At 26.7% G+C, this 143565-nt stretch overlaps 3 protein-coding genes across 6 annotated transcripts; 1 reads left to right on the top strand and 2 right to left on the bottom strand.

The window, feature by feature from the left end:
• Positions 1 to 49469: 49469 nt before the first annotated feature.
• Positions 49470 to 61568, bottom strand: LOC145829852 (coiled-coil domain-containing protein 12-like). Of its 2 annotated transcripts, XM_082937727.1 has the most exons (3): positions 61500 to 61568; positions 58831 to 59055; positions 49470 to 50085 (listed from the first exon to the last, which is right to left on the bottom strand). In XM_082937727.1, exons 2-3 carry the CDS (start codon positions 59050 to 59052, stop codon positions 49837 to 49839), a joined length of 471 nt encoding a protein of 156 aa, XP_082793853.1. In that variant the 5' UTR covers positions 59053 to 59055; positions 61500 to 61568; the 3' UTR covers positions 49470 to 49836. The 2 variants fall into 2 exon arrangements, with proteins under 2 accessions (XP_082793853.1, XP_082793851.1); XM_082937725.1 differs by lacking the exon at positions 61500 to 61568 and having other exon boundaries at positions 58831 to 59065.
• Positions 61569 to 65057: 3489 nt separating this feature from the next.
• Positions 65058 to 87555, top strand: LOC145849723 (ankyrin repeat and SAM domain-containing protein 6-like). Of its 3 annotated transcripts, none has more exons than XM_082954756.1 (17): positions 65058 to 65234; positions 67985 to 68111; positions 69316 to 69488; positions 71224 to 71422; positions 71491 to 71643; positions 73045 to 73180; positions 73547 to 73657; positions 77068 to 77165; positions 77394 to 77570; positions 79626 to 79784; positions 80019 to 80065; positions 81283 to 81447; positions 85741 to 85927; positions 86015 to 86072; positions 86189 to 86234; positions 86420 to 86627; positions 86740 to 87555. In XM_082954756.1, exons 1-17 carry the CDS (start codon positions 65163 to 65165, stop codon positions 86931 to 86933), a joined length of 2310 nt encoding a protein of 769 aa, XP_082810882.1. In that variant the 5' UTR covers positions 65058 to 65162; the 3' UTR covers positions 86934 to 87555. The 3 variants fall into 3 exon arrangements, with proteins under 3 accessions (XP_082810882.1, XP_082810883.1, XP_082810881.1); XM_082954757.1 differs by having other exon boundaries at positions 71491 to 71646; positions 73045 to 73171; XM_082954755.1 differs by having other exon boundaries at positions 71491 to 71646.
• A 6903-nt stretch (positions 87556 to 94458) lies between these two features.
• On the bottom strand, positions 94459 to 134401 carry LOC145828988 (kielin/chordin-like protein). The gene is made up of 10 exons (XM_082936732.1): positions 134124 to 134401; positions 125733 to 125919; positions 125491 to 125633; positions 124981 to 125061; positions 124617 to 124736; positions 119853 to 120026; positions 100362 to 100574; positions 99836 to 100021; positions 99237 to 99434; positions 94459 to 94937 (listed from the first exon to the last, which is right to left on the bottom strand). The coding sequence occupies exons 1-10, from the start codon at positions 134341 to 134343 to the stop codon at positions 94735 to 94737; spliced, it is 1725 nt and encodes a 574-aa protein (XP_082792858.1). The 5' UTR covers positions 134344 to 134401; the 3' UTR covers positions 94459 to 94734.
• Between the last annotated feature and the right edge of the window lie 9164 nt (positions 134402 to 143565).

Below are 143565 nucleotides of genomic sequence, written 5' to 3'. Positions count from 1 at the left end.
CACACGCTATCTAGCAAACTTAAAAAAACTTTTTATGACAGTTAACACTGAAAAGATTTTTTTCAATTTACAAGTAGTAAATCAACAGAATAAAAAAATATTATGCTTAAAATATTTAAATGTTTTTGAAGTAACTACTTTTTGTTTTCATTCGGATTTATTTTTTTGTTCAAATTGCAAAAATAGTTATGTGTTTTACATTGATACTCAATCACTTTAGATTTTTATTCTACCGTTATTTTCAAACCATCTAAAGTTTTTTTTAATAATTATATTTGTACTTGAAATTTACTGGAGTTATGTATAATTACTTTCACTATTTGAAAAAATATATAAATCCGTATGAAAATAAAAAAGTAAGTTGTTTCAAAAAATTTAAACGTTTTAAGCATTTTTTTTTTTCTTGATTCACTACTTGTAAAATAGAAAAACCTTATCAGTATTAGTTGTCATAAAGTGTTTTTTAAGTTTTTTTAGTTTTAGATAAAAGAAGATCCGAAAAAACGAGCTCATTGGAAGACAAAATTGCCGAATTTAGAACTAAAACAAGCTTCACTTCTTAAAAAGCTGCCTATTTAATAGAACAACACGTTAATAAAGGTAAAAACTTATATTCAATCTTTTTTCGCAAATAATAGATTTAAAAATCATCGTATTAAACCCAAATAAATTTTTCAACGTAATGTTAAAAACTTATTTAAAGTTCAAAGTCTGTGTAGACAAGATAACAGTTAAACAGCTAGAAAAGTATGATAGTATTTTAATACTAAATAATCTAAAACTGTAACAAAAATAATCTAAATTTAATCACATTAAAACAATATGTATATTTTGTTGGTAAACATACACAGTATGACAATTACACGAGTAATGAAATACTATATTTACTTAAAATTAAACATAACATTTTAATGATGCTTGGCGTTAAAAAGCAGGTTAAGGTAGATATAAAAAACTAGGAACGGTCAGAAATGCGTGGCGTCAATATTGCACAGTGCGTCACTTTAGTACAGAGGGTCATTTTTGCACTGCATTACTTTAGCACGAAGCGACACTGCCGCACAGCGTCACTTTATAGCAGAGTGTCATTTTAGCACGGTGGGTCATTTTTGCACCGTTTTTTGTTCTTCTGTATTTGCTTGAAGCGTTTTTTTTTTTAATTTTTTTTTTTGCACTGAACGTAATTTTTGCATAAACAAAACCTTTTCAAACCTTTATTTAAAAAGTTTTCAATAATACAATTATAATTAGAAGTATTTATAATTTTGTAATATATAAAAAACGTGAATAAAAACTAAATTAAAAAATCAAAGTAAACATGCATTAGATTTGTAGAAAATTCAAGCTTTATTTACAAATTTATTTTAAAATTTTTAATATAGTGTTATCTGGTTTTGATAACGGTGTAGTAGTATGTAAAGCAAAGTTTAATGAACAAACCTAACTAAGAAAATTGTTCAATCACTAGGTATTTTTATTTTTTATTTCAAACATGTAAATAGTTTTACTGGTATAAATGTTAAAACAAACTATTGTAATTTCAAGTAATCATTCAGTTTTGTAAAGTAAAAGTCTTATAAACTTTAAAGCAAAATTAAGTTTACTTCTGTTACTAAATTTTTAGTTATATAGTTTTAAGTTTTGGTATTAAGTGTTCAAACAAAAACTTATTTTAATGTTTGAAAATTTTAGTACCTTAATACATATGTTTTGAATACTTAAAAATTCAAGGTAAAAAAATCAAAAAAATCTTAATATTTTTTTACGTTTCACTGCTTTTCATATATATATTTATGTGTTTAAGAAAAGGCTTAGAAAAGAAAAATTAAGAATAAAATAACAAAAGTTTGCAGAAATAATAAGACTAAAACCTAAGATTTTATTCGAGAGTATACAATTAAGAATAAACATTAAATGAATAAATAAATTTCGTATATGTTTGTTGTTTACTTAGGTAAAATTTTAAAACTAAAATTTAATCAACACGTGTTTTTATGAAGCTACTTAAAACTATAAGTTTAAGCATTTATTTTCACTTTAAAAACACAGACTACATCTAGTCTAAAACAAAATAATGTTGTATGAAACAAAATTCAGTACTTGAAAAAAATGTTGTTGTTTCAAAAAAAAAATGTTTAAAATTTCCAAGTTTTTCGGTCAATATAATTTGATTTATTAAGGTTAATACTTGAAGACTTTTCTTTGTTTTACTAAACTTTCTAGCCTAAAAAAATAAAACTGTAGAATATTACAAACATTATAATACCATATAGTATAAAGAATTTAAAAGTATATATTAATTACAAAATCAGTAAATATTAATACACTAAAAGTCTCTAAAAGCAAACTTTCATTTGTTTTTAAAATAATTTTGCTTCTTTGTATTCGTGAGTTTTTTCACAAAGTTTTGAAAAATCTTAGCTTTGTTTTTTTTTATATTATCGTATTGATTAGTAATTATCATTATTATCATATCGTATTATTCAATTAGTTTTAAATATGTATGATTAATGAGTAACAAGCTTTAAAATTTTTAGATTTGATATTAAATAGGGTTAAAAAATTTTTTATTAGATTTACAAAGTGCGAAAAAAACAAAAGTTTAGTTTTCCTAAAAACAAAAAAAAAGAAGTTTTAATTCAAGTTTAAACTTTACAAACATAAAGTAGTCACATAAATTTTTTTAATTAATTGTATAAAATTTCATAAATCTCCCTATCTTATAAAGCACTTTTTAGCTTTAGTTGGTGCTAAATTAACGCTCTGTGCAAAATTAACTAACTGTGCTACAATGACTCTCCGTGCTAAAGCTACGCCGTACAAAAGTTACAGTCCGTGTTAAAGTGACGCCGTAAAAAAGTGTCTCAACGTGCTAAAGTGTCGCCGTGCAAAAGTGAACCTCCATGCAAAAGTGACCCACCGTGCTAAATAAACTTCCGGTTCTAAAGTGACGTCATGAAAAAGTGACCCACTGTGCTAAAGTGACGCACTGTGCTAAAATGACGCCGTGCAAAACTAACCCCGTGCTAAAGTGACGCCGTGCAAAAGTGACCGAAAATTCCCCACTGTGCAAAAGTGAAGAATTGTGTTCAAGTGACGCCGTGCAATAGTGACGCACCGTGGTAAATTGACGACCCATGCTAAAGTGTCGCTGTGTTATTTTGACACTCACCCTTAAAAACTATTGTTCTATGTTCAATTTCAATCTCTTTGTTAATTTTTTATCTACTTTCTTAAAAGTTTTAAACAAAAATGTTTTATTTATTTCAAAAGTAACTTATTTATTTATGCAATAAATTTAGTCATACTTTGTAACTTGTTGCACAAATTTTATTTCAATAACAACTAAACTCTAACTACAATCAGAAAGGCTATAATATAGCTCATAAATAACTGTCAAGTGAAAATAAACCAAACTTCTATTTACAAAGCTTTCATCAATTTATTTGACGTTTTAATGTAACAAACTGCTGTTAAAGATAAAAACTTTTTTTTTTCATATTGTACATATATTATCGAAAAACATTTATATCTGTAATTTGGCTAATCATAAACTTATATACTTTTACTATGTTTTATTTAAAAACTTTTGTAATTCTATTTTTTGCTTCTTTCTCATAAATCAAGCAGTTAGAGTATAACTATTTTAGTTTTTTTTGTTTATAAAACAAGTATAAGAAAAAAATTATGCTTATAAGTTCAGTGGGTTAATTTGGAGTTGAAAATGCTTTTCTGTCATCGAGCTACACACTGCTCATTTATTAAATTATTATCATTTATAAAATTACTTTCCTTAAGTAAATAAAAAGTTAGCTTTAGAACAAAAATTATTTAAAATTAAATCTAAAAATACTTTTAAAGTTCAAAAAATAAAATTCATAGCTAATTTAAAAAATTATATTTATAAAGTTTTACACTAAGTAAATTAAGTTATCTCTTCTCTTATTTAAAACAAGTTCGTTAGCAAAAATATATAGTTTATAATGAAAAAGAAGGTGAAACCAGATACTTGTAAAAATTTCATGAATTTCAATTTAATGAAGAATAATATAAAGATGATTTCAAAAATCGTAGATTTTTTTAAATTACAAAAAATTCTTTTAATGTTTTATTGTTTGGGATAAGCTTTTTGATAAAGTAGAACTAAACTGTCGCAGTACAAACTATTAAAATAAATTACGGTTTGCCATTTAAAAACTTATACTCGTAAATTTCGTATAATTATTGAAAAATATAGATTAAAAGTTATTAGATTCTCGTATATAAACAGTATAAAAACGGCAAATAAGTTCTTTATTACTAGTTTTAGCCAGTTTTAAGCTTTTATAATTTACCTACAATCTTATTTTATGTACAAAATTCACAAAAGTAAAACTCACGAACAAAAAAAAAATATTTAAACAGCGAAAAGCTCTAAATTCTGTACACACTTTATTTTTTTGCAAACAACTCGGATCATAGATCATAGTAGAATTTAATTAAAAAAATAAATTTAAGCAAACTAAAATGTGTAGAGATTATAATAGTTATATAGAATAATGCTAAGTTTTAAAAAGCACTGAAAAAATTTTAAGAATAATTTTTATAATTTATAAATAAAGAAAATAAAAGTTTGTTTTTCCTTTAAAACTTTTTTAAATTAAATCAAAATGAATTATCTAACTATTTTATATAAAAAACTTAAAAACATTGTTTATAGAAACCAGTAAAAGTAGGTAAATATTTTTGAAATTACATAAAGTAAATTTAAAAACTTTTTGATAAATTTTCGATGGCAAAAAATATTTCTTTTGTATAAAATTATATCCTAAAGTTTTTTCTTTAACTAAAAAGTTTCCAAAAAAACCTGAAACCTGGAATTTCACTATTGAGACAAAAAATTAGGAAAATCTGGAATTTGAAAAATTTTGGAAAACCTGAAATTTCGAATAATTTTTACAAGTAAAGTAATGAAATTTATGTTAGATACGAAAAATCTACCGAACACAATATTTGTTTTGTGTATAATTTATAAATTTATTCATTACAAAACACGTCTAAAAATTAACATTACAGTACCTTTTCAATACTTTTCTTCTATTTAAGACAGTTTTTTTTAACTTAAATTTAATGTTATACTATATAAAGAACAAAAAACTCGTACTTTCATAAACCTCAAGAAATTCAGAAAACCTTTTTTTTTATAAAAACTTTTGGCGACCCTGTAACTAGCATTTCATTATGATGAATGTTTAGGTAACTGTTTATTGGTTTTATAGCTATTTATTTTGAGTTCAATTTTTATTATTTTTCCTCAGCGTTTAATTTCAAGATGTTTGTATTAAAACCAAATTTTTCCTGTAATTATACAAAAATTAATAGCTTTTTAAACCTAAAAAGAGTAAGTTGTGTAAAAATAGAAAGTGTTTAGTTACCATTTGCAACTTAACATGAATATACTTTTCACTTTAAATTTGTTTAAAAAACTTAATGCTTTTAAAATTTACTTGATTATTTTTAAAAAGTTAAATGAAACGTAAGACAGTTTTCAAGGTTGATGAACAAAGTTAAATTAAACTTGATGTAGTTAAACAAAATTATTAAATAATATGCTAGAAAAACAAAAATTAAGATTGATAGTCGATTTCAAAGAAGAACTTTTAAAAATACAAAAATACTATTAAAGAACCAATATCTAGAACAACTGATACTATATAGAACAAACTATTTTCGTAAAACTAATAAAATACACAAACAAGATTTTAAAGAAGAGCAAAAAAAAAGAAATAAATACTCTGAAATCGATTAAAGTTCGTATTTTTAGCTATTTATTAAATAAAATGCTCGTTAAGGTATCAAAAACGAATAATAACTGTTTTTGAAAAACACGATGTAAAAGTAATATCAGTATATACCACCAAGAAAATTAATTTCTGAATACTTTAAGATTAAAAGAAAGTGTTCTAAGATACTTGACGCGAATGTCATATATAAGTATACCTGCTTTGTAGACTAGAATATATTTTGTATTTGGGAGACATCATGGTCAAATTTTAAGAGGAGTTACTGACTAAAAAGAAAAGGACAATTGCAGTGCTATTTTTGATCATTTGCATCATTGTATACAATATCAAAACTCCAATACTGATAACAAGTTCAGAGTCTTTAAGAGGTGTGCTCGAGATGAGCTTTATAGTTAGTAATCAGTGCTCTTCAAAAAAAAATATCAAAACGAAATATGCAAGTTTCTGGAAAAAGAAAGACAGCCCTACTAAAAATATATGAATATACTCAATTATCTTTATTTTTTTTTCTTTTACTAGCATTTTTAAAAATTTTGTATAACTACGTCATATATAATTCAATTTTATTTATCAACCTTCAAAACTGTTTTACACTTCATTTAACTCTTGAAAAATAATTAAGTAGATTTGAAATACTTTAGGTTTTATAAAAGAAATTAAATGAAAAATATATTCGTTTTAAGTTGCAAATAGTATTTAAATACAATAAAATTCCTTCCGACAAAAGAGTGGAAAGTGTGTTTATTTTTTTCGTGCATGTTCCCTATTAAAAGCACACTTTTAATGTGTTTATGTCATATAAAAATTTAAACTTTTAACGCAGTTTAGCATATCAAATTCAAATATATTTTTTTATGTTTATTTAAACTAATAAAAAAAAAATAGTTTGTATACAATTTTCATTTCATATACTTAAAACAGTATGTAGTTTTCATAAAATTGAAATTTAATTTTGGTGTATTTGTATCATAAACCAATAAAATATTTTAGGGTTAAAAAAAGAGTTTAATAAAGTGAAATTATTAAGTAATTAGTTCCATTTATAAACTTTGTACAAGTTACATTAGTCACACTTGTTCTTAAGATTTTAAACGAAAACATCTTATTTTACTTTACTTAATAATTTATGTTCAAACAGTTTTACTGACGTATGTTTGAAAATAAACTATCTTGCATTTAATTTAAAAAAAAAATCTTATAATTTTTAAGTGTTTGCTAGAAGAATAACTTATGTAATAACGTTTTAAACTCGATATTTTTTGTAAAGCCTATAAAGTTTTTAATAGTGTTAGATTTTTATCTAATTTTTTTGTTAAAGCAAATAAAACAAAATTGCATTTCTACACTGAAAAAAGTAGTTTAGACAAGGTTGAAAATTTTAAAACTTACTTAAAATTGTTCTATTAATACGTTATGACTCTGGGAGTATGCTATTTAATCCATTTTTAGTAAACGAAATCGGAACCTACAGTTAAAGACATATGCAAACTTACATTTAATATAATTAAAGAGTAATTTTTACTTTCATGTAGAGCAGGGTTTCCCAAACTTTTTTTTCAAATTGCCCCCTTTGAAGAAATTAAAAAGGCTATTGCTCCCTCCAACAAGACTTTAATTTAAAAAATTTGCTCTTTATCTGCAACTCAAGAATATCTAGTGTAAGTTTCAAAATTACTAATATATATACACCTAAGACTTTTTTCTTTTTTTTTTTTGCTCTTCATCTGCAACTCAAGAATATCAAATAGGTTTCAAAGTTTTAAAAATGCCCCCTTTCGCCCTTTACTAATTATTTCTCCCCAACTTACTAAAATCGGCCCCAGGGGCCGGTACCGCCCACTTTGGGAAACCCTGATGTAGAGCTTTGTTGAGAAAAAATATTTGTTCAAAAAAAAATCAAATTCTAGTACAAAAACTGTTAAAATTGAAATTTTAAGTGCCTAAATTAGAGTAATAGTTTCTATACTTTGAATCATAGCTTCATTAGTTTTGTTATTTAATTTGGTTTAATTTTATCTCGTACTTTTTAACTTTACCTATTTATATAATTGTGTAAATGTTCAACTTATTTCTTTTTAAAGCTTTAGTAATAATAAACATTTGACTAAAATGGTAACATAGTCGTTAAGTAATTTAAATACTTCATACCACTTTATATAAATTTGAGTAAACTTTTTTATATTTCGTAAGAGTGTTTCTTATCATTTACTACTTAAAATGAAAACATTATAAATGGTATTATACTTGTGATTAAATTTAAAGTTTTTGACGTTACTAAATAGTTCTCAAACAATTACTTTAAACATGAAATTATGTTAAAAAAAGTTTGTACTCGTACAATCATGCAGTGAGAGTGAGTTTGAAACGAACAAATTATGTTTAGTATTAAAAAAAAGCATTAGATAATGACCAAATAAAAAAAATAGTTTTTTGTGAATACAACTTTAATAGTTTTTTTCTTTAAACCAGTAAAACATACAAATATTTACAACATTTTGAGTGACAATTTCTTGTTTTAAAAAATAACTGACTCAGTTTTTTTTTATTTTAGTTAGTTTGTTTTACAAACTAGAATTACTAATATTACCTATACTCAAAAATTACGGGTGGATTGATTAGGTCTATTAACCTTGCAGATAAATATATAGCTATTTTAATCAATATTAGATGGTACTACAACTTCAACATACTTATATAGTAAAGAAAAACACTTGTAACATTATAATCTATGTAAGCTTTAGTAGATGATGTGTTAGTTGATGTTGTTCAAAATTTTACCAATCAGACGATCATGTTTTCTGCCTGATACATGTTTAGTATATCATAAGTTTTAAGCAATTAAGAGCATGTATTCAAACGACATAAATAAATTACTTAAAAATTAAATGTATTTTTGTAAAATTTATTCAAAGTAAATTTTATAAGATGTTTTACTTTCTAAACTTGTATGTAATATAAAACTTGTTTTTCTATATTATAAAAAAATCTACAAATTAAGTTAGGCATGAATACAATGTAAAACTTAGTTCATTAAAAAAATGTCATACATTTTAAATATTAAAATTATAGTTCCTGGCGTATAAAAAATATTGAAAATAAAATATGAAAATCAATTTTAACTTTAATAATTTTCTCCGAAGCAAAGAAGCACAACATAAAAAAACCTGCTTAAAACTTTAATTTAAAAAATCCTGTAATAATAGTAGTACTCTGTCTTTAATACGTTTTTCCTAATATTTAATCAGTTTAATTTGCAAAGTTTCTTATTTGTCATTTTACAAAATAAAAACTGCTTGACATATTAAGTGTTATTTCTAAATAAACTTAAAATTTATAGTTTTAAAAGTAGAGCTTTTCATAAAATCATTTAAACTTTATTGTCTATAATATAATCATTGTTTATTGTTAACTTTAACTGAATATAACAAAATTATTATTTATGATATTAAGAGTACTGAAAACTTTTAAAAAAAAACTTAAACAAACGGTAACTAATAATAATATCTAATTATCAACAAAAAAAACGAAAAAAGTAGTAATATATAACAACCAAAATAAATTGCTTCAATTAAAAATAAAAACTTTTGAAGTAAGTTAAAAACTTATTGCATGAATAGTAGCACCTCGAAATCATGTTTCAATTAAACACACTGTTTATGATAGTAAATTCTAAATTAGATTTAAGCCAGAACAATCACATGCGGTTAAAAACATTAAGATTTAATATATAATGGTTAGAGCGATTATAACAGACTTTTAAATTTTGAACTTTTTAGAAGTTTATTTTTGTAAACTTAATGGCAATATCAACTCAGAAATAAAAAAAGTTCAATCTTTAAGTTTAAAATGTTTTAGCTACATCCAATTTACTTTTTTGAATAGCTTTAGATCGTAAACAATAAACTATGCCAAATGATAAAACATTATATTTTCAAAAATTTTCACTACTTCTAATTTTCGAAAATTATCAAAATGTTTTATCTTGCGCAAACTTAGTTCTATACTATTTATAATAAAAAAACATTCGCTCATTTGAGTTTTGTTTTTGCTTTCATGTTGTATAAAAAATTTCAAATCATTTATATAAATTATCATAATTTTAAATTTAGACTTAAAAAAAGTTTTTAGAGTACTTTAAAAATAGTTGTTGATTTTTTCGCGATATTTGTAATCAAAAACAAGTCTGAGAAGTATATAAACTTTTATACCAAAAACAAATTGCACATTAGATAGTATCAAGAAAAAAGTTATGTAAAACTTAAACTTTGTACTGAATGTCCAAAAAAAGGTAATAATTTTAGTAAACAACTTCTACAGTCGACATTTTTAATAAGTGTTTACTTAAACTTTAAGCTTTAAATTTATTCAACATAAATTTTGTGAAAAAATTAATAGTATGTTGTGAAAAGTTAGTAAGTTTATAAAAAACAACTGAATGATAGATGAAATTAAAAAAGATTTTGTTTAAGTTTCAAAAAATAAATGTTTGTACATTTTGTTTTTTTTTTAATATTAAACTTTATATAAAATTTTTAAATATTTAATATAAAACTTTGTTGAAAAAATACGTTACCTATTGATATTTTAAAATGAGTTGTTTACGTTTGAAAAAGTAGATACTGCAGTATTCTTTTAACTAATAAGTCAAAAAAAAAATTATATCTAAAGGTCAATTAATTTATGCTCTGATAGTTTAAATGCCAATAAATAAAACGAAACGTTTAATATTAACAATTTCTACATAATAATTATTTCCAATATTTATTTTAACAGTTTATTACTAACAAAACAATGTTTCACTCCTATACTTGCATATAACGTCGAGAACTTTAAATTGTTTAATTTAAAACAAGTTACAACGTACTAATTATATCAAACAACATTTATAGTACCTTAAAAAATGTAGTTAAAAAAATATACATAAAGCAACAATTAAAAATCACTGCAATCAAGCATAAATATTTATAAAAATCTAATCAATTTATTTTAAAAAAAACATATAAAATGTCAGAAAACCAGAGCTCATGGAAAACAAACACAAATGTTTTTACTACCGAAAAATGGACTGTAAAGCTGTTATTTTTTAAATAGGAAGATACACTTTTTTAGTTAAATATAGTATTAGTTTACTGAAAACAGTTTCATGAAAAACGTTGTAAGTAATATTTTGTACTTACTACTATAAAAGTTAAAATGTCAGTTTTTTGAATCAACATTTTGTACTAAATTAAAAATAGTAGAGCATCTATGTAAAAAGTAAGTAACTTTACATTAATATTTAGAAAACTTTAAAACAAACTTTAGTTAATATATATTTTATTGATCAGGATGAATTCTCACAAATAATAGATAAATTTTTCCTTTATTAGTCTAGTCATTTAAAAAAGTTATTAAATATAACTTTCTTGTACGCAAACATAAAAATATTCTATGTAAAACTTTATTTTGATAATATGTTGTGAAAAGTTAGTAAGTTTATAAAAAACAACTGAATGATATATGAAATTAAAAAAGATTTTGTTTAAGTTTCAAAAAATAAATGTTTGTATATTTTGATTTTTTTTATTAATAATTTTATAAACCTATTTAGACACTTTAGTTTATTAAATATGTAAAATATTATAACTTTATTAAATTAAAGACTAAAAAAATAACAAGACATTACATAAATATCTTGTTATATCTATTGAAAAAAAAATTCCGCTAAAAAAAGTTTTAAGTCAAAAATATGAGATAAATTCTAAATCAAGTGATAATTAAAAGTATTAAAATTATCTAAACTATTTTAATGTAAATACAAGTCTTAAAGAACAAATTAAGGGCTAGTAAACAAATCAAGATTAACTACTGAATAGCTTTTGAAATTTACAAAGTGAAAACTCAAAAAAGTATTAAGCTTAGCTGAGGTTTGTCGTGTATCAAATTAAAAGCTTTTTTTACTAATTAGTACAGTTATTTAAATCTTCATCTAAAAGTTTTTTGGTATTATGTACTTTAAAACATTTTTTTAAACAGTTTGAAAGTTATGTCTTTAAATTTACACAAAATACTTTAAAAATATCAAAAGCCTGTTCTGCCAAACTTTTAATTTTTCAAGGTTGCTCCATTTTAACAAATTCTCAGTGTTTTATTTATTTTCTTGCGAAATACTTGCTATAATGACGTCATAGTATTTTAAATTCCTGCAATAATTACAAGTTGATGTTTTCCAGATTTCCAACAACGCTCACGATATGACGTGTGTGATTTTTATACAACAATATAATTTCAAATATAACTGTTTTGCGTTTACAGATGATCACAACAAAGTTTAAGTTAAAATTGTAATAAACATATAGGCAATAATATGTCGTATGTTTAATCAAAACTATTTAAAGTAAGAGATACTTTTGTTTAGTCGAAAACTATCTTAAAATGTACATTTACATTAAACGTAAGTTAAAATTATATATTGCTGAATTTTTAAATAACTGTTTAATTTTAAAAGCTACTTAATTTGTAAAAACTTGAAAAAGTTATTAAATTCAAGTAATAAAATTCAATTTAATAAATTTTTATTTAATATTAAATATGGGTATACAAACATCTATATATTTGTTTTAATTAAATACAACAATGTTTTAACTGTGTACGATCATAAATATTTACATTAATACTCATATGCATGTAGTTAACATTATACAGAGTCTAAAATTGGTATTGTAGTGCTCAATTCTTAATACTTAAATATGTTAAGTATAGAAAAAAATAAAATAAAGGTTTATTCAATACACTTATAGATAGTATTTCTTATATGTTTAAACACGAAGTGTTTCGATTGAACAAGTTGCTGCAGAAGCTAAATTAATTAACTGGATAAGGAACACTTTGTTAAATCTGTTTTGATATGTTTTATGCCAAAAGTTTCTTAGAAATTTATGTAAATTTATGGGTAGCTTGAGAAATCAGCAAATCATTAGCATAAAAGTACAAATCATATTTGCTGCGTCAGCAAAAAAAGTGTTTTATTATTAGTTTTAATTTTAATAATCAGAACTTTATTTTTGATTTGTTTTTAATATTTTTAGGTAAGGTGGGTTAGGAATAAGGGTAAAAATATTTAAAAGATTTAAAAAAGCTTTTTTTTTTTGCTGACTCAGTAAATATGCAAAATAGCTTGTTAATTATGTTAATATTTGAAAATTTTTCAAGCTACCCTGTTTTACTACCTTCGTAGCTTCTCAAAACAGTAAGTTATTTGTTTTACTATCATTTTTAACCTGAGATCATTTCTAACTCGAGATCATTTCTAACCCGATCATATGTAACCCGATCACTTATAACCCGATCACTTATAACCCGCTCATTTCCAAGGTGATCATTTTCAACCGATCAAGTCCTACTCGAATCAATTATTATCCGATCAGTTCCTACCCGAGTTGTTCGTCACTTTTGCAAGGAACTTTTTTTTTTTGTACGGCGTCATTTTGACGGGTTTCATTTTTGCATGAAGCATTACTTTAGTATGACGTTACTTTTGCACAGATGACATTTTGGCATAATATAAAACTATATTAATATAAAATCGTATTTTTATATATCAAACTAAGTTGACTTTAAGTTTCATAAATCTTAAAAAAAATCAAATAAGTTTAAAACTATATTTTAATTTCTGTTGTACAAAAATTTAAAGTTATTTTATATAAGACATGTTAAAACCAAAATAAACTTAAATTAAAACTAAACTTTGAAAAATATTTTTGCTAATTGAAATCTGTATCTAATTAAACTTTTTATATAACTTTTAAAAATCATAAACTATTTGCTTGTTAAATTTTTAAAATTTTTAATATAAGTCAATTTAAAGATAAGTTTGACTTGGTTCAAAATCCAAAATACAAAATAATATAATTGAACGCACAAAAACACGCACGAACCAGAACTTTTGACAATGATGTTAAATTATATTATTTTAAGTTTAGTTGTACAAATGTCAAGAGTCTTTAAAAAAAATTCTTATTAAAAACTTTTTTTTGTTAAAGTAAAAATTTGATAATTTTAATTATTTTTAGCTTGTTTTACAGCACAGTAGCTTTATTACTCTTTATTTAGAAAAAGTAAAACTTATCATTAAAGATTAATGATTGAAAATTTTAAACTTGTATGTTAATGCACTTAACAATTTTTCTAGATTTTAATTAAAACTACTTGTTCATGTTAGTATTTTTACATAAAAGTAATTTTAGTCTATAAAACAGTTTAAAGTATTTTAGTTTATAACTTCTCGCCCTGTATCGTGTGTAAGTGCAGTTTTAAGCTATAAATTGAATAAAATACTTTTTTATTAAATGATTTTTACCAAAATTTGAGTGTAAATACTGTTATACATTTTTATCATAACAATTTTATGTCTTACAAGCTGGATCTACAGTACAACTTAGAACTTGTTTGTTGTAGAACGTATGTACTGATTCTTGTTCCAGTGTACCTTTCGTTTGTTTTTTATTTTACAAGAAAGTTCATGTAACTTTTAATTAATTCATTCTTGATTCATAATAAATAAATAAACATTTTGTATTATAGGCGAAAACTATTTACACGTTCTTTTTTTTTGAACTACTTTAGAAAAAGGTAAACTAGTATAGTATAAATTTTGTAGGTTAAATTCTAAGTGAAATATTTTTTTAAATGTATTGCTTTTATTGTCAGCAGTTTACTTGTCTTGAAAAGTTATAATGTTATCAGAATCTCTTTTGAAAAAGATGTTGCTTTAACAGCGTATAATTAAGTGTAGATGTTCGGACCTGGTATTATAAAAACAATGAATGTTAATAGGAAAACAAAACATTTAGTTTAAAAAAACAAAACATAAATTAAATAACGTGTTCCCTAAGTCGTCTGTATTTTTATAATAAAAAATTTAAATATATATTTTTTACTCTACATAGAATACTTTTTAATGAGTTTTTAGTCATATTTAGTTTTATTTCAATTATATGTCAAAATTATTTTAATTTATTTTCAACTTTAGTTTTACATTGATACGTAATTCATTTTTAAAAAGGTAAGGTAAAATTTTAATACAATTTTAGTTGAGTTTTAAACTATTTTTAAATGCATTTACATAAATTTCGTCAACTTATATTTATCAATTAAAAAAAAAAGTCAGCCGTACAAAAGTGCAAAATATGGCACCATAAAAAATAATGCCATGCAAACAGAACGCTTTGTGCAAAAGTGCAGTCATAAAAAAGTGATAATTCGTGTAAAAGTGACACCTATGCAAAACTGACACTACGCAAAAATGACTTTCCGTGCAAAAGTGATGCTGTGTAAAAATTACGTGCATAATTAATAGGGTAGGAGTCGATTCGGGTGAGAATTGACCGGGTAGGATTTGATTCGGGTGAGATTTTATTTGAGCAAAAAATAATTCTGGTGGGAATTAATCAAGTGGGAATTGTGCGCGGGTTGAAACCATGCGGTTTCTAGTTAAATTATTCTTATAAAAATCAATTAATTTTTTTTAAACAAGACTTTTTTTGTAAAACTAAATAAACATAAACATTAAGTCTTGTTTAAGAAAAAATGAATTGATTCTTATAAGAATAATTTAACTGGGAACCGCATAGGTAAAAATCATCGGGTGGGTGTCAGAATGACACAGCGACAAAATGACACGGTGCGTCACTTTGGCACGGAGGGTCACTTTGACACGGCGACAAAATGACACGGTGCGTCACTTTGGCACAGAAGGTCACTTTTGCACAGCGACAAAACGACACGGTGCGTCACTTTGGCATAGCGACAAAATGACACGGTGGGTCACTCTGGCACGGTGCGTCACTTTGGCACAGAGGGCCACTTTGGCATGGCGACAAAACGACACGGTGCGTCAGTTTGGCATAGCGACACAATGACACGGTGCGTCATTTTGGCACAGCGATAAAATAACACGGTACGTCACTTTGGCACAGCGACAAAATGACACAATACGTCACTTTGACACAGCGACAAAATTACACGGTGCGTCACTATAGCATGGATTGTCATTTTTGCACCGTTTTTTTTTCATCTATATTCGCTCTGAACGTCTTTCTACTTTTTATTTTTGCAATAAGCGTTATTACAGCTCAAACCAAACTTTTAAAAACCTTAATTTGAAAGTTTTTCTATAGTACGGGTAAACATTGTAAGTAAATTGGTAAAAGTGAGTATAACAACACAGAAGTTGGAGTTAAACCAATTATTCTTTTAGTTATTAGCTTTACTCCAAAAGTAACACATTTTAAATTCAAATTGTAAAAATTTTGAAAAATGTAGTATTCAAAGCACATGTTTAAAAACTAAATTGAAATTTAAAAATAAAGGCGTATTAAATATGTAAGTAAGTAAACCTTAAAATACAATTTTATTTTGAATTTTTTTAATTAATTTTAAAAACAACTGTACTGAATAGTTTTTACAGCGTTGTAAATATATACATTTGATAGTTTATTAAACAAACAAAACTAAAAAGCTTAACCAAACAGTAGAAATTTTTTGTTCGATAATGTAACAAATTATTGTTACTTTAAGCTTTCATTCAGTTTTATAAAATAAAATTATAACAAACTTGTAAGAAAAACTAAACTTCTTCAGTAGTATAACTTTTAATTGTAATATTTTGATAGTAATTAGTTAAATAAAAGATTTATTATATTTTTTCCAAACTATAGTAGCTTGATACATTTGAAACTATATATGATACAATGCTTTAAGATTTAAGTCATAGTATAAAAAAAAATTCTTAAGTTTTATTGTTTACGTTTTACGACTTTTCATATTTATGTAAAAAAACAAAATTTAGTACTTTTTGTTAAACGTTTAATTATTTATTATCAGGAATTGTGAAAAAAATAATTAAGATTTAATTTAATACCGAGTTATTTCGTTGTAAGATTAAGTCATAAGTGTTTTAACTCTAGTTTTTAAAAATACAGTGTTAAGCTGCTTTTGTAGTAACTAGCCAGTTATATTTAATATTTTAACCTAGTAGTTTGTTTAAACATAAAAGTTTTTTTATTACTGTTTTTTAAACGACAAAAGGTCATCGCTCGAAAAGTTATACTGAAGAACATTTCATTTATCGAGTCGTAAATCACATGCTTTAACAATCTATTACGAGTAGTTAAAAATATTTTTTTTTAATGTAAAGTCCTAAATTTCCAAAAACATACAAAAAAATATTCAACACAGTTTAATAAGTTAGGATGTTTACTTAAAACTCTGTATTTAAAAGATATAATAAACTTGTCTAAAAGCAAATAATAAAAACAAACGATCCTGGAGCTTAAAGTTATGAAAAAGTTAAAAATAGTAATATGAACAGTTGAGACAAAATTAAAAGTCTGATGCAACCATTCATGCGCATTTATATATTTAATTTCTTTCTGATGAAAAAGTAAAAAAACGAAATCTTATTTGCTTTTGATATAAAATAGACAACATTTTGAAAGTATGGGGCATTCGGCAGTAATTGGTGAAAGCGATGTGCTAATATTTGCGAAAGAGCATTATATTTCTACTTCTAAGTGCACGATATATTTTGCAATTAACATAAGTCACATAGAGGCGCAAAATTTCGATCTTTTAAATCAAGTGCACAATGATTTTTTGAAGATGTTGCTACTAACGTAAGTCGTCAGGAAAAGCTATATTTTAGTTCAAAATTGCAACCTATTAAGTCGCCAAAAGAGCGCAAGTATCACTATTTTAAGCATAAAAACGTAAAATAAGAACCGCATTAGAATTTAGAATTACAACAGCAGAAAAGTTGTTTTCGATAACGTCTGAGTTTTAGTTTATAAAGCAAATTTTCCTCTGTGTTTACATCTACTAGTTTATTGTTTTGATGTGCTGAATGATTGTTCTAAAATGTAGATTTTCTTTTTTAAATCAAAATGTTGCTGAAGTTTAAAAAATATGTTTATATGAGTTTTTATCTTTTTAGTCGTAAAATGACAAGTCATTTTCTAATTTTTATTACTCGTTTCAAGTTCTAGTACAAAACTGTGTTTAAGTTTTTCCATTCGAGAGAAGTCTAAAATAAATTCCCTTTAATTTTGGCAGTCGTAGTTTGTTAAAAAAATTGCTGCTTTTGCATCTTTGTGAACGTTGTTTAATACAAATAATTATTTGTCGTTTAGTAAGCACAGCTTTTAAGCACACCTAACACCTTGCTACTGCTTAAAAATGAGTATATTGTTTGTAAGTACGACGATGGACAATAGAAGGTATAAACATTACGTGTTTCACTATATTTCATGAAGTCACAATCAAAAGTTCCTGCGGTCTTTGTTTTTATAGTTAATCTATGTGATTATTGCTGATTCTACAAAACCGGTTAGAAGACAGGAAACCGAAAAGTTTCTTAGAAAAATAAGATCGTTGTCCATACCAATGAAGATTGAAGTTTCACAACAAATCGTTCCCTCCCTTATTAACCAACGTGTCATTTTGTCGCAGTGCTAAAGTGATCCTCCGTGCCAAAGTGACGCACCGTGTCATTTTGTCGCTGTCCCAAAATGAAGTACCGTGTCAAAGTGACGCACCGTGTCATTTTGTCGCTGTGCCAAAGTGACGCACCGTGTCATTTTGTCGCTGTGTCAAAGTGACCCACCGTGCTAAAGTGACGCCGTGCCAAAGTGACGCAGCGTGTCATTTTGTCGCTGTGCCAAAGTGACGCAACGTGTCGTTTTGTCGCTGTGCCAAAGTGACGCACCGTGCCAAGGTGACGCACCGTGTCATTTTGTCGCTGTGCCAAAGTGACGCACCGTGTCTATTTGACGACCGTGTCATTTTGTCGCTGTGTCATTCTGACCCGCTCCCAAATCCTCAGTCTAAAACTTTACCTCTTGCAACGATAAACGCTTTCTGAGGAAAAGTAAGTGTGTTACATCAATGTTACATCATGTGTAATTTTACCATATTATTACCACAAATTCTTCATATTAGTTTAATTTTAACTTTTAAACTTTTACTACTTTATTTCAAAGTTAAAGTTATTTTACTATTCTTTACTTTATTCTTTTTTATCAATCTGCTTAAATTGAAGTTTTTTTTTATTTTGATTATACAAGATTTACTGAACAATTTTTCTACTTTTTTAAAGCTTGCTTTGTTTGACTTCTTAAAGTAAACTGTTATAACTATAACTAAGTTAAATCTTGTAATTTACGTAACTTGAGTACTTTTAACGAAAACTAAACGTTTACAAATGTAATTTTTAAATACAAAAATCCTCAAATTATAGTCTATAAGCTACGCTGTAAGTCTAGCGCAATATTTCTATAGGTGTTATCTAATCTAACATTATTAGTAATCGGTTAATTTTTAATTTTATTAATTAATAAAAAAAAATTCATTTGCTTGAACCAAATCAGACTAAATCATCAGTTGATTAAAATCTGTAAAAATTTTTATATAAACATGCAAAAAGACATTAGGCTAAGTTTTAAATAAAAAACTAAGACAAAAAACCAAATAAAGCTTATATTCTATTTGAATAAGACTTATTTAAGCACTGACAAGGTCTTTGACCTCACTAAGTCACTGGTCACTGACCAAAACTTAGTTTGTAAAATAAAGTCATGAAAGAATAAATTTATAAAACTTATAGTTAAAAGCTATCAATTCGGGAGAATCATGACGTTACCAGGTTAGTTTATGTTAATTTTTGAAAAATTTAAGCTACTTAATAATATTATAGTTTCAAAACTTTAACAAATAAATATACTTACATTTAGCAGGCTTGTAAAATTTGTGAACAACAAAAAAAGAATCGTAAGAAACAATTCCCTTTTAATGTTGATTGCAGACAAAAACGAACTTAGAAGAATAAGTAAAAACATGCTGGAAAGAGCTGTGACGAAGATAAGATACGCGTCAAGATTGGTCCAGTGGAAAAAATTGCTTGAAGTAATCGAATGGACCAATAATGTCCAAAATAAAACTGCTTTATAAATTTTGATATTGTGAATTTCAACCCCAGTATAACTGAAAACCATTTGATTAACGCTATAAACTTTGCAAAAAAATACACTACAATAGAAGTCAGGGACATTAAATTAATAAAGCACACATGTAAACAATTTTAAATTTAACAAAAAAACCTAGATCAAAAAAGACAACAGCAATCTAATCGACGTTCCCATGGGCTCCTTCTTCGGTGCCGAGTTATGCGATCTAATCGGACTATATGCATTAAGCAAGCTTGAATGTCTTTATGATATTAAAGAGATCCGCTTATATAGAGACAACAGCCTTGCAACTATCCAACCAAAAAACAACCAAGACTTAAGAAAACTATGCCCACTCAAAAACAAATGCCTAACCAAAAACTAATTTATAAAGCTACGGTTACCACAAAAAAAGCAATAAAGGAATACGTGGGAAGCACTGCGGCACCTTTTAAAACAAGGTGGTAAGACCATATTAGAGATATTAAAGTCAAGAAGGAAAACGGCACCGAACTGTCGAAATGTGTTTGGGAATTAAATTAAAATACAATAATACTGATTACAACACTAGATAGAAAATTTTTCATTACATCTGGCAAATAAGGAATCTGCATGACCTGTACCTATGAGATGATGGAAATAGCGAACACTAACGGGGGAACTTTTTTAAATAAAAGGAACGAATTAATATGTTTATGTGTACATTTAAAAAAGCTTTATTTCAAAACTTAAGGACATTTGATAAATACATAACTATTTTAACTTGTACAATAAAATATTGAAACCAATTTAAAAATTACTAGTTCATAACGCCATTAGATTTTATAAGCATAAATTATATTTACTTCACAAAACGATAGTTAATTTTTTCAACAGTAAATTCAGTCTAATGCTTTAGTTGCAAGAGTTGTTTTCTTTCTTTGTTGAAAACAAATTTTACAAGCCTGCTAAATGTAAGTATATTTTTTATTTAAGTTTTAAAATTATAATATTATTAAGTAGCTTATATTTTTTAAAAATTAACATAAACTAACTTGGTAACATTATGATTTTCTTAAATTGATAGCTTTAAGCTATAAGTTTTATCCGGTTTTTTGTCTTAGATTTTTATTTTAAGTTTAGCTTAATGTCTTCTTGAATAATTATGTAAAAATTTTAACAAATTTTATTCAACTGATAATCTCGTTTGATTTGGTTTAAGCGAGTGAAACATTATTTGTTAATAAAATTTAAAACTTCTAATTGATCATTCTCTAAATTTTGATTTTTAATTAAAATTTTGAATTAATCATTAAGTCTAGAACTTCTATTGTTATCTAAAAATTAAAAAGAACACAATTTTAAATTTTAGCTTAAAAAGTTGTACAAATTGTGCTACTGTAACCCTAAGCCTGTCTTAAGTGATTACTGTTATATATAGAGCTAAGTTACTTTTTATAGAATTAAATACAAGAGTTACAGAGTTATGAATAGTTTAATCTTTTTTATTTACATTAATCAAAGCAATAAAGAAACTTTCAGATACAGGTTGACACTATCAAAGTTAGTGTGAAAAAACAGCTTTAATCAACAACAACAACTCAATGAAAATAAGAACATTAACTGCTAACACACAACAATGGCCGAAAACTAAAATACAATTTAATAACAAAGGGCAAATTTGTTACAATACAACTTGCAACGACCTATTTAGATAATAGAATTTAAACAAACATTAGTCAAACTTGAAACCTCTTGTTTTATATAGTGGAAAATCATAAGTTTTGGATATAACCTAGCTAAACAAAACTTATAAAACAACAAAAACACTAACAAAATAACAACGAAAAAAGAGCTTTATTAATAGAAAAAAAAAGTTACTTATTGATAAACTAACTCCATCACATTACTTTCTTCTATCGTCAACTATTTTTTTGACGGTTATTCCAGAAAATATACTTATTTTCTTTTTTTTTACAGAAAAGCCATCTTGAAATCTGTTGACTTAGTTATTAGTGCTATTTGTCCTCTTTTCAATCCTTAAACGCAAGTAAAAGAACAGGATTACTAAATCATTACATTGACTTGAATTTTCTGAATCAACCCGGAACTGGTCAGGAAAGCACGGCGTCACTTTAGCACAGAGTGACACTTTAGCACAGAGCGTTACATTAGCGCAGAGCGACACTTTAGCATGGCATGACATTTAGCGCAGAGTATCACTTTAGTGCGGAGTGACACTTTAGCACGGAATGACACTTAAGCATAGAGTGACACTTGTTACAGTGTGACACTTTAGCACGGAAGTTATTTTCCACGATTTTTTAATATGCTTATACAACATTTGTACTATTATGTTTAATATTCCAAAAAGAAACTACAGAACATGTAAAATAAAAGTTAACAAGCTGTATTTGTGTTACAAGTTAAAGCTTCAACTAAAACTTCGTGTTTGAATTTAACTTCTAACTATTTTAAAACAAACCTTGTCTTTCTACGATTAAGATATTGTAAAACTGAAAAATTCTATTTTATTTTTTGTAGAGTTTTGAAAATACTTTTAAACTTTTACTTTAATGTTTTCAACATAAACGTATTTTTGTAAACCTAGCAGTATATACGAGCACTAGGTTTCCTTTAAAAAAATTTAGTAGGCTTAAATAAATTTTAGTTAGGTAAAAGTTGATAAAAAGAGTGTAATATAAATAATAATACCAGTAAATATTGATAAATGATAAATAAATTACCTTTGTTTTTTAAAAGCTCTACGTAGACTGTTAAAAATTTACTTTATTCATTTTTATATACATATAGCTTTAAATATCGTGTAGAAAAATGTTAATTTCATCTTATTTCTACAAGCACGCGTTTCTAACTTTCTATTATTTGTTGAAATAATGGTTTTTCCATTATAAAAATCACAATTTTTTATACATTAAAGTTTATTGCAAACAAAATACAAAATATAAGTACTTTTCGGACACGCTCTTTAGTATTTTTTTCGTGTCAAAACAAGCTGAAATAATGATTTACTGATAAAAACTAATAAAACTAAGTATTTAAGAAAACAAATTAAATTTAACACAATAGTAATAATTAACAAATTAAGGCAATCGTTTAATCAGAAATAATATAAATGTAACACAACTTTACTAATCAACTAATTTAAGTTCAACGAATTAAACAAAATGGTCGAATAAACAAATTTCTTTTGTTTACAGAGATCTGGCTTTAAGCTTAAAATGTATATAGCTTCTAAAGTTTTTAGGTGAAATTCATTACGAGCAACTGATATTATTTTGAAGTTATCCACTTTATAGTTTTCGACACACTTAGGATTAGTAATCAGGTGTTGGCCAATCGCTAAACTACTATTTAGTTTTTCCAAATCATCAAATTTCTTTTCCTCGTTACATGACTTAATCTTGTTTAAAAGGTTTTTTGGTATGTGTTGGTTAATTCTTGCAATCAAATTGTTACTCGTTCTACCCACGTATGTTTTTTTACATAAACATACAAATTTATAAATTACATTGCTGGTGTTTAGGGTGGGTAATTTATCTTTGTTTTTAATCTGAAACAGTTTATTGGTTGAGTATACTATTCGTAAATTAACAGATCTATAGCCATTTTCTACTATTTTCTTAAAATTATTATGCAAATAACCAACACATACCAAAAAACCTTTTAAACAAGATTAAGTCATGTAACGAGGAAAAGAAATTTGATGATTTGGAAAAACTAAATAGTAGTTCAGCGATTGGCCAACACCTGATTACTAATCCTAAGTGTGTCGAAAACTATAAAGTGGATAACTTCAAAATAATATCAGTTGCTCGTAATGAATTTCACCTAAAAACTTTAGAAGCTATATACATTTTAAGCTTAAAGCCAGATCTCTGTAAACAAAAGAAATTTGTTTATTCGACCATTTTGTTTAATTCGTTGAACTTAAATTAGTTGATTAGTAAAGTTGTGTTACATTTATATTATTTCTGATTAAACGATTGCCTTAATTTGTTAATTATTACTATTGTGTTAAATTTAATTTGTTTTCTTAAATACTTAGTTTTATTAGTTTTTATCAGTAAATCATTATTTCAGCTTGTTTTGACACGAAAAAAATACTGAAGAGCGTGTCCGAAAAGTACTTCTATTTTGTATTTTGTTTGCAATAAACTTTCTATTATTTATCTATGGGTTATAAAACTTATACTTACACGACTACTAAGGGTTATTAAACCTTTTTCAAAAGTTGTTATATTTGTTTAGCCGTTTTATTATTTTTATAGTTTAAAACTTTAAGAAATAGCTTAATTTAAAGTCCTAATAGTAAAATCATTGTTTATACAACATTATATTTATAATTATTTTAATAATATCTAAAAACAAAACTAGAACAAGGAAACTTAAAAATTTCTAGTTGTAAACTGATAAAAAAAGGATAAAATATCATTTAAACTGTTTATTTAAACATTTTATTTTTATTTCTTCAGTACAAACTGTTTTCAAGCTGAACTTACATGAAAGGTCATATATATTTATCTGACCGTAAGATGCCAGATTTGCAGAAATAAAGTGTTATAAATACTAAACTAACCGTTAATTAAACTTAGAATTGGTGCAAACAGAAACTTATTTAATGTATATGTCACTTATTTAGGTAAGTTTTCCGGTTCTAAAACTTTTAGTTTGAAACTTGTTGTGCTTTAATCTTTTTAGCATACACAGAGTTGTAAAACATCACTTGAAGTCGTCAAATTTAAATTTTTAGGCTTTATGTAATGAAAATACATTTTTTGTATGTTTAAATTAGATTTATAGATAGTGTTATCTAAGTAACTACAAGTTTAATTAGCATTTAATTAACCAATTTCTCGCTTTATAGTACTGGTTTTCGATATAAGTACAGTTTTTCTTCTTATATAATTACAGTTTATGGTGAAAATAACTGAAAAATAATAACTAAGTATTCTTCCTTTTTGAATTCAAACTTTAAAGTGCCTAAAATGCGTTCTCAACAGGATGCTTACTGTAAATTTCCATTCTAAACATTTTATACAATGTAATCCTAATTATTATTTAGTACATTAACTAAAAAGTATAGGCCGTTCATAAGTAAAGCTACATGAAGAAGTTATATTTCGTGCTAAAGTGTCACTTCGTGCTAAAGTGACGCTGTGCTTTTTTGACACCTACCCCTTCAACCTATGCTCATTTTTACTAGTTCTTTCATTCACATTTCAGAATTTTATTGAAAACAGTGGTCGCCCAACGTTTGAGTCGAGCCATATTCTGACTATTTCTTAAAGCTCCTAATATAATTAGTAAATTTTAACAATCTTATCAGAGACAAAAACTTTAAATCTAGATGTTTACTATAATTTGCCATACTTTCGATAGTTGTAAATAATAACTAAATTAGAATTAAAATCAGGGAGAAAAACTTTAAATTTAAATGTTTATCAAAAATTGTCATACAATCCCGACACATAAACAATGAAATAAACATAAAACAATAAAAATATAATATTTAACAGTTTATAACAAAACAATAATAATTACAAAAAAATGTAAGTAGATAAATTTTTACCTAAACAGTAAAATCATAATGAAAATAGAATACTTAAAAGTTTTTTTGGTTTATTCAATACTAAATTTAAAGAAAAAATTTCTTATATTTTTTCCATTTAATTTGTTAATTTTTGCAATTTAGATTTTATTTAAGCGGGAAATCATTCTGGTGGAATTAATCAAGTGGGAATTGTGCGCGGGTTGAAACCATGCGGTTTCCTGTTAAATTATTCTTAGAAAAATTAATAATTTTGTTTTAAACAAGACTTTTTTTGTAAAACTAAATAAACATAAACATTAAGTCTTGTTTAAGAAAAAATGAATTGATTCTTATAAGAATAATTTAACTAGGAACCGCATAGGTAAAAATCATCAGTCTAAAACTTTACCCCTTGCAACGATAAACGCTTTCTGAGGAAAAGTAAGTGTGTTATTAAAATCATGTTAGTAAGTGAGTTATCATGTGTAATTTTACCATATTATTACCACATATTCTTCATATTAGTTTAATTTTAATTTTTAAACTTTTACTACTTTATTTCAAATTTAAACTTAATAAAAATTACTGAAAACCTAGCGTATTTTTAAAATGTAGTTTTCCATACTAATTTGTATTATAGATTGAAATCAATTTTATTTAACTTTTAATAATAAGTACAAAAAAAAAGATAAAATCATAAACATCCACTAGTAGCTAGTTGTTGACTTAATCTAAAAGCTTAAAACAGCAGATAACAAATGAAAAATTAAATATTAAAGCGTTTGAACTATGATCAAATTTGCCAACACACAAGCGTCTTTAAAATAAAGAAAGGCATACAAAATATCTGTTTTAATTTGTACAATGTAAATCGATGATTAACGTGAAAAGAAGCTTAAAACTATAATTTTGTCAAATAGCATTTTAATATATCAATTGAAAGAATAAGTAAAAGTCCAGAAGTTAAATAAGGCCATAAATGTTCTTGTTTTTCTCTAATTTTATTTACAGCTCTTTCAAGGACTATCATTTTTTCTCTAATAGTTTTGTTTTTACAACTCTTTTCCCATGATTTTAGCAATGTAATGAAAGACTTCTATAATGTTGAATAAATAAAAGTTAAAAACGTATTTTCTTAAATCACATTATTTATATAGACAGCTACAGCAAAAGCTCATAATTTATCTAATTTTAAATATTCCCAAAGATTCGTAGTTCAAAAAATAGCATTTTATTTAAGAGTTTATAAAATAATTGATGTATAAGGTTTTTTAAATCTAAACAGTTTTAGATAATTGTATTTATAATCGTAGACTTTTATAAAACAACTTTGCTTTAAGAGAATTTAACGACTTATTCTTTAATGTACTTTTAGTAATTTTAGCTACTTTTAAAATGTTAAAAAATACGGCTTTGTGGTTTTTAAGTAGCAATAACTAAAAAGTTGTAATAAGTTTAGTATATTTACGAGTTTTTTTTAATATACTTTGAAAGTGTACACTTTACAGTACGTAAAAAATTATACAACAAATTTATTGTTTCACAAATTAAACAAGCTTTTAAGACTCTTTAAATAATGTTTTACATAAGGATGCCCTTAACTTATTTTCATAATCGCCTCCTTTGCCAAAAATTTAAATATAATCGCCCCGCCCCCTCTCTTTGTTCAAATCCAAGAATATAAAGTAGTGTAAGTTTCTAAATTTCTCGTCAACTATACGTCATACTATTTTTACACTTTATCAAAAACCCCAGAGTATCTAGTGTGTGTTAGTTTGTCTCTAATTGCATTAAGTTTATTTAAAATTTTCCTTACTAGTTATTGCTCCCTACTTACTAAAATCATACAAAAAATGGGCAGTATTGACTTATTTGGGGAACCCTGTTGACCGAAGTTTAAAATTTTTAAGAAAAATATATATAACCTAAACTTAATGACTTATTAATCTACAACTTTTAAAGAAACTTTGTTAAAACAAGAAAGGTTTTTATCATTAGATCTGCATTAAAATAAATGTTAATTACATCTAGTATTGTTATTTTTATAAATTATTTATATAGGATTTTTTTAAACTAATTAGTTTAAAATTAGTTTTAATAAAGGGTAAAAAAACTTGCTTACTGCGAGTATAAATTTTAAGTAAATATGTTAGTTAAGTTAATATGTTTAAAAAAGTTTTTTTACTCTAACAAAGTCAGAATAAAAAAACAACTTACTGATAAGTCAACTTTGTATTCGTCTACTTCCAATACTTCATATAATAAAATTAGTATTTCTTCTTTGTAACCTTTAAATTGTTTTGAAATCGATAAAACAAACATATCAAAGACTATTTGTTCAACCATATAAAACTCTTCCATATAAAGTAAAGTTTTTACAATTTCGTGATTGATATATTTTTGACCGGATGATTCACTACAATACGTCTAAAAGAAAAAATCACTATTTAAATATTTTTCGTTACTTTTATTTATAATAATAACTCTCTTTAAATAACTCAGCTATTTTAATTTTCTTTTTATAGTGTAATATTTCTAATAGTTTTAAATTATCAAACTTTTAAAAATTTAGCATTGAAAGATTTTTCCTTATTTAAAGAAAAATACGTTTGATAATAATTTTTACTACTAAATTTATGAAACTTATAACTAAATATTTATAAAAAGTTCTTTAGAAAAATACTTCGTTTTACAATAAATTTTTTGAAACAGTTGTGTATATTTTTTTTTATTAACTTAAGAACTCTGATTGATTTGCTTAGTCAACTGAAATTGATAAAACTGTTTATGGTTTTTATGAACTAATTAAAACTTTTTCTAAATGATAGATGGGTGCAAGACCATTCAAATACTGACAACTCCGATTCGGACAATTAAAATTTTAATAATTCTTAAGTTATTGTTAGATATCTCTCAAATAAATATTAAAATGTTTAAATTATTTTTTTTAAATAATCTTTTAGACCTACAAGAACATTTTTTAACTTTTTCTTTTTTTTGAGTAATGTTTAAAACAGGTTTAAAACTTATTAAAACATAGTCAATTTTATAAATTATTAGCTTTCTGTTATTATGAATAATGTTTTCAAGTTCTTTTTACTATTACAATCTTATTATTTAGAAATACAAGAGCACTTTTTTTTTCAAATATGTATCAATTTTTGAGATATGACCCCTTAAACATTTTTCAAAGAATTTATATTGTCATGTCTGCATCGAAACCCCAATAACTAAAGGAGCAATAGTCATTTTTTTAGAAACAAAACTTTGTATTTACAAAAAAAAATCATACTAAATTTATAACAAAAAGTTTTATAAAAATACACAAATTAATCATGAAGCATAAAAAAATCCACAGAACTAGTATTTTACAGATTGAAACAGATGTATGTTGTAGCTCAAGAAATATTTATTAGTCTTTCATGATAAAATAAAAGTTAAAAAAAACTTATTGAAAAATCCAAAAAAAAATTTTTTCTTTATACTTGATCGGTATACTGAAGCTTCTACTTTTTTGATCCTAAATAGTCAAGACTTAATGCTTGACGATCTAATTTATGCACATACAGCCGCTAGATTTACGCCATTATCCAATTCTGACAATTAAGTTTATGGTTGCATCAAACATATTTCTTTTTCTTTCTTTTAATTTATAGTTCTTTATTAGGAATAAGTACAGTTAAACAAGAATGTAGGTTAGTTTATGTCTCCAAATGGCTGATTTTTTTAAGCAAAGTTATTAGCCTATATTAAAATATTTCCAATGTAAATTTAAAAAAAAACTTTAAAGCTAAATTTATATTGAAACTATAGTAAAAGAGAGTTTTTAAGTTGTCTTTGCACCAAGTAATAACAATTTATTCATGAAATTAGCACTACAGTTTACTATCGAATTAGTTTATACCATAACTCTAAATCTTTATTTGAAATTTGTTCGGGTCTCTTTGTTTGGTACAAGTTTTTATCATAAAAAAATTATTTGCGTGTCGGATCCTTACTCTGTGCCGTATGCTGTCAACCCTAGGTCTAAAAAAATGAGTTAAACTGAAATTAAGGAAAACAGAACATTTTATCTTATTTTAATATTTTAGCTAGAACATAACTATATGTTAAAGGGGGGGGGGGGTAACTTACGGACTGCAGGCCTGAACTAGGTTTGTTTTATCAAGCATTATAACAAATAAGTTTTAGTTGAAAACTATGGTTCTACCTATTACATTATAACTCCAGGTCTGTACAAGATTGGTCTGACTAAACATAACTTATATAAAGTATTGAAAGAAGCAGTAAATGAATCGCTTGTTTTTAACGAGTGCGCAGAGAGGGCAACCTTGTTATGCTCAGACTTTCCAACTTATTTTTAGTGTACCTTCTGTTTTAAATTACCAATGTTTTGATGCCTAGGTTCAACTTTTTACAACAAAAATAATAACAGCACGATAATAACAAAAAGGTGTTTTTTACGGAAGAAATATAATTTCAATCCACATTACAATGGATAGATGCTGATAGGATTGAAAGAGTAATTCATTTAGTAAAATTCTTTTTTTTTTGTTTTTCAAACGTATATTCGCCAGTTTTTTTTTTTTTTTATCTGTTTTTATGTGTATAATTTACACATTTTTAATTTAAATAGTGTTTTTTGTACCTATTTCTTAACAAATTGATATATTTGAGTTTGATTTTTTTAGATTTAAGTAAAAAGAAATTAAAGATTGTTTTTAGGTACATAAAGTTTAATATACTTTTGTAACCTATAAATAAGTTGTGACGGGGTTTGAAATTTTATTTTTCTTTCTTATTACCTCATAATTACAACAAGAACTAGTTTAAAATTTATCATTTTATATCTAGAAATTTAACTTTTCTGAAATACTTAAAGCGTAAATTTAGTTAAAAATAAAATTTTTAGCTTTTGTGATATTTAGTCAATATATTTTTACCAACCATAAAATAATTAACACTGTAAAAATATAACTATTATAAAAATATTCAAACGGTATTTACAAACTTAACTTTTACTAAAATATACAAACAATTTATATTTTAGTTTCAGCCAATTGCTTTTAGCTTTATCCTACATCATGTATTACTGTTTAAGTTAGTTTTTTTATAAACGACACCAGATTTCTACTTCCATCAGATTTTTTCTCCTTTAGCCTACAGTTTTTATTTAAGAACAGGCGTAGCAAGCACAATTTTTATACGTGACGTTTGCGTCTGTCATATGAGTTAGTGTTTGTTTTCAAATGTATAAAAGCGACATGTTGCTTTTAGAACTTCGCTATTTAAAAAAAATCTTTATTAGTTATATTATTAGCTGAAAATTTGTAGAAACTTGGTAACCATTTGAAAGTCTTTTTTTTTGGTGATTCAGCACATTAAACTAACATTAGCTTTTAAAACTTATCAATAATGTTTTCTTTTGTTTAATTTAAAAGTTTGAAAAACTATTTTGATTTATTAGTACTCTAAACTGTTAAAAAAAAAACTTTTACTAAAATTTTAATAAGTTTTTGATGCAATAAAACATGTAAATGCATCAGAAAAAAAATCTAGATTTCGGTAACATTGATTATACAAAAAAAAAGTTAAGATTTAGACAAACGAACTGCTTTGTTTAGTTTATCGAAAATTAAATTTATGATTCTATATTTATTTCTAGCTCTAAATTTCAACTTTCATATAAAAATGTTATCACTACACATAAAAAATCAATGTTATCAATTTTTGCTAAAACTTTATCACAGTATAAATTTATAACACACCTCTCAAGTAAAGTAACAGTAGACATAAACTTTAAATGAAAAAACGACTAATTTTAAAGCTACTATTGAAAAATAATAATAAACAGAACAACAGAAAATAAGTTTAAGTTGTTCAAACAAAATAGATACTGTTATTAATTTTCGAAAATGAAATAAAAACTGTAATGCAGCTAATACTATTTATGGTTGTATACTGACCTTTAGTTTTTGTAGGTAAAAGTTTAAATTAAAACTTCGTTCATCAGAATTTTCTATTTCTTTTTGAGCAAAAACTTCTCCATAGTTTAGTATTTTACAAAACATTGAAAAATTTATTTTACTCTTCAAGAGTATATCTCTCAGTTGTGTGTAATTGTAAGAAAAATACTTTACTGTTGATTATTTAATTAGTTTAAAGTTTTTTATTAGTTTAGTTTTACTGTTTTGTCATAATTGTATTACTATGTTTTCGCTTGTTCAAAAAGAATAAAAGATCTCTACTTCATAGAAGTAAAACAATTCTATTTTTATTACATGAAGTTATCAAAATTTAGTTTTCTAAAGCTACAAACTTTTTATTAAAAAAAAAACTAAAATATTGCTAATTTTAGTTTATATTTGCTACTAGTACTTATATTAAAATCTTAAGTTTTAAACTATCTATAGTTTTTTTATAGGTATATAACCTCTAAAAAAAAAACATTTTTAGTATAATACTCAAATGTGAAATATATGCATATATTTAAATAATTTGTTATTTAATTCAAATTATAGCGTTACACCAAATTTTGAAAACCTTATAAAACTTTTTTAAGCAAAAAAACAGTTAAAACAATCTTGATTTTGTTTTATTTAGAAATAAACTTTTTTTTTAAGGTTTAAAAATGATTTAGAGTTTAATTAAGTAGGTATAAAGTATTAATCGCAAGCTATTGAGGCTCTTATATCGATAAAATATTTAAAAAAATTGTTTTAGCCAGTTTTTGCCAATGAAGCATTATAATAATATTGATAAGTTTTAAATATAGTAAAATAAAAGTAGTAATTGTTGTTTTACTTTTAAATATTTGAACTAGAAAGCTATAAAAAATGTTATGTTTACTTCTTTTCTGAAAATTAACTAAGCTTAAATTGAAGAAACTAGTAGAAAAAAATAAAGTATTTTGACATATAATTAAAACAAATTTAACACTGGAATCTATCCAAATCGAAGATTCTTATATTTAAAAATAATAGTTATTAAAAAATATAAAATTATCAGTTTCACCGTTTAAAGGATTTTCAAACTGTGATTTTTATTCAACTATATGAAAACCCATTAGGTGATAAAAATCATTTACTGTAAATCTTGCAATAAACTATATTATTCAGTATAAATAAACAGTTGAAACATACTAAAGCAAATTTTATGAAAATTAAAATTGGTTCGAAAACACAACACAATTGGGTAAAAAAATAAAAATGTTAAATTTGCAACTTATTCGTATTAGTACTTTTATTCTAAAATAAAATATTTTTATTTCATAGAGATATATTATTTAAAAATTTTATTTTTTTGTTTTAGTGTTTACCCGTGCTTTAATTTAGTAAAATTTAAATATTTCTCTTTTAATAATATAATTTTATCACAATTTTGTTTATAACTTTTGTTACTGTTTTAATGTAAGTATTAGTACTAAATATCTCACAACAACTGCACATTGACTCAATTACATTTTCTTTAGTAACATATGTTTCAGAGTAGTCATCACCGTTTTTTGGTTCAATAAGTTCAACCCACCCTTTATCAACGAGACCTAAAAGTAAGAAGATTTTAGTGTGACTTATTTTTTAAAACTTTATAAGTGTTCTTAGCTTTTTTTAAACTTCAGCCATAATTAACTTTTATTCTGAATGACTATTTAAAAGTAAAAAAAAAACAGAAGCTAAAGAACAATCAAAAAAAAATAAAGACTCTACCAATTTTGTTTGAACAGTAACCAACAAGTAAATCTTTGCTTTGTTTTCTACTATCTTCCCTTTTAACAACTTTAGTACTAATAATTGCTATTGTTTGGTTTTTACTTGTCATCAGCCAAAAGTTACTTTCAGGTGTATATCTAAAATAGTTATATATTAGTTACTCTTATTTTAAGGTAGCTTATATAACCAAAAAATAATGTCTTTTTTTTTTTTGAACTTTAGATTTCAATCAAGCTAAGATATAAAAAAAGTATTTTAATAATGTTTAATATTATTTTATCGAAAAATCGAATACATTAAAAAATAAAGAAACTGTAGAATAGTATCAAATCAAATTCTTGAAATTAGTATAAACTTTATGAATAAGCCTTGACTACTCCTACCTATTTCTAATCTACATAAAATTGTGAAAAAATATATTAAAACAGAAAACTTTTATAGTTTGGTTTGAAGAAAATGTTCATTTATTTATGGATTTAGATTAAGGTAATACTATAAAAAATAGTTAACAAAAACTTTTTTATGAGTTTTTGTATAGGTACACTTTTCAAACTCTTAGTTTGCTTTTTTTTTACTTTTCAAACTTTAAACAAAAAACTGAAACTTTTTGTTATCATATTGCGTTGTTTTATAATTAAAAGTTTAAACGTACCCTTTACTAGCATTTGAAACAAATTTTGCTAATCTAAAGGCAGGTACGCGTTGATTAGCAGTTTCACTTGTGAGTAAAAGTCGTAGTTTTGAGAAACGCAGACTAAATTTCCATTGTCGAACAGCAAGGCTTGTTTTTTCTTTTTTGTTTGTTTTAGTATCTGTTCTAGATTTTCTTAATGTCATTCCTCTATCAATAAAAAAAATTTGATTTAGAAAAGAAGGTGTTTGAAATTGTATAGTGTAACCGTTAGAATGCGACAAATTCTCAAATTTTATTTCAATTTCATTATTTCCATTTTGTCTTCGAAACGTTTGTGATACCTTGTAAATTAGTGAGAAGTAAGTTTTAAAGATTTTTGTCAAGTCTTTTTTAGTTATGGTAAACTTTCCTCCGTCAACAATTAGTTCTTCATCAGAATTTATGCTGACAATAAAGTTTTGCAAGTTCGAAAGTGTAAGTTTATAAGAATTCCATTTAAAAAGCCAGGAGTCTCTATAAAGCATTTTGTTGTACGATCATTTGTAACATGTATATTAATTGTATTTGAAAAAATACTTATTTGTAAAGTAGAGAGTTTGGTTGTCAAGTAATTCTATTCATTAGAATTTGTCAAATTTCAACGACAACCCTTAATTTAAGGTTAAGTAGTTAGCTCAATTATTCAGTACTTTAGTCTAACTAGTATTTATTGTTTACCACAAAAAATATAATTAAAAGTTTATAAAAAAAATTCATTTATCATTATTAATTTTATAAACGAAGTTTATTTTACTAATTTAAAGCATACTTTTTGGCATTATGCTTTACATAGGGAGGGCAAAACCCGCAAGGGCTTATATATAAACAACATAAATTCTTCCAGCTCATATTTGAAGGTCCGTAAATTCCTAAATGATATATCCGCTGGTCAATAAAATCCCATAAAGAAACAACATTTTCTGATTTAAATACTATCTTTGGATGTATATAAATCTCCTGTAATTTTCCTATGAAAACAACAATAGCTATAATTACATTTACGTTACTCTAATTGGCATTAAAAAAAACATTATGAACATTTTTAACAATTAGTTTAGATTCAAGTAATTTTTGTGAGAAACTTTTACACTCCTCTTATTTCAAAAATTAGAGTTATTCTTAGGTTAAAAATTAAAGTTATAATAACCACTATTAACCACAAATCTAGTAATACTTTATAACATAGTAAAATCTTTAGCATTACATTATCATGGGTTTAAATAAACATTGTTATACTTAAATAAAGGTTTTAATTAAAATAAAACTACTTACTTACAACTATTTGAACTTCAACAACCTTGCATAAAATTTGTTTTCTTTTAAGCACTTTTAAAAATGTATCATACTTAAGTAACAAAAACTAACATTTTTATTATAAGTATACCGAACAAGTATCATAAAAAGTAACTTTGAAAGAGCAAACTAATCCTAAACTATATAATCTATTTTTAGTACTGTTATGTTTAAGACTTTAAAATTTATTATGAACGACAAAAAAGCGCTCAACAAGTTTGGTCTAAGGACCTTGTGTACAAAAAAAATCGGTTATCATGTCATACTCCACGGAAACAGTTTGATACCTTTTCCAGGACTAAAATACTCTATAAACTAATCAAACATAACAATAAAAACAATTCCGCTTAAAAATATGTTTTATAGTTTAACTTAAGTTAATCTGCTTTACTGGTTAGTTTTTCACTACAGTAAACAAATAATTGCTATACAAAATTATAACAGTATTACGACTCAAAATCAAAACTTAAAATACGAATTGATATTTTAATTAAAATTTTATCTTTACGCCACTGCTTTTTTTTAACTTAATGTAGGCTTGAAATTTTAGTTTACCTTTAAGCAGTAAAATTAGAGTTAGTTTTGCAAACTTTATGGTAATATAATAGCTATAAATTAATTTCTAGAAAAATGTTTTACAAACTTCGTCATGATTATATTTTATCATAAATAGTTTATAAGTTGTTTTTTGTACAAAAATCTAAATTTACACTAGTTAAGTTCCTTAACTTTAATTTCATACAGGTTAGTCTGCTTTTCAATAATCACAACGAAAAGAGATCTTTATTTACAACACAATGTGGATTTAATTACTTAATAACTAAAAAAGCCAAGGCCATCATAGAAGGTTTTAGGTTGACCAAAAAAAAATACTTTAGTGAAAATATAATTTCTAAAAGTTTAAACTTAATGCATGGGTAATCATTTATTAATGTTTTAGAAATACTTTTATAATTACTTTATACCTTAAAGTAGTCCGTAGTGTGTAAGTTTATTAGGTTCGATTAGCATTATTCAGCCTAAACTGTAGTAACATTTATCATTTTAGACCATAAGTAAATACTTTATTTAATAAAGAATATTTCTTTTGTATAAATTAATTTATAAAGTCTTTGATAGAGTTGTTTCAAAAAAATAACAGTTTAATGTTTATTTAGACTACTGTTAAAGTATAAAGTTTATAGTAACATATGTTTTTTTTCTTTGTTTCTATTAGAAAATTATAATACTTTAACAATTTAAGTGTGTTCTTTTATTTCTTTTGTGTCTTTTATCATGCCGTATTTCATCATAATAGAATTCGAAAATTTAGAATTATATTTACACTTGTAAAAATTTCATACCTTGAATTAAGTAAAAAAAAAATTTCTGAAAGCACATGGATTCCAACTTTTACATTTTTATCTACGTTTTAGAAATTTAACATAAAATTAAACAAGTTAATAAACCTGAGTTTACTATATCAAGTAAAAAAAATTCTACAAACTATTTTTTGTTGTTAATTAATTGAAAATATTTTTTCTGCATTAAGGTAGGCCACTTTCAAACCAGCAGGCAAGATTTACCAAAAAAATTCATTTGCGAGTAGGACTTATTAAAAAATATGTTTCAAGCTACATATTTTTTAGAAAATTGTACTACATAATTAAGTAAAAACTACTGAAAAGCAAAATAAAAGGTTTTAAATAGTCATAAGCTAAAAAAAATAGCTAATTAATAAAATTATAATTAAAAGCTCATTTCAGAGCACTTGTTAGATTTTTTTTTACTAATTTTTTTAAGATATTTTTTTTTTACTTTAAAATGCAGTACGTTGTACACCCCTAATAAGAAATGTTAAAATATGTTTAAGTTTTACTATTAAGTTATTGCTAAATTAATTATCAAAAACAAAACAATTGTTGTTATCTAATTAAACAATAACAAACCTGTTGTTATAGAACTTTTATTCGATTTTAACATTTCAATATTTAATTCTAATTGGAATATTTCTCCATAGTTATTTACACTGTTGATTTTTTGAAATGGGCCTGATCTACGAGTTGATTGGAAGAATATGTATTCAGCAGCAGATTCAGAGTTTAAAACCATATCTGAGTTCAGCAAAACATTAGTGCTCATTTGGAGAGTCATTTTTTTTAAAAACAAGTGTCTGAAATTTTATTTAGGTTACGTTAAACGCTATGTTTATATTATTGATGCATTAATCTTAAGTTTACTTTACATATAATTTAAAAATCAGCTTTAAGATAGGTGTTTATGAGTTTAGATTAAAAAAAATTTAACATTATCTTTTAAATGTATCTTTTAAAATTATTATAAGTAAAATCATTTAATCAACTTTTAAAAATGTTATAACTGAAACTACTTTATAAAACTTTACAATTATCAAGTACTTTTTTTATTTTGCCATATTAACCTAATTCATTTTATTGCTTTTACCTAAAAGATATACAAAGATAAACTAGAGGACCAGCACTCTCAAAGTGTATATTTTCTTTTAATGCTTTAGTATAATTATCAGAAACTATTCGTTCTTTTTTTATATACTCGTCCTTTACGTTTTCTTCTAACTTAATTACAATTCTACCGTCCTTTGGTCTCAAACAAGGCTGGTAAACATTTCTTCCATTTTGATCTAAACTTGAATATTTTGATATAAATGGTTTTGAATGCTTTAAGCTAGAAAATCTGTTTAAAGAACGCTCTTGATCGTCTAGTCTTGACAAGCCTAAGTTTTTAACTTCATCACTTGTAAAATTTTCTATATAAAGAGAAACTTCGTATTCCATAACTTTAAAAACTCCGCCTTCTTCACCAAAAATACTCCATAAGTCTCCAGGATAATTCGGTGCTAAAGGTAAATCAGGAAATTCGTTTCTTTTTATAAAACTTGTGCTTTTCTCGTTTTGAGTTGTATTCAAGTCATTTTCAAATGAATTACTGTTTAAAGAAACTAGTAAATCATCATAACTTTTGTAGTGAGTTGTAGTTATTTGTTTACAGCTTTTTTTTTTGCTGTTCAATGTAGAGAAGTTTTGTGTTATGTTTGCTTGAGAAATGCATATACTTTTTGAATGCTGAGTTTTGCTGTAAAAAATTTTTTTATAAATTTGAGACTATCACTTAAATTAAAGTTCATATAAAAGTTTGTACTTGTGCACAAAAAGTTTTATTAAAAATTACACATAAATGTGCAACTAAAGTAGTGGTCTACGAATCGAAAACCGAAAGGTTCCTTCGTACACTAGGTCCTTAGACCAAACTTTTTGAGCGCTTTCATTTATCGTTCAACGAACAATACTACAACATTTATGCTTTTAAAAGCTTTCTGTAATTTATTGAAACATTTAATAGATAAATTAACTAAATTATATGTACACGTTCTAGTTGGTAATTTTTAAATTAACTAATAAACTTTAAAACTGACATAAACTATGAATTTGTAGTGTGTGTCTCTTAGAAATAGTTTTTTTTTAATATCAATACTTATAGGACAGTGATATTTTATAAATTTTTAACAACTTTTAGTTTACAGCTAAACGTCTTATGATTACAGTTTAATTTCTGTAAGGCTTAATACCAAACAATACCTACACCTTACCTTAAAGATGATCTTCTTGGGGAAGAAGGAAAAATTGAAAACCTTCCTTTTTGGATTGAATTTGTTGGTAAACTATTTTCTTTTACATTTTTCCTTATATCAAGTGCTGATTGACATTTATTAAGAATATAAATGTCTTTGCTCTTAATAGAAGAGGTTGTGGAAGAGTATGAAATAAGTGAAATAGAATCTTCTGTGTCGGTATTCATATTAATCAAGAAATTTAGCAAAATCTAAGAATTTAAAACATTTTAAAAATTTTTAAAGAAACTTTAAACATAGCCTCATTCTTATAGGACTAACAAAAAGCTTTTAACTTTTCATTACATTACATACTTTTGAACGATAAAGAATTAGTAGAACAAACTAAACTTTTAAAAATTAATTTTTTTTGAAACATTTTTTAGGTTTACATGCTATGCGATCTTATCACTTAAACTTTTCTTTAAAACTAAACACAGTTAGTACGTTTTTTGTTTTCTCTATATGTATCTAATCTTTCTTACAAAAGGAAAATCATTTTAGCCTGACGATTTGATAAAAAGTTTATAATATAACGTTTATTAAAAAAATTGTTTTTGAATTGGTAAAAGTTGTAAAAGTATATTTATAAAAACCATTTTTCTAATCCAAAAGTTTACCAACGAAAAATATATACAATACTTATGTTACTCTAATTTATTAAGTTTGATAGTTTTTAGGTTTTTAATAACTTTAAAAGTTTAAATTAAATTTTACAATTTTATTTACTGGGCAAACAAATAAACTAAACAAAAGTTGTACTTATATTAATCATAATTATTCTAAATTAATTTATGTATGCTAGAGATTAAATAAATTAATAACATTTACTTTTCATTACAACAAATTTGTTTTACGTTTTGCATTTAAAAAAACAAATCTAAAACTTTCTTCACATTTTTAGTATAAAGTTTTAAGAAATTATTAACTAACTGATATTTTTTTAAATGCTTTAAATAACTTAAACTTGATTATAATTAGAATCTGCACAAAAATCATAACGTATTTTAACTATATTTACATACCAATGACGTGAAATTAAACGTCACAAAGGTTATTTGCTTGTAAAATGCTACATGATTAGTATACAGTTGCATAATTTTATTTATTTCTTTATGAAATTTTTATAGGTGTTATAACAAAACACTTGTTTATAACAAAACACTTTTTTGTAAAATTAGTAAGCTTTTTGATGGACAATTTAACTAAAAAATAATTATCTTTGGTAAGATATGTACAGACAGCTTATAGTTAACCAAAAAAAAACAGAATTTATTTATTTCAAGATAAAAACGACGGTTTTAATTTACGTCATCGTTTTACTTAACTTTTATTTTTACCTTTCTTCTTACCTAATTCTTGCACTGTAAATATTTTTGTAAATTTAAAAATTATTACATCTAGCTTTATTTTAAAACTTTAAAAATAAGTTCAGTTAAAAGTCTGTTAATTAAAATGAATAAAATACAAGTGTAGTAGAAATGTCTGAGTATTGTAATTGTTTTAAAAGGTTTACTTGACTTTTTTATACAAAAGTTTAATGATGCTTGATACTTTTTATCAAAGTATTTATTTAAATTAAATGTACAATTAACTATAGCATAACGTTGCATGTTGAACCAAGTTCAAAAATTAAGAGATGCAAAGAAACATAATTATACAAACTGATATTCAATATAATTATTTGTCAGTGACTGTATGCTATGTACACTGTACATTAAAGTTTTATATGATAACATTTTGAAAGAATGAAAAAAAATCAGTTAAACATTAAGTAGAGTTATTACACAAAAAAAAAAATTAATATAACTTTCTATAGAAAATAGATCAATATAAAAACTGCAAGAAATAAAACACGTATCAATTAAGAATTAAAAAATCAAAAACGTATGTTTTGTCTAAAATTATTTAAGATATGGTGTGCTACTCAGAAAACAATAAATATAAACTAAAAATTACTTTTTTTTTAAGTACGAAATTACACGGCAGGTAAAATTATTGATAAGTGCAAAGTATTCACGCGGAATGCAGCTTGTTATAGTGTAGCCAATTTAAAAACTATTTTAGCAATAATTTATATATATAAAAGAAAACATAGTTTTATTTTTAACAGAGTTTAATGAAAAAATCGAAAGTTGCATTTCATTACCTTAAGATTATCTACTTGTCAACACTACAGATTAAGAGAGCAGGCAAAAGTTGCTGAGTATAAAAAAGTAAGCAACATTAAAAAAAAATTCTGCTTTCGGTTGCTCTCTTAGAGATTAATTTTATTCTTTTGCTTCAGCTTTGTTTTGCAGACTAAAATCTTGCCACTTCATTATCTTCATCTTCATTTTTTTATTTTGTGTGTTACAACTATGCAGTGTGTTTCTACTTACTTTTCACTTTATTAAATTACTAGTAACGAACAGCTATTTAATAAGTTTCATTACTATTTATTTTAAGTTAAGTTGTAATAAAGTTGAAAATCATAAGTCTTTTATTGTGTTTACATTAAGATTCTAATCACATAAAAAGTAAGATACAAAATTCCACTTAAAATCGTTAAAAAAATACCTTTCAACTCTCAAGCGTTCAAAAAGTTTGGCAAAAAAAGCTAAATTCATGAAATCTTAGTTTTTTAACCCACCTAGTAACTAATAGTGGATCTGTACCACATAGCATCATAATAGTGTTTTATATCTTTCTAATTATTATTTTAACTTAAATCTTAGAAAAAAAAACCTTTAAAAGTAATTCATACATTTTGTAATGTTGTCCGCTAGTAAGAGCTATCAAGCCTTGCGAGGGGAAGCTTCAAAGAATTGGCAGGAGACTTGCACTACTAGTAGCAAAACATTCATGACGGATTCATATACATGAAATTTTTTAGCATACGAAATTTTGGTAAAACTGTTAAAGTTGTGGTAAGGGTTAAAGCATGGATTGGCAAACAGCGGTCCGCAAAAGGTAAATCTGCAGCCCGCGAGCACATTTTTTTATTTTAAAACTATGCGGCCTGCGAAAGTTAAAACTACACCCCAAGCAATTAAACTTTATCCTTTAAACTAAAATACATTGTAAACTTTTTTATGAAAGTAAATTTAGTTTAGTTTATTTTGTTTCTAGTCGTCGGATAACTATTAAAAGTTGGTTTAATATTTTATTTAAAAATACATTTCTGTTATAACTGTTTTATCGCTATATTAGATTTTATATACGGAAAGGAACGTTTGAAAGAACATAAGAACATTTTATTGAAAAAAAGAGCTTTTATATTTTAAAATATTTGTTTTTACGCACAATTCCTATGCACATTACTATACATAGATACTCATATTTAGAAATACTGGTCTAATTAAAATTTAGTTTGTTTGTTTAAATGATTAAGTTTTTTACATAGTTAACTAAATATCTTTAGTTTATGCATATAAACAAGTAAAAGCTGCTAGAAAATTAGATGAAGTCAGGCTAGTTTAAAAAATTTAAAAATTTCAGACGAACTCATAAAATATTTTTTTAGGTTTTTGCTTGTATAAAATGTTTATAAAATTCTTATATACTCTAACTAACTCAGGCCTGTTTTTGGTCATCCAGGCTAGATTTTTCGTTTTAAAGAGGGGCAACCCTAGTAGAGGTTTTTGTTTACATAAATTTTGTTACGTTTACTATCTTAATTCTAACTTTAGGTTAAGTTTTTAGCCTTGCCGCAGCTCTACTTAACATTAAAAAAAAATAATTTACATTGAAAAAGTGCAAAATGCACACTTTCTCAATGGTAACTTAAAAATGATTTTTTAGATCGTTTAATATGACTCAATCTAGTTTATAATCAGTTAGACTAGTTTAATTTTGCAATTTTTTTCTTCTTTAAATGAACTAAAGGCCTGATTCTCTTAAACTTAAAAATCAGAAAAGATTTTACAAAACTAATTATTTTAACAATAAACTCCAATAAGACTCCATCTTAATGGTCTGTTTTTGTTTTAAAACCTTTTTAAAGTTTAAAAACAAAATATTGTACAAAACAGAAACTTATTTTTAGTTTAAATGTTCTACTCATGTAAATCTAACATTAAATAAATTTTGCATTTAGTTTAGTATTTTTTTAAGTGTGAGTTTTTCTTATTTGAGAGTATAAATTTTAACTACTAGTTTTTCTAGCTCATTATAATTTTCAATTAAGTGCGGTGTACGATTTGATGATCGAGATTTGAGAGGTCTTTTTTGACCATGGTTCTTAGACCAAATTTTTTTGAGTTTTTTTTTGTTTTTGTTAAATAAATTGACTATAATACGAATTTTTTTCTCCCTATTTACTATAGCGTAAGCCAGCTAAGTTAGAAACAACAAGTTTAATTGAATAGCTACAAATAGTGAAGTTTTATTTAGACAAGTATGAAAAGTAGTTCTTTTTTTTAATTAACGTAATTAGCTGTTTTGGTTTTAATCAGTTTATTTCTTTTCACATGATATACACGTTAGAAGTATAAGAACTAGTTTAGAAAATTTTTTCAATCTCAGTATTGGAATCCCCTAACATTCTTTGCTGTCTCAGCAAATATGAAAAATTTTATATGTCAACAAGTTGTATATAGTAACAAAAATGGTTTACTATCATATATAACCCGATCATTTCTAACCCGTTTATTTCTAACCCGATCATTTCTAGCACGATCATATCTAACCTGATCATACCTAAGCCGATCGTTTCTAACCCGATTAGTAAAAAATTATTGTATTTTTTGGATTTATCTAAACAGTATTAAATTCAAAAATAAAATAATCTTAACAAAGTTGTTCTTGCATTAAAATACAATTTTTTTTGTCTTAACCAAAACTTAATATTTATATAGTTTTAATCAAAAAAGATTCAATAATCATTTTATTTCAACTCACTATAGTTTCGAATTATTTTTTTTACTTTGACTTTTGCTTCATATCAATCTGCTAAAATTTAAAAAAAAAATTTGGATTAAATAATATTTACTAGGTTGTTTTAAGTTATCTTAAATTTCTGCATTGTTAAATTATTAAAGTAAGCTGTTATAAATATACTTAAGTTATATGTTCTTGTCATTTACGTAACTAGAATATATTTTTAACGCAAGAAAATTTTTATAATTAAATTGTTACAAGTTAATATTCAGGTACAAAGATCTTCATACTACAGTCTGTAAGCTATGCTGTAAGTCTAAAGTAAGCGTTGTATAGTTGTTCACTAACTTATTACTACTCAACAGCCGGTAAGTTTTTACTTCAAGCTTTAAAACTTGCACAGACAATTGAATATAAAATAATTTGCACAGACAATTGAATATTTTTAGATAATTGAATATAAATAAACATAAAACGAACTTGAATACTTATGTTTTATTTAATAATAAATCATAACTTTTATATAGAGCTAATAAAACAAACTTGTTTATTAATATATCAAGTTTGAGGACCAAATCTTGCCTAGTTAACCTTCTTAATTTTTTTCCACTTAAGTTTGAATAACCTCAAAAATGTTTTAATTACGACTTAAATAAATATTTAAGTTGATAGTATTTTTTTATTACAGTTAAATTTACTTTATAAAAAAGAGTTTTTACGAGCTTTCGCTCGTAACTATACTTAATTTAACTATCAGTATACTTTTTTGAGTTCTTTTTTCTTCTAATTTCATTTCTTTTGTGCTTACGTAGTTTCAAATCTTTTTATTAATTAAAATTATATATACACATATATCTACATAAAATTTAATTTAGTTGTACTTAAAACAAAACAAGTAAGTCGAATGATAATACTTTTTATATATTATTTTATTTACATTTTAGTAGATTAGAATTAGAAGATCTAACTTAAACACAGTTATAAAAGTTTATTTTAAGAATCCTACTAAGTAGGTATTTAAAAGTTGTAAAACAGTTTAGAAAAAAGGACAAACATTCTAAAATAAGGGGAAATTTAAGAAATTTTTCGTGGCATAAAAATTTTAATGCACCGTTATTTATTTTTTCTAAAAGAACATTTTTTAGCAGAATTTTATAGCAAAGTAATACAACTAAAATGATTTTTTTTTTTGAGTTTAGGCTTATTGGGTCAGCGCTAGTGCCCATAGAAAAAGTGAGACAAGTTGGCTATTTTTTAGGCTGCGTAGAATATCTCAAAAGTACATATATTCTTATATTAATTTTTGTTTCAATATATTTCCATGAATTAACTTTAGTAGTCAGTGTTATTGTTTTTAAATAAACTTAATATTTTTTGGGATATTGGCCTTTTTTTTAGTTTTGGTTTTTAATTAGGCTCTTAAACTTAAACAATAATAACTTGTTTCTGATTTAAATTCTAAATTTACTGACTAACAAAGATAGTTTAAGTAAATATTAAAAAAATAATAAAAATGCTAAATCTTATTACTTTTTTAATGCTACGCAAGTTAAGAAACATTTATAGACACTTTTGTGATTATTAGTTTGCTTAGCAAATTAAAAAAAATAAAAAGATCTAAACTAAAGACCAAAACTAAAATACACCAAAAATGGCCAATATCCTAAAAATTAAGTTTATATAAAAAACACAGACACTGGCGATCCAAGTTAATTCGCTGAAGTATAATGAAATATCTTAGTAAAAAATTTAATGTATTTTTCAATATATGCTAAGCAGACTAAATAAAGCAAACAAAGACCTACTTTTTTGATGGGCCTGACACTGACCAATCAAACCTGAACTTAGAAAATATAATTTATTTTATCTGCATCATTTAGCAATAATATTTTTTTTTTAATTTACTTAAAAAACAAAGATCAAAATAGTATTGTGTATTAAAAATCAATGTAAAAAAATGTCTCAAATTTCCCCTTATTTTAGAATGATTGCCGTTTAGCAAAATTTACATAACCAAAAAAAAGTTTGATTCAAGCAAGTTGAAATTTAAAAAAAAAAAGTCAAAATACGGAAATTAGTTTGAAACTATATTAGGTTGAAGTAAAATTAATATTAAAAGTATATTTTAAGTACAACTATATAAACACTAAGTTTTGTTTGAGACAAAATAAACTTAAATTTCAAAAATAGAACAGTTTGGTAAAGTTTAGTTTGTGTAAAAAAAAATCCGCTGTTATAAAATCTAAAAAAAAAATTACTGATTGAAATAAAAATAATTACGTTAGAAATTATTGGGTTAGATATGAACAGCTTAGAATTGATTTGGTTAAAAGTGATCGGATTAGAAATGAGCGGGTTAAAAGTGATCGGGTTAGAAGTTATCGGGTTAGAAATAGTTAAATTAGAAATGATTGGGTTAGAAGTGATCGGTTTAGAAATGATCGGGTGAGATATGATTGGGTTAGAAGTGAACGGGTTAGAAATAACGGGTTATAAACGATTGGGTTAGAAATTATCGGGTTAGAAATTGTCAGCTCCCAACAAAAATATGACTAACAAAAAAAACAGTACAAGAAAAATTACACTAAAAGAAAACAATGTAAAACACTGAATTTTTTTATAATAATGTAATTAGGTAAATTTATGGTTATTATAACTTTAAGGGTCAGTAGTTGTTCAAAATTATTTGAGTTTTCCTGAGGAATTTTTTTGTTTTATACTATTTTTCTTCTTTACCAGAGTTTGTGTTTATTTGTTTTTGTTTTAATATGCAACTTAGTTTATTTACAGCTATGATTTATTAGAAAATTTTATTAAAGCTGTGTTTGTTTTTAGAACTTTTTTAAAATTTGAATACTGCAATTTAATTTATTAAGTTTTGTGTTCAATCTAAACAGAAATTTCCTGAAGGTTTTACTACTTTTCAGTTTGAAAAGAATTGTTTTTTTTAAAGAGTTACTAAGTTTATTTTAAAATTAGTTAAGATCGTTACATTTTTTTTGAATTTTTTTTTAATAAAATCTTATTTTCTCACTTAGACTCAACAAATAATTTACCTTGTACACGTGGTGGTCTTGTCTAAGGTTCACGGATTTTACTTAAAAAAGGGTTGGTACCATATTTATCATCTACTATTAAAATAAATGATTGTGAGCCACTGTCACCTTGTCCTAATATAACAACTAGGTGTTTATAACACAACGATAAAAAGTATAAAATGATCGAGTTTAAAATTATAATGCTTAAATTTGTTGTTTAAATCGATCAAGTTTAAAATGACTTGTTTTAGAATGATCTAGTTAAATATGATCAAGTTATACAATCGAGTTTAAATTGATAAAGTTTAAAGTGATTACGAGTTTTAATGATCGGCTTCTGATATAGTTATACAGAGTTTTTGATTTGTTAAAATTCAATAGAAGAAGAATTTTATATAAAAAACCTATTAATCAACTGTATGAAGTAAAAAATATTTTAGTAATACTTAAAAAAATGAACTATTTTTTTTGTCTCCAGAACTATTTCAGCCAAGATTTATTAATACCATACTTCTAAATACTCAATTTATTCATTCCCTATTTCATTGAATAAATGTTCCTGTTTTTAAATAACATATTTCAAATTCAAAGTTATGCGTGAATACTATAAATGAACAAAAGCTATGAATTTTCGTTTTACACACTTGAACTATCATAAAATACAATCAAAAACTAAAAAAAAAATATTACGACTTTTTACAAAATTCATTATTTAGGAAAGTTTAATAGTATTATCAAAAAATAATATTTTAATAACGCTTTACTCTTAAAAATTTTAGTTTAAAAATTACAAAGCAACTCTGTTATGTTTAAATAATAGCCTAAATCAGTGGTCTTCACAGTAATTGAAACCTGTGCACACTAAATTAGTATGAAAAACTCTTTGCACCCAAAACTCATAACTCTTAAAAAGATAAGTAACTACTTTTAAATTTTTCCCTTAACTTTAGTTTAATGTTCATCTCCCTCTCAAATATACTAATATTTTTTTTGCTCTCCATAATAAATTCCAAAATATCTAGTGTAAGTTGTAAAACTACCTTAAACTATGCTTAAAACTTTTTTTGCTCTTTATCTAAAAATTCAGAAAACCTAATGTAAATTTAAAAACAAACTTCATTCACATCTACATGAGTTTTATGCATCCTAAATTCAACTTGTTGCACAACAAAACCACTAGCCTAAATAAAGGGTATATACATATTTAATTTGTGATAACAACTTAAGCTGCTAAAATTATTTCAAAAGCGCAAGTTTTTTCTTTTATTTTACCCTTTTTTTTTTATATCTAAAAATATATCTAACAAAGTAGTTTAAAAAAAAGTATTAATGTGTTTAGACCATGTATGCTAACTAATTTAAGTTTTTTTTAACATTTTAATGAACTTAAATTAGACAGTTTAATTTAAAAATCTTTAATAAACTATAACTTACTTAAAAAAAAAAACAAAGAAAACTTAGAACAAGTAAGTGATAATAGTGCCAAAAGTATAAGTAAAATGCATAACAATAAAACTATAAATAAATATTCAAAACCAACTAAGCCTAATGGTGATAAGTTAAGTAATATGCCTAAAACATGTAATTATCGTAAAATAAATAAAGATAACTGCCCATTAACGCTTGTTTAATTAAAAATGTAGTTTATAAAGTTGAAGTAAGGGTCCTGATAAAATTCATATCGGAGGTACAGCAGGTAGTTTCAATATATGCTAACCATAAACATACTTTTAAAATATTAATAAAAAACAAAGCACGCGTTTATCGGATTATGTCTGGAGCTTTTATCACAGGTACAGTAAAAGGTCAAACATGGAGTAGAGTATTGTTTCAAAGATCAAACATGCATCCAACGGATTAAGTAGAATTTGCCCAACTTGCAATATAGAAAGAGCAGTAATTGCAGCAGAAGATAAAGACCTACTTCTGAACAAGCGGCAAGATTTATCAAATGTTTGTCCCCACAAACGACGGTTCTACTTTTTTTTATTTCACAACATTTACATATGCCATCACAAACACTTACAAGTTTAATACTTCATGTTCAAAAGCTGTATAATTTATTGATTAATTTGTTAAATTTATTATGACTTAACATTTCTTCACAACTTGATTTAATTTTAAAAAACTTGCCTTAACTTAGAGTTTTTTGAGGTTAGTGTGTACTTTTATTAAACCAGTTATTTTTGTAGACAATTTTATATTATATTCCAAACTTTGTTTTAAACCATAAAGTTCGTTTATAGTTACTACTCACATAAACATTGTACATAATTATACATGCTTTTTTTCTAATGTGTGTTATTATTTTATAGACTCCGTAGATCTGTTCTTAAATTTATTTGAGAGCATTGAAACGCCGTTAGCCGGAATAAAGTTTTGACACAAAAACATCTGTGGTATATATTCCGATAAGCTTAGCTTATCAGGATCTCCAGGATTTAACGCCTTTTAACGTTAAATCATATATTAAAATTAATTAATAATTTATTTAAAAAAAAAAATTTAATCCGTGCAAAAATATCTCCGTGCTGAGTTTTCTGCTCGTGCAAAAGTGTCGCGTTCATTTTTATCCCCTCGTGCAAAAGTGTCTTCGTGCAAAAGTTTCTTCATGCAATTTTGTGCCCTCGTGCAATTTTTGTCTCCTCGTGCAATTTTGAACGCTCGTGCAAACTTGACTGCTACCCATTTTTTAGAGTCTGAACTGTTATGGTTCAATAAATATTTACCTTCGTTTAAAATACAATCAACTGTAGCATTTTTTTTAAATAGTTGTATTTTTTTTAATTTCAGCCATTAATACTTCATTACTCAAGTTCTTGTTTAGTGTTAATTAGTATATTTTGCAATAAGACAAGTAATATATTCATTTTAATTTTTGCTGTTAAACTTACTGTAAATAAAAAACAATAATGATATAAATACATTTCTAAATTTGTATATTTATATATGAAGTGCAAAATTTATAAGAGCTTTAATTATTTTATTTTGTTGGCATTAAGCAATAAGAACACATCATTTATATATCACTAAATACATTTTACTTATGTGTTTTTATTTAACAAATCACCTAAGATTTTGGCCCAAACAAATCAATTTTTATATTTTTTACTTTTTAAATATTTATTGTAAATCAAAAATATAACCTCTTTAGATATTTGCAGAATGTATTTTATCATTTAGTTTACTTACTTTGTAAATTAACTAATCAAAAATTAAAACAATGTTTATATAAGTACAACAATCAGAAACACACTTTTTGAAATTTTAACTAGCTCAATTATAAAAAAGAATGTTCTAGATTTCAATTCTAAATATTTAAATTTTAATGACACAGTATTTTTTATTCAGAATCATTACTAGCTTCATCGAAGTTTTTAGGCATTTCTCTAGTGTTTATCCTATTATTTTCCATAGCTGACCGTTGCAGCTTTTCTCTCACCATTTCACTTATAGCTTGGGAAGTTTTTTTATTAAGTTTTACCAACTTTTGTTCTATATTTCGTTTAAGGTCCCAATCAGGCTTTTTTGGTGCAAGCTTGTAAAGATCAATGTCAACTTCTAAGGGCTCCTTTTCTTTTTCTAAATGAGCCTAAAATAAATTATGTTTTAAGACTATGCATGTTTGTAATCATATAGGGTTAAGAGCGTGTTTTTAGCTGGTTTTTAATAAGCTACAAATTACGTTTTACTGATTTAAAAAACTTAACTTTATAAGTAACTTTTGAAAAACTTATAATCAGAAAGGCTGTATCGCTCAGAAATAATCTGTAAAATGAAATATAAACCATACTATTTATTCACAAAGATTACATCATTTATTTGACATTATCAATGTAATAAACGACTGTTTTAAACAAAAAATAAAAACACTAAATTTAAAACCATTGGCGAAAATAATAAAAATACAAAAATTTAATAAATTAAGCCTTACTCATCTAAACAAAAAAAATTTTTTTACTATACTAAACAACAAAACACTTCACTTAATACTTAAAACAAATTTAAATTCTACTTCAGAAATCAAAAGTTTAAGCTTATAAACATTAATAAAAGTACAAATGTACATACATTAAAATATATACATATAAAAATTACAAAAAATGCAATATCTTACAAAAATTTACTTTTACTATTATACCCCTCTATAAACCACTGTAAGGTGTTTTAGCTAAGTTAATACTTGATTTTAGTTTATTTATCCAAAAATGTTCTCTATAGTCTAGATTCTTATAACTTGGTTTTTCCAAAAAAAGCGACTTCGTATGCGTTATTAATGTTAAGTTCTCCAGATTAAAATGATAGTGTCTTTATAATGCACAGTGTTTTACAGAGGGGCAAATAGTAAAAGTACATTTTAATAAGATGCATTTTTTGTAATTTTTCATAATTATATATAAATTCTATTGTATGTACAATTGGACTTTTATTAATGTTTATAATCTTATTTTTTTGATTTTCTTGAATTACTATTTAAATTTATTTTAAGTATTAAGTGAAATTTTTTGTTGTTTAGTATAGTAAAAAAAAATTTGTTTGTGTATATAAGTAAAGCTTAATGTATTAAATTTTTTATTTTTAGTAGTTTTGCCTATGTTTCCTTATTTTCTATCGAATCCAAGATTTGGCTTAATCCTAAATTTAAAAAAAAGATTTGGATTCAGTAGACCACTTTAAACTTTTTGAATTTTACTTAACTGTTTGTCAAAAGTTAAATGAAATGTAAAACTAGTTAATGTTAAAAAAAAGTTTTTCACACTTATAAAAGCATTATTAATTTTGATTAAGAGTTTTGCACAGTATAAAAACTTATTTTTGTTAGATTCTCAGATAAAATTATGTACACAGTTAAGGCGTTTAATCTCAGGTTTTTGGATAACTGCTCTTATTTATTCATTATATGTTTAGTTTTTTATGTTTGCTCATAGTAATGAACTGCTGCAACTTAAATAAGAAAATAAATGAAACTTAAGTATGTAACATTAAAGCAGATGCTTGCGTACTTTTAGCTATAAACTTTTGTTAATATTTTATAATCTATTTAAACGATAGTTTTAATTTATGACATATATGTTATAACTTCCAACATTTTAATATTTAATTTGAAAAACAATGTTCTAAAGAAAAAAATTGTTAACAATAAAATCAAACTAATTTATAATGAACTGATGCATTTACTTGCGTTATTCAATGATGAACTCTGAATATTAAGAGAATATTTGGAGCTTTTTGCATTTATGAGAAATGAGGCTTTAAATCAATGATGCAACATTTCATCATTAAACTGTTGCCTAGTGATTTATAATAGTTATAAAAGCAGTTTATATCTTTTAATAAGAAACTTTGTAATTTTTTTTTGACTCTTTTGTATAATAGATACACCATCCAAACTATCTTGCCTAATTTATATAAAGTAGTCTAGAATAGTCTTTATTATTGATAGATAAAATTCACTGATACATTATAATAACTTAGTATAAAAGCATTTTATATTTATTATGTCCAGTTTAAGAAAAACAAATACCAAGCTGCCCGCAGAGGGTCCTAAGCACAAAGGTGCTAGAAAGTCACCCCGTCTGCAGGAAAAGTATGGGTAAAAAGGTCAGGTTGACAATCTACCCACAGACAGTCAACCAGACCCAACTGAGACTTTGGACCACCAACATCCATAGCTCAAAACTGTTTATTGGATTTTTATTTTATTTGATATTTTATTTTTTTGAGTGAAAGGTTGTTATTAAAACAAAATCTTAAAATATTTGAAGTTATATTATTCTCTTTACAGGGTTGCCAAAAAACCTGAAACAACAGAATTTGACAATTTAAACTAAAAAGCCTGGAAAAATCAGGAATTTGATAAATTTTGAAAAAATACCTGGAATTTTGAACAAAAATCACTAAAAAAACTGGAATTTAAATATTTTTTACACTTTTAGTAGTAAAATGTTGATTTGACACAATGAAATCTATTAAATAGATAAAAAATGGTTGCCATCATCATTTTTTTTTATTAAAAAACATTTTTTAAGTAGTATTACAGTATCTTTTCAGTGTTAATTAATTATTAATTTGTTACTTTTATTTATAATATTAAAATTTTCTTGAATTACTATTTAAATTTATTTTAAGTATTAAGTGAAATTTTTTGTTGTTTAGTATAGTAAAAAAAAATTTGTTTGTGTATATAAGTAAAGCTTAATGTATTAAATTTTTTATTTTTAGTAGTTTTGCCTATGTTTCCTTATTTTCTATCGAATCCAAGATTCGGCTTAATCCTAAATTTAAAAAAAATATTTGGATTCAGTAGACCACTTTAAACTTTTTGAATTTTACTTAACTGTTTGTCAAAAGTTAAATGAAATGTAAAACTAGTTAATGTTAAAAAAAAGTTTTTCACACTTATAAAAGCATTATTAATTTTGATTAAGAGTTTTGCACACAGTATAAAAACTTATTTTTTTTAGATTCTCAGATAAAATTATGTACATAGTTAAGGCGTTTAATCTCAGGTTTTTGGATAACTGCTCTTATTTATTCATCATATATTTAGTTTTTTATGTTTGCTCATAGTAATGAACTGCTGCAACTTAAATAAGAAAATAAATGAAACTTAAGTATGTAACATTAAAGCAGATGCTTGCGTACTTGTAGCTATAAACTTTTGTTAATATTTTATAATCTATTTAAACGATAGTTTTAATTTATGACATATATGTTATAACTTCCAACATTTTAATATTTAATTTGAAAAACAATGTTCTAAAGAAAAAAATTGTTAACAATAAAATCAAACTAATTTATAATGAACTGATGCATTCACTTGCGTTATTCAATGATGAACTCTGAATATTAAGAGAATATTTGGAGCTTTTTTCATTTATGAGAAATGAGGCTTTAAATCAATGATGCAAGAAAATAACGACCATTTTCAAAATTATTAGAGGTGCCACAAACAAGACTAATAAATCCATCAAATTCAGACATTGGACAAATTAGCAAAATTATAGTTGAAAAAGTCAACAAATCAATCAGAAAAACAAAAGAATTTAACCAATGGACTAGCACAGAAGAAGTACTGAAGTGGTATAAAAATTTGGAAAAGAACAAATACAAATTAATGAAATTTGATATTAAAGATTTCTATCCCAGCATAACCAAAGCACTTCTAAATAAAGCAATTGAATTTGCAAATAACTACGAAACAATCACTGAACAAGATAAATCCATAATAAACAATGCTGCAAAATCTGTTTTAGTAGACAAAGAAGAAATTTGGACAAAACAAAGCATAAGTGAGAAAGATAATGAGCTGTTTGACATAACAATGGGGAGCAGACATGGAGCTGAAATAAGTGAACTAGTTGGACTTTATATACTCCAAGGCCTAAAGCAAACACTACCTGATAAAATAATAGGAATCTATAGAGATGATGGATTAATAGCTTTAGACAAATCAACAAGCAATGTTGAAATAGAAAAAATATAAAAAGAACTACATAAATTTGCTAAACCAATAGAAATAAAAATAATCATCGAAAACCCAGCATTTCAAATAAACTTCCTGGACCTAAACTTAAATCTAAAAAAACACAGCTTCTTCCCATACAGAAAACCAAACAACAGAATCAATTATGTAAATGCAAATTCTAACCATCCACCAACAATTATCAAACAAATCCCAAAGATGATAGAAAATAGATTAGCCAAAAATTCAAGCAGCAAAAAACTATTTGACAGTATAAAAAAAGAATATAATGAAGCGTTAAAACTAAATGGATACAGTCATGACATAAATTATACAAAAATAACCAATGAAACAACTGTGAAAAAGAGAAAAAGAAAAAGAAAATGTATATGGTTCAACCCACCGTTTTGCTGTTCAGTGAAAACAAATGTGGGAAACAAATTCTTAAAAATAATAAAGAAGCATTTCAGCAAAGAAAGCAAACTAAATAAATACATTAACAGCAACTGCATAAAGCTAAGTTACAGCTGTATGCCAAATATCGAAATGACAATCAAAAGCCACAACAAAAAACTGTTGAATAAAGAAAAAATCACAGATGAGACGTGTAATTGTAGGGACAAAAATAAATGCCTCCTGAAAGGTGGCAATTGTAGAACTGAAAACGTCATATATGAAGCTTCAGTAAGCGCAAAAAACGAAACCAAAACATATATTGGAATAACAGCAAACCAATTAAAGAAAAGAATTTCAACGCACAATACAACAATCAATTGCAAACCTGATAACAGAAACTACAATAAATACGTAAATTCAACAGAACTATCAAAACTAGTTGACAAATTAAAAAACGAAGGAGAGGATTACAAATTAAATTGGAAGATCCTAGAAAAAGTAAACAAACACCAACCAGGAAAAACAACATGCAAGCTTTGCTTGAAAGAAGCCCTCAAGATATTACAAGCAAGTAACAACTGTATCAACAAAAATCCGAACTTATGGGCAGTTGCAGACATAGGAACAAATTTCTGTTGATGAATTGGAACCAAGCAATTAGCTAGTATAACAAATGTTCAAATTAGGGTTTTGAATTTTGAGTTTTATTTGTTGTTTTTTATTATTTTGTTAAATGTTAAATATTCTGTTTCAACTCAAATTCATGCATTGTGTTTAACCATTACTAGTTAATATGTTGCTTTTTAATGTTTTGTTTTATTTCGAAGTATATTAAGAATTAAAGCCAATCTTTTTGCCAAAATCTTTAACTATAATCAAACATTCTGATATTATTATTATTATTATAATTACAATACAATATATTTTTCTAACTGCTAACTTAATCTAATCAAAATAATTAACAAAAAACATTTCTCCTTTCTCTCTCTTTTTTCTCTCTCTTTTTACTTTCATTTACTTTCTTTTTACGCATGAATAGTTATTTTGTATTTATTAATAGTTGCCTAAAACGTGCTTATTCTTATTTTGTTGAAGCCTGAAGAGATTGACTATCTGTCTTTCGAAACAGCTGTTGTTAAACAAAATAAACTATAGCACTCTATTTGTATTTATGATATTAAAGAGCAGCTAAAATTAAATGTTAAAAAGCATATCTGTTTCGAGGCCAATCAAGGTGGTGATTCTCCTATATTGCCACCAGAGATACCAAAACAACATCACTCTGTAAATTTTGATCTGAAGAAGTTTTCAACTTACTATTCTTTGTTTAAAATAGAATCAAACACAGCTACACGGAGCAACAGGATTCTATTGATAAAGAAATTGAAGCAGAAATAAAGGGCTATTTTGATACAGAGAATTTGAATGCAGAAACTAAAGAGGATAAAGTCTTAAAATGGCGGAACTTTAACAAGACAAAATACCCACATCTTGCTGGTTTTGCAACGAAATAAAGCACCATCATCTTCTGAGTATCTTGAAAGCTTATTTTCTGAAGCTGGAAATTTTTACTAACAAAATTGCAATCAATTGCTTCCAAAGACCGGTGAAAAACTTTTATTTCTCCACCACAACTTAAAAAAACAAGAATAGTCTTTAATAATATAAAACAGACATCTTTTGCGATTGTAGCTCGTTTTATATGTTTAAACAGTTTCCTTAAGTTAGTCAATATTTCATTTTTGTTGTGGTAAAAGTGTAATTCTAAGTGGAATTTTAAATAAATTATTAGAATTGTAATTCCTAATCTTTTTTAGGCCTTTACTACAGTTGCTATTATATTTTAATTTCTTACGACTCCATGTTTTTTCAATTGTACTTTGTTTTATAAATATTAACACTTTCAAAACTTTATGTTCTAATTTGTTTATGGTCACGACAAGAACTAACTCTTAAGTCAAACGTAAAATGTTTTAACTTTTTTTATAATTTGTTTTCTGCTTTAAGCATTTATTAAAGTCTATAATTTATTTGTTTTGCATAACAAAAGTACAACTTAATTATTAATGTTGCTTGCATGGCCATCAAAATATTGAAACTAAGTTTTGTTTATGTAGCTATTTTTTTCTGGCTAGACATTTGTTTTTTGTTTGATTTAAAAATAATTTATTCTAAAATGAAAATTTATTTATTTATTAACACAGTAAAAATAATGGACAAACTTTTTTTACGTAATCATTATTTATAAACTTATATTGTACTTACATAACAAGCAGATTAAATCATTCTGAATCAAATTATCAAAATATTTATTTGAACTCAGATTCGAACTCAATTATTATTATTATTATTATTATTATTACATATTATTATTGACTCAGATTCAGCCGAATCCAAATTTCAAAATAGAGATTCAGATTTGGATTTGGCCAAATCCTAATTTTAAATTAAGACTCAGATTCGGCCGAATCCAGAATTTATGGATTTGGTAGATCACTAGCATAGATACACAAGAGGTAATGGAGATTTCAAAAATAAATCGTTTTCTAGAAAGTTAACAAAGATCTGACCAAGACTAAAACCAGAGGTGAACCAATTGCCACCCCATCAACCTATTTGTAGATTTTACCACAAAAACTAAACTCAACCCCATAAAAAGCCTTGTGTAGTAGGGTGTATATGTTGCCTTTCAAAAATGAAAAATTTTGAGTGGCACGATGAATTTTTTAAAGTTAATAGTAATTAAAGGTTCTTTGTGCACTAGGTTCTAAAACCAAATATTTTAAGAGTCCTGTTTTATTGTTCAATAAAAATACTTGGTCCTAGGCAACATAATAGTGCATGAATCAGATCGCACACTACGGATACCTTTTCCAGGACAAGTGTGGGGAATCACATAAAACAAAACAAAAAATAAAGAGCTTTCAAGCTTTTACCACCATTACGCTTTTGATATTTATCTGAAAACAACCCTATGTAAATGGTATAAAAAAAATTTGACCTTTCAAGATTTTGATTAGAAATTTTTTTACGTGTAGCCATTATCACAAAAACACATTCCAAGAAAGTTTTTTAAGACAAATTGAAGAAAATTTCATTGAGGCACTACATTATTTTCTTAATTAAATATAAAATTTAGAAAAAATGATTAAAAAAATACATAAAATCAAAAATTGCCTTTATGAAATTTTATCTAAATTGTCTTAAAACTCATAGTTAACAAATTTGACCTTTGTTATCAAATTGTGTTTTAGTTTTTGGCCATTGTTGTGTGTTGACGGATGTTTTTATTGATTTGTTGTAGATGTAAGCTGTTTTTACACTTAACTTTGATAGTGCCAACCTGAATCTGATAATTTCTTTATTGTTGTTATTAATGTAAACAAAAGGACCAAACTATTTATAACTCTGTAGCTCTTGTATTTAATTCTATAAAAAGTAACTTAGCTCTATATATAAAAGCAATCCCTTAAGACAGGCCATTAGGGGTACATGTGTTTATGTGATAATTGAATAATGTACAAAATTTTCCTACCAAAAAGAATTTTCAAGGTTCTATACATAAAAGCTAAGAGGCTTTTTTTTTTTGTTTTTTTATGTGATTCCCCACTCTAAATCATTTTATCTAAAAACTCTAAGGTTAAGGCAATGTATAGAATTTTTGTACATACAAACTCAGGCATTTCGTTGATTCACTTCAGTATGATTTTATATATAAAAGTGCAATAAACTTAAACAGTAATTAGTAACATTGTTCAAAAACTTAGTTTAACAAAAAATCAATTAATTTTACACTTTATTTTGTTTGCCTAATTTATTTATTGTTTTGATTATAATATATTTGAGCTATATTTTGTTGAAAGTGATTCAAAATGTACTTTATATATATATGTATATATCAACATGCAATTGAAATGACATTACATCAGTAATATCTTTCTGGCTACCTGACTCCACACATTTTACATTCAAAATCGAAAAAACTATAAGTAAAAACAGTAAAAAAAATTGCTTTTTATACTAGAAAAAAAGTAGGTTTTTGTTGACAAAATTTGCATATTTTGTGTAATAATGATGTCATAATACATCAAAAGCAATTGAAGTGTCTCGAATTTATGCCTATAATTAGAAGCTTTCATTTAAGATATAAATTATAAGTCTAGGACACGTATATGTTACTTTATTACTGTTTCAGTCGAAAAATCAAAAAATATGTGAAATAAGTTTTTAAGGCAGCAACTTTTTATTTTTTTGTTTTTTTATTTTTTTTTTTTTAGATTCTTTTAAATGAAGCAAAAACACATCTAAATCATATACACTCATTAGTCTAGCAAACATCACCCAATTACTCCCTACCCCTAATTTCAGGTACTTTTTAACTATAATTTGTTAAAAGTAAAGATAATAAATATAAAAAAACGCAGATAGAATACATTTTTTTTAGTTCCTAAGTAAATAAATAAGTATTTTAATAACCTGAATATGTTTAGTGATATCAGGAGCTTCAATCCTTTCCAGCTGATTTTCTTTAATAGCTTCATTCTCAGTTTGATAACTTCGAAACTTTATTTGTGGTTCGTGTACTTTGACTTGGTCTTTTTTCTTTGCAGCCTTTTTCATTTTGTTTTTCATTGCAAGAAGTCTTTCTCTTCTTTTCTTAGCTGCTTCTTCCATTTTTCCAATTTCATTATCAGTCATTTTCTATTTAAGTTTTAAATCTTCATCAAATTTTATTCAACTTAAATATGAGACTTTTAAAGAAAAGCAAAATGTTTTCAACAGTATAGAATAAAAAAGATAATTTAATTAAAGAGTAGTTTAAGTTGAAAAAAATAATTCTAGTTTAAGTTACCTATGAACAAACATTTTTTAGTTTATATGATATTGTTGTAAGAGTAATTTTATGCTAAGTTTCATTAGATCATGATTCAGATTAAGCAGGGTTCATACTCAAAACTTAATAAACTTTAAACTGACATTGCTTATTTAGACAAATTTAGACACGGCAGTCTTTTCAGTCTCAAAAATCCTTCCTAATATCTTAATATTAATATTAATATTAAAAAAAATAATGTAAATATCTTAAAATCTTGTGTTTTCAAAAATCTGTTATGCCTACAATTTTCATTGTTTTTAAACAAAAAACATGTTAAATAGTTTTGATTGCTTTGTTAATTATGAATAAAAACTTTATTTCAAATAAAAAAATTAGGAAAAGTATTTTTTAACTTTACAACTAGACTTTTTTTTGATAAACTTCTTCTTTTGAGCATAAACCTGTTTTCAAAAATCATTTATGCTTACAATTTTTAATGTTTTTAAACAAAAACATTTTTAACAGTTTTGATTGCTTTGTAGTTTAATATTAAAAACTTTATTTTAAATTAAAAAGTATTTTTTTAACCTTAAAACTAGACTGTTTTTTTTTTAATTAACTTCTTCTATTGAGCACAAGCCTATTTTCAAAAATCTTATAATCTTTCAATTTTCAATGTTTTTAAACAGTTTTTTTTCTTACTATTAGTTACCCCTAAACTTTACACTCAGTCCTTAACTTTTTTTTTCATTTATTTTTAATCTTTACCCTTGGTCGGTTATTTTTTCATTCTTTTATTAATAACTTATATTATTATTTATTATTTTTACTATCACAGTTACCCTAACCCTTACCCTCAGACCGTAACTTTTTTTTCACTTGTTTATAACCCTTACCCTAGGTCATTTACTTTTATTATTCTTTTATTAATAATTTTCATAATCTATTTGAGTAGTTACCCATAACACTTACCCTCAGTACGTAATTTTTTCACTTTTTTATTTATTTATCACTACGTTAAAAAATTTATTTAATTATCACTACTGTTTTCTTATTTAGTTGAATGCTTTCTGCTTTAAAATAAAGAAATTTCATGGATTTGAGTATGTGAATAAAATCATTCAAAATGTTTGCAAAAATTTGCATATTTGACGATGGATTTTTAAGGCTGAAAAGACTTTGGTGAATTTAGACTGACATTTTCTCTACCTTGGTTGGTATGCACCCAGTTGAGTTTAAAACCAGAAGAAAAAGTATATATCAGGAATGCTATTCTTTAAGTCAAAAAACTGTTCCCGGTGACCTTAAACTGTCTTGAGTCATCCCGAGTTTTTTCAACTCTTTTAATTTTTTTTTAATCTTTTTTTTTAAATTTAAGTTCTTCAAAAAAACTGTTGATATAAGATCAACATTTTAAAATTAAATCAACTAAATCAAATTCAGTGAGATTTTTTGTCCTTTTCAAAATTGTCCAGTGAGTTTTTTGTCCTTCTCAAAATTGTCCAGTTTAGTTTGTATGAACTCACTGTGTTTTTAGCCGAATATCAAGCTGAAAATTTTGTCCAGTCCAATTTTGTCCAGCAAAAAAACGACCATGAATGAGAGATAATTTACTTAAAAGACAATCAGAAAAATATTAAGCTTAATCTATATATATACCATTAGTTAAACATATATCTTAGTATTGGTGTTTGTACATTTTTTGGAATGATACCTGTTGATCTCATAAACTGGGTGTAAGTGTTTATCTGTTTCAGAAGATGAGATTCTAAATTTAGGTGTATAAACTTCATATTTTTTAGATATTATATTTATTTAATTTTAATTGTTAAAATTTAGTTTTAGTTTTACAAACAGTTTATTTAACTAACATAATTTAAATTTATTACACAAGTTATATTTTTATTGTTACTTTGTTTTTTCTTAATATTTGTGAAGTTTTATCATTTTATTTTTAAGTTTAGCTTTTCAGTATAAAATACTGACTATAAAATATACTGAATAATATATAAAATAACACTTTGACTGTCTGAAATTGAATTGTCATTTAAACTTAACAGACATATTTTAACATTCTACTTACAGAGTGCTTGCTCACAAGTTTCTGGGCTACAAAACTAAATGCCTATTATAAAATATAAGAAATTACAACTTAAAATATAGTTTCAAAATAAAAACTGATTCTCAAATTTCTAAAAGAAATTAAAAATCTTCTTAATGGTAAAAATTATAAAACATCAGCCTCAAACTCAACCCCTTGCAACAATAAGCATTTGGTTGGAATTGGGGCACACTATATTTAACAATATTTGAAGGAACTTTTTCTTACTTTTTTTTTATTGATATTCAATATATATTTACTACCAGGTCCAAATTTGTTCAATCTCCTTAAAAAAGTAAAGACATCGGTAAGGTACGCACTACGCACCCAAGTAAAGTACGCACTAACTTTCTTATTCTATTTAGAACAAAATGTTCATAAACTTTTTACAGGTGTTATTAGAGACGAAGACAAGCTTTTTAAAGCAAAGAAAGAAAACTGTAACTACTAATGACATTTCATCTACGTTTGACATTTTTACTATATCGAAAATTTATCGCCTGACTAATAAAAATTATTATTTTTTCGAAAAAATGTATTTGAATAAAACTAAATAAAAATAATAATTACATTTAAATTAAGTTTTGTTAAGCCAAAGTTTAATTAAACTTGTACAAGAACTGTTTTAAACAAAAAAATAATTATGTTTATCAGTATATAAAAATGAGAATGCAACTATTTCAAAAAAATGAAACTCTAACATTTATGTAACTTAAATAAAATATAATAACTTTTTAAGTTTAAACTACAAAACTTATTTTAATAATTAAACAAACAACTTAAATTTAATTTCGAAACTAATAAAGTATAATAAATATACTGTAATTTTATTTTGAATATACTACTCTGAGTTTTCGTTTTACTGTGTTTCTTTTTTCGTCTGCTTTTTTTGCTGAAAATAAATTTAAATAAATAAACAAACATATTTTATTAGACTGTACTTATACAACTAAGGTTTTAGAAGCACTAAAATAATTTAAAGTCAATTTATTTCTAGAATATATGAACACTTTGTAAAAAACTAAAATTTTGAAATAATTTCTTTAAACATGATTAATTATTTAAAACTTAGTTATAAAAGGCCGTTTTATAGCATTTCAGAAGCAACTGCTACGCTCGTTTTAGTTTTTTTATATAATAAACAAAAGTAAAACATTGATTTAAAAAAAAGTTTAAACAGTATTAAAAACAATTATCTATATAACAATCAATTTTGCTTAACTTGTTTCATCATCTCTACAAGTTTATGCACGCATAAAAATTATTGTTTATATAAAATTAACGAGATACTTTATATAAATAAAGCTTTGCAAAATTGCTATATTATATTCAAAAACTATTGCACGCACCACGTATGTGCTTTATAAAACAATAAATCTTTCAATACATTTTTCTTTATTTTATTAAGTATCTGCAAAATAATTATTTTTTTCTTTATTCAACAATAATATAATGTAAGATCAAACCTTTTGGTTATCATGGAAATATGACCACCTAAACATTCTTTCAAGAATTTAAACTGTCGGAAAATATATTTTGCGAATTTAAATTGTCATGTAACCACACATATTACTGAATGTCGTTTTAGCTGCGAGCTTAGGTGTCTTTTCAACTAATAATAAAAGCGTTATTGTTCAAAAATTTTCATTTTATTTAAATGTTATTTTATGTATATACTGCGCAACGTAATAATATTACTATTCAACATCAACACTATTAAAACAATTAACTCGTTACGTTAGATCAATATTTAATTCTTAACGATAATATAATTGTAGACTAGTATCATTTCAACTTAAGTTTTTTTTCTTATCACAAATTATTTGTTTCTGTTTATTTAAATAATGTTAACATCGGAAGGCTAAAGACTATACTTATTAAGGACATTTTAACAATAAAAAATATGTACCTTAATGTCATTTGAATTTTTTTTGATAATAATTTTCGACTCGTATTGTTGTTACATTTAAAGTTTTAAAAAAATTACTATTTTTTACAATAAAGTAAGCTTTTATTAGTTTTGTAATAGTGTATCATTTTAAACAAAATCTTTAGCAATATATCTAACTTAGACCAAAGCTTTAAAAGTCTTTTAAATGTATTTAAGGTAATTAGTTTAAAAATTGTCCTTATACATGTTTTTAAAATATTGCTAGAAAATAACATAAATAACCACTTTGGATTACCAAAACATACATAATATAATAACTTTTTGTTTTTTTTAAGATAAAAATGAAATAAGACTTGCTTTAAAAACCAGATCACAGTACTTATTCGCATAAACAAATACAGTTGTTTTATTATAATATTACTTAAGTATTATAATTATTGATGTTAATTTGTTTTTAAAATAAAAAAAGTGATTTGAAAATACGTTAACATTAAGTGTAGTTTGTAATACATATTTTTAAAAGCTTTGTTGTTATATGAATATTCAGTTAAATGTTTTATATGTAGCTTTTAGTTAGCTAAATCATATAATTTTTGATAGTTTATCTGTGGAAAAGTGGTCTTCAGTGAAGTAAATAAAAACTTCACGGTAAATGAAAACTGTACACACTAAACTAGAACAAAAAATCTGTGTACCTTTGATTACATAACGTCCAAAAAATATGTCCGAAACCTTTTTTGTCTCTTTTTCAGAAAATTTAGAATATCTAGTGTAAATTTTAAAATGTTATTGGAGTATTAAGTTTTTAACAGTGCACTGCACAACTATTAAAATTCGGACAATTCCAATTCCGACAGTTCACTATCTTTAAAAAAATTGAAGGGGCCACAACTAAAAAAGTAATGTATTTTTATAAATTATAAGGAATATAGATGTAGGTCTTATAGTTATCTAAAAGCCATTTTTTTATTTTTGCAAAACATTAAATATTTTTTGAGATATGGCTTAAATAAAGTTAAAAACATATATATCTTGAAAACTTTTTTAAAGTTTTGTAAAAACGAAAAAAGTGCTTGTAGATATCAATAAGATCAACATATGTATTTTTTATTTTCTTCAAATTTATATAATTTATTGAGACATAGTCTTTTAAAAATTTTAAAAGAATTTGAATTGTCGGAATTGGAGTTGTCCGAATTTGAATTATCATGTAACCAGTTTTTAGCTGGTAATTTTTTTACATGTGGCTATTATCACAAAAACACAATGTGCAAAATTTAAAACGATTTAAAGGAAGTTTGATGGAGGCACTTCTGATTTAATGTAATTTTGTATTTTTTGTAAGTTTTCTCGAATTTTTTTTATAAAAATAAAAAGTGCTTTCAAAAAACTTTTTTAGTTGTCTTAAATTGTACACAATGTGCTTTTGTGATAACTACTATGTGTAAGAAAATTTAGTTAAAAACTCTTAGGTCGCATTTTGTGTCCCATAAAATTTTTATTTGGGTTGTTTTCAATAAATCGAATGGTCCCAAAGTGAAAGTTTCTTTAAATCATCTAAAATTTTGCATAGTTGTTTTTTTATTGTATTTGCCAAAATGTAAAAAAATAGTAGCTGAAAACTCAAAGATCGCCATATATATAAGCACCCTAATGCACATAGTTATCAGAACTTAATCAGCCAACGGCTACACAGTTATTCAACCATGACAACTTAAGTAGAAACAAACAAAGTGATCAATTGGCATATCAACACCAGCACTCTGGCAACTCTGCTGCCTCAGCACATGTGCTTACATTAACCATATTTTTTTACTTAGGGGATGTTTTCAAATTGTGTTATTCAATAAACTATCTGCTTATTACTGTAGTAACATATTGATCTTAAAAAAAGTATTTTGCTACATGTGTTGAGTGTTGACCACTGGGTTTCAATCTTGAATTCAACTCAGAAAGTTTTTTAAAGCTGGAATTAAGATTCCTACACCATCAGGTATTTCATGGATAGTACACCACAGCCTCTTGTAATTAGATCTTTGTTGTTAGCTGTTGAATTAGGAGACATAGTAAAGGTTTGTTTTACATCTTGTTGACAAATCTAAAAAGACCTTCCATATGCTTTAAATAGCCTATTTACAACATTTTTTTATTTTTGAAAATGTATTCAAAGACAACACTTAAAAATTAAAATAACTTTGTGGAATACAAGTAATTTTTATCAATTAAAATAAAATGTTTAATATTGATTCTTGTTTTAAATTAAAAAATTTAAAAAGTTTTGTACTTTCTGTCAAAAAGAAAAAGTTGCATTTTAATGATTCCAAAATTTAATCTATGTTTGTTCTTTTTTACCAATCTACTTGTCTTAATTTTTATCATTTCAGATGTGTTTATTGTAGTAGAAGAAAGAATTAGACTAATGTTTTTCAACTTAATAATTTTATTATTAGTAAATTATTAATAAATTTTTTTATAGCAAGGAATTTGAGTACTTTTTATTGTAACTGTGATTTTAGTTAAAACAAAACTTTAATATTAAATTGTTTCCAACAAATTTATTTGCAATAAAAACAAAATTTAACTAATAACTTTTAATAGTAAAGCTTTATCAACAAAATTTTATTGCACACTTCTTAATCTAATATTCCTATAGACTTTCCAGCTCCATTCTTAATATTGACACTTAATTACTCATTCTAATAACAATAATAAATAAACTATGAGTCTTATGTTTTAAAAATTTATTATTTACATAATAAACAACACTTTAAGGAACATTTCTGTTGAGATGTTGTACTTTTCTTAATAAATCTTTGATATGAGTGAAATCATTTGTCAAGTTTTTAAATATTGATCAAGCTTTGTTTTAACTTATTGCTAGCAATAGTTTACATTATTTTTTCTTCTAGAAGTATGTTATTTTGTAGTTGTTTATTTATAAATTATACTGCTTAATGGTGTTTGCTACTTAATTTTTAAATAGCTAATTTTGGACTAACTTTGGTGGCAGTGATATCATAATTGGATTGTTTTTGTTTTGTTCATAACGTCGGCAGCACTTGCTTAGGGATTTGAAAATCAGAACATTTTTATACTACTATGTGGTTTATAAAGTTGAGATTTTAACCTTGTGAGTGTTAGCCAGGGGTAATTTTCAATAAAGGGTTAGGATTAGTTTTTATTTTTGTTTTGATTAACTAAAAATAAAAGTTCTATTTTTTTTTTGATAGATAGATTTATTTAATTTTTTAGCTAAAATGTAAATTTTTTCTTAAAAAACTTAAAGATAGGGCAGGTGGAATAACACATAATCAGAAAATGTTTATTGTTGCAGAGGGAAGAGTGAGTTCTGATGTTTTTCTACCTTAAAAAAACATTAAAAACAATAACAAAATAGTTCAGAGTTGCCACACACTCAGGGTAATCAGGGAAACTCAGGATATTTTGACTTTTTTTTAAACCAAAGGGTGACTAAGGGCAGTTTTAAAATTTTATAAAGTACATAGGATAGTTTTAAGACCTTTTAAATATCTCAGGGCAGATTTTTTCTAGATCTAGAATAAGATTTGATTGATCAAGTTTCAATATTTTGTTATTTTATATACCCAAATTTGTTCAAGAACAACATTGTTATTGATTTTGATATTTTGAATACAAGTGTTTAACTATGCGTTACAAACAAAGGTTAATTATTGTTTATAATGTTAGTTACTGATAAAATTAAGTAAAATTATATTGTTTTATATGTTGTTAATTGATGTATAATATTATTTTTTATAAGTTATAAACACTTTTTTTCAGTTAGAAATACTAAAAAGCGAGTATATAGACCAGGGTTTCCCAAACTTATTTCAAATGGCTTCTTTGAAGAAATAAAAAAAGTTATGGCCCCTTCAACAATATTACTCAAACTACCATTAGAAACTGTATCTTATTAATATAGGTTTTTGTAATTAATTTTGGTATTGTTTGGGAAAAGTTTTTTATTTTTATTTAACCGATAGCAGTAATTATTTATTAACAATAACTTCATCAAACAGTTCCTTACTAAGATAGTTTTTAATTTAAAGTTTATTTCGGTAATGTGTTTGTTTTTATACTCATTTCATTTGGATTTACTTTTACATACAAAAATATCATTATAATGTAAAAAATCTTCTAGCTTTTAAAAATTTGGTTTTATACACAGTTTTGAATTACTACGTCACATAATATATTTTTTCACTTTTATTTACTTAGTTGCATGAATGTGTTTTAATTCTGTTAGTTTAAAGTTTACTGAAAAAGGACTGTTGTCCGAAATCAACTTGAACTAAAGTATGCAATAAGCTTGTAGATTTTTTTAAACCATTGTTTGATTTTTTGTAACTATTGATGCAGGAAAAAATATCACAAGTAAAAATAATTGACTGTGTCCTAGACTGATTTGAGAATTGTGTATAAATTGTGTATAGACATTTCAAGAAATGCTATATATTTCTTTTTAATATACAAGCTGTTAATTTGTATAATAAGTTCTTTATAAAAACATCCCATAAAGTTTATTTCTATGAACACTTTTAAGTTTATTTGCATTCTTTATAAACTTAACTACATATGTTCAGTACACTGGGCCTGCAAACAACTTTTATTATAAAAATTTGCAGATTAATTATAAAAAGCTGCTGACCCCTGATCTATACTAAACTCAATAAATCTATCAATATCAATAAATCTATATAATTTTACTACGTTTTGCATTTATTTTTTTAAATGAAATAGTTTTATCTCTTAAAATACTATTCTTGATATAAAATTTAAATATTAATATTTAACTTTTTAGGTTAAAGAGTATATAACAGAAAAGAAGTTTTCTGTTGAAATATCAGTTGATGATGAAAGTAATAGCCTTTTGCACATAGCTGCAGCTAATGGTCACTATGAAATTGTCAGATTTCTAACAATTAATGGTATGTATCATAAAAACATCATCTAACTTATAAAAACTTTTTCATATAATTTTATTTTGCTCAGTTAGATGCTTTAATTTGTTTAGTTTTACATAATTTCTTCTTTACTTATGAGAACCCTTTATGTGCTATGATTAAAGTTAGACAACTAAAATGTTTCACAAAAAAATTCAAACTATTTTATACTGTATATAAAGTTGACTACCATGGTTATATTTAACTATCCACAAACTTTTTTTTATATAATCTCAATTGATTTGAACTTTAAACGTTGTATCTTATTAGTTTAGTAAACATCAAATGTAGAAGAATATATATGATTTTTGTTTTTTTTATTTAGAATATAAATGAACATGAGGTATAATTAGTTTGCTACAGAGAATTTTAAAACTTTTTTAAAGAATTTGAAAAAATCAGGGTGACCCAGGGTTGTTTAAGGTCTCGCAGGACAGTTTTTGGTGACTCAAGATAGCTTTTTGACTCAAAGAGTGGCCACCCTAGTATTATTACAGATTTAATAACAGTAATTTTTCAACTGTTTTATTAGTAAAGGATTATTGTGAATTTTATTATGTAATTACAAGTAAAATTCTGATAAGTATTTAAAGTCTGAAAAATAAATACTCATTTGCATATAACATTTGAGAAATTGAAAAGTGTAATCCTTAATATTCTAAGATTTTTAAAGTATTTAGTAACTAACAATTGATTAAAAACTATTTAAGTTTACTTACAATTAGTTTACTTATAGTAACAAACACATTTTAGTAAAATGAAGATAACAAAACTTATACAATTTAGTGTATTAAGAAAATAAAGAAACAGTATAATCAAAAACTATTTAAACTGCTTACACAAAATTGTTATTTTGATAATACACAAATAACTTTCTACAATTAAGAGATTGTTTTAAAATATTTGTTATTAAAGTTCTTAATTATATTTGATGTGCACAGTTTGTTTTAGAGCTAATAATTGTATTATAGGCCTTATCCACCCTAAAAGCTGCCTACCCCTATACTAAAAGATTTTTTGAATAAAATAATAAAGTTTTAGTTTACTTTTGAAGTATAGTTAGCTTTGTAAAAAGTTTCTCAATATAAATTTCGAATTTGTTGAAAACGCTTAGTTATTAATGTTGAAAATAAAATTACTGTTATTATAAATGGTTAAGTATGAATTTTATTTAAGGATAATATAACAGGAGCATCACTAGATAGAACAAATTTATATGGATGGACAGCTTTGATGCAATCATGTAGGTATGGACATAACAAATCAGCAGCTTATTTAATTAAAAGCAAGGCTAATTTGAATGCTACAAATATCATGGGCTTAAATGCACTTTCACTAGCAATATACGGAGGTTTTAATAAGGTTTGTTGTTATTGCTTTTAGTTTTATAACTTTTTTTAGGCTATTTGAATATATTTGTAATATTTTATTTATGATATATTTAAAATATCTGTTAAGAAAAATATTTATACATTAAAACTACTGTATATAAAAAATCAATAAATATACAAGCAACTCTATAGATAATAATGATAATAAGTGATTCTAAATTATTAAAGTTAAAATAATTTTTATAACCTAGTTTTGTTAATAAGTTGGATTACCAGTTAGACTATAAGGCCGATTGCAAGTAATTTTAAGGTAAAATTAATGCACCGTTTAGCCCTTTTTTTCAAGCAGTTTATAGAAAAAAGGTACTAGTAGGAAGCCCGCGACTGATGGAGTCGCAGGGGATATTTTCCAAGTGCAAAATCCTCTGTGGTTTTAGCAGGCCCGCGACTGGACAAGAATTTTATTCATTATTAAGCACATTTTTATATTATTTTAGACAGTTTTTTATCTTATTTTTTATTTTGTACTATAATAGACAAAATAACTTGTCATTTCAAAAACATTGAAAAAATTCAGAAAACCCAGAAATAAACTTTCTAAAAAATTATTGCAACCCTGTATATATAGTTTTTTAAAATATACACAACTCTCTTTTACAATTTGCTTACAATTGTTTCAGTTCTATTTACACCAGGTATCTAAGCAAAATTAAATGAAGTTTATTAAGTGATATATGAAAAACTTTACAAACATAAACATTTTGATGTTTTAAACAAAATAATTTAGTTAGTAAGCTTAAAATTGCTAATGTACAAGTATATTAAGTAATATATTTTTGATTAAAAAATATTATGATTAATGAGTCAGGGTTGTTGTCTTTATTTTTTTATCTTCTCAATTTCATATTTTTCTAAGCTGAAAAGGTTACTTTTATGTTATTAAAAAAATGTTTTCATAATTAGTGTAAGCAGAACCAAAACAATTGTAAGAAGTTTGAAATCAGTGGTTTTTTACTGAATTTTTTTTCATTATACCTATATCTATAAAAAAAAAGTACTATCTGTTTATTAAGAATAGTTCCGAGCAATAGATTTAAAGAATTCTACTATTGTACTTTAAATAACAAGCTGTAGAAATTTAGTAAGGTTTGTTTCTTTTTCTAATTAAGTTCTTATGCGTACAACAATGAAAAGTTTAAAAGGATAGAGTTAAAATAATTGAACTCGTAATGATCTTGAATGAAATGATCGAGTTTTAAATGATTGCATAGTAAACCATTCTAATGCTTATTAATTTTAAAGAAAATGACTTGCTTAAAATTAAGTTTATAAGTTTTAAATTAAGATAAATTTATAGATAAGCACTAGACTGCACGATCATCAGCAACAATCCACGCAACATTCTGCGACCTGGTTTCGCCCTCAATAACACACACCATACAGACATTGTAACGATGGATTGTTGTTTTAGTTAGCAAAAAGTGTTTAAGTATATTATAACTTGAGAGTCCGTTACTCTGTACAGTTACAACAAATTGACTTAGGTAAATAATTCACAACTCAATGTCTAATTCAATGCTAGTTTAAATGTGAGATTGTAGTTTACGCTAGTTAGATCAGTTAAGTAGTAGCAATATATTTTTCAATGCTAACAATCTACGTAACATTTTGCGATCTGGTTACGACCACAATTTATATTAATAGTAATAATTTAATTACAGTAACAAAGAGTATAATATTTAAAATTCAAAAAAAATATTTTAAAGATCACAGAAATGCTTCTATCAAATGAGAAGCTATCAATTGATGATGATACAACTGTGGCTTCATTTCTAACTCCAATACATATTGCTACTTACCAAGGTAGAGACGGTTGCTTGCGTAAATTACTAATCAGTGGCTGTCCTGCAAACCAGTATAACAAATATACCAAATTCACCCCACTTATGTTGGCTGCACTAACTGGTTAATTTAGGAAAATAATTTTTTTAAACACTACATTCAAAATTTTTGACCAAATAATTTTGTGTTAGGCCAGCTAACAATGGCAAGACTGTTAGTAGATAAAGGTGCTGAAACAAACTTCAAAAATAAGTTAGGAAAAACTGCTCTTGAAATTGCTATGGACTGTAACATGAAAGAAATTAGAGGCTATCTTGATAGAAAAACCACTGTGAAGCCAGAGCGTGGTATTTTATTAAGTATTTACAGTTTTCACATGTAGAATAATATGTTTCTTACGCTATTTGCAAACATAGAACAAAATATGTTCTTAAATAAACTTCTTTTATTGCAAGATTAAAAACAAAGTTCTAGTATTTTTGAATAATATTAGTTTTTTGATGTTACCATAATCTAGGTTTTAGTATAAATTTGTAATAAATATATTTTGTTATAAATAAAGGGTTGCTAAAAAACCAGGAATCGTGGAAAAACCTGGAATTTGACAATTTAGGCTAAATAAACTTGGAAAAACCTAGAATTTGAGAAATTTTGAAAAAAATCTGGAACTTTGAATAAAAATCACTAAAAAACCTGGAATTTTAAACAACTATTAGATGTTAAGTAGTAAAATTTCGATTTGACACAAACAATATATCGTTTAAATAATTTTTTTTTGTCTCCATCAAATTTATTATTATTATTATTATTTTTATTATTATTATTATTATTATTATTATTATTATTATTATTATTATTATTATTATTATTATTATTATTATTATTATTATTATTATTATTATTATTATTATTATTATTATTATTATTATTATTATTATTATTATTATTATTATTATTATTATTATTATTATTATTATTATTATTATTATTATTATTATTATTATTATTATTATTATTATTATTATTATTATTATTATCATTATCATTATCATTATCATTATCATTATCATTATCATTATCATTATCATTATCATTATTACTATTACTATTACTATTACTATTACTATTATTAGTATTATTATTATTATTATTATTATTATTATAAAACATATTTAAAGAAGCTTTAACAAATCGTTTCAATATTTTTATACTATTTAACTCCGTTTTTTACCTTATATTTAATTTCAAACTAAAAATAGACCCTAAAACATGTAATTTTAAAAATCTGGAAGAAGTTTTGAAAACTTGGAAAAATTTACCAAAACATTTGGCAACCCTGTAAATAGGAGTTTATTTAAACTTCTTATAAACAGTAAATAGTAAGCTTGACTATGATGTATTCTTACTTGAAAAAATAAACTTATCCGTTTACGTTTTTAAAAAGGTAATTAGGTCAGAAAAGCTATAGTTATTGTATAGTTTACTTCTTTTTAAAATTTCGATATTACTTCAAAATAAAATACAAAAGAGGCCGTGTTTAGTTAGTATTTTTTTACAACATTTAAAAATTCATATTGTTCAAAGTTAGAGTAAGATTATAAACAAAATTAAAAGAACTCTTTTTCTTAACTTTAATGAGCAATTTAAAAGTATTAAATGTCTATCTTTTTAAAACTTTTTGAGGGTGGTTTTGTTTATATTCTTACTTAAAATTTTCATTAATGCTTAATCAAATCAATCTTTAGTTGTTGAAAGAGGGGACAGTATTATAACAGCTGTTAAAAAGGGGGATCTTGAAAAGACATTGAAATTTTTGCAATTAGACACATCATCAGCAAACAAGGCCTCAGCAGATGGCGCGACTCCGTTGATGTATGCAAGGTTTTTTATTGGTTTTTTATTTAGACCTCTTTTTAACTACTAAAGTGCATACACACAGCATAACTTTTTTTGTACATTAGCTATTATCTGGTAAAATTTACTTGAATTAAATTTCGATTTATTTATGTGTCTTGGTACTTATTAAAAAAAAGTTTATTTCAAATATAATGTTTTGCTAAATGAGCCCATCAGTATAAATGAATCAACTTAATTTAAATTGAATTACTTGTTTAATCATTAAAATGCGAAGAAAAGCGTACTAGAATTACTCAAGGTTTAATAGACTTTTGCTTAAATATACATGCAAAGTAGTTCTAGATTGTATTTCAACAAAACTTTTTTAGTTAATATTTATAAATTGTTCAGTATCAATGGTTATGTTCGTATGATAGACTTACTTATATCACACGGAGCTGATATTGATGCAAGAGATTACGAAAACGGGTGGACAGCACTTATGCAAGCTACTTATTATGGGTTTTTTATACAATTCTACTTAACACAGCGCAATAAATAAAAGTTTTAATAATCTAAAAATCTTTGATTCATATAAAATATAATTTTAAAACTTTTATTTATTTAAAGAACTCATTAAATTTTTTAAACACCAGTTTTCATTTTGAATAACATAGTTTATAAAAATTTAATATTTAAAAAAGTATTAATAGTATTGTAATTTAAATTAAAAAGGAAAGATACAAAATTTACTTTTTTAGTTAAAAGTTATATATTCTTTTAAGTTATACTAAATGATATAAGGTTTATTACAATTTCTTACTTTTATATTTCTAACTAGCCTTCATTGGAAAATTTTTAATTATTATAGTAATACTTACATTATTGTTATTATTATTATTATTATTATTATTATTATTATTATTATTATTATTATTATTATTATTATTATTATTATTATTATTATTATTATTATTATTATTATTATTATTATTATTGTTGTTGTTGTTGTTGTTGTTGTTGTTGTTGTTGTTGTCATTATCATTATTATCATTATCATTATCATCATTATCATTATTCTGAAGGACTACATCTACGCAAAGATACTAAAAATTTTAGCTTTTGAAACTGGAATTTGTTTAAAAAACTTTTATGTAAGCGCTACACCTGCAGTCCTACTCAATCTGTCCTTTCGGATATTTTTATAGTCAAGAGGGACAGACTATTACATCACTGACTTTAGGAGTCAGCCATGATTTATTCAAGAAGAATAAGTCAGTATTTTTTATATAAATGTATTATTTTATAAAAAATCAGCTTTGTTTTACAAAATGTCTTGAATTAGTGTATTCAATTTTTAAACAAAATTTTGTAGAAAAATACTTACTGAAAAAATCAGACAATTACTGAGTTTCACAAACTGATCCACAAACTGATCCAACAAACTGATCCACAAACAAAGTACCACAAACTGATCTTCAAACTGATTCTTATTCGAATAGAATTGATTTAATTTTGGATTCAAGTAAACTCATTCCATTAGAATTAATTGCAATTATATATTTATAAGAATCACATTTTGAAAATCTGTTTGCAGTGAAACTCAGTAACTGTCTCAGGGTTGCCACAAAACCTGGACTCCTGGAAAAACCTGGAGTTTGATAAATTTTGAAAAAAAAATACACTAAAACAACTGGAACTTTGAACAAAAATACTAAAAAACCTGGAATTTTAAACAACTTTTTACTTGTTAAATAGTAAAATTTTGATTTGACATGAAAAATCTATCGTATAGATCGAAATTTCCTGTCATCATAAAAATTTTTATTTATTAAAAAACACATTTAGAGTAGCTTTACAGTTTCTTTTCAATTTTTATATACTACTTAATCCAGTTTTTTACCTTGAGCCTAACTTTAAAATAAAATAGACCCAAAATATGTACTTTAAAAAATCTAGAACAAATTTCTTAAAAACCAGTGCTGTCTGAATTTGTCAATATATATTTTTTTATACATGAATCTTCGTCCTGAATTGATTTCTTTGTTAAATATGTTTCAATTACATATTTAAACATTTTTCAACTACTAACAGAAAAAATGTTGTTGTCATTATTAAAGTTAAAGCGGAGCTTGAAATTTGCGAGGGGAATGCCCCGGAGTAGTGGTCACATTAATGGCCATGCTAAACCGCGGTGAAGGTTTTCTAGAAGGTAGCTTAGCTACATCTAGACTGGAAGGGGGTTTATAATTAGGGTCCATGTTAGATAAAGCTTTGAGTCTAAGGTATTTCAATCAATAAATAAAATCAATACAAGCAGAAATGATAAATAACGAATTTATTCAGCTTTATAATCAATACAAATCTAGGGAATTGCGAATTTAACCAAATATAAAACGTAGCAGTGTAATAATTTAAATAAATACAAGTCCTAATTAAATTGTATATAACAGCAGTTGAAAATTTATTTTACTTCAAACTGGAAACAAACTGCTGGGTTCCAATTCAACTACTCTTAGCTAAATATACAATTTTAATAATCTAATTTTTGCAGCTGTACCATTCAATTTAATTATAACAGGTCTCGCTTTGTCTTATGTAATATTACCGACTCCATACAATAAATTAAATTCATTAACATTTTTTAAAACTAAATTTCTTGATTAATTTCTAGATTCATTTTACTTGATTCAAGCCTAATTATTAGTTGAGTTTTCAGCTATGTTGTGCATTTTAACATTAAGAGCTTTCTTGTATTTTAGTTTTTGTACATTCTAATCATCAAACTTTTCTGCTTTTAGAATCAACTTGTTTTTTACGTCTGTGAGAAATTGTGTTGGCTTGTTTGAATGCACTACTTTTGCATAGTTTAATAACTTCGTTTCAAAACTATTAAGTTGAGAAGTAAACTTATTTTTGAACTTCTGAACACTTTTTTATAAATTATTATTTTTTTCTTCTAAAGACTTTAATTTGCTGTTTTGAATCAAATTTTTTCCACATTTTCACTCTTCTTTTCTTAAACTTACGATACTTTGTTCAAGGAATTAACTTTACCTTTGTGCTCATTTTTGAGTTTGAGTAAACCATCTTCAAATGGTTAGAACTTTCTGTTTTTCTCTTTCTAAAATTTCTTTTAAAGCTTTTCCGACTTTGTAGGACTCAATTAAACACATGATTTCTTCTTCAGTTGACATCGAGCTGAAATTTATTTAACACCTTATTTCTCTTATCCAAATCGACTTATTTAATTAACTTAAAAAAAAAACAAGTTAAACTTAAACTAAATATAAATAAAAGTTGACATAAAATTAAAATTAACTTGAATTAAAATTAAATGGACTTATTTAAGTTAAATTAAAGCTAAATTAATAACAAATTATTTGTAATTGAATTAGATTTGAACTAAAATTGATTAGAATTAAGATTAAGTTTAGATAATTTATAAAAAAATTCAATTAGATACAAATTAACATGGAATTGAAATAAAAATATATTAGGTTAAAATTAAATTAATTATGATAATAACATAGTAATTCTTTTTATTTGTAGTATTTGAAAAAATAACTTAATTAAATATAAACTGACTTTGACTTAATCAAAAGTTATATTAGTATAAGGCAAAATGAAAATTGTAGAAGTAAAAAGATTAAAAATGAACTAAATAAAAAAAGTGAATGTTATTAAGTTAGAAACTTTCCAAGTTAGAAACGTGCAAGTTATAAAAGTTTAGTTTAAAATGAATATGAGTTACTAATTTAAAAGTTAAATATGTTCTTTTCTCATTATTGATTAAAATAACTGCAATAGTCTCTACTGGGTAGTAAAATAAAAACTAAAGGCATTTAAATAATAGAAAAATAAAGTTTTAATATACTAAAAATTGAAAAGTTTTTAATCAAATTTAGCTAATGGTTTTTGATTTAATCTAGAAAAACTCAAGCGGCTACTAGGCTAATTCAAGCTGGTGCAAATGTTGGTTTAAAAACTCATAATGGAGTCACTGCATTTGATATGGCTATGTTAATAAGTGAGCTTTTTTCACACAATTGTATCTGCATAAGTAGTAGTAAATAATTTGACCAAATGAGCTTTTAAGATTAAAAAAAAAAATTGCTTAAACTCATTTTTTGAACGCATTTAATATCTGGCTAGTTACATGTTAGAAAAATATAAGTAGTTGAAGTTTTCATGTAAATTTCAGCAAAACCTCAACACTTTGATAATAAAGTTTCAACTAAAAAAACAAAAAAATTAGATTTGAATGACACAACACTTTTCCGGTTGCTAGCAGAAAAAGCAATGATCCACAGTTTCAACGAAGAAGACAAGCAGCATGACACCCAAACTACAAAAGCATGGCAAACAAATAACAATAACCATCAAATGCGTGCTGACTTAGTTGGATCACAACAATCCATTAATAAATTAAATAGTTAGTATTGCAGTAGATTTTTATAGAAAGTATTGTAGTTAAGTCATTTTGAATACTTAGATTTTTTGTATAGATTATTAAAACTACCTTTAGTTTCATTAAGTTTATTCATGCTAGAAAAAGTAATTTGATTAGTTTTAATATTTGCTGTTGAATTTTTTTTTAAATATATTATTGCTTACTAAGCATACTTAAGATAAGTTGTGCACTTTTTGTGTAAAAATTAAAGCTTGTTGTTTTAAGAAGTTAGTAGTGCATATATTTTAATTTAGACTTTTTTTTACAAGTTATTTTATAGTTTGTAGAACTCTTAACCACGGGGTTGTCACACATTTAGGCCATTCAGGCTAATTTCTTAATCAAGTAAAGCTTAAATTATTATATGATGATTTGTTGTAAATAGTTATTTGATTTACTAGTTTTGCATAACCATCAAATAGTTTGAAATTTAACGTTTAAGAAATCACTTTTAAAAAATAATGTAAATGTTATTATAAAAAGAAAAATACATTAATAAGTTTAAACTTAACTGTTTATTATTCGTGATAGAACTTATCTAAACCACACGACCATCAACAACAATGCATGTTACATTCTGCGACCTAGTTTTGTCCTGGAATCCTGGAAAAACCTTGAAATTCACAATTTAGGTTAAAAAAACCTGAATAAATTTGGAATTTGAGAATTTTTGAAAATCTGGAATTTCGAATTAAAAAACACTAAAAAACCTGGAAAAAAAGTCTGGAATTTTAAAGAATTTATACATGTAAAACAACTAAATGTTTGTAAAATATGAAAATTCTATCATATAGATAAAAAATGTTTTTATTATAAAAATTTTTTTTAACTTATTTTAGTTAGCTTTACAGTATCTTTTTAATGTTATATTATTTAAAAAAGTTTATACCTTAAATTTAATTTCAAAATAAAAATTGAGCAAAAAACTTGTACTTTTAAAAACCTGGAAGAAATTCGGAAAACTTGAATAAATTTCACAAAAAACATTTGGCAACACTGTTTTAAGTATAGTAGTAGTTGGTAATGATAAATAGTTAAAGATATTTTTTAATTACTAAAGATAAATAATAATAAATACTCATAAGTATTTTAGTTATCAATAGTACTTAGTAAAAAAGCTATTTTTTGTTGATTGTAATTAATACGAGCGTACCAGATATCTTGCCTAGTGAACAATGTATTGAACGTTGCATGGCAAAAGACAATGCTGACGTCACTGATCAATACCAGCAAGCGGTTGCTTCATGCGAAAGCATCATAGACCGTTTGTAGATTGAAAATTGCAATTTTTTAGGTTGTGACTGACTGATAAGTCCTAATGAGGACGACACCGGTCTCAGTCTACCGAAGCTATTGTCTGATGATCGAATTGGTATGATCAACCCTCTTGTAAACTTGAGCTTGTCTCACGGCATACGAGACTCCAGGCTTCTGCTGTGCAGACTTTCGCCGATGTTTTTGTTGTACTTAGTAAAAATTAATAATAATTAGTACCTTTAAATAAAGTAGTAATTACAGACTAGCCAGAAAACCTGGAATGTGACAATTTTGACTTATAAAAAAACAGAAAAAACGTAGATTTTGAGAAATTATGAAAAAAATATCTGTATTTTTGGACAAAAAACCGAAAAGACCTGGAATTTTAGACAATTTTTACATGTAAAGTAATTAAATTTCGATTCGACACAACAAATCTGTCATGTAGACCAATTTTTTTTTTTGTTTTTGTTTTTTTTATTAAAAAACATATTTAAAGTACCTTCACAATATTTTTTCAATGTTGTTTTACTAATTAAGACAGTTTTTTACCTCAAAACTTGATTTTATATTGTTCAGACCCAAAAACTTTTGTTTTCAAAAATCTAGAAGAAATTTCTTATAAACCTTTGACAACCCTGTAAAACTTATCAGGCAGACATATTCACGATAAGTTGTTGTTGATTGTCTTGTGGATCACTATTATGCTAATTGTGAAGGCATGAAAAAAATCTCGAAATTACCAACGATGGCCAAAAACATTACTACTATTCATAACAGCAAATCAAGCTGGCAGCAAACGGGGGCTTTGGTCTAAAATGTCTAGGACCATGAAGGGAATGAAAATTACAAAAACTTTGAAAAGTTTTACCAATAACAAAAAAAATCTGAACAACTTTGAAGAAACATTAATAGCTCCAGATGAAAATGATCTAAAGTGTTTGTAAATTTAAAGTAGTTGAGTAAATATTTTACAATCTAACAAGTTTTAAATATTTCTTTTTAAGATATGTGATAAGCCTACGAATAAAACTTTATTTAGTTTTTTTTGAAATAGATTATTTGTTACAGCTAAAACACTCAATTGACGTCTTAAAGTACTTAAAAATACTAAAAACGAATATTGATTCTAAGATAATTTAGCTAAAAATGATTAACTCATTTAAAAAATAGATAACTCCAAAACGGACACAGTTTGCACAGTTGTTCCATATGAAGTTGTAAGTTTTGCTTTTGTAAACTTTATAAGTATATTAAAAATGTTTTAAACAATGTATCTAGTAACTACTTTAACTAAAATTTTTGTAATATCGTCACAACTAATGTTAGCATTTATGTTAAATAAAGACATTTTGTTAATTATAAAGAATTTAAAAGTTTTTTTTAAAGAATTAAAGTTATTTTGACCTTAATTTTTTTTTCTATCACTATCATTTGTTTAGTTTTAATTTTATTTGTTACTCCTTTTATTCCTTATAGTTACTTTATTTTATTTTCAAAGTACTATTAACAAGGACATAAAATATTGTACTTAAAATTTACTGATGGTATACTTGCTACCAGGGTTGCCATAACTGACCATGATTATATACGATTTTGAATATAGCAAATATAATTGATATTATTTCTTACACTTTTGTGCATTTAGTCTTAAGAAATTAGGTGCGAAAATTTAAGTTAAACAACTGCTGGTTTAAAGTAAACTTAAGTTATAACGGCCACACTAAAAAAATAATGATTATATGGCTCTATGATCATCGTCACAATAAAAACTATGTTTGTTGCTGTACGAAATTTACTGAGAATCTAATGTTGTCTAAATAAACAACTAGAATTTACATAACTTTAGACTTAACGTGTAGCTATTTAAACGTATAGTTATAATTTTAGTTCCACGTTTGTTAAAGTTTTGAAAACTTTCGAGTGTTTACTTGAATCTTAATAAATAACTAAAAGTAATTAAAAAAGTATCTAGACGTATAAATCTTAATTCTATCAATAATTTAAAGCTTTGAAATAAAAAAAATATTTTAGATACTAAATCTTCAGTAATTATTAGGTGTTTAATATTGTTTGCTAATAACAGATTTAAACGAAACAATTAAGTTGGGAGTAGTGATCTACCGGATCTAAACAAATAAGATCTAGATCTGTTTTCCAAATTGAGATCTAGCCCTGTGTATTTTCAAAGAACTTTTTGTTACAGATTTAGTCTAAATACTTTATTTTCGTAATAATTGTTTTGTTTTGAATGGAATAATTGATTTGGTACGGATTCGACCGTAATTTTAGGTAACTATTTAAAAAAATCTTGAGTCCAGTAGATCACTAGTTAGAGTATAACATCACAATTTAAGAAGTAATCAATTTGTTTTTGTATTTATTCAAGTACTTTTAATTTTTTGTTATTTTGGTTATATTGTTTTTTATACAACAGACATACAATGGAGCACCAACGGCCCATGTTCCTAAAGATAAGTTATCACCAATAGTTCCTCCCTTCCAACAAAATACAGGTGTTGATCAACAAACTATGAAAACTCAAAGGAAATTGTCAAGTAGCAGTAATAGAAATAATAACAGTCTAAACTCTAGTGGCGAGGTATTTGTTTAGTACAATATTGATATAAGTTTTTAAACCTTTTTTTTTTGAATATTACAAATTTTTTCACTTCTAAAAGTTTTTTTCTTATAAATAGATTTAAACCGGAATTCTTTGTAAAAGTTATGTTGAACGTTTTACTTTTATCGATTTTCAATAAAATAATTCTTCTTAAAAAATAAAAATATAAAAAGTGATTAACATAACAAGTTTACACTTAATTTTTTTAAGTATACATGAATCATTGATACAGGGCTGCCGCTCACTCAGGCTAACTCAAGCTAGTTTAATTTTTGCTATATAACTCAAAGTAATTTTGACATACAGTTTTTTAAGTTGTGACGTAGAATATCATATTTTGATTATTTTAACTTCTGCTATTTAGGATTTGTGGATTTTAAGCATTGAAGCTTCATTATATTCTTTTATCTTTTATAATCATGATAAGTCTTTTTATCTTTTCAGCGCCTGCCACTACTTTAATAACTAATTATAATCGTTAAGTTTATAGGGAGGTCCAAACATTACACAATCTTAGCTCTTACTTCAAAATTTAAAATAAACTATAATTTACTTTTTGAGAACAAATGATTTGTTGTGATTGTAATATTTTTATCTTCTAAATTATTATTTTTTAATATTGAGGTAAGGTTTGTTTTTAAACACTTGTAAATTTACTGTGCCACAAAAATACCTCGCGTTGCCACTGGTACCAACCAGGCACGTAGCTTGGTACGTTTCTGCAAATCTGCAAATCTGCAAATTTAGTCTTTCCCATCGAGTCCTAAGACTCGGCCCTAGTAACAGCACCGCAAAATTTTTTTTGTACGACTCTTAAATTCAGTTTTAGATATGCTTTTTAGCATTTCTCTAAAGTACATGATTCAATCATTTCCGATTTGTCTGACGTTATTTTGCAACATGGCACCTCGCTTGCTAGTTCGTTTGCAGGTATAGCAAATAGTTTTTGTTTATTGTATATTGCGTACTTTTTGCTTTAAAGGTTGCAATCAAAGTTCTCGACTTAAAAAGGAGAATGATTCAATGATAAATTTTTTAAATTTTATTACAATACAATGTTTCACTCGTTTAAAAAAAACGAGATCTTCAGTTGTTTAAAATCTTATTCAAAAAGAATTTATTGTATATAAAGAATATAGCAAAACACATTTAATTATTATTTATTTAAGTACTTTCTACTAATACTTATCAGTGGCGTCGCGTGGTCTTTTTTTAGAAGGTGCTGCATATTGACATTGTCAAATTAAAAAATCCCCTAGTTTGAAACATTTAGATTAAAAACATAAAGGAAATATGAAGAAATAACAAATTTTTCGGAAAAAAAAGTTGAACATATTCGTTTGATTAAATAATAAATAAAATATTAAAAAGTAATAAAATAAAAACACATATCTTATACCCATGTATATCATCACCCTTTCTTATAGCTACTTTTATTTTTATATATGTCCATGTAAGTTTCTGTATTTGCACAGTTATAAATTTACTAACTTAATTTTATGACTTGTCTAACTATTAATAAAAAACAAAAAAATTGTGCAAGTTACTTAAAAAACGAGGTTGCCCCTGCTCGAGTTGCCCCTGCTCGAGTTGCCCCTGCTTGAGTTTTCCTTGCTTGAGTTGCCCCTGCTCGAGCTTTTCCTGCTTGAATTGCCCTGCTCGAGTTTTTCCTGTTCGAGTTGTTCCTGCTCGAGTTGCCCTTGCTCGATTTTTCCCTGCTTGAATTGCTCCTGCTTGAGTTTTTCCTGTTCGAGATGTTACTGCTCGAGTTACCCTTGCTCAAGTTTTCCCTGCTTGAATTGCTTCTGCTCGAGTTTTCCCTCCTCGAGTTGTGCCTGCTCGAGTTGTGCCTGCTCGAGTTGTGCCTGCTCGAGTTGCTTCTGCTTGAGTATTCCCTCCTCGAGTTTCTTCTGTTCGAGTTCAATTTGTCTTATTGTTCTCGCGTTGTAGTAATTTTTAAACAACGATCATGATTTAATTCACATGGTGCTGAAAGTTCATGCAGCTCTAGAATTCAACTTTTCAACATTTTTTGTATTGAAAACTTGTAAACATTTAAGATGCAGCTGACACAGATTGAGCTTGCAGCTCCAATTTTACGAACATTTTGAACGTCAAATATAAAATTTGAAAAAATAGAATCTAGCAGGGAAATTAACGACGTTCATGTTCACATTTGGCTGTATTTTTTGTACAACTTCATGGTAACATAACTTCATTTTTTTAAGGTAATATAAAACTTTTTATATCATTTCAAAGCTCAATTCCTCAGCTTTAAAATAAAGTTACTTTGGCGTAGTTTTGGGTTTTACAGTTGAAGTAGGGGCATATTTAAAGCAGCGTGTTTTTAGGCTTAAAATCAAAAAAAAAAAAAAAAGCACATTTTTTCAATTTTTAGGTGGACGTTCCATCCCACGCGACGCCCCTGATACTTATTAAAACTATATCTTGGTATATAAAACTAAAATAAAACTGAAATAAAATTACATTGTAGTCAGTACTTTAAAAGTTTTTTAAATATAAAATGACGTTATAATTGAGTGTGGATTTAGAACTTATAAATTAACTAAGTGCTGAAGCTAAAAAACATTACTATTTACCTAGCATGTAGCTTGGTACGTTTCTGAACAATTTATGACACAATGACACCAGAGATAGTATAAATTGCCCTGTACCCTCTATTACGTCATCATGCGTCGTTCCTGTTGTTTTTTGTATTTTGCAGATTCGTAACTATTTCATACCAACATATGGTGGCTAATTTTAAATCATTGTTTTCTTATACCTTAAAGCTTTTATTTAAAATACAGCTGTTTTTAAACTTTACAAGCAACAATTTATTAACTTTAGTTTTAAGCAGGGACGTGGCTTGGTACGTTTCTGCAAATCTACAGAAACGTATACTTATGTGCGAAAAAACTTGCTTTTGTTTCAGCTTGAAAAGACTCTGCTTTCTTAGCTTTTAGTGTTCATTTATGCTTAGTTATGCACTCCTGAGAGATAATTTTGACGAACATTTACTCTTTATGTACTCTTTAGCATTTTTAGTGTCGTAAAAAAATTGAACGAATTAAATACATCCAAATTGTAATATTTAGCGCGTTAAAGCTTTGTTTTGTCAAAAAGCTATAATGCAAAATTAAACCTATTGGAAGCTGTAGCTTCAAAAATCAAAATCATACAATTTTATGTTACAAAAATTTGCATAACTTGTTGTTACTATTGACTACGTTAAATGTTTGATTTTATACGTTTAAATGTTTGAATGAAAACAATATTAATGTTTTTGAGTTAAATTGTGATTTTTTTAATGAATGTTTTCTGGGTTTACACAAGTGGCATGACATAAAGAGTCATGTGGGGTGTGGAGCAAAATAAATTGCCTTGTATACAGTTATCACTCGTACTTCAACATTCAATTTTTGATGTATTAGCATAAGTGCATATTTTCAGATTAAATTCAATAATATTAGAGGTAGTTTAAATTGCTGTGTTACCGCCATGACGTGTTATTTCAGATGTTTTAGTTTTTGCAGATTCGTAACTTTTTTGAGCTAGCTACGTCCCTGGTTTTAAGTAAAGTTTCTAAACTATGTGGTTATAATATTTTTTAAATTTTTTAAATAAATCTTTTTCTTTATAGAAGCACATTATTTTCAGAACTTTATTCATAAAGTTTTTATAACTTAAAACTTTTTAATTTTATTGTCAACACTTTCAAATTTGTCAAAAAATTTCAAATAATTCAAACGAGATTCGCAAATGAAAAATAAAATATTAGAAACAAATTTTACCATTGTTTTGACAAAAAAAAAGTAATTATTCTCCTTACAATTAAGTCAAGAACTTTTATTTTAATTTCTTAAGTAAAAAATACACAAAAAAATTTTATATTAAATTTTTTTCACTTTTAAAAATCTTATGATTTTAAATTATTTACGAAACGTTTGTTAACAAATTTATATACCTAGCTACAAAAAACTTGTTAAAGTTTGAAATATTTTTATTGATTTATATACTTTCAGTAAACTTTTATAAAAAAAAAAAAGATTTCACGTCAATTTATTCAACAAACTTTTTACTATTTTTTTAAAAACTGAAAAGGTTTTATTTTGTTCTGTAAATAGTTTATATTCATTCGTTTATAATAAGAAAATTACAAAACCTTTGTAAAACAGTTCATGGCAGCCTCCAAGGCCATTATAACAAAATATTGTTTTATTAAAATTTAACAAGTAAATATTATGATGAAATAGTAATTATGATTTTCAGTCTTCAGTGAGCCGTAATATCGTTCGACCTATTAAATTTCTTCACACCAGTCCAAACTCGTCCACTGGAGGTCGTCATTCTGCTAGTTTACTGACATCATTTTCATCACGTAAATCACAAAAGTCTGTACGAAGCTTAGGTAACCCAACAACAACGATTCGGCCTATTTCTAGAGGAGGAAAATCAGGTTTAATTTTATTGTAAAAAGCAGTTTTTGTTATTTCAAATGTATTCGTAAATAAAGCTGATTGTTAAAGAAAGTTGCTTTTAATAGATGACCGATATTCAGACACAGTTATTAGCAAAATAAACAAAAGGGAACAAAGAAAGAGGTTTGAGTGTTGAAATTATTGCAGATTCTTTGTTAATTAAGTTTAATACTTGGTTCTTAAATGAAACTTATATGTTATGTACTACATTGTATGTTTTAATTATTGTAATTTGACAGAAATCATTTACTAACTGACAGTAGAAGAACCAGAAATTTCCAGCAAGTTTGTTTTTTTTGTTTGTTTAACAACAAATCTAAATTTCTAATGAACAAAAAACTAAAGTGAGTTAATTTTATAATTTTTGAGTAATTTATAACTGTGTTTCAAAGTAATTAGTATATTAATTTATAAATGAATGCGTATTATTTAATTTTAATTTTTTTTTACTTATTTAAAAAAAAAATTAGAAACAGGTAGGTACAGATGCAAAGGAAGAGATAATATCGTTGAATTCTTCAAATTCATTTGTATCAAGTCATTCCAGTTCAACTTTGACACCACCGCCTCCTTCAACTTGTAATAACTCCAGTATTTTAATTTACAACAGTGATAAAATTTACCGTGAAAAAACAGTTGAAAACAAAAAAGTTCCCGAATCTTTCCTTGACGAGGAAGGTAAGTGTCTTTTTAAAGTATATATCTGATAAATTCTAAATCAAGCATTATTTTATTATATTAAGTATAATAAATTGTTAAGTGCTCACTTCTCAAATAATATTGTTCGCAGATGAAATCAAGATTATTTTAAGAAAGCTTTCATTAGAAAACTACCAATCAATTTTTGAGGAACAAGAAATTGATATGGAAAGCTTTTTAACCTTAACACAACAAGATTTGTGTGAATTAGGTATAACTCAAGAGCTTTCAAGACAGCAGATATTAAGGGTTATTGATAAGATGAATACGGGTGGAAAGTTATAATTTTTTATGTAAAACATAAAGAAAACTGAGTAGTGCTTTTAAAACATTTACTTGAATTTTTAAACGTAATGATTTATCATGGACTAAAGAATCTTATGATATCTTATCTAACGAGTTTTTTAGTAAAAAACAATAGATTTCAAATAACAAAACCTTAACTACAGAAATGTAGTCACAATCTAATTTAATATGCAGATTAATTATTTTTCAATTTCATTAAACTTTTCTTAACTAATTTTTGTTCAGCATTTTGCTTTCGTATATATTCAAGTCTATTTTTTAAGAATACAATGTAATATAAGTCATTTTCAGGATTACCTATATAATGTTATGTTATCCTTAAGATTTTTTTAAGTCCAGTAATTATGTTTTTAGTAGCTATTCAAGATTTGCTCATTTACAAAAAAAAAACTAATAGGTTCTAGTTGTTTATAGAATTATTTAACGACTTGATTTTTTACACCCAACTAGAATCTAATTTAGTCAAGTAATTTCTTAAACTGCCGTAAATATTATGTTTTGCTTTTATGTGTCTTGTGAACTCTACCTGAACCAAGAGGTTTCTTTTCATTTTAAAGTATTTTTTTCAATTGTGCTAAATTTTGAAGTTTACTTTTTTTTCTTCTACAATCTATAAAAATTCTTATCTTTGATATAGCTTACTAGGAAGAGATGGCTAGGAAATCTCCGGTATAATGATGTTTTTTAATGCCGTTTAATAAACGTTTCGTAAAATTAAAATATATTATATGATTACAATAAATTTTGAATGGAAAATCGGTTGCCCTAAAAAAAAATATAAATCAAAGTTTTATCTGAGTAAATAACAAATAATTGTTTTGAGTTTTAAACCCATAAAAATAATAAATTTAAATATAGCTTCTTAACAAATCATGTACACTTTTAATAGTTAGTATTAGTCCTTCTATACATATACTTATAAATTGTAATTTACTTATGTTATGTAGTTTTCAAGACGTATAGGAATATAAGCATGTTATAAGATCGCCTAAATGATTATTTAAAGCAATTAATCAAAAGTAAGAATAGTCGAAGTAGTGTGACATCATTATGATTACTGTACTGAAATGTACAATGTACATAATATTTGTTTTATTTGATATTAATCTTTAAGAATAAGTTTTGTTTAATTAAACAACAACTTTAATATTAATTTCTATTACCAAATACAAAATGAAACTTATTTAGGTTGAAGTATATCTTAAAATATTGTACACAAAGACCACGTTTTTCATTATTGATTAAAATGTGTTATAATAAAACTTTATCTTTTTTAAACTAGTTTTGACGGGTAGGATTTGTGTTTATGATTTTTGTGCTTTATTTTACTACGACCAAACAGCAATCAAAATAGCAGTGTACACATAGATTAATAAAACAAATAAGTAGACATGAGTTATTAAGTAAGTTAACACAGAGAAAAGTCCAAATATATATATATATTACTTTGAATTCTAATTATTGCAAATTGTAATAGTTAACGTTGTTAGATGCAAACCCGCTAGTCTACAAAAATAAGTTTGACCATTTTTAAATTATTGTTAGCATTTAATGCACGAGTATGTTTCGTTCGGATCATTAATAGAAAAAACCGTTTAAGTATGACATACTGCAGGGTTCATACACACTTAATCTAGTCTAATTTCTTGATATTATTTTAAAATCTGTTTGTAACAATAAATCAGGGTGAACACACACAATTAAGTTTTTTTTGAAATTTTAGAAAATCTCAGAGAGACTCAAGATAACTCCGAATATTTTGAATGTGATAAGCATTTTAAAGTTTAAATTAATAATTGTCTTCATTATGTTAAACAAAAACAGTTTAGAGATATAAAAGATTAACTATGCGTTACAAAGGTTAAACATTGTAAATAATTTTGGTTACTTAAAAAGTTAAGTAAAACTATATCGTTTTATACGTCGTTATTTCACGTATTGTACTGTTTGTTATAAGTACTTGTTTTTGCTTTCCGACAAAATATTATCTTGGAAGAAACGTTCAAGGGTATCCAAGTGGTGAGTAGTGATGTACCGGACTCACTATCCGGGTCCGGCCGGATATTGCCATTTTTGTCTGATATCCGGATCCGGCCGGATTCTAATTTGAAAAAAAAGTCCGGATCCGGTTCCGGCCGGATTCTAATTTGAAAAAAAAGTCCGGACCCGGACCTAGTTAGTAAAAAAGAGCATACTGAAAAGTATTTTTTCAAAAACAAACCCTGTGTAAATCAATAAGAGTCATTTTCGTCAGTGAAAATTAAACACCTAAAGTGATTGGTTCATTTTGTACACGTGACTAATTTACATTTGTTTACATTTAAACTATGAAATAAACATTCATGAAATGCAACTCTTTACATATGTTGTAAAATTGAAAGCTTTGGAATGAATACTTGCACTATTTATTGTTTAAAGTTGAGCTCAGAGAATATTTAGAATTAATACGGTTGAATGTACGAGCCAATGAGAATCATATGACGAAATGTTTCAAACTAAATACTAATGCAACAAAACATCAGAACATGACAGGCAGTTTATATGTAAGCAGTTAGTTAGTTTGGTGTGTAGCTTGAAGCAACAAAATATCTTGAACGTATTTGTGAATGCTTATTGTAAGTAGTGTTTTGTTTTAAAAGTGAATATTTCAACAGGTGTTCAATGGTTTAAATATTTAAGCCAGGTTTATAGTTTAATAGTTTATTAAAAATTTTACTGTTTCTTGTTTACTAAAAGTTTTATTTAATTTTTAAATTTTTTTTCAAGTCTTTTGATATAGAGTTAAATAGCTTCCAGTTTTAAAGTTTTACCAAAGTAATTAATAATTTTGTATATGCTAGTATTTATTGTTGTGTTTTATATAAAAGATTCATCACTCAAAACTGTCGTGTCTGATTATAGAAAGTAGTCTCAGTCTGAATTTAGTATTTGTTAGATATTAATTTGATAAGGTAGGATTTAATCATGATGGGTAGTACTAATAAGTTAAGTGTACCACAATCAGTCCACAACTTTACTACCAAATTGTCAACCTTTGCTAGCTGTTCTACTGATTATTAGATTAAAGTAATTTTTTCAGTTTTTGAAAACCTCATTCTGAGTCAGACTTGTTTATACTCACTCTAGCTAGTTTTATTATCTTAAACACTGGCAACCCTGCTAGTTTGAAAATTTTTGGGAATTTTAGAAAATCTTGGACTGCCTCAGGCTAGTTTAGTTTTCTATAAAAACTCAAGCTAGTTTAGTTTTGAATGAATTTGAGCTGATCCAGTTTTCAATATTTTGTAATTTTCTAGTGTATTTTGTTCAAGAACTTAATTTCAGATTTTTATTTGTAAATAACACCTAAATTTGTAAACCTTGTGGCAAGCTGTTCTACTTATTATTAGATTAAAGTTATTTTTTTTCAGTTTTTAAAAACCTCATTCTGACTCATGCTAGTTTATTTTAGTGATGTACCGGACTCACTATCCGGGTCCGGCCGGATATTGCCATTTTTGTCTGATATCCGGATCCGGCCGGATTCTAATTTGAAAAAAAAGTCCGGATCCGGTTCCGGCCGGACTCTAATTTAAAAAAAAAGTCCGGATCCGGTTCCGACCGGATTCTAATTTGAAAAAAAAGTCCGGATCCGGTTCTGGCCGGATTCTAGTCTGAAAAAAAAGTCCGGATCCGGGTCCGGTACATCACTAGTGGTGAGCGACTCGATAACCGAAATGGTTTTTTCGTGCAGGTCCTAGGATCAACAATTTTGAGCGCTTTTTTTTTTGTCGTTCAATAAACTATACTATATAATCTTGTTTGTTATAACTAATATTTACTTGTACAAAGTTAATAATGCTATCAAATGAGTATAGAATAACGTTGTTTAATATTTAAAAACAATATTTCTCATAAGTTTAGTAAATATCTTATGCTGAAGCATACACATACAACCTTCCCTTTAACTATAAATAATAATGAACATGAGGTATAAGTAGTTTGCAACAGAGGCAAAAATGTTTTTTTTTTTAAGGATTTGAAAAATAAAACTCAGGCTGACTCGGGGTAGTTTAAAATCACTCAGGGTAGTTTTTTTTTGACTGAAAGAGTGGCAACCTTGATAATTGTTAGAAATTAAATTACTTATTCTCTAAATAACTAGCATATGTAAGGATTTTTTATCTCATAAAATATGTTTCATAGGTCTTACAGGGTGTGAAAATGTTCCCAGAAAATATAAAAAGCTAAAATTTTTTGAACTAATGAACAAAGTAAAGTTAATTTTTTTTATTTTATTTAAAAGCCGTACAAAACAATAACACAATCTATTTTTTAATTAACCCTCTTTCAGCAGCAATTACTCGCTCAATTCGTAATCTTAACTTCTGCAAACGACTTCTTCTGCGACTTTAACTAAAGACCTTTTCACAGTCTCAACAATAGTGTGTTGTAAGCGATAAATGTAAAGAATTTCATTTTTAATACATTAGGTACAAAGTTTTAAAAAAAAAACAACAATGCTAATTTTTTTTGATCAGAATTATAATTATTGGTAAAATTCGCACATCTAATACAATTTTAATTAAAAAGTTTAAACATAACTGACTCATTTTCGAAAAAAGTTTATTTATTAATTTCGTTTAGCTCTCTTCAGAAAAACATTGCTAAAAACTATGAATATTGTAGAGTAATTTTAGTTCTAATAATGAATTTGAAAAGTCTAACAAAAAATAGTTACGTCATAAAGTATAAAAGTCTGTTTAGAAAAAGTTTGAAAAATAGAATATAACTGTACTGAACTAACTTGAAGTAATTTATAAGACAAAATTGCTAAAACAAAAACATTTAAAATAGTAGAAATTTTTACCTTAAACTAAATAAAATAAAAAGCACATTAAAAAATACGACAATAACGACAACAAAAATAATACTACTAAAGACCCTATTTGTAAAGTTTTAAATTGTAAAACTCTCTTTGTTTGCAAATTTTTGGCTCGCGAGATCTAATAAACAGAGATTCTAGAACTGAAAGATGGTAGGTGTTTCTAGCTCGGGATAGGATTTCGAACCTATTATCCAGGTAGTTCTCGGCACAAACAGGGTTGTTGAGGAGGTGCTGATGAATAGATGACTGTTCACCTTTAGGCTTCACGTCGTCATTAAAAATAAACCTTTTAAGCTTTTTCGTGACATGCTGGTCAACGTTTCTACGTCAGGCGAGAGCAGCATGTCACGAAAAAGCTTAAAAGATTTATTTTTAATGACGACGTGAAGCCTAAAGGTGAACAGTCATCTATTCATCAGCACCTCCTCAACAACCCTGTTTGTGCCGAGAACTACCTGGATAATAGGTTCGAAATCCTATCCCGAGCTAGAAACACCTACCATCTTTCAGTTCTAGAATCTCTGTTTATTAGATCTCGCGAGCCAAAAATTTGCAAACAAAGAAATTTTTACAATTTAAAACTTTACAAATAGGGTCTTTATTAGTATTATTTTTGTTGTCGTTATTGTCGTATTTTTTAATGTGCTTTTTATTTAGTTTAAGGTAAAAATTTCTACTATTTTAAATGTTTTTGTTTTAGCAATTTTGTCTTATAAATTACTTCAAGTTAGTTCAGTACAGTTATATTCTATTTTTCAAACTTTTTCTAAACAAACTTTTATACTTTATGACGTAACTATTTTTTGTTAGACTTTTCAAATTCATTATATATAACTAAAATTACTCTACAATATTCATAGTTTTTAGCAATGTTATTCTGAAGAGAGCTAAACGAAATTAATAAATAAACTTTTTTCGAAAATGAGTCAGTTATGTTTAAACTTTTTAATTAAAACCAGTACCAAAACCAAACTATTCTAATACAATTTTAAAAACAGCGGATTTAGCTTATTTCATTTAATACATTTTTTAGTGTATACATATATATCCTAAAATTGTCCGCAAAGTTTGTTAACCTTTAAAGGTTGGTAGATATACGACAAAAAAAAAAGAAAAAAAAAAACTATACTCTGCAAGTTTGATAAAACTACAAATTAAACTAAAAACACAAAATTTTAAAATACGTTTTTTAAACGATAAAAAAAACACTTTAAAGAAAAATTACACTTTTAAGGTTTTTTTTCAATTGAAAAAAAATTGATCTATGAAAAATCCTTTCAAATGGCCTTTCGCCAACTGACATAACTGTTGTTCTAAACAGCATTTTTGAATTTATTTGAAGCTCTAAATGCGCTAGAATTATGACTTTCTGGTTACAAATTTTCGAAAAAAAAACGACCTGTCAGAGTGCTGGTAAATTAAATAAATTAACATGTATTTGTTCGAATTAAATAGTTGATTTGGTTTAAATAAATAGTAATTAAAGTACTTAAAAAGGATACACTACAACAGCTAAAATGTTTAGTACTGAAAAACAAACAGTAGTTAAATTAAAATTTCAATAATAATTTTTTTTATTGATTATAAAAAAGATTTCTGCTATTAATTTCTGCATACTTAACCTTAAATTTATAAAATACTATATAATGTTATCAACTAAGAAAAACAGACAGCCTATAACAGTTAAACCTTTAGTTTTTTGTTAAGAATTTTAAAACAAAACGAACGAAAAACAAATCTATTTTAACTGAATTAATTTAAGTAAATATAAGATCTATTGCAGTAATACAAAACCTTTAATCAAATTTATAAATGTCTGAAACACTAATTTTGCTATGTAAAAGTCTCACCAAAAAATAAAAATAGGTCTTTTGAAAACTTTTAAGTTTACAGAAAAAACTAAAGTATTTATTGTGGCTACAAGTAGTTATAACTAAAGTTTTCTTTAAATAAAATAGTTTAGAGTTTTAACTTCTTGTACAAGGAAGTATTTTAGAAGTAGTTTATTTTTTTTGTTTTTTTTTTACATTAACTAACTAAGTATACTGTGTCTGGTTTTAGGTACAATAAATTTTATTTTTCACTATCAATAAGCACTATATACTGACACTGATGGCGGAAAAAGAGTCTCAGCCTTGCTGATAATATTCGATATAACTTATAGTACATTATCAATAAAAAATAACTCTATTTTAACAAAATCAAAAATATTTTGATTATATTAGTTAGCTCTGATTGGCACGGAATATCAACTTGCAAAAGCTGTCTTTACCGAACAGTTTTTTATATAAAATTTACTATTATAATCTTTTAAAACTTAACTTGTACTCTTTATTCTAGCCACATAAGATTAAACTTATTATTTTACCTTTTAAAATTTAAGTTCAGTAAAACAACTTGAACTTTAAATCTAACTAAACAATTCTAAATGCAAATTAATGTAACGTGATAAAATGTCAGTTGTGCTATCATGATGCGTTTTTAGATTAAATTCCTTATAATTTACTTACACAATACATATCAAGACTTTAAAATTTTAGCTATAAAATTGATAGTTAAATTTTTTAGAGAATGATATTCAAGTAACAAGAAAAAAAAACGATATAAAAAGTATTTTACTTTATGTTGTACAAAATTGTTATTCTAATTAATATATAAACAATGTTGTTTGAATACTTTTATGAGTTTATTTATTGATTTAAGTTTTACAGATTTCAATTCTTTTTAACAAATTTTTTTTCAAGATACGAAGTTTTTGTAAAACTTTATTCTTTAACTATAATTTGAAAAAATAAAACATTTAGCATTTAGTTTATAAAGATCGATGAAAACTTTAGTATCTTAATATTTACTTTAATCCTATAGATTTTGTCTTTAGTAAATAACACTAGCTTAAACTCGTTTATAATTCTTTCAATTATTCCAAATGCTTTCGCAAAAGCTGCAACAGTTTCCTGGTAAAAAAACAGGATTTTCACATTTTGTTGGTGGGCAATAAATAGGTTTGCAAACTTTTCTTTGGTTTTTACAAGTGCAGAACATACATGGTTCAGGATACCAGTCTTCGTTTTCACTTTTTAACTCTCCATTAAGACCTTTGCATGAGTTTTCTTCACCTTAATTCAAGTTTTTAGATTATTTGGATTTTAGTGTAAAAAACAAATAATTCAAATATAGTTACTGCTTTTAATAACTAATATAAATGTTTTAGTCGTCAGTGTGTAATATTTTTTTTCTTAAACTGTTTCAAAAAACTTAACTTAAATGTAAACTTCTTCACATGCTTTATGTAGTTATTGTAGAAATACACTCTATTAAAACAAAAAATGATACTAAACTAAAAAAAGAATAAATAAGCAAAATTGCTTTTAATTTTAATAGAATATCTTTATGAAATATTTTACGTTAGTAGTAAACTTTGTATCTTACAAACTTAAGTTGAAAACTTATACCTTATTCAAAAATAACTATTCAAATTATTATTAATATGTTTATTCTAATATGTATTTATAACTATTGTTAATCACTGCTAAGAAATATAAAAACAAAGTTTTCAGAATAGAAACTATTTAAAAATTAAAATCTTCAAAATGTTCATTTTGATTTAAGAAAAAAGAAAGTTAAAAAAGTACTTCAAATAGTAAGTACATAAGTAGTAAGTAACAAAAAGACTAAAATTGCATTTTGAACTCATAGTTTCTAGTTTAAATGTGCGTACTCAATATGAGGATTGCTGTCTTTTTTTTTTATAATCTAATCATTTAAAATGAAAATATTATAATAAAATGCACTTTTTAACATTATTCCTTTATAACTTACAAAGATACAAAAAAATTAATTAACGATGGTTTAAAATCTACCAGTTTATTGCAACATTTTGTTCAAACTAATTTCGGACAACCGTCCTTCATCAGTGAACTTTAAAACTAGTAGAACTAAACACATTCATGCAACAAAAAAATAAAAAAAAGTTAAAAAATATATTATGACGTAGTTGATCCGTAGTTGTCTGTCCCACATAGTGCTCACCACAGGCATTGAACTTTGCCGCATAAATCCCAAAGTTTTTGCAATTCAAATTCTTTTCTATTTTTTTTTTAAATTTAAATTAAAAAAGAAATTGAATTGCAAAAATTTTGGGATTTATGCGGCAAAGTGCAATGTCTGTGGTGAGCACTATGTGGGACAGACAATTACGTCTTTTTCCCAAAGATGGTGCTCTCACAGACATAACTGGAAGAACATGACCACCAGCGAGACAAATGATCGAGCTGCACTCAAACTTCACTACGCCAACAAGCATCCAACATCGAACAAAACCTTTAAAGAAGCATATTCAATCACTTTTACAGACTCAACAAGCAACCATACGAACTTAGATTATTTAGAGAGTAAATGGGTTAATTTATTACAAGCAAGTATAAACATAAATAAAACAATATTGCCTTTTTATAGATAATAGCAAACTTATAAAATCTATAATTTTACAGTAATCGGTTTTTAATAGGATAGTTTCACAAAGAATATTTTTTGTTTCACAATAGTTTTTAACCGTTTGTTTATTTGATAAAATGTTTACCTTAAAAAACAATACATTAGAAAAAATAATTTGCTGCTGAAAGAAGTTAATTTAGTTCTTTATATAATTTTTATATTATTATCTTACTTAAATTTAAGTTTTGTTTCAAAAGAGTTATTTTGACTCAGGGATTAAACTGTTTCTTTAAGATAAAAAGTTTGTAAGATACAGCTTCTTATTAATATAGGTTTTTATAATTACTTTAAGTATTGTTTGGGAAAAGTTTTTTTTTTTATTTCGCCGATAGCAGTAATTATTTATTAACAATAACTTACATCAAACATTTCTTTACTAAGATAGGTTTTAATTTAAAGTTTATAACGGTAAAGTGTTTGTTTTATACGCATTTCATTTTAATTTACTTTTACATACAAAAATATCATTACAATGTAAAAATCGTCTAGCTTTTAAAATTTTAGTTTTATACAGAGTTTTGAACCACTACGTCATAATATATTTTTAACTTTTATTTATTTTTTTGTTGCATGAATGTGTTTAGTTCTACTAGTTTTAAAGTTCACTGATGAAGGACGGTTGTCCGAAATTAATTTGAACAAAATGTTGCAATAAACTGGTAGGTTTTAAACCATCGTTAATTTATTTTTTTGTATCTACTGATGCAGGGGAAAAAATCACTAGTAAAAACAATTGACTTGTGTCCTGGACCGATTTGCGAATTATTTATAAATCTAAATAACTTACAAAGATAATACTAAAGTGAAGTTATACGAAAGGTATACTATACACTTTGTAGTATCATCACTTAGATTAGGAGTATGTTTATGTTTAAGAGTTCTATTTAAAGTTTTTTCTTAAGCTAGAACCGTTTGAACTTTTCCTCAAACAAGTGCAAACTATAAACTATTTATCATTAATATATACTACTCTCATTATTTTATAATTGTTCATGATATGATTATTTATTAATATTGATACTATTTTGCCACATCTAGCTCACCGACTAGAGAATTACCCAACCCTGTTATAGAACATTAAAAAGGTTTTAAAAGACTTACTTTACTTGAATAAAAAGAACTCCTTAAAATTTTGAAAGTTTCAATAAAAAAATTATTGGTTTGTTATGGAAAGATGGAAGCAAAATTACCCTGAATGAATTAACATACTTTTATTGGTACAACAATTAAGGTAAACATATGTTAAATAGAGAAATTACAAAGTTGCCTTAGCCTTACCATTAAACTTTTTTGTTTTTTTTATGGAACGAAAAAGACTAATAAACATTTGTAAACTTAAAATTTACATCAACAACAATTTTTAAAATTACTAACAATGTGAAATTGTTTATGGTTGATTGATAACTTCTATGTACAGGGAACGTTTTTTAAAATAATTAATGTGAATGTTTTTCTAAATAAATGCTTCATATTAAGACTTGGTATTTTTTTTTGTATTTTGCTTTACTTTATCTAATTTAGAGTTAATAATTATAAATATTTTATAGTTTTATCACAGTTAGATTTAACATTATATATTGTATCTACTATTAATCATTAATCTACAATAACTTATCGTATTTATTATAATTTTTAGTAAACACACATATATATATATTTAGCTTCTATTTTTTCCTTAAAGAATTTATTTTTATAGAGTTCCGTTGAAGAAATGTGTGTTAGTGTAGTAAAAAAAGAGTACTGTTTTAATTTGTTATTTATATTTTTCTAAATATACATATTTTTTAAGTAAAAAACTACTACTCAATTTTACAATTAATCTGATCCGGATCCAGTAGATAACTAGATCTAACTTAGTATAAATTTAAGTGACTTCTTTTTTTTATAATAATAATTTAACCATGATAAAGTCATACAGAGTATAAAGAAAAAAATCTGTGAAAAAGTCTTCAATAAGCTAAAATTTAATACGAGGTTTTTTTCGATGTTTCAAAAATGTAAAATATTGTAGAACTGACAGTTCAAGAGTCACATTTTGATAAGCACCCTAGCGAATATACTTAAGGTAGCTAAGTATTGATACTAATTAGTGTAATTTTTTTAGTAAATTTTAATTAATTATACTAACAATAATCTAGTTCCATGATAAAACAAAACATTTAATACTTAAATTACATAGGTGCTTATAATTACATTTAGTTTGTTTACAGTTTTATATGGTAATATATTTAATGAATGTAATAAATTTGATATACTTTTGTAACTAGTTCATGGTTAACCAATTTGAACTAAAAGGAATAAATCTTAAAATGTAAAATTGAAACTAAAAGTAACTGGTTAAAACCAAAACTTCATTAGATTGTATTAGATTCTTCCAAGTTTAGTTTTAAATAAACTTCAACAATTTAGTTTTAAAAAAAGTTTTGATGAATAGACGTGTTGTAAAATTTTAAACTTTCAATTATAGAAAAATTTACGTGCTAAAACTATTAGTTTAACAATAGGAGGCTTTGTAAAAATGCAATGTTATTGATCGTAGAGAGTTGTTAGTTTTATAAAGTTAGCAAAGTACATTTGCGTTTTCAACTTTTTGTATTTTATTTTTTTCATCGACTTAACAGGAAAAAATTAACCCATAACAAATTGTTAAACTTAAATTTGAATTTAATAGCTTTAATTTTTGTTTTCTACTTTTTTTTTGTTTTTTAGAAAATTTAGCTCATAGAGCTTAAAAAATTGTGAAGAAAATTTTCTTAAGTTTATATTTCTTTAAAACACAAAAAAAATATTTTAGGTAATCTTAGAAGCAGGTATTTAAACGAGCTAGATAACTTAAACATTTTTATTTCAAACTTTTTTTTATTTTCAAGCATTATAAAAGTTAAAATAAAAACTATAATCATAAGTAAAATCTATAATACTTGTATTAGGTTGCAATGTGTTTTCATTGGTACAAGCTGGAATTTTACATGCTTTAGTTGAATACAATTCGCCACAAGGAGCTCCCCCATTTTTAGGATGTCTTTTTATACCTCTAGTACGGCTTTTTTCACCATTTTTACCGCACGATTTACTACAAGGACTCCATGACCCCCAATGAAAAAGTTTGCAGTTTTCAACTAAAGGTAATTAAATTAAATCACTGTATTTTAAGAAACTATAAAACGTTAATATTATATTACATTTTTTAGATAACGAGCGTTGACATTTGTTATGAACAGAAAAATCTTATTAAAAAAATTTATAATAATTGTAATGAAATTAAAGCTTGACTATAAGTTTAATAATTAACGTCTCTCTACTAAGGTAAAACTTTAATGAAATAAACTAAATTTCAGGTACTATGAGATGAATATAAGATGAAGTTATTATAAAGTTTTATATTTAAAAAAGTTTCATTAAACATCAACAACAAAGTTTGTTTTACAATAAAAAGCTTAGAATAAGGGAGTGACTGTAACCTATTACGTTACTATTAAAATACAAGCTATTAATGTTTAATTTTTTTTACTTAATTAACCTGCATTTTTGCACTTAACATGGCACTTTTCTGTTTCAGTGAGCAAATGACATGTATTGTTTGTTGTTGTATTGTTTACTACTATTTGTTCTCTAATTTTTACACCTGACCCACAAGTTTTAGAACAAGGACCCCATTCACTCCATGTTGTTTCGGGACAATGTTTTCGGTTGTTGTTAAAATCTACTGAAAGTTTTTAAATATTGCAATGTTTTTACTATTGTGTCGGCTGCGTGTTTTTATCCTTATACTATCTTGCCACACAGCATGAACTTTTAGTTTTTACTAATAAGATTAAAAACGTCACTAAAATTAATCTCTCTTTACTGCTTATAAAAGTTTATTTAAGTATAAGTTCAAAGAAATTTTCTAGTTTTATACTTGATGCTTTAAATTATTAAAGTAAACATTACTTTTAAATTTTATATAAAGTCCATGAAAACAATAAAACAAAGAAAAGTTATAAAATTAGGACACCTTGTCATGTTTTTAAATTCTTAGACAGCTTTAAATACTTTGTACTTACCTAGTTTACTGATTGGATCGTATTTTAGACAAGGCCGTTCAATGCAACGTGAAAACTCTTCAAAATGAGTTGTATTACAACTGCTAATATAACTGTATTGTATTCTTGGGTCACCTTGCACCCGATGCCGCACCCTTCGTCTTCTACCTGTACCACAAGTTGAAGTGCAGTGCGTCCATGCACTCCATTCTGTTGTTTCACATTCTGGTATCACTGGCAAATATGTTTTAAAGAATTTTTTTTTAAACAATATAGCAATTTTTTAGTTTCAGAACATAGATTATATGAGTTTCAATTTTATGTTCATTTAAAAAATTTGAATACATTGAACTTCAGTTTTTTTTATCATAATTATTTTTTAATATAATAATCTTCAATATTTTTAAAATTTTAATTTACAAACACTTAATAAATATGTATTTAAACTAATACAAGCTAAGTTTTGTAACTAAAGTGTAATCGTATACTTTTAATGTTTGCACGATGACTCAGATTCTTACAACTTAAAATCTGACATTTTAAATTCTGATAATTGTGAATTATTGCAAATTAAAACTTCTGGCAGATATTTAAATCTTTAAAAATTCAGCTTATTTTTGAGAAATGGGTAAAATAAATTTTAAAGCTTACTAAAAATTGGCAAATTTTTAATGAAATTTGAAGTTTAATTTGTAATAAATAGTTTTTCTTTTTTTTAACCACATTAGTCTTATAAATTTTACTTTCTGGTACTTTTTTTAAGATTTCAAGTTATTCTTTAAGATATTGTCACTAAATTTTTTATTACAGCTTTGATATTCTCGAATTAATTGAAAACGAAACATATATGTGCTGAAAAAGACTTTAAATTGTATGCAAGAGGTGTACAACTCAATAACTGAAAGGGTTTTTAGTACACCAGGTCCTCGGACAAATTTTTTTGAGAGTTCTTTTTTTGTCATTTCAAAAACAACAATATTATATTGGTTAAAGTATGAGTTAAAACTTAATTAATAAAGTATTAATAAAAACTTATTATTACATTAAAATTAAACCCTGAATCTCTTTCAGCTAACAGCTAGTAGTGCATAAACAAATAGCGAAATTTTCACGAGCAAAAAGTTAATTTTATAGGCAAATTTTTAAATTTTTCAAAAAACATAAAACTTTAATGTCAATTATTTTCCTTATCTTAAAAGCTATCTAAAAAATTTTTTTTTCATCTTAGAGAACGCACCTTTGTCTTTAATTTAAGAAAAAAAAATTGGTTTGGGGTTTGAATTATTTCATGGGGTCCCTCCAAAAATAAAGAGTTTTTTTTTGTTTTTTCTATTAAAATTGCTTTATAACCAAAAATATTTTTTTTTTTAATTTTTTTTTTTGATTTCCCTTAGTTTGCATGTTATTTAAACTCTTAAATAGTTATTTTATAAACAATGTTAATATCTTTTACGATGTAACGCCTCTGGCTAAAAATTAAATTTAGCAAAAGAGTTTTCTCTAATTAGGGGTTTTTTATTAATTTGTTAACTTTGCCGCCTTTAGTTTTAAATGATTAGATTTGAAAAAGCTCAAGCTGAACTTCCTGGTGCTAAATTGTGAGTATTGTCATTAATCTATTATTTTCTAGTTCCGTCTCTTAAATTGAAATTTCTAAATTAGTTAAATTGAAGTTAATATTACTGTGGTTTGCATAAATTTGAATAAACTCTGCTGTTGATAAAATAAAATTGTAGTTAATTGTACTTTTGATTTTGCATAAATTTAAATAACTAAACTTTGGTGTTAATAGATCATTATATTGAAATTATCTGTAAATTGGTTATACAAAATTGAATAAATAAGTTTTGTTGTGGATAATTAGTTAAGAAGCAAGCTGCTTTTTGGTGCTCTTAATAATCTCTGAAATTTACAAACCAAATTTGATTAATCTAAATATCTAAATATCTAAAATATCTAAAATATCTAAATATCTAAAATATCTAAATTTAATTAAATAACTAGTGGGCCATACCTAACTATTATATAGTATATAGTGGGTATAGCATAATGAGTAATAGAGCCAAGCCCACCAAAAAGGATAGTATGTTCTCTAAAGAGGACATACATCATGCCTTAGACAAGGTCAACAACCCCGAAACTCGCTGTAGCCAGCGAAACATTGACAGAGGAATCAATAAAAGGGGTGTTGACCCACACTCTTCGCGCCGTAGCCAACCTGGTCCATCAGACCAACCACACCCTACGTGCGAAAGATATGGTGACCACAACGTGAGTGAACACGCTTTAATTGAGGGTATAGAAATCAGTGCCGAGATTGACATGAACTTAGGGGAGGATCAGTCAGGAAATAACCAAAAGGGGGAAGAGCCCCAGGCAGCGATGGGCAGTTATCAACAACCTAGAGACCAGCCTAATCCAAGTGGTCTGCCAAGGCAAAGCTACCCACCCCAACAAAATTCTACACCTAGCAACTATGGGCCTCCACCAAGGGTGACAGGACCACCTAGCAATAGCTCCATTCCTCCAGCAAGAACCTCACCCTTGCCACTCCAACCTAACAGCTTAAACATGGACTGTTCCCTCCAAAACAGCAGGAGACCCCCTGTTCAAGTGCCACCTCAAGAACTGAGTGCTGAAGAGTTAGTACAGGGGATCAAAGATTTGAAGGAACAAATTCGACAAGCTAAACTTCAAGAGGAATTTCGAAAATTACAAGAAGAATTACATGGATTGAGAAGTCCAAATCCATCCACAAGGACAAATCACGACATCTCAACTCAGGGTAGACAGAATACATACATGGATCCTCAAATCCAGGTTCCCCACCAGGTTTCACACACCTCAAGGGCTCAAGACCTACCAAGGAGCCAGGTGACCAGTCGCTCTCCTCCGAACTATAGAGGACCTTCAGTAGAGCAAGGAGGGTCAGGTGTGAAAGAAAACTTCCAACCATGTGTTCGCAGTCCGTCGTACAACTGCCAACCCCAGCCAGAAGATAGTAGGTATGACGTCACAGTAGACATAGGTGGCAGTACGCCCCGCACAACAACAAGCCAGCTGTATAAACTAATGCAAAAAAAGGGCGATCTTGTCAGTCAAATCGGATACTTAAAGCGCGATACAGAGCAGTTAAAAATAAAGCTAAAACACTTTGAGAAGATCGCCAACGATTATGACATTCGATCGGATCAAGATCTTTACAGGCTGCTTGAAACATTAGTGACCTGGAAAGAGAGAGAGAGCTACTACCACAGATATAAACCAGAGGATATGAACTACGACACGTTGAAAGAGTTCCTAATGAGTGGGCAAGAGCGAGTAAGCAACGTGCTACTGGCAAGAGCTGACAGGCACTCCATGTCAAGTAGGGAACTAGGTGATGAGATTAATCATTGGTTAGCTGAGTTCAGAAATGAAGGTGTATTAACAAAATTTCTCACAATACATTTAGCACCTCCTCGTTTAAAAAATCGTTTACGGGAGAAGCTTCACCTGAAAGACAAAGACTTTCAAAATGCTTGGAAAGTAATGCTCGACACAAATGAGCAAGAGGCAATGGGACGAGCTAGGAATATAAACTATAGCAATGCCCCGCGCTCAAATCAAAACAGACCAGCCCAAGCACAGCAGCAATGGACAGCCATTAACAACAATGAATTTATATGCAGAAACCATCAGAGATTTGGTGTAAATACCCGTTCCTGTTTTGACAGGAGATGTAGTATGCACCATCAAACCATATCTCAGCCTCATTCAAAAAACGAGATCCCAAACTCTCTGCAGTGAGAGGGAGAGTGATTGGGGCTACACTATCTCACACAAGAGCTGTCCAATTGGTAAATAAAACCGCCCCTCGACAGCAACCCCCATCTCAACCGAGACCAACCAGAAATGCCTCAAACTGCACTATAAGTCATCCAGGAAATGAAGTGTCCACACCTTCAAACAAACCAAAGATGACTTTTCATATAAAGCAAACAGCCTCACGTAGTGCAGCAGAAACACCTGATGAGAACCAAAGTTCTGAGCAACCGCAGCCAGCATCAACAGGGCCAGCGTCAACGGTCAGCGCCGCCGAAGCCAGCACCTCCACGACAAGCGCCAACGATCCGAGCTACCTTAGCCAGCACCACATCGGGCAGTCCCAACGGTCTGCGCAAATACAGCCAGCATCACCAGGGCCAGCGTCAACGGTCAGCGCCGCCGAAGCCAGCACCTCCACGACAAGCGCCAACGATCCGAGCTACCTTAGCCAGCACCACAATGGGCAGTCCCAACGGTCTGCGCAAACACAGCCAGCATCACCAGGGCCAACGTCAACGGTCAGCGCCGCCGAAGCCAGCACCTCCACGACAAGCGCCAACGATCCGAGCTACCTTAGCCAGCACCACAATGGGCAGTCCCAACGGTCTGCGCAAACACAGCCAGCATCACCAGGGCCATCGTCAACGGTCAGCGCCACCGAAGCCAGCACCTCCACGACAAGTGCCAACGATCCGAGCTACCTTAGCCAGCACCACAACGGGCAGTCCCAACGGTCAGCGCAACCGCAGCCAGAATCACAACAAAAATCTCTCGACACTACCAATCACAACAAAGATAAAAGTTTAAAAAAATGGACATTTCAACTAAATAAATTCCCTGCACCCAAACCGAAGAACCTCCCTCAGGGCCTACTATTTGTAGCGGATTCAAACACAAATGTCATTTTTTTGGTTGACAGCGGATCCGAAATTTCAATCCTACCGAAGGAATTGACTAACGGTATAGACAAATATTTTCCTAAACAAAGTAGAACCATCCAAGGGTTTGGTAACAAAACAACCCACCCTATTGGTAGCGCGGAGGTCGAACTTCAATTGGGGAATTTAAAGCCCATCAACCACTCGTTCTGGGTTACTCAAGAATCGCGCCACTTTGGCATTATTGGCATGGACCTGTTAAGAAAGAACGAACTAGCGATCCTGCCATCTACCTCTCAACTATGCAAGATGGGGTCAAACGAATCAGCTAGACTGTTCGCACCTGCTGAGTTGCCCACCCCTATAGTCGCTTCAGTCAACCACATCAATCTGGGTGGTAAGAATACGACTCCGTTAGAAGAAAAATGCAAAAGACTATTAATGGACTTCCCTGAAATTACCAGGAAGCCAACCTACCACGCGAAGCCAAAACACAACTACGAGCTCGAGATAATATTGGATAATTACAAGCCTGCCATGGTCAAAGCCAGGAGACCTGGTGGCCGACGAGCAGCCATACAAGACCACTTCAACGACCTCTTATATCGGGGAGTGGTGACTAGAGGAGAGGCTACCGAAGGGGCATCTCCAGTGACTTGCGTACAAAAGAAAGACGGTAGTATGCGCGTGTGTATCGACTATACCACGCTGAACAAAGCAACACGGCCGTTAAGCTACCCATTACCTAGAATTGACGAACTTGCCCAGATCATCCCTGGCGGTACGAGATATTTCACAAACTTGGATTTGAAAGAGGCATACTACAGCCTGCCCCTCGCAGCCAACTCCCAAAAATGTGCTGCAATTATCGTTCATAGTGGTGTTTTCATTCCCAATCGGTGCGTTTTTGGTTTGAAAAACGCACCGATGAAATTTCAGCAGGTAATGGAGGCCTTGCTGAGGGAATGCGAAGACTTCACTTATGTCTATCTTGACGACATATTGATATATTCTTACACGGAAGAGGAGCATATCTATCATGTGAGAAAAGTATTTGAAACCCTGTCAAAATACGGACTCTTCTTGAATGTAAAAAAGACTACCTTTGCTAAGTCAAAATTAGAATTTCTTGGGCACGTGATCGGCGTAGAGGGGATCAATGTACAAGCCTCAAAAGTAGCGGCCATTAAAGAGTACCCCGTACCCATTACGCGCAAAGATCTCAAGAGATTTTTGGGGATGGCGAATTACTACCATTCCTTTATTGATGGTTTAGCAGAGATCTTGGCCCCCTTAAGCGCGATATCAGGGGGACCAAAAAAGACCAACCGAACCATCTTGAAGTTAGACGATTCTCATATCAAAGCGTTTGAGGACACAAAGACAGCATTAGCTAACGCAGCCACCCTGTCGTTTGAAGACCAGGGTAAACCTCTTATTTTGTTCTCTGATGCCTCGGACACCCACACAGGGGCCTCACTGGAACAACTAAATGATAAAAATGTGATGGTACCTCTGGCTTTCTTTTCAAGGAGCATTCCGGAAAACAAACGAGCACGTTGTACATACTACAAAGAACTGACAGGTTTAGCTATGGCAATTAAGCATTTCCACAGTCGAATCTATGGGCGACAACTAATAATAAGATCTGACAACATGGCCCTCTGTAACGCATTAAAGAAGGAGTTGACAGATCAATCCCCCTACGTGCAACGTCATCTCCAAAGAATACAAGAATACAGCCCGACCGTCATCCATGTTAAAGGCACAGATAATGTGGTGGCAGACGCTCTTAGCAGACCACCGCAAGCGGCAACGATGTACATGGGTAGGTACGAAACGGATCCAGACTATGAGGAAATGTGGTACCCCGACTCTGAAGACGAAGTCTCAGAAGAAGAGTCCATGGAGATAGAGGAGGAGATAATCACACCAGAAAGGATCGACAGGAACTCCCTGGCTCTCTTGCAACAAAGTGAACCTGACTTGATTGAAACAGCCCAAACACTGAAAAAAGTAGTTGAGTTTAGCAAGCCCGAGAACATTGCTGAAATTGTAGAGGTCGGAAACAAAAGAGCAATTTTGCCTGAAAGTCTGTAACGACTTCGCGTTTAAATAAAAAAGGGCGCTAGAGAGTTTTCTCAAATTAGGGACTTTTTTATCGCTTGTTTACTTCTCGAACTGCTTTAGCATGACGTTCAGTCAGTTGCAGCAGCCTTTCGTGATAGACCTTTTGTAATCGTGAGTATTGTTTTATCTTTTGCATGTTATTTCTGTTTCTCTAATATAAACTGTACATTTGAATTTGTTTAGTGTAAAATATTGTATTTGTTTACATAATTTTAAATAAACAAGTTGCTTTAAAGATTGCTAACATTTAATTAAACTCAGTTGTACACTTAGTTTCACATAAGATTTAATAACTTAAGTATAGTTGTTTAGACTTAAATAAGATCGCTAGCAGCTTCGTTATCACTTAACATAATTAACGTAATCATAAACTAACGTAACTTACTAAATTTGTCGTTGGCCATAGTTAGACACGTTCCTCTGGCTAGTTAATAAAATACAATAGATATATTAGCAACTCCCTCAGAATAGCACTATGAGTACAAGTAATCGCAGTAAGCCTAAGGTTAGTGATAATGACGGCATGTTCTCCAAAGAGAACATGCAAGCCGCTTTTGGCGAGACCACAGAAATCAAGGCTCGTAAGAGCAAGAGGTTAGAAAAAGCGGGCGTATCCAAACGTCCTATTGACCCGAATTACTCTTCATCGCATAAACAGGCTACTATAGGCCAAGTAGCCCCACAGCGAGAACGACATGGTGACCCTACACAAGAAACTTCCGACCGTGAGGCCGGAGGGAACAACGCATATTCGGAGTTAGATTTACAGAACATAACTGATGCAGAGATAGACAATACGATGAACACTAAATTACATCAAGCACACAGTAACAAAGAAAGAGAACAAATACAGGCAGCAATGGACATACCGGCTGACCATTTCGAACAACTCAGAGAATTTGATCTGACTCAAAATCCATCTTATGACCTGAGTATCGAAGAATTAAACCGTTTAAACAGGGGATGGGAAGAGAGAGCACACAAGGCAAAGCTGATCAAGAATATCTTTAGAAATCAGGAAAAAAGCCGTGAACCGGAAAATTTTAACTCTTCCACAAAGGCAAACCGCGACATCGCAACCCAAGATAGACAGACTTCACGCCTGGTACCTACAAACCAGGGCCCTCAAGTCTTAAGGCCACACGATCCGTCGGTGAGCCGATTACCAAGTCACCCCCATCTAAACTATAGTAGACATTCAGTTGAGCAGGGAGAGTCAAGTGTGAGAGAAAACTTCGAACAGCATGTCCGCAGTCCAATTTACAATTGCCAGCCTCATTCAGTGAATAATAGGTATAATGCAGACATTTATGGCGGTACGCCCCACACTGCAACAAGCCAATATCCCCAACTGAGAATAAACGATCTCGTCAGTCAAATAGGATATATAATGCGAAATACAGAACACCTTTCGATCAGGCTGCAACACTTTGAAAAGATCGCCTACGATTACGGGGTTCAGTCAGATCGAGATCTATTCAAATGGCTTGAATCGATAGTAGACTGGGGTGAGAGAGCCATTTATTATAATAAACATGTAGAACAGGAAAGAAACTATAGAACATTAACAAAGTTCCTGATGAGTGGGCAACCACCAGTAAGCGACATACTTCTAGCAAGAGGAGCGAAGCCTTCAATGTCAAGCAGGGAACTCGGAGATGAAATCAGTCACTGGTTAGCGGAGTTCCGGAAAGAGGGGGTGTTGAAGAAATTTGTCACAATACATTTGGCACCCAATCACTTGAAAAGTCATTTGAGGCGCAAACTTAACCTTAATGATGAGGAATTCCAAGATGCGTGGAGGGTAATGCTCGACGCAGATGAGCAAGAAGCGAAAGCGAGAGCCAGAAACATAAACTACAATGTCTCGCACCCAAATCGAAACAAATCAGACCGACAACAATGGCAGCAGGGAACCAATAACAATCAAAGAGTATGCTATAACCATCGGAAATATGGTAAAAAGTGTTACAACTGCTCAGACAACAACTGCATCATGAAGGATCAAACTGTCCCCCCAACTCAGGCAAAAAACGAGCACCCCGACTCTCCAAAGTGAGAGGGAGAGTGACTGGGGCTACACCATCTCACACAAAGACTGTCGCATGTGTACATATAACCGCCCCTCGACAGCAACCACCACCTCAACCTAAACCGACCAAGGATTCCTCAGATGATATTATCAGTCGTCCAGCAGATGGAGCGTCCACACCTCCAAACAAACCAAACGTGACCTTCCTTATAAAGCAAACAATGCCACACAGTGCAGCGAATAAACCTATTAAGAACCAACGTTCTGGGCAACCAAGGCCAGAGTCAAAGACCAGCGCCACAGATCAAAGCCACGCCAACCAGCACCACAACGGGAAGCCCAAACAGTCCAGGCAACCGCAGCTAGAATCGACAGGGCCAGAGTCATCAGTCAGAGCCACAGCAGCCAGTACCTACACGACCGCCACCACCGATCAAAGCCATCATAGCCAATATCACGTCGGGCAATCCCGTAGAGCTGGAAAACCACAGCCAAAACCAGAACAGTTCAAGCCAACGGCCGACATAAGGGCTTACGAAGAGCCGTCTCCACCCGTGAGAATGCCAGCATTACCTGCACCAGCAAATAAGGAAACAGAGACAGAACAAATCATGAGTGACATCACTCCCTTGAACAAAATAATAAATTGCAAGTCTCCTTATACTACCAGTCACAACAAAAAAATTGTTAAGGAAAGTGTGAACACGTGGACCTTCCAACTAGCTAAATCACCCGCACCCAACCCTAAAAATTTGCCACAAAATCTGTTGTTCGTGGCAGATTCGAACACTAATGTTGTCTTCTTGGTCGACAGCGGGTCTGAGTTGTCAATCTTGCCAAAGAGATTGACTAACGGAATCAACAAATATTTCCCACCACAAAGCAGAACCATCCAGGGGTTTGGGAACAAAACAACCCACCCCATTGGTAGCGTAAATGTCGAACTTCATTTGGGAGATTTGGAGCCAATCCAACACTCGTTCTGGGTTACTCAAGAATCTCACCATTTTGGCATCATCGGCATGGACTTGCTGAGGAAAAGTCAACTAGCAATCCTGCCAGCTACTTCCCAATTAAGTAGTTTAAGCTCGGGAAAATCAGCCAATCTGTTAGCGCATAATAATCATTTACTAACACAAAGGCCAGAGTCAACGGTAAGCGCCAAAGAAGCCAGTACCTATGCTACCAGCGCCAACGTTCAGAGCCATCTCAGCCAGCACCAAAACGGGCAGTCCCAACGGTCAGCACAACCGCAGCCAGCACCGGAACACTTAAAGCCAACGGCCGGTTCAGAGATGCCTTCCGTAAAACCGGAAAACGCAAGGAAATTATCCTCGCCTACGACCGTAAACACATCAGCGATGCCAAACAACAATAAAGATAAAATATATGTTAGGCCAGATCGCGAAATCTTAACAAAAAAACACACTTCTTACTTGGAACGCAAAACGATTGCGAATAACAAAAAACCTTTAGAAATTAGCTTACAGCAGATTTTTCAAGCAAACCACGAATTAGCTTGGTTTATATTTCACAAATGGCGTTTTAAAAGCGAAGAATTGTTAAACAATGAAGCACGCATTTTTAAGAAAATCCACGAATTAGTTTGGTTTATATTTCACAAATGGCGTTTTAAAACCATAAAATCTTTATATAATATCGCACGCATTTTTCAAAGTAATCACGAATTATTTTGGTTCATTTTTCACCGATGGCGTTTTAAACATGTCATATCGAAATACTGTTTGCGGGAAATCAGCACCTTCATTTCCCCCCAGCAACTAATACTATAACAGTTAGCAAACCGCGTTAGACTTTTTTCTCTTACAACCCTAAGTTTACTATACAGCAGTTAGCGAATATTTACATGTAATTATAATTAATAGTAATACAATCATAAATGTAGTAAAATAAGCGAACTATTAGTTAGGTTTAATGAAATTCATTGAGCTTAACAAAGCAACGCTAGACGAACGTATGAGCAAATAACAATACTTGTAAGCACGATGAAAAAACTAAGCTAGAAAGTATTGAAATAGCAAGCTAAATCTAAAAATTTTTAGAAAGTTTGAACAGAGTCAAAAGAGTGAGTTAAGCTAATCAGTAAAACCAGCGAAGTAGAAATAGCATAAACAGCAGCTAGCAACAAACCAGCTTAATTTAAACTTAGAATGCAGTAGCAGTGTTTATTGTCACAACAAAAGCACTGTGTAGCTCGACACAGCTCACTAATTTGCTGCTCAAAGCAACCTCGAGAAGCTATAATATATCTTATTTTCTACAAAACCTTTATATAAGATATTTAGTTCTCAATATTAAAACATTCTAAAGTTTGAGAATTGAGTTTACATGACTGGTAAACAATGTTGCGCTAGAGAAACGTCGATTTCAATTGGTAAAAACGGCAGTTTATGTTCGTTAATACTTTTTTAACAATACTTAAAAGCTGCTTGCGTTTCTTTATATTACTGTTTATTCAACTTAACGTTTAAACATCTTTATGCTCTAAAATTTATGTGTTCAAACCGATACTTTACAATGAAACATTTCTTACAACTGTTTTTTTAATACATCCTGCTTAACTATGTTAGCTTATTACCAAGCACTAATGTGATACTTTGAATAAAAATCTAGAAGTTCTATGTATTACATTGATTTTATTTGTCTTGTGTTTATAAATTGTCAATTTTACATTTAAACAACAAGTTTAAAAGGTTGCTTTTCGAACAATTCCAATTTAAAACTCACTTAATTTTTTACTGCTTATTATGAAGCTGTTGTTAATCTTAATGAAACCTACTTTCAAACAGCAAAGTTTTTTGATAAAAGCATTATTCTAAAGTTGAAATCAAATTAGTGCTAAAAACTTGAAAATTTTCAAACTTGATAATAGATTTTGTGTTGAAGCTTTTTAAAACTACTGAACTTAAAGTTGCTACTCGAGCAATATAATAATTAAAAATCACTTTGCTGCTTTTACTGCTTAAAAGATAATCATAGTTAATGTCAACGGAAGTTCAATTTCTCAAAATAGAACATTTTGTTGTTTTAAACACAGTAAAACCGTTTGCTAGTGACAAAAAGTTTTTACGTATACAAAAAGCTTAAATGTCAAGTTCATTTTTTGTGTAATTACCGTAAACAAAAAAACAAGTTTTTAATACATTGCTTCTTCGTTAAACAACAACACTGAACTTTAATCGTTTTTTAACTACTTGCAAAATAGCAAAAAGCTACATTAATTTCAACTGCTTATTACTTTTGAACTTGTAAAGTTACACAACTTTATCAATTTTATGCATCTAAATACCCTTATCATTCTAAAGTTTATATTATTACCAAACATTCTGTTGAATGCTGCAACTCAATATTTCTTAAATTAATTTAAATTAACTCCTTCTTAATAAACCCGTTTAAAAGCTTTTAATCTCCCATAATTTTTCGTTCGGTGCAAAAAAAACATTTTTTTAATCGAACTTTGTACTTACTGTTATATGTGACAATTACTTGTTATTAACATCATTATTTCTTCGAAAAAAACACTTGAATAGCTTGTTATTCTCATTATTGCTGAAAAAACAAGTACATAACTTCAAAAAAAAAGAAAAAAGAACATTTCAATAGCATTTCTTGTACATTTTTTATTTCATTAAGTTGTACTTGTGTTAGGCGAGCTGCTATTCAGACAAATTATTTTATTGTATATTCTGGTTAACATGAAGAGATTAACGATGTTATTCGTAACGGTAGCGCTTGGCTACCTTACGACAAACGCACAAAAACCTGTGCAGAGGAAATACAAATTGCCGCTTTGCACGAGGAAAGTTGACCTCAAACAAGGCACCTATTCGATGAGAAGTCACTAGAAGAAACCCTCCAAACCAAATGGTCGCTTTGGGAGGTCGTGAGAGGCATACTCCATGTGACAGCCATTACATTTGATCGGGATTTCCATCATTTGCGAGGCTTTACTTGACGAGAAGAAAGAGGAGGAGGAACGAAGAAGGAGAAGCCGAGCCTCCAGTGGAAGAGAAGGGACGAGTATCGAACGGTATGAAACGTTGACTCATTAACTAGCTTCGGCTAGTAACTTGTAATTAGGGATTTGTAAATAAGATTTTATAAAACTTTTCTTAAAATTGTTTACCACACTTAAAACTTTTATTTAGCATTTTTTTTACTACAACTTAATGACTTAGAGTTTATGCTGACTACAAAAGCGCTTATTTAAGTTTGTTAACTAAATTTCGAATTTTTTTGATCTGCAAAACGTTACAACATTTAAATACACTCTTATATTTAAGTTTTTGGTTTGAATATGAAATGGTTACTGAGTGCTAAAATCAAATTTTTGATGTAATACATAAGTATCTTTATATCCTAGTACCTTCTAGCACATTAAGTTGATGTTTTAATGATTTTTTCTGAATATCTCTTAAAGATTTACTTTGGGGTATTAAAGATAATCCATAAAAAGAAATTTAAAAACACCCTATACCTACTTTGCATGCTTTTATATTTTTAAGTTGTTAGTACTCTAGGCGTTTAATGGGTTTTTACAAAGATTTTGAAGTCTTTTTCAGCTTAACCACCTTTAACATCTTAAATTTAATGTTTTTAAAAACGGAAACCAAGTTGGAACATCAAATTGGTTTCCGTAGGACCAGAAATGTAACGACTTCGCGTTTAAATAAAAAAGGGCGCTAGAGAGTTTTCTCAAATTAGGGACTTTTTTATCGCTTGTTTACTTCTCGAACTGCTTTAGCATGACGTTCAGTCAGTTGCAGCAGCCTTTCGTGATAGACCTTTTGTAATCGTGAGTATTGTTTTATCTTTTGCATGTTATTTCTGTTTCTCTAATATAAACTGTACATTTGAATTTGTTTAGTGTAAAATATTGTATTTGTTTACATAATTTTAAATAAACAAGTTGCTTTAAAGATTGCTAACATTTAATTAAACTCAGTTGTACACTTAGTTTCACATAAGATTTAATAACTTAAGTATAGTTGTTTAGACTTAAATAAGATCGCTAGCAGCTTCGTTATCACTTAACATAATTAACGTAATCATAAACTAACGTAACTTACTAAATTTGTCGTTGGCCATAGTTAGACACGTTCCTCTGGCTAGTTAATAAAATACAATAGATATATTAGCAACTCCCTCAGAATAGCACTATGAGTACAAGTAATCGCAGTAAGCCTAAGGTTAGTGATAATGACGGCATGTTCTCCAAAGAGAACATGCAAGCCGCTTTTGGCGAGACCACAGAAATCAAGGCTCGTAAGAGCAAGAGGTTAGAAAAAGCGGGCGTATCCAAACGTCCTATTGACCCGAATTACTCTTCATCGCATAAACAGGCTACTATAGGCCAAGTAGCCCCACAGCGTGAACGACAAGTCTGAGATTACAGGCATTTAATGCGGCCCATCAGGTCCTACATCTAGGAGTGGAAAAATCAATTGATGCGGTAGCCAAAGACTTCTGGTGGCCAACCCTGAGGGCAGATGTGACCCGTTGGGTCAAAACCTGTCTTCAGTGTCAGGCGGTTAAAGTAATACGCCATAACAGGCCAAAGATCGGGTTCTTTCCCGAAACTACAACTAGGCTCAGTTTTGTTCATATAGATCTCATAGGACCCATGAACGTAGTCTCAAATAATTGTCGTTATGTTCTTACAATAAAGGACCGTGGAACGGGATTCCTTGTGGCGACTCCTATTCCTGATAAGAGAGCCATCACAGTGAGGAACGCATTTATGCAGAGTTGGTGTAGCTACTTCGGGACACCTCAGGTGGTTGTGAGTGATAATGGAAAAGAATTTGCAAACCAGTTGTTGTCTGATGCCTTCATCCAACTGGGAGTGGACCACCGGTTTGTACCACCGTACAGCCCTCAAAGCAACGGCTTCATCGAACGCCAGCACAGAACAATCAACCAAGCTTTGCGAGCAGAAAAAACAAAGACCAATTGGGCACTAAGGTTGCCTATGATTACGGCCACTATCAACAACACCTCCATTGAAGGCTCACCATACACTCCCTCTCAATACGCTCTAGGAATGTGTGCGAACCTATCTGGCCAGATTTTTGTTGACAAAAAGGTTGAAGATGGGAAGTTTGAGTACAATCATTCGGATACAAGGTTATTCCTCAACATTATGTCTGGTATCACTCGTAAACACCAACGACACAAAGAGAGAAAGGAATACTACGAACCCTCCCTATTCCAATGTGAGAAAGTTTGGGTGAAGCGTGCCAACAAAAAGAAATTGTCTACAGTATACCATGGGCCATACAGGGTGCTTCATGCCTCTGAACACTCAATGTTCATACAGAAAAACGGCGGGGTAGTAAAAGTGTCAATTAGAAATGTTAAGGCATATTACCCAAGAGAGGAATTGGAAGAGAGTAAATGTGATGAAATTCCCGAAAACAGATATAATTTAAGGGAAAGGAAAAAAGTGATTAACTGGGATAAAGTAATTAACTGCCAGGAAGAAAGCAGTAGCGACGAAAATTAGGAAATTACAAAACTGGTTGACAACTGCTACAATGGGGAACCGTTGGTTCTGATTGGTAAACCCCAAGATTTCTTTTTTTTTTTTTTTGTACAAGCATAGAAAGATATTTGGTACTTTTTAGATGGATACTACTTAAGGGCTTATTCAAATAAGCAACATTTGATTTTCACTGATTATTTTGTACAACACCTAGAAGCTGCTTGCATTTTTTACATTATTGTTAAATGACTTAACTTTAAGAATTTTTTTAATTTTAAAATTTATGGGGTTTTTGATTTTATATTTATTTGTACAACCATTAAAAATTGGTATCTTATAGACATGTATTTTTTTTTTGTAATTATCTTAGCTAAAATAGGTACTGTGTGATGTTTTATATAAAAATCTAAAATGTTCTATATTGCATTGTTTTTTGGTTGTCTCCTGTTTAGCACTGGGAAAGCTTGCCAAGCAAATTGTAAAAATCATGGCTCAGTAACTTTCACTCATCTAGTTTGGTGGGGTAAGTCGAACTGCCACACCCCAGAGACCTCAGAATGAACCATTCTAAAAAGAACAAGCTGCCACTACGTACAGCAGAATGGTAGTGACGATGTCGATTCGTCTGGAAATGCATACATGGCAGCACATCTTCGAATCCCATGGGGGCAATGCCAACCCGTCTGCTGATGATGTCAAGCAAACCCTCAAATCCGTTGGCGTTGATGACGATGGTGAACAACGCCAGGTCGCCAGCGATTAATTCGCGGAGAAGGACGTCAGTGGAGCCAAACTTCCCGCCAGAGTTCCGGGAGAACCGCTACAAGAAGAGCGGCCGCAGCTGGAGCAACCAGAGAAGAGGAGGAGAAGACGAGTAAGATGAGGCCGAGCCTCAACCTCCAGTGTAAGAGTAAGGAACCATCATCATGAACGGTAAACACTGACTTTTAAACAAACTTTTGACTCATGATTGTAATTAGGAACTTGTAAATTTATATTTTAAAAAAGTCTTTTCTTTACAATTTCTTTAGAATTTCTTTTTTATTTTGTAAAAAAAGCATTTTTACCACACTTAAAAAGTGTCTTAAGCATTTACTACATTTAAATACTTATAGTTTTAATTTTACTTTAAAAATAGCTAGTAGAGTGTTTAAACCCAGATTTTGAATTAGCTCAAAAATGTTGTTATATGCAAGTACGTTTTAGCACATAAAGTTGATGATCATAAGTATCTCTTAAAATATTATTTCTGTTTATTACATGTAAATTACAAAAAGAAAGTTATAAACTTATGTTGCATGCTTATATATCTCTAAGTTGAGTGCTTTAGTGTATAATGGTTTTCACCTGGACTATATTTAAAGTTTTTTTCAGTTTAACAAACGTTTAACACCTTAAAACTAATATTTATCTAAAAAACCTAAGTTAAAATTCTAAAAATGTTTAATAAGAGGGGAAAATGTAACGCCTCTGGCTAAAAATTAAATTTAGCAAAAGAGTTTTCTCTAATTAGGGGTTTTTTATTAATTTGTTAACTTTGCCGCCTTTAGTTTTAAATGATTAGATTTGAAAAAGCTCAAGCTGAACTTCCTGGTGCTAAATTGTGAGTATTGTCATTAATCTATTATTTTCTAGTTCCGTCTCTTAAATTGAAATTTCTAAATTAGTTAAATTGAAGTTAATATTACTGTGGTTTGCATAAATTTGAATAAACTCTGCTGTTGATAAAATAAAATTGTAGTTAATTGTACTTTTGATTTTGCATAAATTTAAATAACTAAACTTTGGTGTTAATAGATCATTATATTGAAATTATCTGTAAATTGGTTATACAAAATTGAATAAATAAGTTTTGTTGTGGATAATTAGTTAAGAAGCAAGCTGCTTTTTGGTGCTCTTAATAATCTCTGAAATTTACAAACCAAATTTGATTAATCTAAATATCTAAATATCTAAAATATCTAAAATATCTAAATATCTAAAATATCTAAATTTAATTAAATAACTAGTGGGCCATACCTAACTATTATATAGTATATAGTGGGTATAGCATAATGAGTAATAGAGCCAAGCCCACCAAAAAGGATAGTATGTTCTCTAAAGAGGACATACATCATGCCTTAGACAAGGTCAACAACCCCGAAACTCGCTGTAGCCAGCGAAACATTGACAGAGGAATCAATAAAAGGGGTGTTGACCCACACTCTTCGCGCCGTAGCCAACCTGGTCCATCAGACCAACCACACCCTACGTGCGAAAGATAACGATTTGGCCCCAAAACAAAATGATGTATATTACACTATCATTTGCCTTGGCCATTTCCTAGATAAAAAATTGATAAAAGGAAAAAAACAATTAATAAGAATGTAAATTAGAACAAATTTAATTAAATTATTTTAGTTTTGTTAAATTTGTTGTAACTCACATTCTTATTAATTGTTTTTTTCCTTTTATCAATGTTTTATCTAGGAAATGGCCAAGGCAAATGATAGTGTAATATACATCATTTTATTTTGGGGCCAAATCGTAAAAGATATTAACATTATTTATAAAATAACTATTTAAGAGTTTAAATAACATGCAAACTAAGAGATATCAAAAAAAAAAAAAAAAATATATTTTTGGTTATAAAGCAATTTTAATAGAAAAAACAAAAAAAAAACCTTTATTTTTGGAGGGACCCCATGAAATAATTCAAACCCAAACCAAATTTTTTTTTCTTAAATTAAAGACAAAGGTGCGTTCTCTAAGATAAAAAAAAAATTTTTAGATAGCTTTTAAGATAAGGAAAATAATTGACATTAAAGTTTTATGTTTTTTGAAAAATTTAAAAATTTGTCTATAAAATTAACTTTATGCTCGTTAAATTTTCTCAATCTTTTCATCTTTAAATTCAAATTTCATTATTCAAAAATTTAGCAAAAATGCACAATATAAACTGTAAATATATTTATAGTTTCTGATTAAACAACGTTATTAGTAATTAATCTTTTTTTTTTTCCTTTTATTTCTTTTTTTCCAGGGTGTTCAAAGGCTCCAACACGCCTCTGTTCTAACTTGACAAACATACTCTAATAAATTTACTAGACTACCTAAATTAAAATATTTTAAGAAATAGTATATGACAAAAACGAAAAAATTGAATTTTTCTGTAAGTCTCTAAATTTATTTAATTTTATTAATTTGTTTGCTGTTTTTATTTGTTATTAAAATACTAGATATTAAAACAGGCTGACTCATGGCTTTCAATTAAACAATAGTGTTTTTCTTTTCTTTTAAAAAATATATCAAAGACCAACAAAATTAAACTTCTATGCTTTCTTTTATAAATTTACATTTAAATATAACTTCACAAACTAATTTCTATACATAAAGAGTTACCTGTTTACTAAAAACTAAGAGATAGCTCTGTTTGCATATAAAAGTTAAAATTAAAAATAAAATATGAAAATGATTTAAAATAAGGTTGGGTTAAGGTTTTAATTGGCGTGCTAGATTTACTAAAAAAGGTTACTCGAGTAACTTTCTAAAAAAATTGTCGTTGGCTGCTAAAACTTCAAAAACAATTTTTGATAAAAAAATGGTTCTGTATTAAAAATTAATTCAATATAAAAAAAACACTACTTAGTACTAAAAATAAATTAATAAAAACATCAGCGAAAGACAGCAGAGCAGAGGCCTGGACTTTCGTATGCCGTGAGACAAGCTCAAGTTTAACATAAGGGTTGATCATACCAGTTTGATCATCAGACCACAAGCTTTTGGTAGACTGAGAATGTTAATCAGGACAAAACCGGTCTCAGCCTTCCAAAAGCTTGTGGTCTGATGATCGAATTGGTATGATCAACCCTTATCAAAAAAAAATTAAGAATGAAATTTTAAACTTTTTTCTAAAGTCCAATGTTTTCAAATTTTCAAATTCAAATTAAAACGCTCGCCAAAAGTAATTCTCCGACACGCAAGCCGTACCGTACCAAATTTTAACTTACACTAAAATTAAAAGCTTTTATAAAAATAGTTTTCAAATAACAGTTTATAAATACTTTTAATTATTATCAAGTGGCTTATTTTATTTATTTCAAAGCAAATTCCAATATTTGAAACTTAGTTTCTTAAACTGTTCGAACAAAACTATTAGAGTTATTTTTCAAACAACTTACAATCACAGGAAATTTTTGGACACTCATGTGCTTCACTTAAGTGAGGGCAAAAAGCTCCTCCATTTTTGTTTTTGTATAGAACATGTCTTTTTCTCCTTCGCATTCCTCCTCCACATTCTTGTACTGGACATTCACTCCAAGTTCCCCATGGAGTTACTTTACAGTCAAGTGCATCTAAAAATTATAAAATTTAGTTCTTAATATAACTACTAAAGTTTATGTGTAGTTCAGAGCAGTGTTTATTAAGTTTCGAAAGATTTGTGTGCTTTTGAAACAAAAAATGAAGTTATTAACTTGTTTAACAATGCAACTTAACTGTCCAATGCTAATAGAAATACTTTAACTAAATTATTATATTTTACTAATATAAAATAGTCGAATGATTCTTTCAAAAAATCTACAAAATAATTTTGCACATTCAAGTTAAAAACGTTTTTAAGACTTCACTATCTTTTTCAATGAACTGATTAAAAAATAGAACTTTTAAATATAAAACGCATTTTTGCAAGCAAGTTAAAAATATAAAAAAATATATTCGTATAATAGTAAATTCGACGTAGTAATTCTAAACTGTCTATAACTAGTTTGTAAACGGGTATAAGGTTTTAAGTATATGATAATTTTTTATTTTTTATCTAATTTTATATGAAATAAAAACAAAAACGTTTTCGATACAAACCTTAAAATAAGAAATATCTCAGTAAATAACTATTTGATGTAATTTATTGTTTTTAAATGAAGATTATTATCGGTGAAATAAAGATAAAAAGCCTTTCCAAATCAAAATTTGGAATAAGCATAAAAACCTTTAAAAACATGATTTTTTCAAAGTTTACAGTTACTCAGTTTCACCGTAAAACATATTTTCAAACTGTGATTCTGTAATAAATATTTATTAAAATGACAAACTATACAAATTTTTATTTTGTTATTGGCATAAGTGTAGTTGAAATAAATAAAAAATTTTTGTATAAGTCTGAATTTTATATAATGGCTAATTAGGTTACCATATAAAAATAAAATTGAAATATATAAATGAAATTTAGATAATTCTATGAAAATCATATTAAAAAAAAATTAAACTATTTTCCCAGGGCCGTTGGCAGTAACGTTTCATTTATGTTTATACTTGCTTGTAACAAATTAACCATTTGCTTTCTAAGCTTTTCTTAGTTTTTTGTTGAATTAGTAAAAATAACTAATAATGCTTCTTCAAAGATTTTGCTCGAGGTTAGATTGTAGTTTAAGTGCATGCAGCTCGATTGTTTATCTTGTTGGTGGTCATATTCTTCCAGTTATGTTTGTGAGAGCACCATCTTTGAGAAAAAGACGTAGTTGTCTGTCCCACTTTGTGTTCATCACATTTATTACACTTTACCGCATAAACTCTAACAAATTTGCTTTTTTTTTTTTTTTTCTGTTTAACAGTTTTGCCTACTCCCCTCGATTGTATAGTAAACATTTTCCACAAGAATGTGACCAACCAACTACAACACTACAGGGAAGTAGCTAGCCTGAAAAAGTTACGAATCTGCAAAAAAATATAACATCTGAAATGATGCGTGATGACGTCATACCGAATATAGAGAGCAATTTAAACTACCTTTAATCGTTTGAACTTTATATTAAAGTATGCAGTTTTGTTAAAACTTAAAAAGTTAACAAGTTTCTATGTATGAGAAGTAACTGAGAAAATGATAAAAATTACACATAAATATATTTTTACACATTCAATAATTTTGTTTAGTTTCCAACATTAAAAAAATTTGAAACTTTTATCAAAACCTTGTTTTCTTAGATATGCAATTATTTTACTTTTATCAAAAATAATATACAATATAATTAAAAAGTATTAAATGTTGTTTCTAGCTGTAAAAAAAACAATCATTTTTTACAAAAACTAATTTTTTACAAGTTCTTTAACGATTAAAAAAAAAAAACAACAGAAAACCATAAATACAAAAATATGTTGTCAATATTTTCAAAAAAAAACCTTTTATTTAAATTTTTTTAATATAAAGTAAAATGTATATTTACAAAATAAAGGTAAATATTTTCATAAGAAATGTTGTGAAAATTATAAAATATTAAGACAAAGTTGTTTAAAAACATATTTTGAAAAACTTATTATCATTTAATAAAAAAAAAAAGTTATTTTGGCCTCCTATAGCCCCTTTACTAGTCACAGTCCCTTTTGGCCACTTTGCAGCTTATGGCTTCCTAAACTTTTGAAATAGTACCCAATAGAGCCATTTGACCAACTTTTTGGTATGGTAAGCCTTGATTTAAACAAGTATAAAATCTTTAGAAAAAATTTCAAGAACAAATTTCAAATTATTGAGTTTTACATAATGTCTTTTATGTTGAAAGCTTTTTGTCTTGTTGTTTATTTTTTTCTGTTATAATCATTTATTTTTTCCTGATAAGACTTTAATAATAAAATCCTCACTATTTAGAGTGTTTTTCTTTTTTTTTTGTATATGTGTCAACCACTGAGTTTTGATTATGCAACATTCAACTATGAGAGTTTTTTTGACATTAATCAAAAATTCATATTTTTGTTTAATTCTACTTTAATTTCATCTTCTTTTAAAATCAAATTATTGTTAACCTATTTCTGTTAACTCATCGTTTCTTTAAGTTTATAATTTTACAAAGTTTATACTACCTATTTCTTTGTTTATTTTTATGTGACACAAAACATGATTAAAATTTTTCAATAATATAACATCTATTTCTGAGTCATACTGCTATAATAGAACAAACAACCTCTCTCATTTTGTAGTTTTTTTTCATTCACATCAAAAAAATCTACAGTTTTAAAACATATTTATTTTCACTGCATTTCTCTTTGAATCAAAAAATCTGCGTATGAGCTAAATGTTTATAATATAGACGCGTTTAATTCGTTGAATTTTTTAAACACTAAAGTTGCTAGATAATATTTTGTATGTCAAAACTGTCTATGAGGAGAGCAAAACTAGGTATTAATAAGTACAAGAAATCAGGGAATTTTTATGCTTTAGTAAAAAACATACGTTTCTGCATATTTGCAGAAACGTACCAAGCTACGTGCCTGAATACTACCTTCATGGTCTTTGATGTTATAGTTGGGTGATACTTTTGCACTTGTTTGTGAACATTTATATGCTACTAAACATCTTTGAATAATTGTCTTTCTTTGTTAGTTTAAAAACTTGGAAAAATTAGTCCTTAAAACACCTACATTCTCGTTAACCTTTCTTGCCTTCTTCATTGTTAGTCCAAACTGGTCTTTCAATTCTGCAGTATTTTAAACAATATGTTTAACTAAACTTTGCAGAAAATACTTCACTTTTTATTTAAAGTCTTAAGTGCTTCTAGATAATCACAGTCACGTTCACATAATCTCCTTAGTCTAATTGACTCTCCGAATACAATTTATTTGTAATTAGAGAGTGGATGATGTGACTTTTCATTTACAACTACACGGTTTTTTGCCGTTTGTTTTATGCGATTTTTTGTATAAAAGCCGTCTTTTTCTGTTTTGTCAACGACGTGGTTGACATCTAAATGTAACAAATTCGCCCTTTGTTATTAAATTGTTTAGTTTTCGGCTATTTTTAAGTGTTAGCGGTTAATGTTTTTATTAAGTTGTTGTTGATGTAAGCTGTTTTTTTTACACTAATTTTGATAGTGCCAACCTGTATCTGAAAATTTCTTTATTGCTGTTGTTAATTTATTACAAAGAGTTGAACTATTTGCAAATTTAAAATAAGTTGTTTTTAATTTATATAGTTTTTAAACTTAGATTTAAATTAAAGTTTTAAAATAAAGTATTTAAAACTAATTAGCTATTTTATATTTCCTTTTTAATACATAATTTCTTGAACATGGAGCAGGAAAAAGTAGGTCGTGCCCCCAGCTTCAAACGCCCTAAGCGTTTGGCTGTTAAAAAAATTATAATAGAACTAAAAGGAGCTGTAGCTCTATATAAAAAAGTAATCCCTTAACGCAGGCTATAAGGGTTACTCAAAAACTCTAGTTGATCACTTTCTTTTTGTTTCGAAATTTCTCTAAAGAATTTTTAGATTGTGTTCTTCAAACGCAAATTTCATTTGACTTATTACATTATTTGTAACTTTCATTGACTACCTTCAAACCATTCATACTACGTTTACAAACTAGTTATAGACAGTTTTGAATTACTACGTCATAAGATTTTTTTTTATCTTACTTGCAAAAATGTGTCTTAGTTTTAAAAGTTTTTTTTAAACTAGTTTGATTAGTTGAAAAAGAGACTAAAACTTTTAAAATGTTTTGAAATTGAATGTGCAATAAAATTTTGTAGGTTTTTCAAGGAATCATTCGATTATTTTATCTGTTTGGTGCCGTGAAAAACTCACAAACGAATGTTGACTGTGTCCGGACAGATTTGAGTATTATATTTCATATACAAATACTTTCTATATTTTACTTCTAAATGAAAAAGCAATAACTGTGGAATAGTTTTTTTAAAGTTTGATATTTTTATTTGATATTGTGTACAGAATAAAAAGTCCTTAGCAAATCAGCATGAACATTTTTGCACATTTATATAACTATTTTTAAAATATCAGTTTATGTAATTGCTTTAAAAACCAAATTTTACAACTAAAAATTTGATTTTTGTGAAATTTAGAATTTGCAAGAATATTAAAGCTTTCTTAAGCCAAACTTTCGAGTTAAATGGTTTTGTCATACTCTTAAAAAAACGTAAAAAAGTTGTTTTAATTTTTTCAGCACCTTTACATTTGTAACAGCAGCTTCCTTGTTCTTTGTAAGGATTAGTACACGTGACATGAGGACACTTGACATCTGCACAAAAGTTTTCGCCATCCAAGCAGTAGCAATGTCTACAAGGTCCTTTGAATAGTTTTTCAGTTTAGCATTTAAAAAATCATTTATATTTAAAAAGTAATCTTCTTAAACTGATAACAAATTTTAAAACACTATCGAAGTCATATAAGCTTTATATTAAAATTTAAAAAAAGTCAAAATGATTTTAATTTTAAAATAGCATTCAACTGTATTCTTTAGAAAAACTTTGAACATTAAAAAAAAGCTTATCGTAAAGAATAAAAATTTAAATCCAAAAGTTATACAAAACCTTCATTCCAAACTGTAATATCATCTCCTCTAACGTCAAGACATGAGATATCTGGAGTAACTGGGCAACAAAATCCAGGAACTGTAAAAAGACTTTATGCTTATAACATTAATTTTATTTTATGACTAAATAAACAACTTCTAACTTTTATAAGAAAAAGCTATAAAACTAAGTTTTTGATTAGATCAATATATATATATATTATATATAACGCGTATTAAACGCAGAAACAGCTGTCCCAAGCAAAAGTTTATTTTGTGTATTTTAGTTCTATATATATGTTATTTTAAAATTGAACTGGCTGAAGATTAGAGACAATCTTCTTTGTCTTTATGAAACATATGTTCCAGAATTTTTAAAATCGCTATTTCAATAAATTATTTAAAAGCCCTTCAAGTGGGCTCAGTAGAAGGTGTTTAAGTTTGAACATTAACCTTATTTTATATATATATATACATATACATACTGGTATTATGGTTATTTTTTTAACTCTTAATAAGTTATAAAAACCCTTAATAGCGTTTGGTCCCTTGTACTTGCAATCTTCAACAGAACATAAAATAACGCCTTTTCTGCACTCGCAAGTTGTACAATCGTTTAAGTTCCATTCTGCTCCGTTTTTAAAATATCTTCCATCTGAAGCCTTGCACAGCCTTTCTAAAAACATAAAACTGAAACTACTGATTATTTTTAGTTTATTTAAAATATCTTATAAGCTTATTTTACTAAATTTAAACTTTATGTTTTAAAACATGCCTGGGCACATCGGACAACATTCTCCTTCTACTTGTACGGTTTTTTCACAATCATTTTCTGGACAACTTGGTTTTCTACAAAACACTTGATTATTTTTTAAGCATGAGCATTCTTCGCAACCGTTTTTTTTCCAAACTAAGTCTTTTTTTTCTTTAGTCATCAATCCTGACTTGCAACTTTTACCTTAAACATAAGAAAAAAAGATAACAGTTTAATAATAACTTTTTAATTGTTTAAGTCTATTAAAGGTTATTTTTAAAACTCTAAAACTTACACTTTCCACCTCAGTCTGTTTATAAATTTTGATGCGGCCAGACTGATGCGTCCAGACTGAGGTGGAAAGTGTTCTTTATAAATAGCGAAACCACTACCACTAAGCCGCATCAAAATTTATAAACAGACTGAGGTGGAAAGTGTTCTTTATAAATAGCGAAACCACTAGCACTAATGAACAAAAAGAAGAAAACATATTTAAAAACTCTAAAACTTACTTAAAACTTAACTCTTCTTTTATTACAAAAAATATTCACAATACTTTAAACTTCTTTAAATTTTAAGACTAAAACAGTTAATGTTCTTATTTATTTTATTTATTGCTTTATATTTTTTTGTTATTTAAATAGTTTTTCAAACACAATACATAACTATTTTGTATATTTTGTTTTATTTAAACATTTTTCTATAACCAATTACTTATCTAAAAATTTATATTAGTTTGTATAATTAGTTAAACAGATATATACATCATTAAACAAACAGTTTTTTAGTTTAAGTAATTAACAAAAAATTAAAAAAGTAAGTTTATTAATGCTATTATGAAATAAAAACTACAGCAGTTAAGTTGAGGCTTAATTTATTTTTAAACATTTCTCTATAATAAAGATAGTTTTAATAATGTTTCTTCAAATTAAAATTTAAAATAATTAAAGTTTTAAGCTTTTTGTATATATTTTTACATCCTTAATTACTTCAAAAAAGTAAGTTGTACATAATAATAGACCGAGTAGCTATTAACTAATTGAATAAAATAAAAGTTTGCTATAAACTATGTAAAAACTTCATAGTGTCAGAACTTTATTTTTTGTATTTAAGTTTTTAGTTTTGTTTGGAAAACAAAAACCGCTAAAAAAATTACAAAAAAAATCTATCAAACTTAATTATAGCTGCACTATAATAAAATTAATATGGATAATTTAGCTCATTGTATTATCAAAATAAGGCAAACCAAGGAACATAATAATTTTTTTTCAATTTTTTTTTTAATAATTAAGTTTTGATAGTTTTGAATTTTTTTGCAAATCTGCAGAAACGTATGTTTTTTATCAAAAAAAGTCGCGCTTTTGTTTCAATTAGCATTAAAACTCTCGATTTTTTGTACTTATTAATACCTAATTTTGCTCTCCCCATAGACAATTTTGACATACGAAATATTATCTAGCAACTTTAGTGTTTAAAAAATTTAACGAACTAAACGCGTCTAAATTATAAAAATTTAGCTCATAAGCAGATTTTTTATATCAAAGAAGAATGCAATGAAAATAAATATATTTTAAATCTGTAGATTTTTTTTATGTAAAAATGAGAGAGGTTGTCCTATTATAGAAGTATGACTTAGAAATAGATCTTGTTGTATTGAAAACTTTTAATCATGTTTTGAGTCACATAAAAATAAACAAAGAAATAGGTAGTATAAACTTTGTAATAACTTAGTAAAACTATAAACTTACATAAATGATAAGTTAACAGATATATGTTCACAATAATTTGATTTTAAAAGAAGATGAAATTAAAGTAGAATTAAACAAAAATATGAATTTTTGATTAATGTCAAAAAAACTCTCATAGTTGAATGTTGCATAATCAAAACTCAGTGGTTGACACATATACAAAAAAAAAGAAAAACACTCTAAATAGTGAGGATTTTATTATTAAAGTCTTATCAGGAAAAAATAAATGATTATAACAGAAAAAAATAAACAACAAGACAAAAAGCTTGCAACATAAAAGACATTATGTAAAACTCAATAATTTGAAATTTGTTCTTGAAATTTTTTCTAAAGATTTTATACTTGTTTAAATCAGGGCTTACCATACCAAAAAGTGGGCCATATGGCTCTATTGGGTACTATTTCAAAAGTTTAGGAAGCCATAAGCTGCAAAGTGGCCAAAAGGGACTGTGACTAGTAAAGGGGCTATAGGAGGCCAAAATAACTATTTTTTTTTATTAAATGATAATAAATTTTTAAAAATAGTTTTTTAACAACTTTGTCTGAATATTTTATAATTTTCACAAAAAACTTAAGCTTTACTTTGTAAATATACATTTTACTTTATATTAAAAAAATTTAAATAAAAGGTTTTTTTTTAAATATTGACAACATATTTTTGTGTTTATGGTTTTCTGTTGTTTTTTTTTTAATCGTTAAAGAACTTGTAATAAATTAGTTTTTGTAAAAAATGATTGTTTTTTTTACAGCTAGAAACAACATTTAATACTTTTTAATTATATTGTGTATTATTTTTGATAAAAGCAAAATAATTGCATATCTAAGAAAACAAGGTTTTGATAAAAGTTTTAAGTTTTTTTTATGTTGGAAATTAAACAAAATTATTGAATGTGTTAAAACATATTTATGTGTAACTTTTATCATTTTCTCAGTTATTTCTCATACATAGAAAATTGTTAACTTTTTAAGTTTTAACAAAACTGCATACTTTAATATGAAGTACAAACTATTAAAGGTAGTTTAAATGGGAACGGGTCTAAATTGCGCGAAGACAAAATTGCACGAGGTTACTAAATTGCACGAGAACAAAATTGCACGAGAACAAAATTGCACGAGTGTACAAAATTGCACGAAGATACTTTTGCACGAAGACTAGTTTGCACGCGGGCACAAAATTGCACGAGGGGACAAAATTGCACGAAGACTATTTTGCACGGAAGCTCAATTTTGCACGAGTTACAATTTTGCACGGAAGGTCAATTTTGCACGACAGACAGTTTTGCACGGAGGGTCAATTTTGCACAAAAAAAAAACTAACTTAAACTAAATAAAGAAATTATATATTAAAACCTTTATATTTTATAAACAAAATAATAATCATGTATTAGTGTAATTAATTTAATTTAATTGAGTTCAATTGATTTTTTTTTTTAATTGAAACTAAATTTTTTGTGTTTATAAACCAATATAAATTTAAAAAGTTTTTAATAAAAATCAAACTAGTATTTTATTTAAATAAAAATATTCCTTGTTAAAGAATAAACATGTATTGATGTAAACTTAAATTAAATTAAAGTTGTACTAAACTTCAATATGAAATAAAACAAGATTAAAAATAAAAATAAATAAATAATATTTACATGGGTAGGTGTTAAAATTGCACGAGCGTACAAAAATGCACGAGGGGACAAAATTGCACGAATTTACTTTGCACAGAAAAAACAAGCATGCAAAATAGTGAGAAGATTAAATAAATTTAGAAAGGAGAAAATCCGTCTGATGAAATTTTTATTGTGCATTGTACAGAAAGTTCTGTTATGGCTGTGTACTTCGATAAGTTATAACTAAAATTGTTTTTTTTTTTTGAATTGTATAAAAGTTTTAAAAATAATTTATAATCATTGTTTTCTATTTTTCTAAACTTTATCTTAGTTGCATCACTATTTGCAGGCGTTTTACTCTAATTAGCCCTAAGTTTCTCCTGCTCTGTTTTTTCTCTTTATCTAACCCAGACTTGCTAAAAAGCACTGTAAGAAGCAATTTTCTTCTTACATTTTTAGAAAAAAAGGGATACAAGCTTTTAACTTATATGAAACAAACAAAATATTACAACAGCTACAATTATTTTACTTCTGCTTTTAACAAAAAAAATGTTAATATAAACAAATCTCTATTTGGTTATTTTATTTTAACAACGGTTAAAATCTAATTTTATTATCAAGGTTTTATTTTTATTAATAACTATTCAAAAATATAGGTTAAATCGTTTGCTAACAAAAGATCCTAGTTAAGTAACTTCACTGGAATATAAATTAAAACAAATTGTACAGTAATCTTCCTTTATTGTACCAACATATGTTTGTTGTTTTGTTGTGTAATTTAGCTTACTTTACTTATTTTAGACTTAATAATCACAAATATCATATAGTTTTATAACAGTCGGATTTAATATTAATTATTTTACCTATTATTAACTATTATCTGTAGAAGATATTTTATTTTAATGAAAACATGTATACACCTACTTTATTCTATGCTTCTGTTCTTCCATTACAGTAATTATTTTTTTACAGAACCCAGTTGAAGTGTGTTGATTCGTTAACACACAGAAACATATGTTGGTACAATAAAGGAGGAATACTGTACAATTTGTTTTTATTTTTATTTATATTTTTTTTTTTGATTGATTTTTGGTTATTATTTAATTTGTTTATTTTAACAGTTTTAATTATTTTTATTTATTTTAAATTTATTTAATTATTTATTTCATTTATTTTGACTTTTTTTATTAGTTTTATTAAATTTTGTTTTGGACTTCTGTTTAATGTATTTATTATTTAATTTATTTATTTTTAATTTTTATTAATCTTATTTATTTATTATTTAGTTATTTGATTTTTTAAATTCTGACTTTTTATGTTTTATTTTAATTTATTTAACATTTAATTTTTATTTCTTACTTAAAATTTTTTTTTTTACGTTAAAATAAAATATATACATTTTTTAAAATTTATTTTTTAGTGTTTTTTTATTATTAATTGATTTGTTATTTTTTACTTGTTATTTTTTTTTACTTTAAATTGATTTGTTATTTTTAATTATTATTTTTAAATTTTTTTTCTATATAGTTATTAAATTATATAGTTCAATTTTTTTAGTTTTTTAAATAATATATAACATTTTTTCGTATACTATTATTTATTTTATAAATCTTTTAATTCTGATTTTCTTATGTATAAATATTATATAAATTTTTTCGTGCAAAAGAGTCTTCTCGTGCAATTTTATCCCCTCGTGCAAAAATGTCTACGCGCAAATTTGACCCGTCCCTGGTAAGGAAACAAAACCCGTGCAAAATTGACCCTCCGTGCTAAATAGTCACTCGTGCAAAAATGACCCTTCGTGCAAAAGTGTCTGCGTGCAAAATTGTCTGATCGTGCAAAAATGTACCCTCGTGCAAAAGTGTCTTCGTGCAAAAGTGAACCTTTGTGCAATTTTGTCTACGTGCAATTTTATCTCTGTGCAATTTTCTGCTATCGTGCAAATTAGTCTTCGTGCAAAAGTATCTTCGTGCAATTTTGTGTTTTCGTGCAATTTTGTCCCCTCGTGCAATTTTGTACGCTCGCGCAATTTAGACAGCTACCCAGTTTAAATTGCTCTCTATATTCGGTATGACGTCATCATGCATCATTTCAGATATTATAATTTTTTTCAGATTCGTAACTTTTTCAGGCTAGCTACGTCCCTGCTTTACTCTAACCACAAACTTAAAACATCATACAAAAAAATTATGTTTTAGGATACAGCGAAAAATGTACTCTAAGTGTAAGAAATCATTTAATAGAACAAATAAATGATGCGGCCCGTGAGCAACTTATTATAGGAAAATTGGCCCGCGACTTATAAAAGGCTGCCGATCCCTGATTTCAACCTTATTCAAATATGTCTGATTAAAAGTAGTTAAGTAACTGCAGACATTAACCTAAACATGTGGGTTGGCTATCAATAGTTTGGCATTTTTCGCTGAAAAGAAACTAATAAAAGTTTTTATGTTATATGAAGGTTTTTGTAAATATTTATGAACGATTTGCAACTAAGTATATATGTGTTTAAATTACTGATTCTTGTTTTTATTTTATTTTACAAACTTTTTCAAAACTACAAAAAAATAATTTTCAGTTAATAAACTATTTTGAAAATATTTATTTAGTAGATAGTTTTGAAAAAAAGTTTAAGATATCATGACGGATGAACATAGTATTTAAACAAATACAATTTTCAGAATGTAGCAAGTAAAACTTATGTAAAAATAAGGTAATTAGTAAACTGTTAATAGTTGTTCTTTTCTATTTAATGTTATTTGAGTGTTTAGTTTAGGCCTTTCTTCCTCAATTAGTATTGATTCTAGGCTGATTTGAAACGGTGTAAACAGAGCAAACTCTACACTCTGAAATTAATATTGAATTTGAAAGAAGGGCTTAAGTTAAACACACAAATAACATTAAATAGAAAAGCACAACTATTAATAATTTACTAATACCTTATCTTTATTTAAGTTTTACTTGCTAATTCTAAAACCTGTATTTGTTTAGATCCTATGTTCATACGTCATGATATTTAAAACTTTTTTTTAACTTTCTACTAAATAGATACTTTCAAACTTATCCTTTAAAGAAGGAACTTTGTGTAGTTTTTAATAAGTTTGTAAAATAAAAAGATAATCAGTAATTAAAATACATATATATTTAAGTGCAAATGATTTATAAATAATTACAAATCCTTCCTATGAAAACAGAAACTTTAAGTCTTATAATTAACGAGCTTTTGTCATTAATGAAAAATTAAATCTATTGTAGATCAAAAAATGCTTCAAACTATTGCGTTTTGATTTAGTTTGTATGACCTTTTTATCAATAACTTAAACTCAATAGAGTGTTTGTTAATTCAGTCAGGCTCATAAGTTTTTTTTTTTAACTCTCATTAACAACATTTTTATTTATTACGACTTAATAGCTAATAACAACTTAACATTGTTTTTTATTTCGATATTAACTTTTTTTTATTTAAATTTTTTTGATAAAGTTCCAATAAAAAAAAGTAAACAGCTTTTAACAGAACTCAAGCTTGAAAAGTTACAATAGAATTCAAAAATATGTTTATAAACAAAAAAGAATTTAAGTTATTCTAAGTTAAAGTATTATAATTGAGTTTAGAATTTATAATTTCACCTATGAAACAACTTAATCAATTATTTTTCAATAATTTTAAAAAACTTAATATTTTTTTGAAATTTATTCGTTAACCTTGAACTAAGTACTTATGTTTTTTTTAATTTAATTTATAAATAAAAATTATCTAAATACTAGTGTAAATATTTTCAAATTAAGAAAATCTAGGTTTTACAAAGAGAATTTAAACTTTATATCATGTGTACTTGACCACAAAATTATATTAACAGTTTTAATTTCTTTAAAATTACGTCACGCACATATTTATTTTAAACATTACATCATTTTTAGTTTTTTGTGGTTTTTTCTATCCACTTTTCTCAAGCGTAAATGTTTTAGTAGTTTTTTTTAAACAGGCCTTTTAATAAAAAAGTTAATATAAATGATCGGTAAAGTAATTGTTAATATAATCTTATAAAGAGTATCAAAGTATAAGTTTTATAATAAAGTTATGTAGATTTAATAGAAAAAATAAAGTTAATCATATATTTTGTTTCTTGTACTGCTTTCAAGTAGTTTATACTGATTTGTTTCCATGTTGTGCTGTAGAGATTTTTTTTAAACACTATTAAAAGCATAGCAAATATCTATACATACACAATATTTTTCTAATAAAAAACTCTAGTAAAATTAAGGTTTGTATTTACAAAAATAGAGGTTCTAAATAAAAAAAGTGATTTGCTTGAAACACAACTGAATTATTTATTGGTAGCTAAAAATCTACAGTATGAACTTCTAAAAGTATTGTATATAAATAGGAGGTTAAAATTTTTGTAACAAGTTGTTTCTAAAAAGTATATTAAAATGTTTATAAAAGTTAAACTTAATTAAGGATGACTATTTAAACAAAAAAACACATGCAGTTTTAAGGCCAAATTTTCACTTTCATACATCGTAAAAAAATCTCGGACTTTGTTAGCAAAATATTTACCACCACCACCAGGTCGAGAAATGCTTTGATTTATAATTGAAATTACATCACAGAAGCTTATCAAATTTAACTTATATAAGAGTTGATAACTACTTTTTAGGTACTGTTAACCACGATCGAGCATTTTTAAATTTATGCAGCTTCTACTACTTTTGCCACATGACAAGGCGTAATTAACAATCAAGTCATTAATATTTCGTGCTATATTGATGATTTACTACAAATAACATACAATATAAGTTTCTTAAGTTTCAACTGATTGGTAAGCCGTAATAAAAACGATACTTGGGTCTCAATCTTCCGATAGCATTTGTGCGATTGTCTAAATAATGTTGTCAAAACTTGAATAAAGACAACAAAACGATAACTTTAACAAGTAAGTTGATAAGGGTACTTTACTGTCTAACTTTTTACGTAGTACCCTGTACATACTTTTTTGACATTATATTATCAAATTGATATTATAGTATTCAAATAAGTTTCATAATTTTTTAGACTTACTTTTATCATTTGCTATTTTTGTTTGTAACTGAGGGTTGTATTTAAGGTCATGTTTAGTGAAGTTTCCATACTCGCTACTTCTTTTGTGATGATTTCGACCTAATAATTGTTTTCTTCTTGTTGAATTTATAGTTTCGTTATTTGTCGTACGCTTTTTTACCGTATACGAAGTATGAACTTGAAAGAGAAATATTAAAACGAGTTTGATGTTAAACTTCATTTAAGCATTTGGTAATAATTCAAAACGTATTTAAAGCTGTAACACAAACAACTTATTTATATACAATAAATTCTTTGTTAAACCAGTTTATACCTGATTATTTCTTTTAAATTTTTGTGTTAATTGATCATGATGCACTGTTTATATATTATAGTTTTATGAATACTCTTAATTTACTGAACACATACCATAATACATTAAAGTACTCTTATAAAGGGGCAAACAATCAATTTCTATTTTTTACCATACGTTTTTTGATTGAGAATTGAACATTCTAAAAACAATGTAATGTTTGTTTTCAAAGATTTAAAGCGAAGTTTTTTTTTTACGTTTTAGTAATTAAAACTTAATGACAACAAAAACTATTAATATTAATATGTATTATTAAATTTATCATTTTAAACAGATCTATTGTTGCTTATCGTTGATAAGAGTTACCAATATATAACTGTTTAGTTATTTATAAATAACTTATTTGTACAGCTTTTAAATTCTATAATTAATTTCTAGTACTTGAATATCGTTTAAACTGTTATAAGCAACTGTTTATTAACATATCTAAAATTTGCTTTAAAAGTACAATTTACATAGTTTATTTTTGTTAGCTTAAAACTTTTGATAAATTTAGAGTGAAAAATTATGAACTTAAAAAAATGGCATACTATTCTTTCCAAATTTTTTATTTCTAATTAACATTTATTTAAACTACTAAATTTTATAGTTTGATCTTTTTCACTTAATTCTAGTACAAAATAACCTTATCTTAGTTTTAAATCAATATTCTTTTAGTTCAAATTTAGATAAAACTTAGTTTAAATTACAGTACACTACCGCTTAAGTACGCAAATTGAACCCGACCAAAAAGTGCGTACTTAGCACGGGTAGTGCGTACTTTTTGACGATATAGTATAACATAAAATTTAGTTGTTTTTTTTCTTTCTTAGAACTAGCCACCAAATAATTATGCCAAATAAACAAGTCATTTATTTTAAATAACATTTAAAACATAGTTCTAATTTGCAAATTTTTTTAATAGATTTTAAAATGATTTAGGCAAAAAAACTGGAATTTCTTGAAGTTCTAGTATAACATCCTTTACTTTGTCTTTCTGGATAAGTGCGTACTTAAGGCGTGATGCGTACCAAAAAAAGTGCGTACTTAAGCGGTAGTATACTGTATTTGTTTTTAATATTTAAAATTAGTTCTTTTTTTTTTTTTGCAATCTCGTTTTAGTTTGTTTCTAACTTTATTTAATATAACTTCATAAAAGTTTTCACTTTAATAAAAAAAATATTTGAAAAACGTACTTAAGATTTTAACTAGATATATAAAACGTTATGTAAAATATAAAAAATAAATTAAAACTGACTAAACTAAAACAAAACTATGAACAAATTAAAAAAAAGAGTTAGAAATATAAAGTTAAAACGTATCGAGTTAGAATAGAACTAAATGAAATGATAACGAATTAGAAAACTTAAAGTTAAAGACGTAAAAATTAAGTGAGATCAACTAAAAAAAAAAGTTTTAAATGATTGCATGGTTTTTTTTAACATAATCTCTGAATTTTTATTGTAGAAACGAGTATACTTAAATATCTAGTATGAATAAAAATATTCTAGAATTTTACTAATTATGTCTTAAAATAAAGTTTAATGCATGTTCATCTAAACAATGTTTATATTAATTTAATTAAATAAGCATTTTAAATCAACATAAATAACCAACATTGTTTTAAAAAGTCCTCATTAATTTTAAAGGTGACTTATAAAACTTTATATATACACATAGAAAGTATACCAACTGTTTTAGTTCAAATTTACAATATATAAAAAACTAGTAAACAAAAAGATTAAGTATATTTTTTAGCATTAGATTACCTATTAAAACACATTAAAAGAAGTATAAAAACAATATTTTGAACTTCAAAAATATTGAGAAAGTTTTTTCTTTTTAATAAAAAAAAGGTTTTAGTACTTTAAAAATTTTTAGAAGTATATTGACCACAAAAACTCAAACTATATCACAGAACAACAATTGTCTAAAAATACTGAAGTATAATAAAGTACTTTAGAGAGTTTGATATAAAAGAATATGTTTTACGTCTTACTTCAATTTTTTTAAGTACTTTTTTATACTTTTGTTAAATAAAAATAAAATTTAAACAAAGATAAGTGTTTTCCAAATGCCTTCAAGTTATTAGAAAACTGTTTACGAAGCTCATACTTTCTAAAAATTAAAGAGTTTTAAACAGTTCAAAAATTCAAGACATTATCATTTATAATCAATTTAATATTTAATACTTCGACTGTAAAAAAATTACCTACTAAATATAGTTCTAACATTAAACTAGACAATTAAGATTTTTTTTGATTTAAATAAAGTTTAAAACAAGAAAAAATATAATAGTTTAAGGTTAATATTTTAGCATTAACATTCTTGCTTAATAATGATACTTGTTTAATCATAAATAAAAATTCACAAAAAAGTTAGGCTCGTGTTTTATTTGCTGTATAAATTTTTATTAAAATATAATATAAATTTATTTTGTAAAATTAGAAGTGTATTTTATGGTTTGAACGAACAAATTAATAAATAAAAAATAATTTTTATATCTATATAATTTTATAGCATTAACTTTTTTATTCTAAGATGATTACTAATAAATTTGTACTGGAAACTACTTAACAAATGTTTGTTAAAAAATTAAAAACTTTTCAGCTTTTGTAAATTATTACTTAAAATATGTTTACTTATAAAAAGAAAAACTTGACTTTTTAGTAATATCAAAAATACTTAAACACAAAAATTATATATATTACATTTTACCATATTCAAAAATAGATTATAAAATACTGAAATATACAAATTTAACATAAGTAAGTGTTCGTTATGCTACTACATTGAAGGTAATTGCTCAGTTTTATACGTAAAATTTAAAATAAAGTTATAACTAAACTTACGTTATTTAAACTTATCGACTAACTTTCTTTTTTTAAAAGTTCAACTAGTTTGAATATACAATACTTTTAATAGTTTATAATAAAAAAGTACAAACAAACTTAAGTATTTTGTTCATACACTAAAATCACATTTTAGATTATTCATCTCTATATCATACTTTAATGATAGTTTGTGATTGTTAGCTTTTTTAACAATTGTATAAAAATCAGTATTCTTTAAAAACGCTGGTTTTATTTTGTAATACTCTGATTAACTTTATAAACATCGTATAGATTAGCTTTAAAGTTTTGTTAATGTTTACCGGTACATCAGCAACTATAACAGAATAAATACTAGTATTTTTCAACTATTACATAAAACTCGTGTACAAAATTTTTAAGAATGAATTTTAACTTGAAAACGTTTATTGTTAAACGGTAAAAATAAACTCGATTATTTAAACATTAATTTTACAAGCTTCCACCGCAATATTCATGCTCCTTTATCGTAAAAAAATATTTGTTAGAATAATATAGAAAGATTTTTTGTTGTAATCAAATTTGTTATTCAGAATTAAAAACATACATATAAGAATTTTTAAGCTAAAATATATTAAAAAGTATTTTAACTCAAGTTTCACCTTTTGGCTATTAAGCAAACTAAGTTTTAAGTAAAATTTATTTCAAATTAATTTTTCATCATAAAACTAATTATTTTTGGCTCAAAAGAAAAAAATCGAGTTGTTTTTTTACATTTGATTTTTGACACTAAACTTGAATTAAAACCCCACAAATTGGGCTCAGTAGCCAGTCGAGAATCTATCAAGTTATATAATATTAGTTTTGTATAAAAATTTTGAAAACAGAGTTATTTTTCACATGAAATGTGGTTGCCAGTATAAATAAATACATATTTATATTTCAATAAATCACTACGGTTATCGTGAGACTAATTATTCACTTGCCTATGAAATAGACTAGTTTGTCAGTCACTTTCATTTAAAAAACTTTAAACAAGTCAAAATGCACATATCTTAGACAAAAATTTTTAGCATTAGTATGTCATTAAATTAGTCAAGTTTTAAAGAACCCTCATAAATACATTTAAACTTCAAAAACTATTCAAATTAAAAATTATTAGTAAATTATAACTACAGTAAAGATCTTTTCTTCCATTTAAAGCTAAATTTGTGTTTAATTTTACAATCTCATGTTTCCCAACATTACAAAAAATAAAGACGTGTTTTAAATCAAACTTATTTTTGTCTATGTTAAGGTTTCCCGGCTTAAATAAAGTCTTAATTTATATTTTATAAATGCCAAATGTATTTTGTAAAAGTAGTTTTGAGTTATTTGCTATTATTTAAAGCACGTTTATGCCTTTACTTAAAGACATTAAACCCAATGACCCACGTACTGATTATTGTTCTCCGCTGTTACCACTGTCGCTTTATAAATAAAAATTTTCTGACAGTTTTTGACAGTCATGAAACAAGCTTAAACAACAGACAAAAAAGGTACATCACAGAATTGTCAAAACATATATGGAACTTGACCGATAATAAAAAGAAATACAATTTAAAGTAAAGGAAACTATATAAAACCGAAAAAAAGCAAAACAAAACTCAAAATTTATGTAGTTTGTATTTGGATAAGTATTAAAAAAAAATATAAATGTATTATTACTACACAAAAATAAAACAGCCCTGCTTACATAATCAAACTACTTATTTTAAAAATATTAAAAATTTGTAACTTAAAATACTTGTAAATTTGCACTTATAGAAACTGACTACTTATAGTAATTTTGTTTAAGACGTCATGATGTGTTTTTTTGTAAATTTTTCAATACTTAACTCTATAAACTTAACTATATTTTGCTTTTACAATTGGTGCAATAAGCACTGAAAAATTGCAAGCACCTTAAAAAAAGGTTGTCTTTTTATAATAATAAGAATTTAAACAGTTTACTTTCTTTGTTACACTAACACATGTTTCTGTGTGTTAACGGGTTAACACACTTCAATGGTGCTACGAAAAGCAAGAAACTACTTAATTGTTGTCTTATTGAAAGTTATTATCTTTTTATATATTCTTTTTGCTCTGTATTAATAAGTTACATAAAAGCACTATGACAATAGTCTATCAAAAAAAATATTCAAAATAAAATTTGATTAAATATAAATAACTGAATTTATTTTTACTGAGCCTCCTTGGAAGGAGTGATTTATAAACTTTATTTTTAAATGCGAGTTTCAAAAAAAGTATATATACTTGCTTTGTGAAGTCTGTGGATAGTAAAAGGTATCTCTACTTTTTGTGGGTGCCAATTATAAAAAAAAAAAAACAATATCTTCCTTGTACAGCTTTATCGGCGCTTTACATGCTTTCTTCGTCAAGGTTTTTATTCAATAAAAAACAAGATATAAGCATGAGTAAACTATATAAAATTAGATACTACGTAATAACAGTATAAGCACAATTATAACAAAACTCTAGAAAACACAGTTTTAAAATAAATTTTTAACTGTAAAGTAAACAACCGTTCTGTAATTCGTTTCTTTTGTTTAAAGATTCCGATTTTTTAACGTTTAAAATTTATAGCTTTCCTGCGTTGCAAAATTTACACCCATTATATTTCAACATTAAGAAAAAAAACTGTATATATGTTTCATGAACCTTTTAATCACAATCACAGCTATGCTACTTAAAAAAAAATTAACAATCAAAGCATAATGTAAAGGAATAAACAAATTACACAAAAACTAAAAATATTACGACGTCATTTAGAATTTAATCCAGGGTTTTTTATGCAAAAAAAAAAAAAATGCTTTAAACTAACAATCAAATCTACAAAACCTAAAATAAGTGAATATTTATTCAAAAATATTAAAATTTGTTAAACTTAAATAGCAGTTGTTTAATTTGTCGACAAGACGATACAAATTAGCTTCTCTAATTTTAACAAACCTCTTGGTTGGTTCAACGCATATAAAACAGCAGTAACGTGTTTTAAGCATAGCTTACACACCGGGGTTATTACCATCGGCTATAGGTTTTGCTTTAATTATCACTTTCCAATGATTCTAATCTAAAGTCAATGTATTGGCGCTTTAAGTCACGAAAATATTTGAAAGCTTAGACTCGTTTTTATACACGCCACCAAAAAAAAATTAGAAACATCACGAAAATATTGTTAATAGTTTCAAAACAGTTGTAAATACCGATTAAATCCTGAACCTGAGTCAATAAAAAATGAAGATACCTTACAAACAAACACTTCATAACAATACTCTATTTGAAAAAGACATGAGAAAAATTTCCTAGAAACAACACAAAAATGTTTAAAGATATTGGAGTAAAAATTCGTATTGCGTATGAAACTTAAAAAGTAGGGATTTTTTTCTAAAGGATTCAGTTAATGTATTTATCTAACTCTTTGAAGCTATTTTAATGCAAACTAAGTTTCGGTCAAAGACCTCGACAATGCTTATATAAAAAAAACATTATTCAAATAGAATCTTCAATTAATTGTGTATATGAAAGTTGTGTTGTCAAAAATTCACGTGTCGAGGCGTTCTGAACAACCAGTATACCATTGAGTCTGAACGATAACTTTTTGTAAGAATAAAAGAGCATACAACTACAAATAATAGTGCAGTGTTTAAACACATTGAAAATTATGCATATTGTAAAAATTATAGTAACATTTACAACTGTTATAAAAATATTAAAATTTTTTATTCTTTTTATAGTTTAACATCTAAAGAAGATTGATTTAAAACATTCTATCAAACTTAAAAAATCGGGTAGCTGTCAAATTTGCACGAGCGTACAAAATTGCACGAATATACTTTTGCACAAAGACACTTTTGCACGAGGGGATAAAAGTGCACGAAAATAAAATTGCATGGAGACACTTTTGCACGAGTTAATTTTTTTTTAATTAATTAATTATTTATTTATTTATAATTTTTATTTTTACTGTCATTGTTACCCCTAACCCTTACCCTCGGTTGGTAAGTTATTTTTTTTAAGTTGTTATTTTTTTTAATCTATTTTTTTTAAATCTATTTTTAGTTAGTCTTATTTTTTATTTTTTTTACTATCACTGTTACCCCTTACCCTCGGTCGGTAGCTTTTTTTTAAACTTTTTTTTTTTAATTTTTATTAGTTTTTATTTATTTTTTTTTACTATCACTGTCACCCCTAACCTTTACCCTCAGTCAGTAACTTTTTATTTATTAAATTATCTTTTAGTTTTTTTTTTTTGTTTTTTTTTAACTTTTAGTTTTTTCTGTATTTTTTTACTCAAGTGCACAAATCTAATTCGTGCAAATTTGGCTCCGTGCAATTTTGTTCTCGTGCAATTTAGTCCCCTCGTGCAATTTAGTAACCTCGTGTAATTTTGTCTTCATGCAATTTAGACCCGTTCCCTGAAAATCAAATTGGTCCTGATAAAGGATTAGCAGTTACGGTTAACATATTCAAGTTATCCATTTTGTTTTTAATAAGTTTCTTGTTAAACATTCAATTTTGTGCTAACACTTGTTATGAATATTACTTGTGTATATTTGATTAAGTCTTACTCTGATTATGTTGTTTCAGTTACTTTATGAGTATTTGTTGTTTTTGTTATGTTGTTTTTGACAAGGGAGTATGTTAACTTAGAAAGCTAGTACAAACTTTAATAAAGTTTATCAATGGAAATAGTGTTTTATAAAACTAAATTTACACATTTTTACTATATTTTTTATAGTATAAACATATCTAGAATAAAAAATTACAAAATTAGAAATACTTAAAGAAAAAAATTTGTTTTAATCAAGTTTTTATGTTTATCATTTGTTATAACAACTTTTACTAAACTGTTTAAAACAAAAAAATATTATCATCTACATAATTTTCCAATCAAGCCATCAAGCGATTATACAAATTATCTTTTTATTTTTTCTTGATTTTTTGCGTATTAATTAAAGCAACCAATTCGTACTATGTGTAATTAGGTAAAAAATATCTAAATAAATTTTCATACAAAAGTAAAAAAAAACTTACGTATCAGAGATTGTTGGTTCTAAACAATAAAAAACTGTTGTAAGTTTAAAATTGAGTGTTGACAACTTTTAAAAAAAGTAAACACGTTACACTCAACTTAAATGTACTTGTTCTTTTTGTTGGAGCTTATTTATTTTTTTTATTGTGTAGAAAACTAAACTAATTAAAAAGTAAATAATGGCTAACATTAATTTATAAAATAAGTCTAATAAATTTTAAGATTTTAAGTATGAAATGCTTGCCAAATTTATTTTAAATCATTCAAAAAGTGTATTATTTAATTTATAGTTTCTATTGCTTTCATCATGCTTATTAAGGACTAAAAGTCGGTTTTAAATATATATTCGTTTGTTTGTTTGTATTTTTATTAAATAGAAGTAAACTATTTTTAACATAATTTTGAACAAAATGCTACCCAAATTTAATAACTTTCTAGCATGGAACTATGAAAAACTAAGCACTCACTTTAAAAATTTTGACTAATTCAAGTAATAGAATACAAAGCATCTGCAAATTTGAGAAAATTTAAACTTAATATGCTTACTAAGCTTATATCAAACGGAAATATTAAGTTAACAAGTCTAAAAATACTTTTTTATGAAAATCATCAAAACTAATCATTTTTCTAGTTTAAAACTAATTCATGAAAGTAAGCTTTTTAAAAAGCAAGTATCAATTTAATGTTTCGAAAACAACGAAATTAAAAAGACTTCTAAACATAAACTTTTTCATTTGTCTCATTGTGCGTTTATCGGATGGTTGATAAAGCGTAACGGACCCAAGTTTGAATAAAACAAAAATAAAGATAAAACAAACCGCACTATTTACTTACACAAAAATTAGAGCAGTCTGTTAACACAAAGCGACTGTTTTAAATGAATGTACTTAGTTTAATAGATACAATATGTTTTAATTAAAGTTGGTGAACTGTTTAAATATTGGTCACTTTGAAGTTTCTAAATCAACAAAATTAAGTATATGTTAAATTATTTAAAATTACTCGAAAAAAAACTTTTAAAAAACTTGAAAATTCAAGACTGTCAATACTTTTAAATAAATAGATACTAAAGTTTTTATACCTTACTTTTGTATAATACAGAAATTAAATTTGTAAAGAAGTTTACTTTAATCTTTAAGCTGTTTGTTTAGTCTGAATTTTATTAAATAGCTCATTAGCATTTGCACGTTTGTTTCTAATCAGTATTTATTACGGCCGTCATCAACA

This window comes from Thalia democratica, chromosome 2 (assembly GCF_965202585.1).
Source record: "Thalia democratica chromosome 2, ktThaDemo2.hap1.1, whole genome shotgun sequence".
Lineage (NCBI taxonomy): Eukaryota > Metazoa > Chordata > Thaliacea > Salpida > Salpidae > Thalia > Thalia democratica.
The sequence above is the reverse complement of the archived record's forward strand: the minus strand, read 5'-3'. Positions and strand labels throughout refer to the sequence as shown.

Excerpts from the sequence above, each read along its gene's own strand:
- LOC145829852 (XM_082937727.1), bottom strand. The coding sequence starts at position 59,052 with ATGACTGATAATGAAATTGGAAAAATGGAAGAAGCAGCTAAGAAAAGA. Across the intron at positions 50,086-58,830 it reads ATATCACTAAACATATTCAG|GCTCATTTAGAAAAAGAAAA; the intron begins GTTATTAAAATA and ends AATTTATTTTAG.
- LOC145849723 (XM_082954755.1), top strand. The coding sequence starts at position 65,163 with ATGGATAGTACACCACAGCCTCTTGTAATTAGATCTTTGTTGTTAGCT. Across the intron at positions 73,181-73,546 it reads ACTCCGTTGATGTATGCAAG|TATCAATGGTTATGTTCGTA; the intron begins GTTTTTTATTGG and ends TAAATTGTTCAG. Across the intron at positions 81,448-85,740 it reads GTCTAAACTCTAGTGGCGAG|TCTTCAGTGAGCCGTAATAT; the intron begins GTATTTGTTTAG and ends TATGATTTTCAG.
- LOC145828988 (XM_082936732.1), bottom strand. The coding sequence starts at position 134,343 with ATGAAGTTTAACATCAAACTCGTTTTAATATTTCTCTTTCAAGTTCAT. Across the intron at positions 125,634-125,732 it reads TGTCCGATGTGCCCAGGCAT|GCTGTGCAAGGCTTCAGATG; the intron begins GTTTTAAAACAT and ends GTTTTTAGAAAG. Across the intron at positions 100,575-119,852 it reads TCCAAAAATTTCCTGTGATT|TGATACCAGAATGTGAAACA; the intron begins GTAAGTTGTTTG and ends CATATTTGCCAG.